The following is a 124150-nucleotide window of genomic DNA, read 5'->3' as shown; positions in this document are numbered from 1 at the left end:
CTAACCCCAACCCGAACCCCAACCCTAACCCTAACCCTAACCCTAACCCTACCCTAACCCTAACTACACGTTTGGTCATGGGGTGTTTTAGGCTGGCTAAGTGCGGCTCCTCAAGACGCATCCTTGGACACCTACCTCGGCTTTCTAGCACCTTCCTAACTCGAGATAAGTCCAAAATGACCGAAGAATTTTCGGTCATTTTTCCATATCTCGGCTTCCTTTTGTCCTACAATCACGGGGGTTTCACCAGGGGCTCCGGAGGGTGCCTAAATGGGGGGGCGGACGTTGGTTTGGAGTCGATCCGACACTTCGTTCAAAAGTTATTCGCGGAATGACCGCAAAATGGTGGTTTTCATCCCTATACCTAACCCTAATCCTGACCTGGCTCTGACCCTTCAAAATGTTTTTCTCTCTCTCTCTCTTTTGCAGAACGGGCTCTGGGGGACCAGGCAGACCCTGCCGGGGATGTCCTGGATGATGTGTGCACTGACTCCTCTGCCACTTGTGGACAGTGGGGTCCAAATGCTTTTATTCTAACCGGAGACTGTGCTCTGGAGACCTCACCACCGCTGACCACCTCCGGTGCTCCAGCGAGCTGGCGATCACCGTGTAACGTGCCACCGCTGTATCAGAAAGTCTCCGGTCTGATACAGCTACATACAGTTTATTCAGCGCGCCGCTGTCGATCAGCAGTGGCGATCAGCTGATCGCCAGCGGCAGTTTAGGCTATCGGTGACACAGAGAGTGTAGCACCGCTGCACAGAGAGTGCAGCACCACTGATCGTCAGCGGCGAGCTGCATAAACAGCTGATTTATGTGATTGTATCAGACTGAGTCTGTGCTCCGGTCATGGAGGACGTACTGAGCAAATATGTTTAATCAGGACGTGTCAGAATAGTCAGTTATGAGCTCTATGTGATCTTTTCTTAACAATTTGTGTGTTTGTACGTCGGTGAAATACGTCCCCTGACTAAATACGGCAACCGCTGGCCGCAGTCTGATGTGAAGTGGTGCGAACACACGATTGCTGACTTTATCCGGCACATTAGCTTCATATAGAAAATCCTCTGTAAAACACTGTGCTCCACTGTGCAGCCTCCTACACCGAGCCCACTCGCATCTGGACAAGGGAAGTGGCACAGTCAGGATCCTCTTTTTGGACTTTTCGAGTGCCTTCAACACCATCCAGCCCCTTGTACTAAAAGAAAAACTCACCAGAATGCGAGTGGACCCCTGCCTGGTTGCTTGGATTTCCAGCTACCTCACAGACAGACCACAGTATGTCAGGCTGAAGGACATCACGTCTGACACGGTGGTCAGCAACATCGGAGCTCCTCAGGGGACTGTGCTGTCTCCCATCCTCTTCACTCTGTACACTGCAGACTTCTGCTACAACTCGGAAACGTGTCACATACAGAAGTTCGCAGACGACACGGCCATCATGGGGTGTATCAGAGACAATGAAGAGGAAGAGGAATATAGGAGCCTGGTGAGGAACTTTGTTGTCTGGTGCCACATCAATAACCTGCAGCTCAACACCTCTAAGACCAAGGAACTGGTCATCGACTTCAGGAGGGACAGACCCAGTTCGAGACCAGTTCTAATAGGAGCAGAGGAGGTGGAGGTCGTTCAGACCTACAAATATCTTGGGCTGTGGCTGGACAACAAGCTGGACTGGACAAGCAACACAAGGCATCTGTACAAGAAGGCCCAGAGCAGGTTGTACTTCCTGAGGAGGCTACGATCCTTTAACATCTGCAAAAAGCTCCTGTGGATGTTCTACCAGTCTGTGGTTGCCAGTGTTCTCTCCTACGCCGTGGTGTGCTGGGGCGGGAGCACAACTAAGGCAGACTTCCACAGACTGGAAAAACTCATCAGGCGGGCCGGCTCGGTGGTAGGAATGAGGCTGGACCCTCTGGTGACAGTGGCAGAGAGAAAAACTGTGGACAAACTGCTGAGCATCCTGGACAATGCCAGCCACCCTCTGCACACTGTCATCAGCAGCCAGAGGAGCCACAGAAGCCTCAGCAACAGGCTGCTCCTCCCAAAATACAGGACCAACAGGCTGGGGGACTCGTTTGTCCCCCGGGCCATCAAACTGTACAACTCCTCACTGGGGGGGAGGAGGGCAAACAAATAAAAAAATAAAAAAACCGGTACGAACTAAACAAACAACAACCACAACAATAACATAATGTGCAATAAAACCATAGACATGTGCAATAAAACCCTGCATTACGGGGTAACTCTAGGTGTGTGTGTACCTATGTGTGTGTGTGTATATATATATATATATATATATATGTGTGTATATGTATGTATGTATGTGTATGTATGCATATGTATGTATGTATGTGTATGTATATATGTATACATGTGTTGTGTGTATGTAGGTATACATACATATATATAGCATGGGTCACTTTCATTGTTATTTTTATATTTTTATTTCTATTCCTATCTTATTTTATTCTATTCTCTATTTTTAACAGTGCTGTGTATGGATGCTGGAGCTGTTAATTTCCCCGAGGGAACCTCCCAAAGGGATTAATAAAGTCGTCTGTCTGTCTGTCTGTCTGTCTGCAGCCACCAACAGCACACTTGTCCCTCCATGTTGACATAATACCGCTCTTCCTCCCTCGCCTGCACTCTCGCAGGGACAAGGTGGAGCTAAGGTGGAGCTTGCGAAGTAAACGTACTGGTGGGGCGGTAACATTCGCGGTGAAATACGCATGCTGACGTCATAAGCGCAGGGAATTCAACATTGAGCGTTTTATCGCCTATACTTACACTAAGCGGAACCACGAAAACATGACTGAGTATTCTTTTTCCACACTTTGGCGACTGGTAGGGCCCCCAGAGTCCCAAATATCAGTATTAAAATGGTTAAAAAGTTGATTTTGCATAATATGTCCCCTTTAAGACAAGCAGACGTACAGGCTTGTGATAATGGATGTGTTGAGTTAAGTATGTACTTTTTGTAGTGGATGCACTACAAAATGCAACTAAACTGTCCTGTGCTGAGGCGAGTAGAGACAGTGGAAATACGCCACAAGTCCTTGCTCTGAGGCTCGCGCAAGCCTTCAACTATGGGGATCATGTCCCACAGCTGCAACATCAAAGTGCAGACTCTTACACACTGTGGGAGAGCGACAATAATGTTGAACAAAACAAACGCCACAGAAGCTGCAGTGCTCCACCATGATCTCTGCAAACACCGCCCACCTATACCTGCATAGGAAAAAAACTAGACGTCTACTATCAACTGCTTTCTATTTCCCTTGGTTGGATTTGAACACATCTGCCAATTATGTACACATTTTCTGTTTATGAACACACTTATTGAATGAGCCAATCTCATGGCAGTAACTCATTGCATTTAGGCAGGTAGATGTGACGCGGTTTAATTGGTCTAAAATCAATTTATTTGTTAAAAAGGTGTTGCTGACAATGCCACCTAGTTAAAAGAGCTTAGGACCCTTAAAGGTAAAACACACAGGTTCTTAATTCAAATCAGCGTTTGAGCAGAGTTAAAAAACCATGACTCTAATCAGTAGTGTACACAACATTTATTAAAATAAAACAAGAAGTAATAACAAAATTAACCCAGCCCAAAGTCTTCCCCAAGGATCCTTCGGTGTCCCTGGATAGCCACTCTCAGACCCGGCCGTGACAACAGTCCGGGTCTGGTGAAAGAGGCCTTCCGTCAGCGCACACACAGGGAGAAAAACAGCTGGGATAAGCAGTCGTGCCCAATGTCAAATCACGGTAAAAAACTCCAGATCGAAAACCCAGATGAACTCAAATCTAGTTAAAAGAGGAAGAAGAGGGTGCTTAGCTGTGAGGGGGAAGCATCGCCCTTGACTCTCGAAGCCTACAAAGAACATGCGCACGCACATGATGGAGTCAAATGAAGTGTTGATGAAATGGCGATGAAGCTGGTGTTGCCACTGAAAATCACAGAAACCCAGAGTTTCTCATGTCAACTCAATTAAGAAATCAGGTGGCTACACTTTGCCAGCTCCTGGATCTTGGTGAACAAGAGTTAGAACAAGTTGCTAGGTTCATGGGTCATGACATCAGAGTTCACCATGACTTTTACAGACTGACAAAACCTTTCAGATAGCCAAGATTAGCAAGCTTTTGTTTACTATAGAACAAGGCAGTGGCACCTTAACAGGGAAGAAACTCTACACACTCGATCCCTGTGTGTATGCACACAGACTGTTATTGTGTAACAGCTGTCTGTGTTTTTTTGGACAATAGTTTTGATAATTGCACAGACTATTTCTAACTGGATACATTTCTTTCGACTATTGCCTTTTTCTTAGGTGAAAGTCCCACACACAGACTCATGTGATCTCACTGATGGAAGCTAAACAAGGTGAAGTGGATGAAGGTAAGGTTTTCAAAATAAGAATTCATATACTTACCTGGACAATGTATATAACTAACTGTGGTAATACTGTCCTTTGACATCCTGGAACCTGCCAAAAACAAAAGAAAGAAACAAAATGACTATAAATGAAGCAAATTATGTCTACATAAACTTCATAGAAGGCATAAAATAATTAGAAAATACTTACGGGTGCTGAGCAGACACCAAGGGGCACGATGAAAACACGGCGGGCTCCGGAAGGAGTCAGTGGTGGTGAGTGCACTGACCTCCTCCCATTGGGAGGCGGTCCACATTTTCAATTCCTAACCTTACCCAGCAGTGAGACCTACAGAACAGCAGAGTACTTGGACTTTGATCTGAATCCACCGTCCACTACGCCTAGTTATATTAAAGACATGTATATTTTAAAGATAAAGTTAAAAATGTAGATATCCCAGCAGATTGTTTACTATCAACATTGATTACCTCTACACAAATATAGACATCAGTGAAGAACATTTTTTCCAAAAATTACGATAAAAGACTAGACAAAGAATTATTGCAATTATTGGAGATTAATTGAACAAGAAATGATTTTGAATTAATAATTAATATTATTTTACACTAGGGCACGGCGATGGGCCAGAAATTTGCGCCCGCATAAGCCAACATTTTTATGACAGATTGGGAGGCGGGAGCCCTCCGACAGTATGACAAGAGACACATTCATTATTATCGCTTGTAGACTATATTTGGGGCATATAGACACATTCGGAAGATGATTTTAAGATTTTCTTAAACACTCTCAATAATTACAATCTGTCTATTAAGGTTACATCCACCATGGATCCTAGTTCAGTAGATGTTTTGTCAGAGTGACTCCACTGACATGTTTGTAACAGACAAACCAAACCTGTTTGGTCACATTTAAAAACTTTCCCTGAGGAGGAAGACATTAATGACCACATTCAAGAGCTGCATGTGTGAGGCGTTTTATTGCCATCCTCCTCAGGGGGGCGATGTGTCCACACAGAGAGCAAGGAAGATGGTCGGGTGAGAAAAGAAATGAAGGTTTTTACATACAGTTTAAACTTTGCAGTTATCTTTCTTTTCAATCTCCTCCTGCTTTAATGATTGTAAATATCCAAAGATTTGGGACATGAAAACAGTATATTTAAAAGACAAATCCATTAAAAGCATCAAACACTGTGTTGGATTGTGTGAATTGAAGTGACACACCAGTAACTGTGTTCCTTTGTGTTGTCATCTCTGATTATGTGGACATAAAATTAGCTTTGTCTGATAAGAGACATTCCTACAGTGGGAGGTCAAAATCATTCTTGATTAAAACGTTTTTAGCTGTGTTTATGCATGTATGTATGTATTTGAAGGTGGTGTTAATGGTCATTATTGTCACGTCTGTGTGATCTTTTATTTATTTCTCTCTTTAGCAATATTAAATATTAAAAGGACACAATGTTTGTCGTTTGGAGGCGAATGTGAAGGGAAATCTTAAACCCTCCAGGGGGTTTTGAACGTGGCATTCTTCATATGGCAATAACAAACACATCACAGTGACAGAATACACATAAAAAACAATGCATTTGTTTCACACCATTCATAACAATTATGAAAAATAAAAAAAGGAAATACAGAAAGACATGATTGTAGATTTTAGATTTAAATGATAAATTATAAAAGAAAGAAGTATTTTCAAGGAGATTTGAACAAATGATCTTTAAATGTTTGCTTGTGACAAATATAGGAACAAAGGCTGAGGGTTAATTTCCATCTAAATGTAATTTATTCTGGTTTAGATTTCAGTTATTTTTAAATAAATACATCCATACATATATAATACATATAATCTAAAAAAATTTAAATAAAGATAAAGGGGGTGTCATTGTTAAGGCACACACAATGTTCATTTATATTTCTAACAATGTTAGAAAAACACTGTAGTTCTCAGGAGGTGACAGTAAATTAGATCATAAAGAAAATCCACCAAGATGAAGAGGAAGAATATGAGCTTCCATCCAAACTTTTTTTGTGTTTGTAACATGGAACAAATTCATAGGACCAAATTTTCACTTAATAAATAAGTCAATGAATGACTTGTGCACAGTTCCACACACCACACACACAAATGGAATTTAGTACAGTACTTACAAGAATAGTTGAGCTATGCAAATGTGTATCTTTGTGAGGACCAAACAACTTTAAAAGCATTAGGGAGTGAGGACATGTAGTGAAAGTGAGGACATTTTGGCTGGTCCTCAAGTTCTCACATATTAAAAGGGATGTGTGCAGGATGAGTAAAGACTTGGTTTTAGGATTAGAGTTAGAATTTATGTAATGAGTGGAAACACAAAAATAAGTTCACAGAAGAACTGGGAAGAATCATTGTGAAACCTTCAGCGATCAGCCTGACATAGTTTACCACGAAAAAACTGTAACAATCTGGCAGCAAGTGACTTGAAAGCTTGAGTATTTAAGCCAGGGGGGCCCGTGGAGACAGGAGACGGACAGACCCCCCCAACCGAGCCAGTCCAGGGCCGGAGGTCCAAGGACTCGCCACATCTGACCTCGCGGTCCCCCGGCACATCCTCCAGGAGTGCTGCCGCCCACCACCGCACCTTCAGGCAGGTATGTCATGATGGGCTGCTGCTATGCCATCTGGGCACCCCCCAGACCAAGCGAAGCCCCACCCACCAGGGAATGATTTGGTAGTGTGTGATGTGTGATATGTAGGGTAGGGTACGTTTGTTTCTAGTTGGTATCTAGTGTGCAGTGAAAATGGAGGGGGAAGACTGCTGGCAGACAGTGGCGCTTTTGATGTGCTAGACATTGAAGGAACACTCCTGGTTGTCCAGTGGGTTTAATCCATTTTAGGACACACTGAGCATATTTGCAAGAAAGTAATTGTGGAAGTTCCAAACCACTGTGAAGTTGTAGTGCATTACCTAGTCAGAGCATTTTCTAAAAACACACCAGGTACCAAGTAGTATCACTAATGGAGAAGAAAAAAAACATATAACGAGTCGTGTTGGAACTGTGTCGTGGAAAAGTGCTAAGAGACAAACACTCAGGGCCAACCACCAGGGGGCAGCCCCCAATCAAGTGGGTTTTTTGTGCGCATTTTAAACATATTAAATATACTTAAAATAAATACAAATATACTTGATATGATTGATTGATTAGTTTCAGAGAGTTAGTAAAAGAGAAATGTAAAGGTTTATAACAGGAGTGGAATACTGAGCCACTTTCATTATTTAAGGATCTATTTTTTGTAACATTGTATTTTTGATTATATTAATGTTTGTCTATTTTGGTTTTATTTTGTAGTTGAAAGGTTTTCACTTAACTAAAAGAGTCAAGTAAAAGTTAAAAAGTTCTAAAAAACAAAAGTGGATGCTGAGACACTTTCATTATTAAAGTTTTTTTTGGAACATTTGTGTTTTTTGTTGAAAATTTAAAATCTGTTCAAAGATCTGTTGAAAAACAAATCATTAAACTGATACAAATGCTGTTGTATGTTGTTTTTATTATTTTCCAGTTTAACTTAAGTAAACCACACTTCACTTTTAATATGAAAGTTTAAAATAAATTCCTGAGGTTAAAAGGTTTCTGCTTTGGTGTAAAATAACGACTTTATTAATACAAGGGCCACAAGTCTAGAGGGGAACCCCAAAACAGTTTTGTCATGTGAGTAAGGATGGATCACTGAATGATTACTGAATGAGCTGACCAGGCCAGTGAGGTCAAGGGGCCCTGAAGCTAAGTTATGTATTGCCCTTCTCCAGCTGGCCATCTTAAACATGCACCAGAATATAGGAAATCACATCTACCAAATTCAGAATGTTGGGCCCCAAATCAAATTCTGCTTAGGGCCCCCTAAAGGCTCGGGTCAGCACTGCAAACACTGCAAGTCAAAATAGTCCATTCTGACTGAAGGCTTGATGCACACACACGCACACCACAATTCATTTAGTATTATATTTGCACATGGAAACAAAGCTACTGTTCCTCTCTTTGCTCTGTTGTTACTCTCTCACTGCAGCTCTGACTCTTCCCATACATACATTTTCTTTTACCTCCACAAACAGACAGAACTCGACATAAACACTGTATTTATCACTGTAAAGAAGCTGCAGCATTTTACAGAGCTAATAATTTGCTAAATGTCCCCAGTCCTTCACTGCAACGAATATGCAGGAAGCCTTTTGGTTCCTGGTCATATGCTGCGGAAATGTGACTCAAATGTAGATAAATATGCCACTAAATATAGTCCCTTCTCCTTCCTGTGTGACTAATGACACTCTAGTGTAAATTCAGTCAGACTACTCAGCTGCAGGCTTCATAAAGATTATTTTTATTCTTATACCTCCCGTTTTCATCTCAAGCATGTACAGCGTCCTAGCTTTAATTTCATGGAGTGGCAGTAGCTTTGTTTACGTGTGCAAAATGTCTTCTTTCCAAAAACATTTGTTCCCTATTGGGTTAGGGTTAGTGTGTGTGTGTGTATACATGCATCAAGCCTTTAGTTGGTGCAGTGTGTCTCAAATAGAAGAAGAAACTTCACTTCTGAAGTAAACAAACACTGCACGTGTCTTCTTATCCCCTCACTGTCCACCATCCGTCTCGTTGTCCTTGTCTCATTGTTCTCTTCTGAGTCTGTGACTTTCATGGCTGTTCATTCTTCTTATTTTGGAATGAAAATACAGCAGTAACAAAACAGAAACGTGTCACATTTACGTGGATCAAACATGTGATAGAACCAAACCAGGAAGTCGTGATGGACTGTTTCTATTAACAATGATCTGGATGATGATCACCATGTACCAGTGCTCTCATTCATTGAATTATGACATTTGGTTCTGAATGGACTGTATCAGATCACATTTTTTCAGGTTGCGTGTTTACATTACACATTTTTATTCTGATTACTTGTGTCCATGTAAACATAGTTGGTGTCATGATTGGATTTTTATCAACTGATTTCATTCATCTCCAAAAGGAGTATACCTCATTATCCACTGCTGTCTTTTTAAAATCTGTTTCTTTCTGCCTCAGCTCAGTCATGTTGAGTCTCACCCTACATTATCAGGTCACCAGTCAGAGGATTTTTGTAGCTGTTACTCTCAGCTTTGATGTCCACCACATCTTGGCCAACCACCATCGACTTTTTCACAACTACATTCAGTACTTTAGTCAGTAATTCAGAATTCTCAATCAGTCTTCTCTTCAGATTGACATACAGTTGCCATTGAATTTCTAAAATTGCACTGCCACTCATTTCAAATCCATTTTTAAAGCTTTATAACTTCAATGGGAACAAAGGGGGCTGGGCCACAGACAGGGGCAGGAAGTGTTGTACATTTCAAGCCTTTTTAATGGTTGTTGACAAAGAAGAAGCCCAGGCCATTAATATTGAGGACCTTTCATAAATATTATAAAGAGAAATAAGTGCAAATGGGCCAGGGGTTTTTTTTGTTGTCAGAATTGTACTGTACCCTTGTAGAAATGAAGCGTTTTGTGCTTGTCTTCTGTGACCTTGTTTGTGAGGACACAGAAAGACATAATTTGTGAGAGAGTATGAGGGACCAAAATGCTCACTGTCACTTTTCTGGTTTTGTACCCTCTACTGTTCCTGCGGCTACAAAGGCTCCTTTAATGACCACAGATCGCAGCAGGAATCATTTGCTTGCAGTAATTCTTAATAAGAATAAATGGTAAATAAGATGAAACAGAATAAATCATAGCGTTTTGCCAAACACCTCCAAAAGATTTTCAATAAGACAAAAAATGGTGGTGATGAAAAGAAGTGATGGAGGAAGAAGAAGAAGAAAACTGCTTTTATTTTTGAAAACCTGTTATGACGCTTTGTCATTGTTTCCTTTCATGCCTCAGTCTTGATGCACACTAACACTACGACTGCCAATGGGCACATAACTGTTGCAGAGATACAAAAGGGACTGCTCAAATTACACCTGTGACAATTACCACAGCAAAGCGCTGTCTGTGGGACAAAGGAGTGTTATCCAAAACTGCTCACACAGAAGGTACAGAGACAAAGAAAAACAATTACTGCTCAGGCTTTGTTGCAGGTTTTAGGCCGTCTGGTATGTCACACTTTCAATATTGTATTGCCAACAGCAGATTAGTGCAGGAGCACTGAGCACGAGAGTGACTGATTTTCTGTCTGACAACAAATAAAACGACAAAATGACATGATATGCTATAAAACACACAAATGTAATTTAATCTTCACTTTAGTGACTCTTCATAAATTGTCTTTATTCTAAACTATACTGTAATGACATCAGACAATTTTCTTTGGCCTTGATGGATTATCACTATCTCACAGAGAGAGAGCCACAATGTTAGGAGCTTTTGTTAAGTAGGTAAAACATCCAGTGAGACGTGGTGGAGCCCACATATGATCAGATCATCATGTTACTCCACTAATGATGAAGAATCCTTAAATATGTTTAAATCATAGCCAGGAAGTGGCATCACATAAGATGGACGGCCATTTTAAAGTCATGCCTGTTGAGAACAAATATGAAATGGTTAATGGTGACACTCAAAGCATAAATATATATATATATATATATATGTGTGTGTGTGTGTGTGTATGAATGTAGTCATGTAAGCAAGACCAGTTTGTTAATAACTCTTAAATCTTCAATATCTTATGAAGTTCTGTGCCATACTTTATCCTGCTGTTAGAGAACATTTTCCAAATGGAAACTGAAGTGTGTCACTTTGTAAACCTTTTACTTGCCACACCACAGCCCACTGAATAAAACATATGATATGACATCAGAGCACATGGCAGTTGTTGATCCACTGCTACCTCCATCAGCAAATTCAGATGTCTTATTTTGATTTTTGTGTTTGGATTTACCCAAGTGACAAAAACTTAGCAATTGAGGCAGCGGTAGATCAGCAGCTCCTGTTTGTGTGAGCTAAGAACACCTGTTTCCTCCATGAAGTTTTGAGTGATCTGTTTACAAAGTGGCACAAACTTCAGTTTCCATTCAGAAAGGCTGTCTAACATTGAGCTAAAGCAGCAAACACACTCTTTAAGATGTCATACATAAACAAAAACGCTCTTCAGGAGGATGAAACAAATCTCTACTCGAACTGGTGAAATGACAGAGGAAGACCAGGACTATTTAAGCAGGGGGTAAGTGGGAACAGGTGAAAGCAATCAGGGGCGGGGCAGACAATCACAGTGGCGGGAAGGAGGTCAGGCTCTGAAACGAGAAGGAAAGGTGAATACAAAATAAAACAGGAAGTGCATATGAAAATAAAATTTAACAAACTTGATGAGACATTACAGTAGATTATAGTTGTATGAAACAATTGAGTCTTGACCTATGCTACTAAATTCATCCTGGCTTCGTCTGTTGCATGTAGTAGACCTTGAGGTCGATCACAGATTTACTAATGCAGAGCTGGAGAAGACGTGTGTCACCTAGTGAAAAACAGTTTATAATGGAAAAGAGATGAAACACTTGATATGTAAAAAGAAATCCGATACAATCGCTTTTAATAAAATCAGAGAAAAAGTGACTGAACTGTGGACGACTGAATGTACTTATACATGTAATGTATAAGTAAAATTACATAACATGTAATGTAATTTTGTTAAAATTACATTACATGTAATTTTAACAAAATTTTAAAAAAGTAATTTGTAATTTTAACAAAAAGGAAGCAAAGATGTTTCTGCATGGCAGGAAGTAGACGCCCACTTCCTGTTTGTGTTTCAGGTTTTTGGGGGTTTTTTTGGACTTTGATTTTTAAAGTTTATACAGCGGAATGTAAATCTGGTCAAGTTTGTTAAAACAATAAATGACTTTATAAAGCCATCTATATCAATCTTTTGATCTGCCGTAATAATGAATTTAAATGAAAATACCTCAAATTAAGGGCTTTTCTCTGCAATTTTTAGGTGAGATTAAAAATAGAGATTAATTAATCTCTCAATTGCTTTAATCGCTTGACAGCGATACTGTTCTGTACTGTTCTATACTGTCATGTACTGTATTATTCTATACTGTTCTATATTGTCCTGTACTGTTCTATAACTGTCGACCAGGCTAACCGTAAAGAATAAATTGCCATGTTAACTTCACCCAGGATAAGCATAGCCCGGCTTAATCCTGTAGTGTAGTTTTGTGCAACAGGCCCCAGATGACTCTGTGTCTGTTACAAACAGAATTTAAAAGAAACTCCAGCGTCACTTTAATCTGCTGACATTGTCACATATCACAAAAAAATATAGAGTTTTGTTTATAGTTAGCACATTAGATAAGCAGCTTGTGCAGAAGCCTGAGGTTCCTACACCAGAAACCACCACAGATATAAATGAATCTTAATGATTAGCTCAGTTGTCAGAAACACTCAGTGTTTAAGACGTAACGTGTTGTGAATTTTGTTTCTGTTTGTACAATACCCTCAGTAAATACAAACACTTCATTTCTATTCTATTTATCTATTTTTGTTCAGGCACCAGATATTTAAAAGCAGAGGAAAGAGAGAGGATAAACAGATAAATAAAAAAATAAAAAAATCCACCCTGGCAGTGAAAACCATCACCCGAGCTCAGCTGCAAGTGTATCCCTCTGCCACAGATGGAAAAAAGCTCTTTATTTAGAGGGTTCAAGAACAGCTTGCTCTCTTACTGTGGAGCATAATCACCACATTTGTAAATGTAAAGCAGGGCTTTGAATGTGGCCATTCATCTTGGGTTACCATGCTGTCGATCAGACATCAAGGCTCTTCAAGGCCTGTGCTCTCCATAGCAGCCTCTCCTCTCTCCTCTTTCCTCTATCCTAACTGCCCAAAAAAAAACAAAGTGCCAAGCAGCCCTTGCTGCTGAGAACAGGACCACAAAGTGACAACTTCTACTGTACGACACTTTACACACACATGCACACACACACACAGAGAGAGAGAGAGAGGTGCTGGCATGTTATAATAAAGCATCTCTTGTGTGTCAATAAGTGTAAAGTGTAATAAATAAATAAGTGTGTCCACAGCAGAGTCTGAGCTTTGATTTCCTGGGACTCACTTATGTCACTTATTTTAACCCAGACATTAAATGTGGCGCTGGAGCGGCTCTAATTTCCGGAGTTGAAATACCACAGAAGTGGAGCCAGGTCACATTACAGGTGTGTGCGTGTGTGTGCGTGTGTCCACTCTTTTTTTTTAAGAATGTGCAGAAGCCCCGCTGTGTTAAAATGATCATTATAATGACAACGATGATAATAATGCTGCTGATTCACTGCAGACCTCTGCTGATTGGACCACTGCAGAGCTGTGTGTGTGTGTCTGTCTGTCTGTGTGTGTATGTGTGTGTGTGTGTGTGTGTGTGTGTCTCTGTGTGTGTGTGTTCTTTGGTGCTTTATGAGCACCAAAAAACTTGTATACCTAAGGAAGTGAGGACATTTTGTCTGGGCCTCACATTCTGACACCCATGGTTAAGACCTGGTTTTATTGTTAAGGTTAGAACTAGGTTTAGGTTAAGGTTTAGGTTAAGGTTAAGGTTAGGGTAAGGGTAAGTTGTGATGGTTAAGGTGAGGGTAAGGGTTAGGGATTGCATTATGTAGTATTAACTATTTCACTTACACACACAGTTGCTGTGGATTTGCATTTGCTTTCTGTCTCATTACAAAAAACCTTGTGTTTCTAACCCAATTTTAACATCTTCCATGGATGAGTGATAGTCAAACACTGAGGATCATTTTGTAGATTAGATCAGATCAGATTAGATTAGATACTTGTTTTTTTAAAAAAAAAAACCCACCAATGTTCAATAATAACATGAAATGCTTTATCATTTTCAGTTTGGTGTGAATAGGGCAGCAGATTGTAAAATGAAGTTATTTGGTATGAAAATAAATTCTGTTAAATCTGTTAAAAAGCTGCCATGAGTCATTTTTACATGAACAGTCATAAAATAACTTCTTTTTGAATGAACTGGCAATGTTTGACAATGACCTGTTTATGAATCACAGGTGATTTATCTTTTTTGAAAAAACAAGTAGTATTATTATTATTTATTATATTTTAGTGGTAGTGAAACGAGAAGTCAGTCTTTTCTGTGAGTTTTGTTGATATTTAAAGGACACAGTCTCAGTGTATGCATTCATTTATTATATTATGATAAAAGTGTGCTTTTTAATTGAACCTAAAGGTTGGTGAACGGATGAATTAAGCGCAGTGAAGTGAATGTGTTGTGGATGCAGGACCTGAACACATCGCTCTTTTCAGCCTTTGTGTGTCAGCGAGAGGCTGAGATGCTGAATCCTCTGAATCTGTTTCCCAGGATGAGGCTCTGCACCACAGCTCGAGAAGCCCAGGTCTCCTTTAGTTGTTTCCTTTTTAGCCTTGTCTTTTTACCTCACTTAAACAATGGCTCCTGAAGCCCTCCGAGCAGCAGCCCCCCCAAGTACTCGCTGAATAAAGTTAGTCCAACATGCAGCCCTTAAAGCCACCCCGGGAGTACTGCCGCGCAGCCACACTCGCTCAATTGTTTGTTAATAGTCCAATTAGATAATTGCCATCTTTCACTCCTTTTCCTCTCTGTTTCCCATAAAGGCATGAATGGCACTCAAGAAGGGGGGGGCAGGTTGAAGAGGGCTTCTGGCCAGCTAAGGTGACAAGAAGGGGCACAGAATGCTCCTTGCACTAGGCCACAGGTTTGAATTGAATCATTGTGGCCTAATCAATGGTCTTATTGGATTACTGGCTGCTGCTGTGTTCAGAGATATTGTTGCACTGACAATGAAAATAGCTAAGAGTTGGTGGGTGGGTGGTTAGTGGGCTGGAAGGCGAGTGGTGGGGAAGAGGTAGGGGCCATTCCAGGGGGTTTTGCATGAGTGAGTGAGAGTGTTGGCAGTCTAAAGCACTAATGACAAGTTTTACTCTTGCTGCTTTTGTCTGTTTCAAATGTGCAGGTTTAGATTATGAGAGCCGACGCCGGCCTCTGGGGTGCAATCATCTTAATACTGAAGAACGAGCCGTGAGCGGCCGCCAAGGAAAGGAACCTTCTCCACAAATGCCACAGACCCGTCACAGCTGAAAGTGGCTGTGGATCGTCGTTGCATCCATAAATGTTGATTGACGTGGATTTGTTCATTACGTTTTTCTTCCCACCTCTCTCTGTCTCTCCCTCCCTCTCGCTCTCTCTCTCTCTGGCTCTCTCTGGCTCTCTCTCTCTCCCAGTGCCTACAATAGCATAGCGGCGAGATCTGCACTTTGCAGAATTCCGTTGATTGATGAATGAGCCAAAGGGAAAAATCCAAACGGGATCAAAGTTCGCTGACACGCTGTGACGAAGTCTCAGGCCAGAGGAAGAGGAAGAGGAAGAGAGGACAAATCTGTCTGGCCGTGTTCTGCAGATAGAAGAATGAAGCGCCCGGGAACTTTTTTCAGGTCTGGAAGAGTTGCACCCCTGTGATTGTCGGGGGTTCAGAGGAGGCTTGGTTGCAAGACAAGACCAATCATTTGTCTTGATTCCCTGGACTGAGAGCAGGGAAAACAGAGGGGACGGGATGAGCGCAACCCCTCCATCAAGACCTGATCTATTTCCCCCCCAAACAAATTAGCGTATTCATGAGGTTACGCAAATGTGGAGGCAGTGAAAATTACCGTAATCAATTGAAACAGCAAGTGTGCATCCATGGCTCTGATTATTTGAAGATCAGCCTGGTGTCTGTGTAACGAGGAGAGGGGGCCACTGAATTACTGCCCAGTTTCACTCACAGGTCCATGATCATTGGGCAAAAGGAGTTTGGTCAGTGATAACAGGGCTTCTTAGTCTGCCCACAGAACTCTTTTAGCCAACATTAGATAGGTGACTGTGTCCTGCTGAAAGGTGCTGTTTTGAAAGTAAAACCCTCACTGTCCACAGCGTCTGCAGCCAGAGTCTCTGTAATATTCTTCACTTAACAAAAGGGAGGAAAACACAAGATAACCTGAGCATGGAGGTCAGGTACAGCCAAGACACGGACGGCATGGTGCTGAAGAATGGACTAAAGGAGGGGAAGGACGGCAAGGATGGCAAGGACTCCCAGAGCAGCTTGTCCAAAAGCTTCCTGAAGGAGCAGCAGGACTCCTTCTCCCCGTCTGGGACTCTGGACAACTGTGAGAAGAACAGAGGCAGCACAGCAGACCCAGACTACTGCCGCAGAATACTGGTCCGAGGTACGGCTTCGTCTTTCTCGTCCTCACTTTTCTTTCACTCTTTAGAGACAAAACACAGATTTATCTCAGGTTAGATTCACTTTTATTTCACTGAACTAATTAAAATGATTTGGTTTGTAAATACAAAAGAGTGTTGTTGATTGAATAAAAAATATGACACTTGACTTTGATTTTAAAAAAAGGAAATCATTTACCTTGAAAATTCATTGTTTAAGTTGAAAAAAAATCATTTTAGATTATTATTTATGTTTAGTGATTTTTGTTTTTATTCATTCTAATTCTGCAAACTTTGATTCACTAAGTGTTCACTCATTAACAAAGAACATTTGATGTTAACTGTTAAACATTGTTGTATTATGTGTAAAATGACATACATTTAAAAAAGACACTTTCTGGTTGATAAATATAATAAATTATAAACATTAATTAAAGACAGGAATGGAAATGTGTTTATAAAGATAAAAAAACATCATGTGTGAAATAGAATTTATGTGTGTGTGTGTGTGTGTGAAATTATTACTGAAAAACAGAGTATTTTTCTTATTGTATTTGATGTTTCATAAAGTTTTGAGTTTTGTTTCTTGTTTTTTTACAGACATTTTTCATTTGAAATAATAATAATAATGTAAGAATGAATGTAATAATACAATGTCAATGGAACTGTATAATATTTACCAGAAATATACATTTTTTGTACATATATAATCTTTATACATCCAAGAAATAAACAACATATTCTAATAAATAAAAGGTTTCTCATTCACTTCACAACATAAAGGTTTCAAACACACATTATTGTTGTTATTATTATACATTTCCAGAGCTAAAGCAATTGAATTAGTAATCTATAGTAAATGAACTGTTGCAGCCCAAATTGGATAATGATAATAACAACAATAACGATAATGATAATATTATTATTGTTGTTGTTGTTGTTGTTGTTGTTATTATTATTATTATTATTATTATTATTATTATTACAATAATAATAATAACAATAATATATATATTTCACTTATCTGTTTAAATGCTTATTGTTACAGATGCTAAAGGCTCAATCCGCGAGATTATCCTGCCAAAGGGCCTGGATTTGGACCGGCCCAAAAGAACCCGGACCTCGTTCACTGCAGAGCAGCTTTACCGCTTAGAGATGGAGTTCCAGAGGTGTCAGTATGTGGTCGGGAGAGAACGCACTGAACTGGCTCGCCAGCTCAATCTATCTGAAACACAGGTAGGAACTATTTTTACATTATTTTTAAATTCCATGTCAGCGGAAAAATCCACCATGTGAAAAACAAAATGGATTCTCATGTTTTCAATTTACTGGAATCTGAACGTTTGTTGACTTCAACAATTCAACATCAGTAGGAATTCAGAATTTATTAAAATATAGGTCAATAATAATAATAACTAGTTATAGGAGAGATTAATATTGAGTGTTTTCAATATGTTTGTTTGATTTTGTTTTTATTATAAAGATCACAAAATTCATCTAGATTTTATTTATCATTAAATATAGTATTTTTTTGATTCGGTGTCCATACGACTGAGAGAGAAGCTTTCATTCTAAAGAAAGCACAGTTTTCTTGTTCACGTCCCACGTCCCCTGCGGGTTCAGCTGGGGGTCAAGCAGCCGCGTCCACTGTGGGTGAACTGTGTTCACAGACCAGTCCCGCTGGGATCTGGACTCCAGGGAACTTTCCTTCATCTATTTTAATATCGTTTTTAAAAGAAGGCAGAGCGCCTAACGGTGCCATCAGCTCGGGTCGTGAGTGTGAACGCGTTGAACCGAGCTCCAGCGCCACTGAATGAGGTTGACCTTAGGTGGAGGTCGACGTGTTTCAACCTTTTTCTCACAAAGGAGCGTCACAGATAATAACTTCAGTCTGCAACAGGTGCTTTCATTAGAAACTATGGACGCTTTACCTTTGTTCCATCTGGAATGTGTTTTAATAAACATATTCTGCTTCTTCTTCTTTTCTTTTTTTAATGTAGAAAAAAAACTAAATGAAATGTGACCTGTATGTAACAGTGAAAATGAACATGAGCAGTCTTTAAAAAGCAAAGATACTGGATTGAGCGGCATGGTGAAATGGTTGATGGGGTGAAACCAGCAACTTAAGTGAGGGGAGGAAGGGGAAAAAAAGACATTGAAATGTGAGCGCATTGGCAGCAGCAGCTGACTGGTACGTTTCCATATGAAAGCAGTCAGATGTGATTACAGGAGGAGACGTCCAGGTGCAACACACACACACACACAGAAAAGCCTGTATTTGTTTTAGTTTTGACATTCACTTATTAACAAGGACAGTTTGGAACTGTCAGAATAACTAAATGGGTCCGCTGAGCCTGATGAATGTGTGACTGAACTTGAAATTACAAGGTTGGTGCATGTGGCGCACTTTGTGGCTGCAGTTTAATCAGCAAAATGAGTAAAATGGATGATTTCTTTTCATCTTTAAATGTGTAAATAAAGTGAGAGCAGCAGATCTCAATAGTAGACACTGCTGCACACACACACACATATATATAATCAATATCTATGAAATGATTTCAACATTTCTTATTCTCAGTATTATTATAAAGTAATCATGGCCCTTTTCAAAGCATATTTATTATTTAAAAAAAAGATCTATACAAACAAGAGAGGTGCTGCAATTTTCATTAGAATATACAGAATATTCATAATTTATTCAATTATTATTTAAAATATCAAAAAAATATATCAAAAAATATACAATGTCAGAATGTGTAAAAAAAGTGCTTTAAGCAAACAAACATTACAAATATATATATATATATACATACATATCAGATACTTATAATTATAAGATATTGCGTTTGAAATGAATGGAAAAAGAGAAAAGCTTGGGTCCGTTTTTATTTGATAATTGATAATGAGAATTGATGGATATTTTTGATATTTATTATCTCTAAGGAAGTTTTGTGGGGGTTGATGGTTGTAAGTGCTTCACACTGAGGCCTCTGTTTCATCACTGCCGCTTCTCATCTATTACAAATGAAAGAAGCCGCAGCGCCGCGGGCGCGGCTTCTGTCAAAGGACAGGCGCGGTTTTTGTTGATCTCCATGGACCCAAATAATCACATTACTGCTACATTAAATTGGTGAATTGCAGTCATCAAACATATAATAGATTTATATTTCTAATTAATACTTTTTCTATTTAACTATTAACTTATATAATATAACAAGAGAGACAAGGGAGGTGGGAGTTAGTGACATGCCATGGATTAAGTTAAATCCATATTCTGCATTTCTACTGTCGAGTAGCACGAAGTAATGCAGTGTTTTTGTTTTGACTAAATGTGATGTGACTGAAGTTTACCTTATACACTGTTCAGAGACATATGTGCAGTCATGTCTCTGAACTATGATGGCTCCTGTCGAATTTGGTAATTCCTCCATAAGAATTGGGCCTGATTTGATGATGCTGTGATCTTGTAGATCTGCTTCCATTGACTAACATGGAACATTTGGAGCCGGAGCCGCTCCAACAACCTTTGGAGTCGTAGCACACTCCACGCACGGTCTATTGATGTCATTTTCATATTCATATACATCCTTATCCAGTCAGGAGCCCAGCGGCTCGTAATCCGTCCCAGCTCACAAACACAGAATTGTGATGCCCTGCCCCAGTTTTTACATGGACATGAGTCAAATGCAGTGTCCATGGAAACTGGTGCACGTGTATAAATAACAAAGACATTTATGTGTGTTCCTCTGACGCATTAACATGTTACATTTCTGATTCTGCTGCTTTATCCCAAACTTTGTTACATTACAACAGCTTATTCCATTGAACAGGTTGTAAACACATCACATTCACGGCTTCTCTTTCTCCCACGTCTGCTCTGGGTTCCTTGGTGTGTGTGTGTATTATGTTTAGCCTCCGTTATTATTATTATTACTGTTATTAATATTTAAATGTGGGTTTTTAATAAAGCTCCGTACCAAAGGAATTGAATCAAGTTTGCTCTTTATGGCTACATGAATTAAACTGACTATATTTAATATTTTATATTAAGTCTTTAGATATAACAATAAATGCTGCCACATTCAGACATACAGTCAACTTTTAACGTTGAATCCATCCATTAGCTTCAGTGACTGACCTTTCATAATTAGGCTAAACAATTATTTTTTTGTTGTCAAATTGAATTTGCTCTGAGGAAAAAGTTAACATTTCAATTTTTTTAAATGTAAAAACCAGCATGTTCAGACTGTCATCCTTGCATTTAATAGTTCCATGCTGTTCCATCACATTTTAAATCCATTACAGAGCCAATATTAACAGAACATTTGTAATTAGTCCAGCTGTAGTTGTAACCCCCCCCCCCAACAGCTATTCTACTGTAGCCACACGTCGCACTAGAAACTATCCAGTCATGCTCTAGAAGCAAATGATTTTATGAAAAGGTCTTTAGAAAAAAGTCAGAAGTCTGAAAAATTAAGTTCCTTTGTTAATTTAACATACTATCATAGTATACATTCACGTCCTCTAAAAGCTCTGTATTTTGTCTGTGTACCGCTGCAGGTTAAGGTCTGGTTCCAGAACCGACGCACTAAGCAGAAAAAGGACCAGGGGAAGGACTCTGAGCTGCGTACAGTGGTTTCAGAAACAGCAGCGACCTGCAGTGTCCTCAGACTGCTGGAGCAGGGACGGCTCTTGACGCCTCCCGGCCTGCCTGGCCTCCTGCCACACTGCAGTGGTGGCACCCTGGGCTCGGCCCTGCGCCCTCCCTCCATGGCTATGGCCAGCAATGGCAGCAATAGCAGCAGCAGCAGTGGTGGTGGAGGCAGCACTGGCACTGCAGGCGGCAGCCCTCCTCTACCAGCTGTGAGCAGCTCAGGGACAGTAGCAGGCCTGCAGGGCTCGTCCGCAGCACACAGCCTCTTCAGCTTCCCCATGCCCTCTTTACTAAGTGGTGTTGCCACACGAATTTCCTCCAGCCCCCTGTCCATGGCCGGCTCGCTGGCTGGCAACCTGCAGGAACTTTCCGCTCGCTACCTGAGCTCCTCTGCTTTCGAACCTTATTCGCGGACTAATGGCAAAGAATCCATGGAGAAGAAGATTCTGGAATGATGCTTTGTTTTCTCACAAATGGATTGCGCTTTTTTTTGCAGGACATGTGTTTTGGTTGTTTTCTTGACATTCACTGTCTTTGTTTGGGTCCTCTCAGTCTCTGTCTGTGTCTGTAGACGTTCATGTATAACAATTACACATGTGGCATCTTGTACAAGGTTGCTAGCACGGGAAATATAACAGCACAAAACGTTCTTTGTTGCAGAGATTTACAAAGAAAAATATACATTTACACAGAGGTTCTACATTTTTACATTAGTCCAACTTTAAAAATATATTCTGAAGAACCCTCACATATTTCCTTATAAATTGTTCAATTAGAAATGAAGCTATGATCAATTCTATTCCAGATACAAAGGAATGTACTATTTATTGTACTCTGAAGCCTTTAGTAAAAAGGTTTGAACAAAAATAGACTTTTCATATATCATGATGATTTTAATGGATGAATCTTTTAAATGAACCCTATGGATGGGATTAAAAGTTGTGAACCCCCAATTTGAGAACCCCTGCTACAGAGAACATGGCCACTTCACAGCGTAAAAGCCTCTGGAAGATGACGAGACACATGGTGTATTGTTGACAAAGTGATTTTAGTTTTACTATTTGTGTTTGTGTAGTTCCATGTCACCGTGATGAGTAGATAAAAGACCACGAGTTTCTGAGGACAGTGAACCAATCAGAATGTCACAATCTAAACTGCAGTACAAAGAACAGAGAAAAAAGCAATGTGTGCGTTTGAAACACACCTCAAATTCGGTGTCAGACGGAAAAGTCAGTGCAGTGGACACTGAATGCAAAAAGATGTTTAACATACGTGTCACCAACCCAAAACATAATCCAGGAAGGAGTCATGTGAGAGTGAGACGGTTCAATCGTTCTGTGTTGTGTGTTTTCTCTGTGGTTTATTGAGGATTTTCTAACATTTTACAACCAAACCCTTCACTTTAAGCTTTCTTCTGCGGGATTGTGTACAGGAGTGTTTCTGTGCACAGTTTCTATTCCACATAGAAGATAAGAGTTGCAGAGAGGTGACCTTTTATGGGCTTTTCAGCATTACCTACAGCTTTCATAAAAAAAAAAAGATTTAGGGAGACTGATTCATGTGAAGACTGGATGGAATTATTGTAGTATAAAAGTATTGGAAAAGTACCTTGAAATTGTTATTTTATTGTAAATTATTAAATTCTGTAAGTAATAGATTATTAGTATCTGGAAAATGAATGTATTTGCAGGGTTGAGGGATCAATCAAAAAAGCTCTTTGGTGCTGTCGTTGTGAAATATCTTGAAATTTGTGAAACGTGTGGTACAAATGTGTATATATATTATGTATATGGATACAGACAAAGTGTGTTTTTCAATTTCTTTCATACATGTCTCTATGAATCAATACCTCGTTTACACACAGACCTAATATGTATGCGCCTGAAAGTTTTTTACACTATTTTTTGGTAACGTGAGCTGCTGGTGTTGTTCCACCATCCTTTGATTACAGTGAAACTAATACAAACAACCTGTGATTTTATAGATAACAGCAGGATCTAAGACTGGGCTGAGAGGGTTACATGACACATTGACTTCATTTTCCAATTTATTTTGATTATTTATTAATATAAGATGTCAGAAAACAGTGAGAAATATCTGTCTTGATTTCCCAAAGGGGGCGTTCTAAAATGTTGGATAATAGAATCTTAGAATGATTAAAAATAATAACCTTAATTAAAATAATAATAATAATAAGAATTACCAAAATGAAACCAGAAGTAGTTAAAGTATTTGTGACTGATGGTGAATTTAAAGCATGAAACATGAAGCACACATGCATTAAAAATGATGGTCAGTGGAAAATGACAGAATATGTATGTGTGACTTTCATAAATCCAAACAAATCTGGACTTTATGATTGAGGCAACAGTGGATCAACAGCACCTGTGAGCTATTATGAAAAATCCACTCTATAGTTTACTCTAGTTGTACACACAGTACATTTTTTACCGTGACTGTTTGTAGAGCGCTGTTACGGATTGGTATTGCTAACAATGTCAAGCTAAGATTACGTTTGCATTTACAACTTCTTAACTGGAATACAGTGAACTCGGGGGTGATGTCACACCCACTTCCAAGTCTCGATGTAAATGGAAAGCATCACAAATGCGTACATCTCAAGCCGGTTCTCGACAAAGAAGCAGCGCCCGGTCTTCAGCGCTAACAGTATCAGTAGCTCACGCAACCACGATTCCAAAATCCCGAGCTATCCCTTGCAGAAAGGATTTCAGTGGTGTACTCATCATTGGCTGTGAATAGAAATATAGCAGTCAAAGTAATAAGTGATGTGAATTTGTGCAAACATGCTGTCCCAAGTTTGAATCTGTATTATTGGGCCAGTTTGGTCTTCTATTGAACTTTGAGTGTGTTCAGTGTCTTAGAGCGCAGTAATCACAGGGACCGTCCGGTAACAAAAAACCCAGGCCCTTTTGTGAGGAGAGCCAAAGAAACCAAGTCCTCCCAACTGTGTCTTTGGAAACTTCCCCAGAGAAGGAGAGAAAAAAAAGGTCACAATTCTCGCCTCTGACCCGCTCTCCAATCCCCAGCCCCACCCCCACCCATTCTCTCCTGTCACCCTGAAGTCCAATTAGAAGGTAGGTCAGGGATGTTTTTGTAAGTGGGGGGTTTCAGGCTGGGAGGAGGGGGCTCACGGTCTGTCTGCAGGCGCACGGTGGATGTGTGGTTGCTGCAGACCACCAACACATTCTCTCCCATCACATGGTTCCTGTCTTTAAGCTCAGGGTTTGAGGAGGTGAAAGAAAGGCTACATCCTGTTTGGTTTTCAGATTCTGTTTTTGTGTTGACTGTGTGTTTGACACAATGGATCTGGGGATTAACGTGCTATAGTTTACAAATCTTATTGAGAAGGCAAGCCCTCTCCTTGTGCACTGATCTGCCACCATTAGACTGTGCAGTGCTATGAAAGTACAGGATTCCCCTGTAGGCATCACAGGCCTGTGAAAAACCTTACTCTGCTTCCTAACACATTAATTAATCCCATTAAGTAATCAAAGGAGTGAGGGGTGTAGGACACCCACCCCACCCCACTCCTCTCCTCACCACCCACACGACAAGGCTTCTATTTATGTTTCATATAAACAAGTTTATATTAGCTGTGATTGGCAGTAATGTAAAGACGAAATCTGGTTGAATGTGTGCCTGTCTGCACAGGCACGACATTTTGTTGTACAGTACTCGAGCAGCGATCTAAAACTAGAAAACCGAGAGAAAAACTTCACTTAAAGTTAACCATGTTTTCCGTTTTGTTTTGTTTTGTTTTACAAAAAACAGCATCTGCAGGCTAAATATGGTCAGTACTATTTAGTATTTATATTACAGGGGAAAAAATTCATTACTAATTTGACTAAAACTGGACTTTTAAAATACAGGTAAACATTTTACAAAATGAAGTTCAGTCAGACACAAGCTAACAAGCTAACCAGCTGAGAAGAATAAGGCAACATAGTGAAATTCACGCCGCTACATTTTTTGGACAGAAGAGGAGACAGTTGTACGCTATGTCAGAAGAACTGAATATTTTGAAGCTAATCGATGGTAGGAAGACTTGAATTAGCTTCATGTTAAAGCACAAACTGCCTGATACTAAAAAGCTGACAGGAGGCGTTTAACCTTGTGAGAAGGACACATTTATTGCTTGAGTGAAATGTACCAATATGTTACGCAGCAAGAGTGCTTAATATTTTGCTACATAGTAAAATAGGCTATTGCATTATTTGCAATAGTGCTATTGATTAGCGCTAGCCTGGGTGAAGTCTGCCAGTGATTTGGTTTTGCTCTGCAGACACTCAAAGGCTGTAGTCACCGCCAACTTCAGAGAGGTGTAACCAACGTAGATGAAATGCCTCTGTACGCAACTGGACAGGCAACGATCCGGATGTTGCAGAGTGACGGAAAACCTGTGAACAAACAGCAGTGATGACTGTAGTAATGGCATCTAATGACTTTTGCCCGGGGGAGCTCCGTGAAGCAAGTCGCTTAAAATGAAAGCAACAGCTGAATTAAAGGACAGCTGCTCTTAAGTGGCTGCCATGTTGGACGTATACAAAAGCTGCTAGACGTGGCATCTGTCGTCACCGTGTTAAGCCCACCTCCATTGCACCAAGGGAAAAAAAACCTTTGTGATTGGGTCTCCTTTTAAGGAGATTCTGTAATTGGCCAAAACAAGAGTTCGCCAGGATCTCCAGGTTACCAGCACAATATTGATTACATTTATTCAGCACATCAGTACAACGTGTGAACCCGATATCGACACAAAAATGAATGCATGATCATATTCTAGCTGGATGGTGACAGTATATCTGAGGCATTTGTAGAAATCACAACCGCCCAAACTCATCATAATAGACTGAGGCTAAAAAAAAGCAGGCTTTTTTGTTCTAAAATGAGGGCACTGCCCCTGTAGGAAGAAGCACTTCACTTGCATTAATTTGCTATTTTTTGCATGCAGCCTGAAATGTTTGGATGAGCTCTCCAGGGGGCCACCATCAGCCTCACCATGGCAGTGCTTACCACTTGAGTCTGTAGTGCTTTTCTACCATCAGAGAGCTGCAGCGTGTCTGTTTGCAATGTGCCGCTGCCAGTGTGTTGGCTGTGTAGAGGGCACAGTTCAAAATCATCTTCAAACACTCGCTTAGGAGCTATTGTGCAGGGCATGCTGCGTCAAAAATAGACTGGATCACAGCATCAAAAATGGGGAAAAAAAGCAAGTCTTTAGGAGGATGCATGTGTTCCATCATTTCATTGTGCGTGTGAGTGTGTGTGTGCGTGCGTGTGGGAGAGAGAAAAAGGGGTTTAGATACAGCATTTGATACAGTGTGTGTTGTGTGTAACTGCTATGATTGTTTTCATTAAATACAACTTATGCAGCAATGTCATAGTTTCATCTCCGTTTGCTTGACTGGTTTCTCTCTGTCGATGACATCATCTGCTCTTCTCCTGCGATGGGCCAATGAAACACGAGAGGAGTTCTGGCACCAAGTGCTCTTCACTTATTTTATGTGACCTGTCATTCAGACATGGTTATTACAATCTTCTCAGAACAGGTGAGTCCATACACTGCTCATGACATTTGTAAAGAAGAAATCATGTGTTGATCAGAGTAAAATGCACAGTATTTGATTTCTATAGGTTGATAATGTTTGATAATGTGGTGAAGCAGCATGGACTCAAGGGAACTTTAGTCTGGAGAGAGCTTTAGTGAGTAGTTGTGATTCAACAGTGACAAATAGACACAATAAAATGCAAACACAAAAGACAACACACTGGCTAACGAGTTAACTAGTAGTACTAAACAGTTCTGAACACACTCCGATTACCCTGAAAGTCAGAGCTGTCATGTACGGTATTATACAAATGTGGTTGCACATATGCTATGTTCTTTACAGCGGACATGGAGGTGACAGGAAGTCATGATGCTTGCATTGTGTCATGTACAGGAGAATTTGTGTACGCTGTACTCTGCTCTGGTGCTCATTAAATTCAAAGTTCAACGCCTCCATGGTCATTTCACAAAAGTAGCGAGTGAAAGTGAATAACGTTAAAAGGTGACCAAAGTGTCCACATCCTTGAATATAAAAGCAGATTTCTGTGGATTGTTGGAAATGTTTTGGCTAATGTACACTACTAAAGGATATAACATTAGCATTGTTTTTTTTCACACATTTTAATGCTGAAACCTTACTTACATATGGTATCTTTAATCAACAATGATTAAACTGAACAATAAGTTCAGTTTACAGTGAAACTGCACAGGTTTTAAATATATGACGACGATGGATTTTATGTACAACAGAAGAATTTGACAACATGACAACTCAAAGCTGCTGTACACTACAGTTTTGCCAATCAGCCATTCACTCACACTTTCATACAGCGCATCGTGGGTATCACTCATTCACATGCTGCTGTCAGGAGCAACCCATGGACACATCGGCATGCAGACTAGAGCCAGGAATTGAACCCACAATGTCTGAGTTGAAAGCACTTAGCTATACCGCTGAGCTACCGTCCTCCATTTTCAAATCAGAACAACATTAAAAAGGGATTCATTTTGGTTTGTGGACAAAATAATATGTAACAACATCATGATTTCGAGGTTTGGGAAGCAATGATTGATATTTGACCAAACAAGTATTTGATTATTAATCGAGAAAATATTTCACAGATTAATTGATTATAAAAAAAAATATTTTGAGTTGCATCCCTGTACATTATGCTGAAAAGTATGGATGCACGATATATCAGCATTAATATCAGTTCAAAAAAGAAAGCAGCCGCAGTTGGGAGCCCAATACAGCAAGTACTCGACCAAACGAAGACATTCAAGTACAGTGCAAAGGCCAGGGCAATAACGATCAAGGTGATGGAAATGATTGCTCTTGACGACCAGCCATTTTCCATAGTGAAGGACCGAGGGTTCCAGCGGTTGACAGAGCATATTGAACCGCGCAACATCCTGCCAAGTGGGCGCTACATTTCCGACATTTTTGATCATTTTGATTTTGTCTTTTTCACAGATTTGAGTTTAAATAGAGTGGACTTGAGCTCAAAACATGTTTTGCAATTTAATAAATGTCTGGTTGCCATAAATACTGGCAACTTTGATAAAGTAACTTTGTCAGGGTATTATTTTGATTTGTAATTTATGATCCAAACTTTCTCACAGGAGTTTAGTGAGTTGAGGGAGTTAAACTGTACTTTGCCACTACAAGTGGTAAAGGTTTCTAAAAACCTTTACCACTTTACCAACCTTTGGTCACTTGTGTTTTATGGTAGCCCTGTAACCTTGTTATTTGGAGGTAAAACATCTTTTGAAAATAAAGGAAGATATTCAAAATTTCAACTTGCATGATTTTTAGTCTGTACAAAATTTTATCATCTCAGAAACTTTCAGAAAGATTTGTTGTTTTTAGCAATGCTATAACGACAATAGAGGATAATTATTTCTATTTCAATTTACTAGAACACATACAGAAAATATGTATGCAGTTTTTTGTTCTTTTAAATAAAAAAAAAACCTCTACAGGTGTCAAGTATTTAGTGTGATCTACACTTACACTTGAACAATAAGACAGCTCTGTGAATACTGGAGTGGAACGTTAATTAATGTTACTGGTAAATCCTGTGTTTGTCCTACTATTTCATTTAAAGAAATATCTACTAAAACGTCCACTACACCAGGTTTATTCAAGACATGCTTGAGCATTACATACAAACGTTGCATGAGTTAAACTCATTGACAGCTCGCTAATGTATAAGACCAGCTTTCACAGAATTTGACAGACAGAAAAAACAACAGAGCTGGTGGTGCCTGAAACCTTTGCACAGTACTGTATAAAAGAAGAAAAAGGACTATATACAATGAAGTATTTACTTTGCTGTCAAATATACAAGAATTGAATATTGACAGTAAAGCTAATGCACCTACTGTATTGTCATGTTTTTAAAATAACATACTAACCTTTCGCACCCATCCTCCACCGTCTTATTTCCGGTTCCTGTGTGTCATGTGACCAGCGCTCCTGTCATTTGTGTTAATCAGCAGCATTTAGCAAAGCTCGCCGAGCACAGTTGACTTTCTCAGGTTTTCCTTCTCTTTGTCCAACGATGGCAACGCTGGTGGCAAACAGGCCGATCGACGTGAACGGTGTGGCTGCGGCGGCACGGACTCACACTCAGGCGGTGACCAGAAACTACATCTCTCAGCCCAGACTCAGTACGTACCGTTAACAAGCTGCCGGACTAGCACTAGCTGGTGGCTAACAAGGTTGTTGTGCTGCATTCAATGACGCGGAGACGGCGGACAGTGCGTCAATATTTCTATTTTAAATGTATGATCAATCTTAGCTTTTATGGACAACATATGCTGACAGACTGTTCTTCTGATAATCGTTGCTTTTCCAATCGACCGAGAATGCAGCATATGAGGGGACAGGGTTAGCATGTGAACAAGCTAGGAAGCTACACATTACATCTGTGCTCGTGTCACTTTTGTTATTTAATGGGGATTCGCGTCGATATATAATCACGCTGCAGCAAGTACCCATTGTTTCACACATTCATTCATTCATTCATTCATCTTCATCTATCTGCGTCAAAACGCCAATCAGCTAAGCTAACACGGCAACTATATATAAGCAGCAGTGACCGGTCAAACGTACTGTTTTAAAATTGTATAATGATACAAAGGTGATCATTTAATTGTCAAATGTCTGTCACAATATAAGTGCATTTAAGAATGGGGACAACATGCATAATGTTGCGGTAACCGCTCACGAGCTCAGCGTCACGACACGCTCACTGTGGATTAGCAGTTAGCGTCAGTCAGCTGACTGCGCTGTTATCGCTCACATGAATGAGACTTGTTTGTGTTTTTTTAACGCTTTTTTTTCTTCTGGGTTGAGATTGAAACATGTAACGTTAACTCTGTTGCTTCTAGAGCGCAACGTTTCTTTTGTGAGGTGCATTGCAAGAACGTTGACGGTATTTTAAGGATCACGGATGGATGATGAGCGAGTCTCCGTCATGTGACTGGATCACATGAGCTGCAGCTTGCAGTGAAATGGGAAGTGATGTGAACCTAGTTTCTGATCTGCTTTTTTTTTTTTAAAGTAGAATTGTTTTTTTTACCCTGTGTCACATGATTGTGACACGGCAGAATTATTGGTAGTAACTTAAAATAGTATAATTAAAAAATCAATATGATTCAACATATTAAAATGCTTTATAAGTAGGTTTGCAACAATTAGTCAATTTTAAATTTGTATTTGTTTCAATGGAATAATATACATAACTCCCTTTTTGAAGTATTTGACTCACAATGTTTAGTTTATTTGTTTGTACTATTTTAAACCCTGATATTACCAGTGTAAACCTGTGATTATATGGGAATCATATGGACCATATATACACACACATATATATATATATATATATATATATGTATGTATGTGTGTGTGTGTGTATATATGTACTGTATGATTTCCATATAATCACATACGTGTGTGTGTATACATACAGTGCCTTGTGAAAGTATCCGGCCCCCTTGAACTTTTCAACCTTTTGCCACATTTGAGGCTTCAAACAGACTCCGTCTGACACAGTCACTGGACTGAAACACAGCGGCAGGGTCTGTGATGTAGCTCGCCGTTTGCGATCAGCAGTGCTGTCCCTAAATACACTAGACCACGTCTTTAGGATTGTACTTTTAGGTGATCTACTGTTGCACCAAAGTCCCTGCTGGAGGCCATGTCTGTTAACCTTTATCTTAACTGATAGCCATTTTAACATTCCCCTCAAACAAAACAGTAATTAGATCAGGTCTCTTGATTAGTTAAGCAAATGACAGGTTTTGGATTTTTTGCTCTGTGAACAGGTACTTATGGTGTTCTGTAAAGAAAAGGTGCAAATGATAGCTCCATTGATGACATCCCACTGAAATAACACATCATTGATCTACATTGGTGCTCACTACATTGTGTTTTTGCGATGGTCTTATTTTCCATTTTGCTGCTTGTGCTGATTACATGGATTGAGTCAGCACAGGGGATTTTGGTGTGGTTTGGCACATTGCTCTCTGAGCCTAATGTTGAGCCTCTCTACTGACTTTGATTATGATGTCGTTATGCTCTTATTCTGAGCTGCATTCAGGCAATGAAGGTAGCAAGGTGATGGCTTTTCCTTTTGTGCAAGTGTCAGAGAGGCAAGCGTGGACTAAAAACCTTTTAGCAAACTGGAAAGAAATTACTTAATGGAGCTACAACCACCTAAAAGCTAAGAGAGAATGCAGGATGTAATAAAACTTGTCCAAAAAATATCAATCTTACCTGATATTCTCTCATTTTGTTGTACCAAGGACTTGCTTGCCTTTTTTCCTCTCATCAAACATGTAACCCACATGCCAATCCTGATGATGAGATAGCTATTCATAGACAAATCATCTCAAGTCAGTGTTGGTGGAAATTTTTGATCCAGGTATGTTGTAGATCCTGCTTAAACATATGTGTTGTTTGGTTTTAAACATTCTGAACCAACCAAGATCATGACAACATTAACTGCTCCACTGGATGTTGGTCCACTTATTACATGGCTCCTTACAAAGAACATAGATAATCAGAAACAAAGTATTGATTTTAGAATACTGTATTGCTTCTTAGTAGTAAAATTATAGTGTGGAAAATATTCCACTGTGACTTTGATAAAAATGACTGGACTTTGTAATGACTCGTAATTCATTTAAATCTGCTGTCCCGCTGCCCTAATAACATAGAACAGTTTTCATTATTTATTAACAATTTTAATAATTATTTCTATATTAATAGTGCTCAAAACATAGTCACTCACAGTAAAGTAGGATGGAATAAACACTCCCTGAACGGCAAACCACTGACCACAGAAGAGAGTTTTGAGAGCAACTGTTCACTGCTTCCATCTATATTATTCTTCATCACACTCTGCTGTAAGTGGTTTGATTTTTATCACTTCGTGCCTCTCATCAGTGGACTCTCTCTACTGTTCAACCTCTCACATAGGTGGTGAAAGAAGCTAATAATGTTTTGAGCCTGTGAGCAGTGGCAAATGCTGTTCTGTTATTATTCACACCTTTCATTTGCAAAGCAAGTCCATGTGACTGGGGATGGGCATTTCAAGTAACAATACAATAGTTAAGCCTGAGCACATGCACTATATTTGTATTCAACATGTACGTGCATATGAGTGGTCATTCACACTTCACATGTTTGTAAACAGAGAAATGATAAAATTAAAAACAATTAAGTTATTTTTCTCCAAACTGCAGGATGAGTTTTGTGGCAACATTTTGGTGGAAGAGGAACTCGAATAAGGCAAACGGAGAAAAATAGATGCATGCTAAGAGCTCTATGCTATAGATCGGTGTTTCCCGAACTTTCTCAACAAGGATCCACTTTTTAAAGACGCATAATGTGGCAACTAATTTCATTATGTTTTGTTTTTGTAACAAATAATTTTCAAGTAGAGATGTACCGAAAAGTCAGTGAAAGACTTTTATCACCGAAACAGGATGTTGTGATGACGAAATGACAGAATCTGCGGCTAGCACGTGCCTGTCTATTCACACTGAATACACTATTATACACAGAGTGCAGGAGTGGTGCACTGTGTGTCTGTCTTCTCCAGATGAGGAGCATGCACCCTCTGTCTGATATGTTCCAGAAGATCCTTCTACGTATTTTCATAGATTTCTTAATAGATTTATCCTTTGAAGCATGAATATTAATCTATACAATTGCAATGTGTGTTGACTTAGTGAGGTAAGCACACACAGTCCCAGCCATAACAACAATATTAGATTAAAAAAACCATGGGGCAGAATTTCTTTCTGTGTTTCGGTTTTTGGCCAAATGTTTCCTGGTTTTTGGTTTCGGCCAACAATTTTCATTCTGGTACATCCCTATTTGCAAACGACATTATTAAACTATTTTACAACTTCATTTTATAATGAATTAAATGTTATGTAAATAATACACACAAATCTTAACTAAAAGGTTGGAAAAATTCTGAAAAAAGCATCTGTGGGTCCCGATCTAGTCTTTGAGAATCACTGATTCCTCCCATTTGTTGTTACCAAGCATGCACTGCAATACTGCTATGATTTCATTTGTCCTAATATCCTAAAATATTGTTTACTGTTAAAACGGCCTCAGCAGTGCTTTTATTCACTCACCTCCTCCATTCCCTCCCTGTCACTTGCGCAGACACACAAACGCACATCGACAATGTACACATCTCCCCTCGGCCTTTTTAAAGCATGTCTCAGTTGCTGAACAAAGACACAATTAACAAGCATGGCGTTCACCGCGTGGTACTGAGAGTCGTGCACCTGCTGTGAAAGGTGTGCATAAAAGCACCTGAACACAGAGGGAATCACTGATTGTCTTACTAACACGAGGATATGCAAGGTTTGCAAACTAACATTTGCAGTGAGAGTTTGAAATCTGACTTTATTTAATATAGCTAGTTGCCAGGCATCAAGCAAGTCTATAAGATCACGGTAATGAGACCGTTGTTCACCACCTCATTGACTTGACAGAGCTCTAAGGCAGCTATTGAAAAAAGCCACAGCGAGACGGAGCAGGAAAAAAATAAACAAATAAAGACATTTCTCATCAGACCAAGTCTTTTCTTTCAAGAGGCCTTTGTCTCTCTCTCATGTCAAATGTGACAAAAGCTATTAGCCCACGAAATGGCTGGCTTTTGTTTTAGCAGTGCATTCTGTCATTTAGCGCAGTGAAAAGACATGGAGCAAAGGCACTAATTGTAATAATGTGTAGTCGCGATAAACAACTGTCTCATCTGTCAGTATGAAAGTCATTTCTATAAAATCAATGTTATTTTTGTCACAGTTCTTTAATCCACATTCTAATTAGGCTTAAGCAGCTGGTTCGTCAGTAGAAAAGCGACTGTACCGTGGGCGTTTGCCATTCTTTTCATGAAAGAACATTCAAATGTGGGCTGAGGATTTGACACCATTTCTGTCTGCAGCGTGAGCAGAGTCGGCCTTGTGAGTGGCGCACTTGTTTGCCAACTGCGGATAATGAATTTCCCGACATCCTTCTTTCTCTAAAGGACCTAGTGGGTCATTTAGAGAAGTGAGTGTGTATTTTCAAATTCAAGAAATCCCCCAGTTCCATTGCTTAACTTTGCTGTAACAATACAGTGATTCGGTTTCAGTGGTCAAGCGTCTTTATGGCACCAGGACTTAATTGTTTTGTTTTTTTTATTCGGGCTGTGATTGTGTTGCTGACAGTATTACCGTGGATGACATTTGATACAGATCTGTAATGTGCGGCTGAGCCTGTGATGTGCTCGACTTCCATGAATAAAAAAAATGTAGAAAGAAAGATATTATCGTCATATCGTGATAAGGTATCTGTGATGGATTTTTAAGGCTGTTGCATTGATAATCAGCATATTTATTATATTGAATTAATTACTGAAATCACTAAATATTATAAATTCAATATTATGTTGATTTAAAAGATACATCAAAATGACAATTGTATTTAAAGTCACTTATTATCACTTCTTTAGTTTTAGGCCAAATTATTTGAAGTATATTGAATTTTATTTTTATTTTATTGAAATTTATTATACAAAACTTTATTTACAATCACTGAAAATCAATGGCCCTTTCGCAATACCCAAGTACTTGCATACTTGGGAAGTACATACTCAAGAAGTACTACTGGAGTACATACTCGCCAAGTACAGGAGTACGATCTCTTCAATTGGAACAGCAGCTACTTCTTTGTTCTACTGTTTGAATGGCGGGTGGCGCCAATTGCTTAAGTCTCATCACAGAGTTGATAAATGAACATATGAAATACTTTTAATAAATGCATATGTACTAGTGATAAATAATTAAATAGTGAAATAATTCTATATGTTTTTTTACATACAATTAATTGGTATTTTAATTAATTAATGATACATTTAATTAATTATTTAAAAATGTATTCATTTAATTAATTAATTAATGGTGGATTTATTTATTTGGCACTTTCCATCCTCCATACGTATATTGCGCACGGGATGTGAATATCTGTGTGTGTGCACTAATATTATAACTGAAATGAGTGGTACTTTGGTTTGGTTCCTAGATCCTGCAGTGGAAATGCTATGTGCATTTCCTGCAAAAGTCTCTCATTCATGGAACTGTGCAGTGGAAAGCCACCTCATGTGACCTCATGCAGTAGTAGTGAGCACAGGGATTGTCTAGCTGGCAGCTTCATAGTTTAAAAGGACTTCTGATCTCAGTATCAGCAGTTACTCGAGTTTGTGATATCGTCTAGTTTGTGACATCTTTAATCTTGAATAATTCATGCAGCAAACAGCAGAGCCCTCTCTGCTGGTACAGTCACACTCAGGCCATGGCAGATGACGGTCAGTGCAGGGAGGTAGGGAGTCCTGTGTCTACAGAGTACCCGTGTACCTGCAGGGTTCAATAGCCCAGCTCAATGTGTTGCAAAAATTGAGCCCCCTTTTTCAGAATGGTTTTATGTTCTAAAAGTTGTTAACAAAACCCTCAGCTTGGCGCTTCTGTCTTTTGGTTCCTTTTATTTCCACTTTGAAAGTACAAAGCAGTTTAAGTAGTGTGACAACTTGATTTGATGTTTTGTTGTGCTTGTGTTTCCCAAACCCGAGCAACTTTTTTTAATTTAGGAAAAAGGAACACATTGTCCTGTTTGTTGTGTTGGTGTAGTCCTGTTTGTTCTTTTTAGAAAAAAGTTTTCATTTATTTTAGATTTTCTTTTCTGCTAAAGGTTACGTCAATATCTTCTATCCCACAATTGTTCAGATGGTACTTGGATAATCCGATGTTTGGCATTCTAATCAATTATCACAATTATTATTATTATTATTATTATGTTTTTTTTATTATTGAGGTTCCAAGTGAGCTTAGCCGATACTAAAGTGTGACGTTGTCAGACTGCCGTCCACTGATTGGTCAGAGAGTGTCAACACTACAAATTGCTTTAATCTCCAACATTTACCAAGGAAATGTCTTAAATCTCATCATTTAACAGAAGAGTCTGGTGTATTTTGCGATGGCGAGCAGCAAGCTGCATCACAGACCCTGCCACCGTATTTCAGTTCAGTGCCTGTGTCAGACGAAGTCTGGGATCCCGTCATGCAGGAAGTACTGAACTAATCTTTTTAATGAATGAGTCTAAGGATTCAGTACACCCAAAACAACTGCTGTACAAGTCAAATCATAGGATTTATTTTGGTTCCCTTCCCATTTGACAATCTGAGACTCTTCTGTATGGTGGAGATGAGGCTTGAGTTTCAAGTTTGTTTCCCCACATTTAGCTTTCATGCTCATGTGGGAAAATCATTTTATCACAATGTGCTTTTTATATAATTCCATATCAAGGATATATATAATACAAATAAATAATATAAATTCTATCAAATATAATATCTTTTAAGATGGTTTTTGCTTCTCAAAGGAGAGTGACAATACACTGTAAATACACTCCAAAATATTATGGGCTGTATTACACGATCATTTCAGATAATACGGGGTTTTATTTCTTTGGCTTTTTAATGTTTAAATGAAGGATATTTACGTGTGTTAGAAACAATGACATTGACTGTAAATGTAGTCAAATTCGGCTATAACACAAATAATTAGGCTTAAAATGAATGTGATGTTTTTTTTAAATATCATTTTGACAATTCCATGTGCTTTTGATCAGTGTTCATTTATGATATGTAGTGTATTTCACAAATGTGTTCAATATAATAAATATGATGATCAATGTAAAAAGTCATCAAAGATACTTTATCATGATTTGACCATATCTAATATATAAGACCAGATATTGTCTCATGTCACCATATAGATATCATATCCATATATTGCCCAACCTTACCAGAGACTGAGGAAGCTAAATGGAACGTGGCCATCATGTACTTGTGTCCTGTCCATGCGTCATCACAACATCCTGTTTCCATCGCTTTGTTTCGATGTTAAAAGTCTTTCAGCCTAAATGTTTTGGTGCGTCTCTACCTTATAAGTAATGTACAAATATTCTACACTTAACTGTAGCATCACAATGAGACATATGAATGAATGAATAAATAAATAAACAAACAAGCTTGACAGAAGGATATACTTGGATCATGGTGATGAAATGTAAGTAAAGGATACAAGAAGTCGGAGGACTGTAAGTAACTTTATGGACTCGCTGTTGCATGTGTTTGGCTGTGTATGTGCTGAGGTGAGGACGGGGGAGGCTGGGGTGAGTCGGTTGCAGGGATGGAGGAGGCCGGGGTGAGTCGGTTGCAGGGACAGAGGCAATTAGCATTCCCATGTCCAGCGGGGCTGTGGGAATCCCTTGAAGTAGGTGCCGAGGCGTGATTGTGAGGCTGCACATCACAGCAGCCACTGCTTTGTAGCATTGGTTTATTGTCGGAGCGATGATGCACCCTCATTGCCATCCAACCTCCAGTCTCCTCCTCCTCCCTCCAGTTCTCCTCTCTTTCAGCTGGGAAATTGAATTGTGGTGGAATGCTCTGTGCCTCTTTTCTCTGGCACTTGAATGGGCTCTTTAGTATTTCACACCAAGGTGTCCTTCAGGGTGCGAGGTCAGGCTACCAAAACAGCTTTGAGTGGCGGATTAGGACCAATTAACATCTTTGTACACAAAGAGCTCTGGCAGCTGAACAGGCTGTGGGGTGACCCACACTACTGTTGCATGCCAAACCAGGGGACTGCTACACTTGAACTGAAGTAGCAAAAGAGTGGTGGAAAAAGTTTTCCAAACCTAATGGGAAATGTTGCCACTTCACACCTTGTGAACATATAGGCCATTGAGCAATTGTTATGTTTTGAAATGAGAGAGCAAACTTACTTTTTTACTCTTTTCCTCTTTTTTTAATAAATGGGCTACAGTATAGTGCCTTCAGGGGTCGTCCACACAAGTTAGTTTTTTTGTTGTACACTGAAACACATTGAAACTGTATTTTTCTTACATTTTCATGTATATATTGTTAGTGTGGATGAAGACATTTTCTGAAACATTGCTTATGTGGCGTTAATCCCTCTGTAACTACTCCTCATACATTTTTCTCATCCCCACTCTAGATTGGTGTCACCAAATGGCTGAGGAAGTTGTTAGGAATATCTTATTTCACATTGTTTCCTCACAGCAAAAAGGTCATAGGTTTGGATCCCAGTTCACCTCAAGTACTCTCTGTGTGGAGTTGGCATGTTATCCCCATGTGTGTGTGGGTTCTCTCCAGTTTTCTCCCACAGTCCAATTGGACACTCTAAACTGACCATAGGTGTGAATGTGACTGAAAAGATGCCATGATCTCCTCCCTCTAACCCACAGCTGCGGCCCACTAATAGTAATCATGGCAACTGATGATTTAGGTGACACATGAACCAATCTCAAAACCCCTCCTGCTTCTCTGAAATCACACGTGTGGAAATATTTTGCATTTTGACATTGTCCAATGTTATTGGAGGTCAGAGGTTAGATTTAGTGACCTTCAGAACAACACAGCGCTACATGACTCTCTGTGACTTCTCTTCTTTTTACACTTAGTTCAATTGACTGCTTATAGTTAAATTGATATTGTTAATAAATTAAATTTGACAATAAGGTCTTTGTGTGGTAAACTGCAGATAAATAATTGTCCATCATGTCAAAATGGCTGCAAGCAGGGGGACTCATGTTCCCACCAATAGCTAATAATAGCTAATAAAATATACATCTGCATAAGTGTACGATCTCGTAAACATATGTTCACTTTTTACGTCTCGCTCTTCCGCGCCCATAGAGAGGATCTTTGTTCTCAGCTTGTGGGGAGACGGGAGCTGCTGGTCTTCTTCTTCTTCCTGGTTTGGTCCATTTCTGCCAAATGCACAGGAAATGTATGAAGCGCCAAAGTCACAAAATAACAAATTTGAACTTGCAGATGGAGCTAGTGGTGGATCAACAGCTCCTGTGTGCTGTGATGTCAAATTTTTGATATGAAGAGTTTTGAAAGCAGCACAAACTGTAGATTCCAGTCAGACAAATCTATCTAATGAGATAAAGTGGTGAATATTTTCTCAAGATATCAAAGACTTAAGCTGGAATGGATTATTATGAGCTGAGTCTTGTTTGTGGGTAAAATCAGTTTTTCCTTGTGTCCCCATTGGCAGTGATGTTTTAAATGAGTTTCCTACTTCCATTAATATCTTTGAACAACAACGAAAAAGAAGATTTAAAATCCATGTACAGTATGTGTCTGATGTTGTGCTCGTTAAAGTGAAGTGAATGAAGGAAGTCAAAAGTACCAGCCCCCCACCACCACCACCACCACCACCATTACTGACGCTCTACCTAAGGATGCACTGACTTATGGATTTCTAAGAGGTTACTGTATAATTATGTAGCCCAATTTTCCTTGCGGCATTATCATCACCCTTCAGGAAATAGCCATATGTATCTCTTTTGAGATCTGTGAGCAATTTGTAGGCTAAGTGTAGCTATTAAGTCCTTTTATAAACATGGCAAACACGGATAATTTGCCCTTTGAAGGAGGAAAAAAGGCTCGGCCACAAGAAAACATAATGTTTTGAAAATTTGATGGAATTTTAATGAAAGCTTTTGTTACCATAATAATTCCTGTTTGGAAACTATGCCCTTATTTTCATTACAGGATTATAAACTAGTTAGAGTTCATGTTATATGTAGGACATGTATTGTAAGGTGCCTCCCACACATACAAATATATAGCATAATATAATGGATGCTCAACTGTAGCACACTGACAGGGTACTTTGTTGGCCCCCAGCTTAATTAGTAGCATAGAGAATACCCCCCGTTAAGCTTTAGAGCTGTACATTTGTACCAGTCTGCTCTAATTTCCTCGTGTCTTTGATATCGGCCATGGGACTGACAGTTCACAGATAAAGGGGAACAGCAGACAGTGATGGAAAATGGAGTGGAAACAATGCTGCCATCTCCAGTTCCCACCCACTTCAGTCCCATCTCTCTGCAGATGTGCAGAGGGCTAGTGTTGGGCGGTGTTGGCAGAATCCTCATGAACTTGAAGGAGTTCTGCATTTATAGGAAGAGATTTGTGTGATTATAAAGTAGTCTTGTGAGTTTGTGTCCACTTGTGTGGATATTGTATGAAGCACTGACACATAGTCAGGTTTGACTGAGCCTGACACAGACAGTGGCTGAAATCTGTTCCTTGTTTCAGTAAGTGCAAGAATCCTTGAACTGTTTCCTGGTGCTGGTGCACAGACACTAGGGAAGAGCATGAGTATTTGATCAGTTACAATATTATATAATAAGACGATCTGGTCTTATATTTTGGTTATCATCATGTTGTGATAAAGTATTTGATGAATTTTCCTGGTTTTAAAGGTTGTTGCATTGATAATTATCACATTATATTGAATAAATGAGTGGAATACACTTAATACTATACATTAAATAATATACTGTATACAGAGAAACGACCTGTGTGCAGCTTTATGTCCTCATTTATCTCGTATATGGATATACAGTCTAAAAATATCCAGATATTCTTTATGACTCACATCTCCCAGCCTTATGTTATTAAAAAGATGAAAAAAATGAATCGATTATTATTCAATTACTAAATGAATTGACAACTATTTTGATAATCGATTAATCAGTTTCAAGCTTTTTTCATGATTAAAACAAGATTTCCGATTGTTATTATGTGATTATTTTCTTCATTTCTTCTGCTCTGGATAACACAAATCATTTAAAGTGAATCTTTTTGTTTGTGGACAAAACAAGACATTTGAGAACATCATCATTTCCAGGTTTGACAAACACCGATCAACATTTTTAAGGTTTTCTGATATTTATGGACCAAACAATTAATCGTCAGATTAATCGGTTATGAAAATAATCATTAGTTGCAGCTCTGCAATTCTGTCTGTTCTACAGTTCTGACTTTTTTTCTGACCAAGAGAAAGATTGTTCACCTTTCGTTCCATTTGTGTGGATAGGACCTCAGCCTAACATGCTGTGGATCCCGCAGAGGTGATATGATTTACCAGGATCTTTGAATTTACTTTCACTGGCTTTGATGTGCTGGAGTTTAGAATATTCAACAAATAATACCACTGGATATTAGAATAGTGTTGCTAGAATAGCCCATCCCTCGTCAGTACCTCCATTAAAACCCTGTACTTTGTCTCTGTCCTATTTCCTCATAGCCAGTCGCAGGTTTATCACTGTCACACCTCAGAGTCCTAATACGACGTCCTTTTGCAGCTTAATGGAAAAACTGTGTCCTCAAACCTTCACCTGGCCGAATTAACACGTCACTGCTATTACATGATTGAAACCCTCAAAGTAACTTTAACAAGACCCAACACAGACACTTGTTACAATATAATGTATCGGCTGCAGGAAGCGACTTCCATGTCAGTGCGAGTTGATTTTGATCACAGAACTGAAACCTGAGAGAGCCTGGACTTCAGAAAAAAACTCATTAAAAGTACCAATGCACAGCACCAATCGCATCAATTGTGAAATGGCGAGGGGTAATGTGAGTTGTAAGGACACAGGATTCACTGCACTGATTGTGCAAAACCACTGGAATGTTTCTTTTACGCACAAATAAAGACGTGAATACCTGTTACATTTTAGTGATAATTAAAGGAATACACAGCAGCTGAAGTTCAGGGAAATGGCAGGCGTGTGCGACATTGCTGCAATATTTGATGTGCAGTCTTCATTGAACATGAGTATGTCCTTTCAGTACATCCTAATGTAGTTATTATCATTTAATATTGGGGAAGGCCACAGGCTATACCCACCAACCTTCTTTTGGTGATGACCCTTCATTTAGTGCTCTATTATTACAAGGCTGAGGGCTAACAGTGTGCCTGTGTAACAGTACTTAACCATTTGTGAACAAGTAAATCTCATGCATTTTATCCTGACATTTGCCTTTGACATTTGGGTCTGGAAGTGGGTGAAAGCTGTTTAAGTCTCACCGTGAAAGGTCAGCATGTGATTATTAACCATATAGGAAGGAAGTCTCCATGCTTTCATGTTGATTGGTGGCTTTCAGCCACACAAGGACAAGCCAATATTGTCAGTATTGTCTGTCTTGTTTGACTGTCCTGTGGCCTCCCTGAAAAAAAGAAATGAACCACTAAATGTAAAAGAGCTGCAAATAATGATTCATTTAAATTAAAGTGGATCTTTTCTCTTTCTGTGGCCAAAACTGGCGCGCCAGCATTAATATCCGACCCGGTAGATGAATTCAAGCCAGTTCTGTTGGTCAAGTTTGCTTCAATATTAGTTCAATATTGAATAGTTTGGATGAGAAGATATGATGGCCCCTTGGCCGAACCTTCTTGCCGACCCCTGATTTAAATGATCTTGTTTTGTCCACAAACCAAAGTGATTCAGTTTTAGTGATTTCTTTGTTATATGAGGGAGGGAATCCAGATATCAGATATTTATAAAAAAACACTCAAACCAATTTATCGATTGTCAAATTAGTTGACGATAAATGTAGCCCTTAATTTAGCCCTCAAATATCTGCCTTCTTGTCTTTCAGCTTACTCTACTGTGTCTGGTGTAAATGGCCCCCTGGTGATCCTGGATAATGTGAAGGTAAGACAATGAATGGCACATTTTCCACATAGTGTCAGATAAAAACAACGGTTTTACCCCTTTAAAACAAAAAAGGAGTGGTGTGTTGACCTGGAACACACAAAGTGTTCATTTTAACAATTCTTTTTTTTTATTATCTGAACAGTGCAATCAAACAATGTCCTTTGTAACAAAAAATAAATAAATGTGTATATAATAGAGCGTTTAGGCAAAAAAGCATCAGTCTGTGCAATTGTGCCTACTTGTGCCAGGAACGATGGACATTTAACTTTTAATTTATTTTATTTAATTTAAAGTATGTAAGACTTGAAGTTGACTCAGTCTCAGATTGTTTGGATTTAAAAGGTAAACCACACCTCTGCAGTGCCTTTAGGAGAAAGAGTGTCAGCCTGAAAAAGAAACCTGACAGAACCAGAATCAAATATCTGGAAAAAAGGAGGAAGGTTTTAAGTCTAACTTTAAAGGGGACATATTATGCAAAATCAACTTTTTAATCATTTCAATACCTATATTTGGGACTCTGGAGGCCCTACCAGTCGCCAAAGTGTGGAAAAAGAATACTCAGTCATGTTTTCGTGGTCCCTCTTAGTGTAAGTATAGGCCATAAAACACTCCATGTTGAATTCCCTGCGCTTATGACGGCAGCATGCGCATTTCACCGCGAATGTTACCGCCCACCAGTAAGTTTACTTGGAGAGCTCCACCTTAGCTCCACCTTAGCTCCACCTTAGCTCCACCTTAGCTCCACCTTGTCCCTGCGAGAGTGCAGGCGAGGGAGGAAGAGCGGTATTATGTCAACGCGGAGGGACAAGTGTGCTGTTGGTGGCTGCACAGTGGAGCACAGTGTTTTACAGAGGATTTTATATATGAAGCTAATGTGCCGGATAAAGTCAGCAAACGTGTGTTCGCACCACTTCACATCAGACTGTGGCCAGTGGAAAGAAGAAAAGGTCACGTAGAGCAACTGACCATTCTGACACGTCCTAATTAAAAATATTTGTTCAGTACGTCCTCCATGACCGGAGCACAGACTCAGTCTGATACAGTCACATACAGCGATCAGCGGTGGCGATCAGTGGTTCTGTTCCTAAGTGTTTTTAACTGATTTACAGTTGGACGTCTCTTCCTGTGACGGCACTCTCGCTGTTTTCTGCACACGCTGCCATGTTGATATTGTCAGGGAACTAGTGGAGGGAGGGGGAGACGAATAGAGTTGTAAAGCGCTGCAAAGAGGACAAATCAGAAACCCCCTGGAAGAAGTGGGTGTGTGTGTTTGCCTGTGTCTCATTTGCATATAAAGGGACCATGCACGAAAACTGAGTGTTCTGAAAGGGGCGGGTCTAACAGGGTTATTGAACTGCTATGAGGCTTCATCCTTACGGTATTTTGACCAAAGCATGTCACTGACATGTTCATTAGGACACCAGGGAACTATTTCAATGGGGGAAATAGGGTATAATATGTCCCCTTTAAATACAGAGGGAGGCTCCACCTCCCAAACTGTCATTGGGAGCTGGTTCCACAGGAGAGGAGGAGCCTGGTAACTGAAGGCTCTGGCACATTCTGCTCTTATCAACTGAAACAAATAAACCTGTATTCAGGGCCCTAAGTGATCTGTTGGGGTGATAAGGTAAAACAAGGTCTTTCAGGTATGAAGGGGGCTTGATCATGAAGTGCTTTGTATGCGAGGAGCAGGATTTTAAGTGGAACTGGAAGCCATGGTGATGTCATCTAAAGTGACAATGTGGTCAGAAAGTTTTTCTCTGAGGTGTTTTGAGTATAATGACCTCAGTTTTTTCTGAGTTCAAAAGTAGAAAGTTACAGGTCATCCAGGTCTTAATGTCTCTGAGACATTCCTGGAGATGAACAACCTGATTTATTTACAACCTGCCAGGGTGGAGTTGAACTTGCGACCATGATGTATTTTGCACACGCGGTACACAGGGTACCAGTCTTAACCACTGAGCCACTCCACCCCCCAACTAAGAAGGTCTAAAAACCATGTAGAACTTCTCAGCTTGAATGAGTTGACTGGGGAATGTCACCCACAACTCCCACTTCCAAGTTCCCATTTAAATGTAATGTCATAATGTTTGTGGGTTCACACATGCAATCGTTGACAGAACTCCAACACCAGTTGTTTCTGATATCGCGTGCGAGAGGAATAATTTCCTGTTTTTGGGGGGTTAGCCTTATGGAATTGAAAGGTGCATCTCCTTGAGTCCTTGTTGACATTATCTGTAATCTATGTGGAATAAATTGATTTGCATTTGCTGTGAACTCACCATGATCTGTAAATTAGTGACACATTTGTGCTAATGCCTTTACAATCTGCTGTCTTTTTAAAAAGAACCTTTGTAAGAAACATTCTGCTCCCCATAAACGCAGAAATCAATTGGCCACAACATGATTCATTAAAATTCAGCTTTAGCTACAACATTCTGCTCGTCTGTTGTGCATTTTTTTCCTTTCTTCTCGAATAAAATACCTCCTCACAGTGATTATGTTCTGGTCACTGGACAATGGTGGAGCAAGGGTCTTTACAGAGTTCACAGATCGTATCAGTTCTTTCTTTTCCCCCTAATATACAACCCAGTGCTTTTTCTTCTCACTTAACATTATGGACGTGTTTTCAGTAAACTTTTATTGTCTAGTATTTGCAGATGCTTGTTGTACTAGAGATATAAATTACAGCTGTTGAATCTCTGTGAACTAGTTCCCCAGATACGCAGAAATAGTCCACCTGACTCTGCCTGATGGCACCAAGAGAAGTGGGCAGGTCCTGGAGGTGATTGGCAGCAAAGCAGTTGTCCAGGTAAGAAACAGGATTTCATGTGAGTGCCTTTGTTATAAACCTCCATTATGCCCATATGATCAAGGCTGCTGGCTGATGCACCGACTGCTCCTTCAGCTGCCAATGTGTTTGAAATCTTTATTATTATTATTATAAATATCTCAACAAACATTCATCTACACATGATTTGAAAGAAGATTGTAGTGCTATAGCTTAATAGTACTCATTCTGTGTAGATATATATTTTTTTTCTAGTAGCGTACTGTGGGGTTTCAGTCAGGGCCTTCAGTAAAAAAAAAAAACACGCCATAGCACACACACACACCACTGCGCATCTATAGGCTACTGCATCATTACCACCACATCTTCCATTATGTCACTATATGACACAAAAACAAGCTTCCACATAAGCATAGGCGTCAGCTACGCGGGGAACACGTCCCTGGCACTATTTATGATCAACACTTTTGTCCTCACCACTTCTAAAAAATGTTATAAATGTATCATTAACACTCCAACTACGGTAAATGATGTACCTCTTGGGTGTAGGTCTTCCTCTTGAAATAATTTCCTTCTTTTCTCCAAACGATCGCTGTAATAAGTGCACACGAAGGAGATCATGATGGATCGGTGGTGTTAATGCAGTGATCATAGTTTACTTCAAAACCCGCCAAAGGTTCAAACGTCGTTGATGACATCACTGGGGGCTAGCGCCAGACACATCGCTGGGCCTGGGGCGTTCTGTCACTATGCATCACATTTTGATTGGATGACGACACACGTCAGTCAAAGTTAGAACCAAATAGGAAAATGGCAGCTTCAACAAAAGGCCAGCAATACTACTAGAGCAGGTCCACGGAGCTATGATGCATTTAATGACATCCAGGAAAATCCAGCTCAGCTTCACAAAAAATAACCATATTCTTTCTGGAAATATAATCATAACATATTGAAAAAGTAATTTAATTCAGACACGTTCAGACACACATTAATTTCATTATTAAAAATAACAACAATAATAATAATTTAAAAAAAATTGTGGGCTGTCAGGGCCAGCAGAGAAGGCCCTGCTGGCCCTGACAGCCCACAGTTTATTTCTCGGAAAGGAAAGGATCTTTATTGTCATTATACTGGAACTGATATTGCACAACAAAATGGTGAGGTCAGATAGAGGGTTGATTACCTCAAAGACAAGAGTTTGTGATGAAGCTCAGGAACTGAACCTACAGTAAGATTTTTTTTAATTTTATTAATCCCCTTAGGGAAATTATTCCTCTGCATTTGACCCATCCTAGAATTAGGAGCAGTGGGCACTGAGTAGCGCCCTGGGGAGCAATGGGGGTTACCTTGCTCAGGGAATAACCCTAACCCACGTGAATGTAGTGCTCACTGGACGATACCACGCTCATTTTAGATCTTTTAAACTGTGAATCCCTGCTGATATATTGACCTCCTACTGCCATTTCAAGCTGTTTCGTAGGCATAATTAATAATTAGTGTTAACATAATTATGCAATATGTGATCCAGTGATTTTGACCATTCATCACTAGTCTTAATTACAGCTGCAACTAATAATCAATTCATCTTCAGCTGTTTTAATAATCAATTCATTGATTTGGGTGGGTTTGTCAGCTTCCTTATTGTAAAAGCTTTGATTATTTTTGGTTTGAGGGCAAAATAAGAATTATGAGAACATTATCGTGTCATGAATCATCAGCTAATATTTTTCAACATTGACTAATTGATTCATTGATAAAATAGTGAGAACGACCAGGTCTGTATTTACAACCGTTAACGATGGTCCTGTGAGTGACCGTTGCTTCTGTGTGTTTAACTTGTGAAGGTGTTTGAGGGAACGTCCGGCATCGATGCCAAGAAGACTGCCTGCGAGTTCACTGGTGATATCCTGCGAACGCCCGTGTCGGAGGACATGCTGGGTATGTGATGAACACGCAATCCACATTTATTCATGACAAGTTACACTAAAAAACAGCAGATATTTTTCACATAAAAATGAAACATTGAAACCGTGCTGAATACTGTATAAGTATTTTGACAGCATTTTCCACCAAAATGATTATTATATTCCTAAAGTTTTCATTCTCCTCATTAAATGGTTAAAGCAGCAGAACTGAATCACACCTTCTCTGAATGCTCTTGAAAGTCTGAATCAGTGCGATTATCTCAGTACAGCACAAGGTTACATATATTTGAACAGCCGTGGAAAGTAAACCTGCCTTTGTTTCTGAAGCATCATTAATCACGTCTGTGAGTTTCTAATTACTTCTACTTGTTACTTGTAGACTCGACAAGAGCCATCAGAAGCACTTTCATGTTTTTAGACTCTGACACAGAACAGAAAAGATCAGATGCTGTTGGAAGTGTCATCTAATGAACTGCATTTTATAAAGAGTTTCTTAGTAATTATCTTTGAATTCAACTTCACATAAACCACATAGTTGTTATTTATCAAACATTAGACTTGATTTCTGCTCAACTCAAAGGAGAAACTCTTCCTCTTTTCAGGGCGCGTGTTCAACGGCTCAGGCAAACCCATCGACCGTGGGCCCAGTGTTCTGGCCGAGGACTACTTGGACATCATGGGTATGTTTCCTCACATAACTGTGTCTGTCTGTCTGTCTGTGTGGGTATGTGACCAATCATAAGAGAATCAGCACGGAGGCTTCTCTGTGCGGTCGCTCCGTGACCATCAGTGTCATGGTTCCGCCCAGGGACATGGCTGACGGTAAAGCGGCTGCCTGGACAGGTACCAGTGGGTAATCCGTGCGTTTGAGTCCCGCATGCGGTCCAAGAGAGTCGTGGTTGGGCTGCGCTCCGACGTCTCCACAACCCTCGGGCGCGTGAAAAGAATGGAGAAGCAAAGCGAGGCGAATCCTACAGATGAGATGGATGACTAAACGGAGAAAAAATAAATTAAAAAAATGTTGCATTGACATCTATTGATTGGATCATTTTGTGACTTTTGGGAAGTTGAATATGCCAGGCAACAAGTCGAGACTGTCACACGTGAAGGAATATCATGGACACATGTACAGACACACATGGAGTCTGATTTGACTGTCTAGAGCTAGACTATATCTCTGAGTGCTACCTGATGCTGAAACATGTTTTCTTTGTCAAATGTAGTAAAAAAAAAAATAATGTAATGTCTGATGATAATGGGAGCAGGACTAGATAAGATTTTGGCTTCTCCCGCTTTCCCTTTCGGTTATGTGTATTGTGTGAACTGCACTGCTGGGTGATGAGTGATCTAAATGTCATGACCGAAATAAATAAACATATATAACATTTCTCATCGTAGTCTACACTGAATCCAAAGTGATCCCACAGTGGACTTGAATGAAGACAGCATTTGCATGCAGGGCACTGAATGCCTCCGAGGAAAGTCAGTGACGTGCGGATTGGCTCTGAAGGCGGCATGAGCACTGAGCCTGAAGTGCTAGGGATGGATTCAATGGCAAGATGCCACATGAAGAGATTCATGGTGGGCTTGTGTAAAAAGATGAGCTCTAGTAACAAAGTGAAGTTAAAATATTTGGACTGTGAACATGATTTTACAAGTTGTTGTGGAGTTTGGTCAGCTGTGAAATACAAAGCCAGATCTGCTCCGACCAAATCAGAAATGTAGAACTTGAAGCTCCATCCCAATTGTCTCCTGAGCTAGGCCCAATACTTCAATTCCTGTAGTGAAAACTTATGCTCTGTGTGTTTTCCAGGTCAGCCCATCAATCCTCAGTGCCGTATCTACCCTGAGGAGATGATCCAGACCGGTATCTCAGCCATCGATGGCATGAACAGCATCGCCAGAGGACAGAAGATCCCAATTTTTTCAGCTGCTGGGTTGCCACACAATGAGGTGAGACCACCAAACAGACTGTGGTATTAGTTTGCCAGCACCATGGAAGTATTTTCCGATTGGCAGATAATTGGTATCAAATGCTACATTTTATTTTTCTAATGGAAAAACTACAAAATAATTACAAATGGTAAATGGTCTTTATTCATGTGGAACTTTTTCCAGTCCACTCAAAGTGCTTTAGCGTTCTATCATACATCCATTCACACCTCACACATTCATACAGCACATTTATGTGCAGCACTTTTTTCATCACACATCTGTCACCCATTCACACACTGAGGGCACAGCCGTCAGGAGCAACTTGACCAGGGACACATCGGCATGTGGATCCAACCTGAACCTACGCTTGTTTTCTCACAAAATCGTCTTTTAAATGAGTTTGATGTGTCTGATGTTTGTATGCAGAGAGAAGTGGAGTGGAAGAATGTAAAACTTGCGCTGCTTTACCATAAAAGACGATTTTAATGGCAATCGGTATTAATATTGTGTGCGTTAACTCAAACCCCCTCTTCTGAGGCTAACTCTGCCCATAAAATGCCAAAAAGTGGGCAGAGAGCTGAGTGAGGAGAGGAGGAGGAGGAGGAGGAGGAGGAGGGAGAGTGGGGAGCAGTGCAGGGGGCGTGGTCTGGGAGTGAAATCCGACACAGATGGCATCCCGTTAGCTTCGCTGCTGCTTGAGTCGTCACTAAGTAGCAGTCCTGCAAATGAAATGTTTCTGCATTTTGGACAAAATGGAAACTTTACAAGTGTTGCAAGTGACCGCCTTGTCGCGAGGAATGTAACCACACTTTAGAGCGCTTCTGCCTCGGCGCCATGTTTGCTGCGTTCTGAACCAAAACAACGCAGCGCGCGTGTGACGTCATGACACATTTGTAACGAGCGGAACCGATAAGCGGAATCATTAAGCAGGCACAGTAACGTTCCGAGGAATCGGTTTGACTGCGCACCGGTTCTGAACAACAACCGGTTCTCGATACCCATCCCTACTCATGACAACATGTAGACAACTGAAATGGGAATTAAAAACTTAAATGAATTATCATGACATAAAACCAATGATCCTAGTCTAAATTGGACAAGTCTGAAAATGGCCGAGCAATCTGTGCTAAAAGAGAGAGAGAGAAAAGACTGAGAATTGAATCAGGAAAATCAAATGGAATCAAGGACTTGGAGAATGGTGTGGTCTAGGGACTGTAGTGCAGATCTGTGTGTTTTACACCTGCTACAAATGATGTTTCATTCTGTTCTAGTCATTTTTTGTTTCTTTGAAACAAATCTTGATGAACATAAAACCTTGAATACAACTATTGATGGAGCGGAGTGTGCAGTCGTCTTTATTTTTGAACTTGCAGTGACCTCAGCTCAGCTACTAAATGGTTTGGAAAAACTGAGTGCATGAATGTTCTCAAGGTCAAAAATAAACCTCAGTGCTCAAATTAAAACCAAAAGCTAAGATGGAAGATTTTAGTGTGATTTATGTTTGTGGCGAAATGTGACGAGACGGGAACATGTGATTGCTTTACTTCTGTTTTCTTAACTTCTCTTTTTACTTCACTCACACTTACAATGCATGACTTGTGTCTCTTAACGTAAGACTACAGCTGTGTGTGTGTGTGTGTGTGTGTGTATGGGTTAGTGTATATATACACAGACATATACATATGTGTGTGTGTGTGTGTGTGTGTATATATCCAATGTGGGATCAATGAAATGATATCTAACCTAATCAAATAAATCATTCTTACTATTATTATCATTACAACATTCATGGAAACCGTGTTAAGGACCATCCCTGGTTCTGCCCCTTTAACGAGACCTACATTTAATTCAGTTCTTGTGAAAGAAAAAAACTAAGCCAACCAAACATACACAGGTGAAAATGTAGCCTCTGTCGTAGATATAATGAAATAAATGTGTCCATAAAGAAAAGTCATTGTGTTGAGTAAATAACCACTTCAGTGCAATTGAGGTTCCTTGAATGTGTGTTGTCTGTTATTGACGCTGTTCAGCTAAAAAGAAGAGGATTTCGAAACCGATGTTGACCCTTCCATTCTCTGTGTTCACCCCTGCAGCCCTTTACACATCAGCACTCAGGGACAACATTTAATGCCGCTACCTTCTCGCATGTCTTTGTGTATCTCTGTGGATGTTCAGTATCTTCTCTTACATGTATTTTCTTTTGTTATTGTAAGACAAAATGTTGGGTTGTTTTTGATTCAGATCAAAGACGTTGAATCATAATTCAACACATTGTTAAACTTCATTATTTTATTCAGAGAGTCATCAGAAGCTTCTTATCCCAGCCACAGCTGAGCTGCTATAAAGCCACGGACATGTTGTGAAATCATTGTTTCACAGGTTTGACTTTGTTATACTTGTTAATCTTTGATCATTTCAAGTCAAAACTAAACCAGGTTAATGTTTTCTGGGGTTTCAAAGGGGCCATAATTCAAGTAGCAGGCTCACAAATTGGATTAATAGTTAATAATAATAATAATAATAATAATAATAATGATAATAATAATAAATGTGACAAAGCCCAGCCTTGTTGACATAAACCTGACTTGACATTGTTCCATGTTTGTAACGTTTGCAGATATTTGTAACTTGTAAATCCTGTTGTTGTCTTCTGTTTGTTGCAGATTGCTGCCCAAATCTGTCGCCAGGCCGGCCTGGTCCAGAAATCCAAGGATGTAATGGACTACAGTGCAGAGAACTTTGCCATCGTTTTTGCTGCCATGGGGGTAAGCACACACACCCCCCCTCCCCCATCTGTGTCTCTTATCCCCCTCTTAACCCATGGTCCCTTCTCTCCCGCCCCTGCTTTGTTTCTTTTATTCACCAGGTGATTTAACCTTTAAGTCCCTCTTGTTACTTCTGCACCTCTGAGTTTATCCCCCGGCCATGTAGACAGCATCAGTCCTGAGGTATCAGGTTCTCTTCTATGTAGCTGCACACAAAAACACACAGGGTTTCGCAGCTATTCTTCTCAGGACACTGCATTACATTATTATTACATGTCGTTTAGCAGACGCTTTTATCCAAAGCGACTTACAATGGAATTGGGTACAAACAGCCAGGGGTGGAGTCGAACTTGCGACCGTGATGTCTTTCGCACGCAGGGTACCGGTCTTAACCACTGAGCCACTTCCAGCCTAAACAAACCCTCATCCCTAACCTTAACTATAACAAGCTGATGCCTTGCTCCCAGTTTAAACCTGTTCACAATCCAAATCTTAGCGCTAAACTTAAACAGTTCTTTAAAAAAATAAGCACCTGCTTCATTGAGACCAGATTTTGGTCTCCATGAGGACTAACTGATCCTGACAGGATCAGTGTTTATGACAGAAAAAAGGTCTAACTCTTCACTCCAGTGCACTCCACCAGCTCCTCCCCATTGTATTTATGCAAGACACCACATGTACATGAAGTTTTCAACAGGACACGGCGTGCACAGTTCCAACATCTGTTTAATGCTCAAACAGAAACACTTTGTTTCTTCTTCTTCTTCTTTTACACACGTTCCTTTTGAATGTTAACAGTTTAAAAAGAAGTCTTGATCTTATCTTTGCCTATTTGTCGTTCACTTCTTAAAGCTCAATTGTCATTCACACATACATGTTGATGGCTAAATAAGCACTTCATTAAATTCTATAGAAAAGTGTCATATTGACAGACCTACAGCATAATTTTTGTAAAGGGAAAAAACAGCAGCATGAATTAAAAGTTGAAAACTCTTCACCTTTCACAAAGGGTCACTTATGTGAGTCATGTAAATTCAATGAGAAAAGTCTTTAAAATAGTATTTGAAATGAGTTGGACCTGTTTGCATGGCTGTTGGCTTCTATAGGTCTCTGTCTGCATACATATATATATATATATATATATAAACTCTTGACCTGCATTTACTTAAATACATGTCCACAGTGGACAGAAAAGCCACTAACATCTGGCTTTTGTCTTCAGTGTGAAAGGAAACGATCGGCATTCAGAGCCAGGTCACAGGGATTTATCAGCTCCTGCGACGAGAAACACGACTCCTCAGTGGATACGCTCATTTCTACATTCTTACTTGGAAAAGAATGAAAATAAATAGAAATATTATCTTTAATTATATAGAAGAATAAATCACTGTAGTTTCACAGTATGTTTGTTTAATTAGCAGTCAGACAAAATATCGACGTGGTGATATAGCGCCATCCTTTGACACGCCAGGGTAAAATATCCAGATTTTATATCTGTGTGTGTGTATATATATATATATATATATATATATCTACATATATATATATATATATATATATATATATATATATATATGTGTGTATATAAATTAATAAATGAAGGTGCAGTCACAACTTGATGAAACGGGGAGTTTACACCAGGGTAATGTGGAGAAAACTACGTTAAGAGATGCATACATAGACTTTATGACCTTTGACCTTTATTGTGAGGCACCCTGTGATTCACACCCTTAATATTATCTATAATGAAGTGGTTTTGATTGTCTCTCAGGTGAACATGGAAACTGCTCGATTCTTCAAGTCTGACTTTGAAGAGAACGGCTCCATGGACAATGTCTGCCTCTTCCTGAACCTGGCCAACGACCCCACGTAAGGGACCGGTTGTCTAAATGGTTATGACATCAGATGCTGTCTTAAATCAGAATATGAATATTTCAATTCATGTTGTGACATTAAATGTGTACATAATGTGTAACTTTCCTCTGTTGTTTCTGTGACCCGTCAGTATCGAGCGCATCATCACCCCGCGCTTGGCGCTGACCACGGCCGAGTACCTGGCCTACCAGTGTGAGAAGCACGTCCTGGTCATTCTGACTGACATGAGCTCCTACGCTGAAGCTCTGAGAGAGGTGCATCCCGACACTCACCAGTTACATCTGACTTAAAGTAGACTGTTTCATCGTTCAGGCTCTGGTGCCATTCACCCAGTTATACATCGAGGTTCTATCAAAATGATCCTGTAGACATTATTTTAACGTCAAAATCCGACATCGTCTTACTTTAAGGTCTTTGTTAAAAGAGGCTGAATTTATAAGGAGTAAAAAGAAACATCATTTTTGCAGCCATTGTGCAAAATATTCACTAAAAGTATAAAATCAGTGCATTTCTGTCCAGTCGTGGCGTTTATAGGAAGTAAATAAAGTTATTAGCATATTTCTAGGAGCCGACATGAGTGCATACTGGTAAACAAAGGGTTTAAAGTTATAGTCGACATGATTGAGCCACAGTTCCCATAATTCCCTCGTGCACCCACTTCAGTAACCAGATGTCTGTGATTCAGACATGAAAACTCATTTAAAGTTATATACACTCCAGTCTGCCTTCAAACATCCAACAAACAAAAAGAAGAAAATTGCTATTTACTGTTCATGTTTAGAGCAAATTGCATGGTTTTAGATGTGATTTAGAGTTTTTTTATGCTATGGACACGATGGGCAACAAAATAAATTGAAAATTATCTTTGGATTTTTCGAAAGATCCGAGGCTCAAAAACCATGATCTGATCCAAAATGTTAAACAGCTGTTATTTGGCTTTTTTATACAACTTAGCTTTGAGCAGCCATTTCAAAAACAACACGCTCAGATATTTGCTGCCTTCACTGTTTCACACACTGTTCTCACGTCTCTCTGAACAACACGTTGCTGAGGTTTGTGAAGCATTTCCATCATATTTAGGTTTCACAGATTGTACTTTTTTATTTGACTATTATTCAAGCAGGTGATTTTTCACTTAGCATCATATCGGTTCATCACAAATGAATTGAATTCATCTGCAAAAAAAAAAGGTGGAAACTAATCAAGCGAGAGTGATGGGCAACGCAACTGTGGGAATGTTTGCGCTAATGTCACCGTGGTTGTTTTTACATATTCACTATAGTGTGTGTGTGTGTGTGTGTGTGTGTGTGTGTCCTTGTGTCCATGTGTCTCCGTGTGTGTGTGCGCGGGTCTGTCTCTGCCGCATTTGCACAAACATGACATAGACTCGCTTTTGTGCTTATTGCTGAAAGGGAAGCATAATGTGTCCTTCATTTGTGTAGGAAACACCCTTATTTCATTATTGTCCTCTTGGCTTTAAAAGGAAATGTCTCCCCCTCCAACTACTGCCCTCCCCGTCTCCACTCAGTCTTTTGTGCATCTGCACAGGCAGCACAATGTGGGTTTTTTAAAAATAGCACATGTGCATCCTACTTGCTTGCATGTTGTTGTCCATAACCTTGGCACAAATCATCTGCTGAGACTCCAACAGTGTGATGGTCATAAAAGAGGACATTAACATTTAACTTCTGTCCACATTCATCCCCATTCATACGTGTGAAGGTTTAGTCTTGCACTGAATCTACAGTTCACAAGTGTTGAGCCGCCTGTCAACCTCAGAGATGAAAGAGACGCATTTTTCCCTCTCCTGCTTCCTCTTTAAAAAAATTCACTTGACTTTGGACACAAGGATTTGCTCTTGGTCTTTTTTTTGCAGAGAACCTGAAAACAGAATCTACAACCAGCTGTTTGCCTCTTTTCAGATGGAATCACTATACTCTCCAACTGGAAATGGATTCAGTGTAGACTCTTTTTTTATTATTATTATTATTATTAGTAGTATTATTTATGGTGAAGAAAATAAGCACAAAAAGGAAACAAGATCAATATAAGCATATAATACAATATAAAGTAAGATCGTAGGGCTCGACTTTTTTACGTCATCAATATTTCTGTAAGTTTGGACAATATGGATTATAAATGATATCTGGATATGTTTGGGCTATATCCAGATTCACAAGATATATGTGGATGTAAAGCTGCTCACAGTAAATACACCTGCTTTATTTCTTTGTGTGTTAGAGATGATGAAACTGACTAGAACACAAATAATTAGGCTTAAAGTTAAAGAAGTGTTCTAACATTGTGGGTCATCTATACCATAATACTTAACGCACATCGTGCACATGACGTGATTTGCGTCAATGTGCAGACAGATTATTCTGGAACTGTGCGCAAAGAGCATGAATTTCTGCCCCACCAGTAGGTGGAGTATTAAGCTCCGCCCACCGAGCATCAAAAGAAGGAGGAGTCGCCAAAGATAATCATCTGACCCACAAACTGGCAGACTGCCCCACGGACCTTTCAGCTGATGAGCCACTCAAACCCGACGTGTCTGAGGGACTGTAGCATCGTTCTCTTCTTCTTTGGTAGAAATGCGTCCTATTCCCGGCTTCCAGACTTTTACCACCGCCCGACAGTGAAGTCACATACTGCAGGACCCTGACGAGTATACCGGGGGCTATGGTATGTGGCGCTTATGCTGCCATCTTGTGGTATCAGAAGAGTAAAACACACTACAAGTAACATCCAAGATGGTGGGTGACACAAACGTTCAGCAGTTAAAAAAAAAAAAACTGGACTGCATTCTGAAAGGCTGCAGGTCTCAGTCTCGACCTGATCCCATTTACAGGAGCGAGCCCGTCCATGCAGACGATTTCTGCCAATGAATCCAAACACAGTTGGCATGAAGAACTGTGTTTGCACTACAGCAGATGGATTGTACTGGACTTATATCAAGGTGCAGGTCGAGGAACCTGAGGATCATCAACCGTCTGTCTCAAACTCTGCATCCTGGTACAAAAGTGTACTGTGGTCGGTTCTTCACAACCATCCAAGGTGTGGAACGGATGATGAAGAAGACGCAGGTGGAACTGATGATAAAGAAGAAGAAGCAGGTGGAACTGATGATGATGAAGAAGAAGAAGCAGGTGGAACTGATGATGATGATGATGAAGAAGAAGAAGCAGGTGGAACAGATGATGAAGAAGAAGCAGGTGGAACTGATGATGATGATGAAGAAGAAGAAGAAGAAGAAGCAGGTGGAACTGATGAGAAGAAGCAGGTGGAACTGATGATGATGAAGAAGAAGAAGCAGGTGGAACTGATGATGATGATGAAGAAGAAGAAGCAGGTGGAACTGATGATGAAGAAGGCAGGTGGAACAAATTATGAAGAAGAAGCAGGTGGAACTGATGATGAAGAAGACGCAGGTGGGACGGATGATGAAGAAGAAGCGGGTGGAACGGATGATGAAGAAGAAGTGGGTGGAACGGATGGATATATATACAGTATATATATGTGTATATATACATATACTGTATATGTGACTCATGACTGAATAGGCTGCTACCTCGTCTATGCTAACGAAACGGACAAAGTCAACGTAACCACAGAAGAGATGAAATGACGTCTTTGAAAATCCCTCGTTTGTTTCTGATACTGAAAAGCTGATCGTTGACATTCTTACGTCTTCCCTCATTCTTATTGTCCATAGACTTGTGTTTATCAAACATTTACTCCATCATTATCTGTATAGCTAAATGCTAATTCTGCTCCTTGCTACACAATAGTTAGCTGCTAAAATGCTCTGTCTTTAATGTAAAGAGGACATTAACTTCAAATGGATCATCATCGTCATCATCATTGTTCTTCCCCCCTCTTTAGGTCTCTGCTGCCCGTGAGGAGGTTCCCGGCCGCAGAGGTTTTCCCGGCTACATGTACACTGACTTGGCCACCATCTATGAACGTGCCGGCCGTGTGGAGGGCAGGAACGGCTCCATCACTCAGATCCCCATCCTCACCATGCCCAACGACGGTACATTAGCCTCAAATATGGATTATACTCTGTCATCAGAGTTTCACCCATTCACTGTCACTATGAGCCCAACGTCGCTGTGAGAGGAGACGAGAGTGCACCTTTACGAGCATCGATGAATGCATCACAGTCGAGCAGAAAAGTCACAGAGATTCTAAACTCGCAGAGACTTTAGTTACCATAGCAACAAGAGGGGTCCCTGTTAGAGCATGATAGGAAGTGCCGTGTCACTTGACACATGTGGTCATGTGAACTGTTCTTATTGATTTCATGTCTTTATAGACATCACCCATCCCATCCCTGATCTGACTGGATACATCACAGAGGGTCAGGTCTATGTGGACAGACAGCTGCACAACAGACAGGTATTCATTACTCATCATATCATCATGTGCACAAACATCCACTTAAAGTCACGTTTTTAAGGTAATATGTTATTCATCATAGCTCCACCCACTCTTTGTACCTACTCTTAATAATATTCCTGAATAATTCATGTGTTCACACCTTGTCTCTCAGATCTACCCACCGATCAACGTGTTGCCTTCGCTGTCTCGTCTGATGAAGTCGGCCATTGGAGAGGGGATGACGAGGAAGGACCACGCTGATGTCTCCAACCAGCTGGTAACAAGTGTCCGCTTTATATCTCACCCTCTGACGTCTAAGATTTTACAATCAAATTTGATTGTGTTCTGTTTTACATCTTTTCTTTTGTTCTCTAAACATGTTGGAAATAAAGCCTTCATTCATTCACTCATTCACAACTTCAAAATAAATCCCGATACCGATTGAAACACTGGTTCCATGTTGTGTTAACGGGCCGCAGTGGACTCGCTCATACTGGTCGTTCATTGACGCCCGGTCTTGTTGAACCTTGTCCTCACTGTCGGCCTCCTCTGGTCTCTAGTACGCCTGCTATGCCATCGGGAAGGACGTCCAGGCCATGAAGGCTGTGGTGGGAGAGGAGGCACTCACCTCAGATGATCTGCTCTACCTGGAGTTCCTGCAGAAGTTTGAGAAGAACTTCATCGCTCAAGGTAAAAACAGTGGACCTTTGTGTCCCTGCTGCTGTTTGTTTGCTGTCAGAAAGACGTAAGGTCACATGATGTTCAAAAACATCCAAAAAAAGAGTCCAGGGACCTGGGAAGCACAGCTGCAATGATCACATGACCTTTGTGGATCTGCTGACTCACTGCGTGTGTGTGTGTGTGTACTGACCCACGGTTCTGTTTAGTCTTAAACAAAGGTCTCCTGCGTTAGTGAGGGTGATTCATGTCAGCAGACATCCTCATTTAAGCTCAAGTTTCCATGGTTACCAAAACAAAAGCACGCCACCACCTGGACTGGAAGGTTGCGTCACCAAACTGCGTGTGTGCGTGGATTGGCTCATGTGGGTTTGTGTGGACTAACACATGGTCACATGGTATAAGGCTACGAAAACCAAAGCATCATTTTCAAGCAATAAAATGCTGTCGTATATGAATTTTCTGCTAAACATTACACACTTGTGTGTGTGTGTGTGTGTGTGTGTGTGTGTGCGTGTGTGCGCAGGACCGTACGACAACAGGACCGTGTATGAAACCCTGGACATCGGTTGGCAGCTGCTGAGAATCTTCCCTAAGGAGATGCTGAAGAGGATTCCTCAGAGCACCCTGGCTGAGTTTTACCCCAGGGAGTCTGCCATCCGCCACTGAGGCCACAGCGGCATCGTAGCTCCGCCCACCCTCTCTACCCAGCATCCTCCTCTCTGCACTTCCAGGGGCTCTGTGACCTATGCTGTTTCTGCCCAGTTTTCTCCACTCTTCTCACATAGGGTTCTTCTCCTTCCCATGAATCCCCCCCCGATGTACTGTGTGTGTGTGTGTGTGTGTGTCCAGAAGTTGTCAGTGGAAAGTGTCTGTACTTGTTAATATTAACCTTTAATTGCTAAAAAAAGAAACCTGTGAGAATCATCATTGTTAAACAGATTTATTTATTCTTTATTCTTCTTTCTTTATGATCATTGCTACAAAGTATCTAAGAATCTCCTGTCCTACACAACAAAGGTTTACAGGAGGACAGATGTGTTTACTTATGGACAAAATAAACCCAGGAAACACAGTAGAAGCTCTGGGGTCAGTACTGAGGTGCTGATCTTATTACTAATTGTAACAAGTGATTATTGTATTTGTGTCAGTACCTTAAAACAAAAGAAAACCACACAGAACACAAATATTGGTAATAGTATTTTTCACGTGGACCTAAATCTCTTTAGTGTACATGCAGAGTTCTAGTGTTTGCTGTTTCTTTGATTTTTCAATATAAAATCAATATATGAAAGTATATGTTAAACATTCCCACGTGTCTGAAACCAAATGTTGTTGTGTGAGTGTTTGTGTCCATGAATAAAGTAAATTATTTGAGAAATCTTGTGTTTTTCATATCTGACAGACACTGTCACCTCTGCTGATCATGCACATATTTCCTTTGGCAGACTTTAACCATTTATGTGCAGACCGGACACTGCTGCCCCACATTTACAAAAAGAAAAGAACATCAACTGAGAAATGTGAGGGCTATAATTCTTTAATAAAATAAAAGTTTTGTTTCTGCAGTGTCTTATTCTTGAAAAGCATCACTATGAAACACTGTCACACTTTGATATGGGATATAATGTGACCGTTAACATAATGAGGTGGAGCCAAGAGGATAAACATATATATTATATTACTGTTTTATACTATTGTTATCACTATTGTTTAAAATATGAAACTAAACTTTGTGACTTATGGTTAAATTGAGTAATAAATAAGCGTGACATGAACATAAAGTAGCTCCTAATGTAAAACTTTCATCATGTTTGTGAAAATGTGCTTGTTGCTTTATTGCTTTATTGTAATTACTAACTAACTTTACTACATTTCCCATCACTAAATGGAGGAGTTGTCCCTGATGCTCCAAGAATACGACTTTTCTTTAGCCCTAATAATCGCTTGTCTGCTCAGTCATGAAGGGGACAGCTGGAGAGTGACTTATTGCTGACTCCTCCCTCCTACTTCCTGTCCTTGTTCTTTTTGTGCCAGTGGAAGAAGTTGAGTTGTGTCTTTTTATTTTCCTCTGGGAGTTTCGCGTCACAGACGTCTGACTTGAGTGCGTCTCGTGACACTGGCTCTTTGCTCAGCAGGTCCTCAGAGCTTGCTACCTTCAGGCTGTCCAGTTTCTGATGGAGAGCCTCAAGCTCCTGTTGATTGTCGTCATTTTCCTTTTGGAACTGGTTACTCATCCACTGTCTCAGGGTGAGCTCCCTCTGCAGCAGCTCAGCAATAACACACTTGTTCTTTCTGGCGTCTCTGTCCAGCTTTGAAGAGAGCCTGGCTGTTAGCTCCTCCTCAATCTGGAGTTTGGTGGCGAGCTCGGTGTTTGCTGCTTTCAGCTCGTCCACTTTGTGAAGGAGAGCCTTTGTTTCAGGGCTGGACTGTTTGGATGACTGAAGCTCCTGCTGGTGGGTGAAGTGCTGATGCATCATCTGATTCTTCAGCTGCAGTATACAGGTTTTCTCCTGCTGCAGCTTAGCACTGAAAGACTCTTTCTCTTTTGACAGAGCCTTATTCTTTTTCAGCTCTTCCACTAACTGGGTGGAGAGGCTGCCAGCTTCATTTTGGAGGTGCACACACATGTCCTTCTCTTTTTCCAGCTTTTGCTTTAGCATGAAGTTGTGACTCTTCAGGTCCACCAGCTCTGTGTGGAGAGCCTGTCTTTCACACTGTAATGTGTGCTCCAGTTGCTGCTTATCTGCATCTTTAAGTCTCTCCAGCTCATCTCTGTATATCAGAGTGATGGCTTTAAGACTCTCCACGTGTTTGGACAGAGACTCCTTCTCTCTGGTCTCCAAATCCAGCTTGACTTTAAAATCTTCAACCTCTTTTAACAGACACTGCTTCTCTGCGGTGTCCACCTCCGTCTTGGCCTTAAAATTCTCAACCTCGTCCGACAGAGACTTCTTTTCTTCAGTCTCCACCTCTAGTTGGTCTTTCAAATAACAAACTAGGTCATGAAGAGACCACTTCTCTGTGGTCTCCACCTCCAGCTTGGCTTTGAGATCCTCAACCTGGTCAGACAGAGACTGCTTCTCTCCAGTCTCCACCACCAGCTTGGCTTGAAGACCATCAACTTTATTGGAGAACGACTGTTTCTCTCTGGTCTCCACCTCCAGCTTGGTAATGAGTCTACTGATCCTCCCATCCTGCCAGGCATTCTTTTTCAGTGCCTGTTGGAGTTCAGTCTGAAACTGTGTTAAAAAGTTCTCCAGGTTGCTCCATCTTTTGGAATCACCATCACTGGTTGTCTCACTGTTGTTCATGGTTCTTCTCTCTCTGTGGTTGGTCTTTGACTCACTCTGTGCTCACGATGTTGCTGATGATGTTTTCTTTCTCTCTTCTTCTGACGTCTTCAAACATCAAAGCCAATGAGGCTGTGACATTTGTCAGTAAGGCTTTGATCTCCCAAACTTCCAAAGTTTGTTGATATCCCAAACTTAAAAAGTTTGGCCTCTCAGCAAGTCACCGTGTCACCTGTGTCGGGAGAATCTGACATCACTTTACGACCTGACGTTGTTTTACAGCAGGCGGCAGTTTGAGCCTTTCAGTGTGGGTTTTTCTCCAGGTTCTGCAGGTTCTTCAGGTTCTCCAGGTTCCTCCCATAGTCCAAAAACACAGAGAGGTTATTGGACTCTATAAATTGTCCTTAGGTGTGAATGTGAGAGTGAATGGTTGTTTGTCTCTGTGTGTTGGTCCTGTGATGGACAGGTGACCTGTCTAGAGTGTGACCACACCTTTCACCCCATGTCAGCCGGTATTGGCTCCACCCCCGCGACACCCATGTGAAGGATAAAGCGATAGCCAATACAAGGTCAAAGCTACTCTGCGGAGTTTTGAACATTTAATTATGCAGTTCCTCACTCATTCATCGTCTGCCACTTTATCCACCTGAGGGTCATGGGGGCCGCTGGAGCCAATCACAGCCGTCTGAGTGAAAAGGTGAGGTCACACCCTGGACAGTGCGCCAGTCCATTACAGGGCCACCACACAGAGACCAACAAGGTCACATTCACACCTACAGTCAGTTTAAAGGGTTTAAATAACCTCTGCATTATGTTGGACTGTGGGAGGAAACTGGAGAACCCAGAGAAAACCAACACACGAGCACAAAGACCTTTGGTGAAACCAGATTAGAAACCTAGGTGTTTTTGCTGCAAGTCAACAATGCTAGCCACTACTCCGCCATGTGGCCGCTGCAGTTCCTCTGTATTGTTAATAGATTCAGTGTTCGGTCCCTGCCAGCATGTCCATGTTGCTGCTATAAGGTTTATCTTCTGGCTGACTCCCCCCGCCCATACCCCATTACTGTATATACTGTATATACTCAGGACCACTTAAACATCGTAAATCTGTTGTTATAATTGTACTCTAGCCTTTGCTACTGTTTTAAAAATGAACTAACCCTTATATGTGACGTTAACATTGACCACTAAGTGAACATTACCCTGAATGAAGCTTTATTCTTCATTCCTCTGTGTTGTGAAACTTCATGGATTGTGGAGTAAATGGAGGAGTTGTCCCTGATGCTCCAAGAATACGACTTTTCTTTAGCCCTAATAATCGCTTGTCTGCTCAGTCATGAAGCTGACAGCTGGAGAGTGACTTATTGCTGACTCCTCCTACTTCCTGTCCTTGTTCTTTTTGTGCCAGTGGAAGAAGTTGAGTTGTGTCTTTTTATTTTCCTCTGGGAGTTTCGGGTCACAGACGTCTGACTTGAGTGCGTCTCGTGACACTGGCTCTTTGCTCAGCAGGTCCTCAGAGCTTGCTACCTTCAGGCTGTCCAGTTTCTGATGGAGAGCCTCAAGCTCCTGTTGATTGTCGTCATTTTCCTTTTGGAACTGGTTACTCATCCACTGTCTCAGGGTGAGCTCCCTCTGCAGCAGCTCAGCAATAACACACTTGTTCTTTCTGGCGTCTCTGTCCAGCTTTGAAGAGAGCCTGGCTGTTAGCTCCTCCTCAATCTGGAGTTTGGTGGCGAGCTCGGTGTTTGCTGCTTTCAGCTCGTCCACTTTGTGAAGGAGAGCCTTTGTTTCAGGGCTGGATTGTTTGGATGACTGAAGCTCCTGCTGGTGGGTGAAGTGCTGATGCATCATCTGATTCTTCAGCTGCAGTATACAGGTTTTCTCCTGCTGCAGCTTAGCACTGAAAGACTCTTTCTCTTTTGACAGAGCCTTATTCTTTTTCAGCTCTTCCACTAACTGGGTGGAGAGGCTGCCAGCTTCACTTTGGAGGTGCACACACATGTCCTTCTCTTTTTCCAGCTTTTGCTTTAGCATGAAGTTGTGGCTCTTCATGTCCACCAGCTCTGTGTGGAGAGCCTGTCTTTCACACTGTAATGTGTGCTCCAGTTGCTGCTTATCTGCATCTTTAAGTCTCTCCAGCTCATCTCTGTATATCAGAGTGATGGCTTTAAGACTCTCCACCTGTTTGGACAGAGACTCCTTCTCTCTGGTCTCCAAATCCAGCTTGACTTTAAAATCTTCAACCTCTTTTAACAGACACTGCTTCTCTGCGGTCTCCACCTCCGTCTTGGCCTTAAAATTCTCAACCTCGTCCGACAGAGACTTCTTTTCTCCGGTCTCCACCTCTAGTTGCTGTTTAAGATACCAAACTCTGTCATAAAGAGTCCATTTCTCTGTGGTCTGTACCTCCAGCTTGGCTTTGAGATCCTCAACCTGGTCAGACAGAGACTGATTCTCTCCGGTCTCCACCTCCAACTTGGCTATGAGCCTGCTGATCTTCCCATCCTGACAGGCATTATGTTCCAGTGCCTCTTGGAGTAAGGTCTGAAGCTGTGCTAAACAGCTTTCCAGGTTGGTCCAGCTCTTGTAATCAACATCACTGGTTGTCTCCTGTCTGTTCATGATTCTTCTCTCTGTGCTCAGGTCAAGTCAAAGTTTCTCTCACCTGTAACAGCAGGTTTGATCTGTTAGTGCAGAGAACAAAAACATGTATAAAATCTCTGGATTCCTGTTAACGTCTCTCTTTAATCACTTCCTTAAACCCATCTTCTTCTTCCCATGTCTTCAAACATCAAAGACAATGAGGCTTGTTCATCATTAGGGCTTTGATGTTAGCAAGCTACCATAGTAACCGTAGCAGGAGGATCTGACATCATTTTCCATCAATAGAATAGAATAGAAGAAAGGAAAAGAAGAAGGGGAAATTGTTTTAACATAGCAGCAAAACAATACAGAAAAAAAAAGATTAGAAACATAAAATGTAATGTAAACATAAAATGTAAAACGTGCAACAGTGGGAAAAAAAGTGCAATAATAAAGGAATGGCATAAACATCAAACATCTCATGTTGACTTTACTGTCTCAGACGAACGTTGTGTTTTGGCGTTAGAACTTAGAAAGATGAAAATGTACCTTATGTATGGATGTATAGAATGATTATGTTCAGAGGATTGTCTTTGGCCAGAGACTCTCATAAATAGTACATGTGCAGTTTACTTCTTGTTTAGTTGTGCAGCAGATTTGAAGGAGCCTTGTTGAGAGACAGAGTCATGGAAAACACAACAGAAACAAAGAAAGAAAATGTAGTTAAGTCACTATTATCGAAGCCTTTTAAAGAGAGAGAACACTGCAGGAACAGCTCCATCAAACATTTGCTGCTTTCATTGTCATGTATGACGACAGGTGGACAGACAAACAGTTAGGAGATAAAAGAGAGTCAAGGTCAGTGAAGATGGAGCTGCTGGGCAGGAGGAAGACCATGTTGAGGACATGGAGGACATGAGGACAGCTGGCGGCAGATGATATGCTGTGGCGACCTCTAAAGGGAGAAACTGAAAAAAGAAGACAGGTTTAGGCTGATGGCTCAAACATAAAGGTCATTTTATACAGTATGTAAATGTCAGTTCATTCACTGGTCATCTGAACTCAATACAAGGTATGATGTGATCTAATCATCATAAATATCATGTGAAGAGCGTGTACTCTACAGTGTGGTTTGATGCAAATGTGGCATCATAACAAAGTTCTGACCCACAATCAGGTTCTCTGGAATACAAGGATATACAAATATGTGTGTGTTTATATACAGTACATACAGTATTTTGTTCATACATATATAAGTATATACTTTAGACACACGATATCCTCTCTGTGATGAACTGAAGTCATTCTAATCCTGATATCACTTCATGTACTTGTCATGGAAATGAAATGAAAATGAATGAAAATTACCTTTTCAAATGGTGTTTTTAATCCTTGAGAAGGCAAAATCTAAATGTGATGTGTTCAATCATTTATTTCTCATTTATTTCCAATATTGTCCTTACACTCGAAAACAAATGGCATGACATTACTACACACTGTTGACGATTAATGAACAAGTTTCACTACATTAATCTGTTTTCTTTTTCTGTGGGTATACATATGTATGTATATATATATATATATATGTATACATACATATACACACACATAAATATATAAAACATCAGACATACAAAACAAAGACATGCTGTTGATATTTCATACAGACATAACGTATATATGTGCACACTCTGACAGTTACACGTCATACATGTAGAAATTCTACCATACACCTTTAACAGGTGACACACGTGCTGCTGCGGCTCTCTCTCTCTCTCTCACGCACGCGCGCACACACACACACACACACACACACACAGGTGTGTCTGTGACACACTTCCTCTTGAACTTTGCTTCCAGAGCAAATGTCGACATGGCTGCAGAGGAGCTGGATAGAATGAATGTCATCGCTCACCTGTCCAACCAAGGTAAACGGAATATTGCTCGTTTTATGTAGCTAAATGTAGCGTTTAAAGTTGGTACAGTCCATGTAGACTGTATGTAAAATGGTTCAGCCCTGTAGCCGCGGATCGAAGCTAAGTTTACGGGAGGACGATAGTGACGTCACATACCGACACGTACATATATATGAAATGTTTTAATAATGAATAACTGTGAACATATATATGAAATGTTTTAATAATGAATAACTGTGATGTTAAGACTATATCAGTGAAACATGAGAGTAATGTTTAAGAGCGAACTTAAATGACACAGAGTTTCCCCCATGTAGCTTCAAAGTAGCAACTTAGCTTAGTGTTTATATGTGTTTATATCTTAGAGAGTATGCGTGTATTTGCTTGAACTCCTGCCTACAGTCACATGACTGCACTCAGACCTGTTTTAAAGTATGCACATATGTTACTGATAACATGAACCACTCCTACCTTCACTTTCTATAAATCACAACGCTACTTTTGTAGCTAAGTAAATCATTGCAGTACAGTTTGTACCATTACAATGTTATCTTTAAGTAGGGTTAATTAAAGTTACAGTAAAGTGACATTTCTATGTCGCCTTCACTTAGCATCAGAACTCACAACATGTTTACTTTGTCCTTTTTGTGTTACTGTACAAACTTGTTTGACCTCCTGTAGAGCGGACACAACTGCTAATATTAATAGAAAAGGTTCATTCTGGACATCAGTTTGTTGTTCATGTTTAAAAAACAAGTATTATTATTTTTAACTTCAATTTCTGTGCAAATAATTTCACCTAAATCTTCCACGTTTAAATCCACTGACATCTATCACATAACCTGACACACAGATTATATCTATGGGAACAGGACAGGATTATTGCAATACAACATGACCGTTGGCCTTAAATATAAAGTCTTAAACCTGAGCAGACACTTCTAATAAGTAAATACATGGTGCATATCACTGTATTATATCCAGCATGACGATATAGAAGAATGAATATCCAGTAATAAAGGAAGATCAGGTTGTAGTTGTGGAGGGTGGCAGCAGCAGCACAGTCAGCACTTCCTCATAGTGTCACTATATCAGCTCCAGTGCCACAGACTGTGATGAGAAGTCATCACAGTCTGGATAAGTTGAGTCAGGAACATGTGACTGAACTCTGTGTTCTTCACTGATGAAGATGGCTTACTGGCATCCTTTGCTCCCCATAGCTCTTCATGAGTATGAAAGCCTACAGAGGAAGCACGAGACCGCAGCCATGGAGGTAAGTGTGATGTTGGGATGCTTTAGTGTGTATGAATATGAACTGTAAAAGCCACATCATGTGCCATGTATGATGAAAGGTGACATCTCCTTTTGTTGACATAAGAACAAAGTGCACAACATTAACCCTGGAGGGAATGATTTTGTGTTGTTAGAGTCAGGGACAATGCTAGATTTAAATATGCTCTTTGCTTTATTCAAAGAAACAAGAACACACTCATGAGGAACCTGCAGAATAATAACCATTATGATTTTTTTTCGAAAGAATAACCATCAAATACTGATGTGGCTGGAATGAACATTATAACAAGAAGGTAATGTGGACTTTCTAAACATGGTAGTGAGGACAGTGGTGTGTGTGTGTGTGTGTGTGTGCGCTTTACTGGATTTTTACTTCATGGTGTCCTTCCAGATTCTATCACCTCTGTGTTGTTAGTGTGTGTCATGAAGGTGATAAACTTAATAGGACGTGCAATTACAGACAGGTTGCCCTTGCTAGTATTCTCTCTAAAGTGCTCTAAATAAATGTTTGATCTCACTACAGATAACCTTAAAAAAAAAACTCAAAAAATGCCCTGATTTGTGTATTTATGCACTAAAGGAAACAGTTGCTAAACACGATAATAACAATTCTACCATAGTCATGTATTCATGTTTTATTGATGCATCCAAGGCCTTCGACAGGATAAATCATGAAAAATGATTACTGAAGGTACTCGTGTTCTGGTACGTCCATCAGGCAACGCTGTATCTGCATCATTTCCTGTAACGCCCAGTGTTTTTATTGTGTTTAATGTGCATATGGATGACCTGTCAGTGTGTTATTGGAAACACTGCTGATGACCTGGTCATGTTTAGTCTCTGTCACAGTACAGCATCATATATAATGACAAACAAGAGTAATGTCCTGAGCCGGGTCCTTGGTGCGAGCAGACGGTGCTGTTGGCCTGACCGGGTCCTGGCTGACGTGTGTGGTGTGAGGAGGTCAGTGAGATAAGTGGGGGCATCACCGTGCAGACAGTGGTGGGTGTGCAGGAGGACCTTGTACTCAATGCGGGCGGAGATGGGGAGCCAGTGAAGGGAGTGGAGGATGGGGGTGATGTGCTCGTACTTCCGCACCCTCATCAGGACCCTGGGTTAGGGTTAGGGTTAACCGCTGTTCTGAACATACTGGAGCTTTTTGAGGCTTCTGCCAGGGATCCCGATGAGGTCTGCGTTACAGTAATCCAACCTGGAGGAGACAAAGGCATGGACAAGTTTCTCTGCAGCTGGAAGGGAGAGGAAGGGGCGGAGTTTGGAGATGAGTGATATAATGTCCATCATTTATCTGCAGTTTACCACACTAAGACCTGATTGTCAAATTTCAATATTCTAAAGATAAACATATTAGTAGATGAGCCTTTTGTCTTCATGTTTTCACTGAGAGTGTGTCTGTGGGACAGTTCCTCATCAAACCACACCTCAGAAAACTTGAACTATTCATTTGATGTCGTACATGTAAGATGTGTAACCTCTGAAACACCACATATGAGTCAGTGTCTGGTTCATGCTGTTGATCCTTTGTTCTTTTCTTTTCTAAGTGTAAGAGGCTGGAGGAGGAGAGAGACAAAGCCATCACAGAGCTCAATGAGATCCAACAAGGTAAGTTCATCATGGAAGTGAACTCAGATGTTCCTGTTGTACTGTTGTTGTCTGCATTTCCATTACCAGGACCATTATGAATGACCCACAACCACAACAAGCTGTTCCACTCCTGTCCACCAGGTGGCAGTAATATAAATGACTGGACAATAATGATTTCTTGTAAAACAAAAACAAAATGCTTCTCTAGCTGTAAGGTAGGTGATGTTCGATATATATATGTATATATATATATATATATATATATTATGAAACAACAATATATTGTGCTGTTCTGCTGTACCTTTAGCTAACTGGACACATTATGCTGATGTCACTGACACTGAAGTTAGTGGACTCTGTCTGTCTGCCTGCCTGCCTGTCTATCGGTCTGCCTGTAGCTGTGACACAGTTAGTTAAAGGTCGTCAGTAAACATGAATGACTAAAGATGGTATCGGTCTCGTCTGTCTGCCTACCTGTCTGTCTGCCTGTAGCTGTAACACAATTAGTTAAAGGTTATCAGTAAACATGAATGACTAAAGATGGTACCTGTCTCTGTCTGCCTGCCTGTCTGTCTGCTGCAGCTGTGACACAGTTAGTTAAAGGTCGTCAGTAAACTGGTACCTGCTGTCTGCCTGCCTGTCTGTCTGCCTGCAGCTGTAGTTAAAGGTCGTCAGTAAACATGAATGACTAAGATGGTACCTGTCTCTGTCTGCCCTGTCTGTCTGCCTGTAGCTGTGCACAGTTAGTTAAAGGTATCAGTAAACATGAGTGACTAAAGATGGTACCGTCTCTGTCTGCCTGCCTGCAGCTGTGACACAGTTAGTTAAAGGTCGTCAGTAAACATGAATGACTAAAGATGGTACCTGTCTCTGTCTGCCTGCCTGTCTGTCTGCCTGCAGCTGTGACACAGTTAGTTAAAGGTCGTCAGTAAACATGAATGACTAAAGATGGTACCTGTCTCTGCCTGCCTGTCTGTCGGTCTGTCTGTCTCTACCTGTCTGTCTGTCTGCCTGTAGCTGTGACACAGTTAGTTAAAGGTCGTCAGTAAACATGAGTGACTAAAGATGGCGTGCAGTGCAGTCACAACACTTGTGAATGAAATGAAGCAGGTTTTACGTGGTGTCCTGCAGCTCTGTGTGAAATCAGAGCCGCTCTCTCTGATTCACTGCTCAAGTAGTGAAATGTGGAACTGAGTGACGAGTCATTTTCTCGTACTGCGTAGAGATGGAATGTTTTGTCGTGAGATGCTGCCCAAAAAAAGTATTGCAATTTTGCATCTGGCCCTAAATAAACATGTATTGCTGTGGACTAATCACAACCTTGTGAATATACGAGGCGGACACAGATAATGGCTTTGGAAATGCACAGTCACTGCTCCAGCCTGATGTTTCAGTCCACCATTCATTCATTCATTTATTCATTCATTCCAAAATGATTTTCTTTGCAGGTTGAATGCCTTGCCGTGACCACTTAAGTTAAGACAGAATTTGATGTAGGGGGCACAATATGTCAAAAGATGGAGCAAATGGTTTGTCTTTGTAATGGTGACAGTTGTGTGGAGTTTTGATTTGAATAAATCTGGCCCGCGCTGGCGTATTCATGTGATTCTCCAGCCAAAACACATATTGTGTTTGACTTCCGTGTTAATAGGAGCTGCCTCACTGTGCCAAGCAGCTGCATATTAGGACCTATTACGTGATTTCATAGCTCTTAGAAAATTGCTCCTATTCACAACGAAACGGCTGGGGGAGGGTGGGGGGCAACAGGGTTGGTTGTGTGTGTTGCGGGGTGGGGGTGGGGGGGCAGCGGGAGGGCAGAAGAAAAAGCTCCCAACACACAATCATGTCTTTTCAATTGCCGATGGCAAGGTTGATGACAACATGACCATTGTGTTATAATGATAACACCACAAAGGCATCTGCCCCCCTCATCAAGGCTTCACAGCGGCTGCAGATACAATTTAATTCACTGCTCTGTTGGCGGCGCTGATACCATTATGCAGCACATCGGCAACAGGGGTAATCACTGTCTTTCCTGAGAGGAGGAGGAGGATAGAAAAAAGACAGACACAAAAAAAGAGGGGAGAAAAAACCCAGAGTGATGATGATGACGGGGAGGCCAAAACTTACAATTAAGACTGCCAGTCCTGACGAGTCAGAGCGCCCCGTCGACTTGCTCTCATACACTTTCAACACTTCCACCACTGTTTATTTACCATGGCTACCAGTAATTATAATTAACATGTCATTTAGTTCAAGGCGTCCTTTGGTAGGGTTGTCGAGTGTGGCCACAGCATGACAGAGACAGAGACAGCACGAGAATGAAAACTGGCAGCTAAGTGCTATTCACCGTCTGATGTGCGAGGCGCGGTGGGGACGTGGGGGATATCGCCCAGCGGTCGCGTTCATCAACTTCCTAATTAGGTGTCACTGGTGGGACTGAATTGCCCACAGCAATGGCACTAATGCTGAATATCTCCCTCGCTCAGCCACAATGCTTAATTAGTTAAGTGGCAGAGCATTGTTTAAGAGCATCCTTTTTGTACTCAGGTGTGATTGCAGCTCAAGTGAAATCAGATTGTGAATTCTTTCCTCCTTATTCCCAGCTACCTCAGATTAGTCCAAACTCGAGGTTGATTGATGTTTTCTATGCCAATGCCGGCCCAAGCCTTTAAGCCTTTGTGCCCTAAACACAGTTTGATTTGGGGAGTCACCTGTGATTGACCATTATTGATACAAATGTAACATTATGAATCACATTAATTATATTTGTGATATTTACACCAAACCAGTATAAAATCGCAAAAGTGGCAATGTATTAATTTGCACTTTTATATTCAAAGCGAAGCACTAAGTGTAGTTTGTACTACTTGAATTATACAAGTAAAACAGTTTAATGGCGTTGGTTTTTAGAAGTTAGAACTGTGCCGGTCAGCACCTAGTCGCTCACAGGCATCCCATAATGTGCCCACAGCTCAGTTCTAAAAATAGAAATGACAAAAGTGATGTTGCACAGCTAAATGTGAATTGAGCCACAGTTAGTGGACATGATGCTCTTATAAATATACATTATTATATATATGTATGAATAAATACCAATGTAAACTAAGTGTGGTATCAGCTCATTTTCAAATGCCATTTTTACTCTGATTTTTGATGACTAATATTTCTATTTTGTGTGATCTTTCAAATTACGCTTGGCCACAATGTCTCCCGCAAGATGTCAGCCTTTCACCAAAGGCAGACAGGGTTTACTGAGAGTGCGTGGAGTTCATCCACACGCTTGGCTGTCGTAACCAGAAAAGAAATGAGGTTTTTAGTGTAATCGCTGTCAATGTTGCCCTTGTCTGTGATGATTGCGTCCCTGTCCCCACTGGGATCCACAGGTTGGGGGAAACTCACCCTTTGGTTGATGCCAAGTACCTACAGCAGCTTGGCTGTGTTGCCATGGCTGTGGAGTTCAATTCAATTCAATTGTGACGGCTGTCCATCATTTTGACAGATTGAACTCAGAGGTTGATCGACCATCACTTGAAATAATTCACACACAACACCGTCAATAACCACTTGTAAACAGTGGCACCGGCACTCAAGTAAGTGCTCGCAGCATCGGGAAGTCCTGAGTTATTCCCTTGGAGTAGCGGTCCCAGACTTTAAGTCCACACAGAAACGGGTTTAGGTGAATATGTATAGTTTTTTGTCGGAGAGCTGTTCTGTCCACACAAAGACAGGGTTTTAGCAGTAGGCCGGTCAGGATCCAGATGTCATGGGTGTCCAGCAGTCGCACAGGCCAGGATAGACCTGCAGTCACCAGTCCCAGAGAGAGCTACACGTCCACCCTGCAGAAGACCAGGCAGAGGGTTGTGGGGCAGAAGCCCCCCCACCCAGGGTCAGCCCGAGGGTGCAGATAGTGACAAAACCACGGACAGAGGCCGAATCACCCCACATCCAGACATATCGCAGGGGCACAAGTCTCCCATACCCAGAACCCACTAGGGCCCCGGGCCAACACCACCGGCAGAAGCAGGGTCCCCCCCAGACCACCCACCAAGGAGGCAGGCCAGGGCCCATCACAGCTACCCCCACTACCCACCGAGGCCGACTGCATATCCCCCATCTCAAGGAGGGACAGGCAAATACAGCAGTATTGCAGCATCACATGCATCATTCTGAGGGAAATATTAACATCCATACAGCCTGAAATATTATTCACAAGTTGTTTTCTTCACGTATTCAATCTACACTCAATACACGGCGGCCTTGGCTGTGGAAAATAAAAAGGTAGGGAAAATGATCTGAACAAAAGTTACATCGGTAACATTGTTTAGTTCACTTCCTTTTGAATTGAAATCATAACGCCGCACAACGGGTCTCTCTGCAGTGAAGCTGTACTCAGAGTGCAGACACAACAGCATCAGAACCACACTTCAGTGTCAAGTGTAGCGCTTATCCCAATAAACTGAGAAGGCATGCGTATCCACACACTCATTACAATGTTCCAATCGTACTGTTTGGCAATTTCATCCGGTTCAATAGTCACAAGGTAACTTGTTTAAGTTTGTGTTCAGTGTTGTTTTAGTCGTATCAATAGTGGCCGTACGGACAGCTTCTTTACCAAAGAGCAGACAGTGATGTCAACATGCTATATATTCTCTTCATTTCTGGATTTATGTGTTTGATATAAACTGACATAAAAGGCTCTAATGTAGTGTTGTTTGCAACTAGCTGGGCCAGAGAAGCTACTGTTGCTTTATTTGTCTTTAATAATAAGGTACTGTGGGGGCAGCATTTGTTTGTGAACTCAATTTGAGTAAGATTTATTATTTTCTCTCAATCCACTCATAACAAAAGGAGGTAGCACTGAGAAGAACTGTAAAATGTTTTCTAGTAGGTTTGCTGAAACCATTGAAGGGGACTAAGTGGAAATGGGCTTGAATTAACAAACACACGTGGGCCCCCCTGGAGACCACGGAAACACACACTGTCAGTCTGAATCTAACCCTGATGGAGCCCACATGGACATGCTGAGTCACATTAGATAAGAATTAGCAATAGTATTGTTGTTGTTTTTTCAACAAACTGAATGGTGTCTGAAAGTGAAATGTTTTATTTTTGGTTTGTGTTGTGACAACCTGAGCCCTGAGGGGCCATAACAAAAGTTTGGCTTCTAATTTTCTTTCATTATTTTTCCGCCAGTGTCTCAGATGGTCATTGAAGAGGTCAGTGCTATTCAGGAGGACCTGGAGATTGAGAGGACATGTAGAGAAAGTGCTGAAGCCCTGGCCTCCAAGGTACAGTACATCAAATACCCATTTCTAGAATTGTAGACAATGAATTTCTCTGTTGTTGACATGATAAGAAATGGTCCCAGAGTTATGTGAAAGTGGAACTATGCAGGGTTCTGTCTCCACTGCCCCCTACTGATCAGCGGTGAGTTTTTCTGACAGTGAAGCTAAAGTGGTAGACAATGAATGGATGTTTACATTAAAATATGTACCTCTAAAGTAAGGACGAAATGATGTAATCAAAACAGTAGCATCTATAGGAGCCTGAAAGTCAAATGTGAGGGGAAACAACTGTTGAAATGATACCACCATATTCTGTCAGGATATAGCATGACATTTTTGTGACTAAATTGATACCATTTTGGACACTTAAGTGTTTGTTTTGATACAAAAAAATGTATAGTTCACAAAAAAAAACAAATTTTAGACATTTATGTGCGAGTTTGCGACCTCTGATCTATTGACTGAGTAAAAGTTTGGCTGAATAAAATTCTACAGCATCACATCAGCCGTTTTAGATGTGGCTACGGTCGCCGTGTTTGCCAAAAGCATCACACACTGACACATTCAATTTGTATGCCGCAATCAAAAGCACTCTGCGCTCCTCCAGTTCCACCGCCGCCGCTGCTGTCGCCATATCTTAGTGTGTGAAATTGTATTGGACTTTTTTGATTCAGAGCACACTTTTTGCAGGGGGGTCTCTGGTAAAATGTGACTTGTGATTGAAAGTGAGGGAGCCTGGCACATAGTGATTTTGCAGCCCACTGGTGTTGAGCTTATCACTGTAATCATTTCTCATTCAATTTCTGGACAAAAGCCCTCGCAGTCCACCTGCTTGGGACAGATTTTTGGGCAGTGGGAGGCTGAGGGAACATTATAGTGAAGGTTGACATTTGTTTGTTTGTTTTTATGTCTCGCGTCCTGTAGCCTTCGGTGGTTCTCTCTCTTTATGATTGTTTTTCATCTTTCCTCTTATGGATTGACAAGAAATATTAATACTGGTCCAAATACTATAAGACGTGTGGGGACAGGAGGTTTTGGCTCAAAGGTGATTTCTGTGACTGTTAAGCGTCCAGTGTGTAAAGTTCTGCTGGAATTATTTTCATTTGGCAGAAATAATTATACTTAATTCTTCTTAAGTGTGCAGTCACCTGATTGTGTGACTTTGTTTTTCATTCACCCAGAATGATTATAATGATATTTATATCAGGAGCACCAGGTTTTTACAGAAAACCACAAACTAAATATATTTAGGGTGTTGATGCTAACTGAAAGCTACATTCAACAACACTGACGCGTAGCTGGCTGTTTAGTAATTGCTAAATTTTACACCCTGTACCTTTTAAGTGTTTCTGATAATAGACTCTCCTAATACTGAGCAGCACAGCAATTCATTTTACAACTGAAGATGATTAAAGAGCTTTAAACCTTGGAATGAACATGTAAATGAAGGTAATATTACTATGACTGCAGTCTGTTAATGAAATGTATCATTGCTGTTTACATTTATCACATTTATCTCAGAAAACATTGCAGTGATATACAATCACCCCTGTGCTGTTAAAAACAGGAAGTGCCCATAACTTAGGATTCTCTTTATTATCCACCTATTTTATATCTTCATGTTCCACACAACACATCATAGTTTTAGTGTCTCTTTATTATCGTCGGGACGACACAGCAACACTTCAGATGATGGACTTGTGTTGTCATGACAATAACAGCTGTGTGCACGGGCACATGGGAAAGTGTGTTTCCTTTAAAACACAAGAATAAAAGAAACACACACACACACAAACATCTGGGACACACAAAAAAACACTCAGTGTTTAGATTTAAAACAAACATTCATTTTTTTTTTATTTAACAACAACAATATGTGACAGATTGTATTATAAACACACAGAGAAGAAACCCATGGAGGAAAATGGTGAAGAGATAACTTGCAGAACAACAACAAACGACACATTTGTATTTTTAAAAAGTCACTTCATAGCATGTCTTTCATTTTAAACCTTATTATTTGTGTTTTAACAGAATTTGACCACATTTACAGTCAATGTCATTGTCTCTAACACACGGAAATATCTTTCATTTAACATTAAAAAGCCAAAGAAATAAAGCAGTTTTTATCTGAAATGAAAGGTAATAAGTGTATTTTAAGATCATGTAATACAGATAAACAGTAGATTATATTTTATTTTATAGTGTATTTACAGTGTATGGTCACTCTGCGTCCAGAGCTTTATATCCACATATATATTTTATTTTATTTTATTTTATTCTATACACACAGCAGACTTCTTCTTCTTCTTCTTCTTCTTCGTCTTTGTCTTCGTCTGTCTTCTTCTTCTCTTTCCTCTGTCGTTGTGAGTGAGACAGGTGGTTTCTTGAAGTAAATTGTCAAACACTGGATTTTTACTAAATGCATTTCCAAACAAAAGCAGCACTGATTTTTTATTTTCATGCTGTCGCAGTTGTAATGCAGTGAACTGTGTTGCTCATGATACAAAAGCCTGTTGACGACTTTTTAAAAAATATTCACACAAACACCTGCATCTCATATGAAAACAGAAGCAAGATTTGCAGAGTAGACTATTTTTGGCGTGATTGTATTTGAACATTTTCTGCATATTTGCCTTATAGATGCAAATGTCAGAATTTGCACTTGGACTACAACTAACAATGAGCTTCATCACTGAATCTGTCTGTAAACATGTTCCATCAAAGATCTTAGAAAAGTGAAGAAACCAGAACATATTTGCAGTTCAGAAGCTGAAAAAAAATAGTTGTGAAAATATTTTACACAACAGATGAAATGTGATGAATTGTCATTGGCTTTAAATATTAATAGGAGAGATAAAAAAAAAACAACCTATATCTTCATTAAATGAATTACAGATTATTCATTCTACTTACTTATTTACGTTTGCCAATTTTTTTCTGAAAGGCCTGATAAACGCTGCCGAGTTAGTAAAAGTTTATTTTTTCATATTCAGTCTATACGTTATTTTTATTTAAAATATATAAGTGCACAGCAGTGCTGACAAGAAAGAGTCTAAATGTTCTGCTTTCTTTGCTTCATAAAAACAAAGAAATCTTTCAAACGCAATCATTTTGTGTTTGTGGACAAAAAAAAATCATTTGAGAACATCATCATTTCCAGGTTTGACAAACACTGATCAATATTTTTACATAAACATATATTTATGGACCAAACATGTGCTTAACTGGGAAAAGAAAGACGGGTGAATATATGAAAATAATCATTAGTTGTTGTTTTTTCAAATGATTAGGTTTTTATCAGATAAAGTTTTAAAAACAGAAAGAAAATCAGCTTCCATCAATGACATAAGTCTCTAATTAAAGGTGATAGATTACTATGTATTCTATCATCACTGTTTGTTCTCTTTTTATTTCTGAAATAATTTCAGAGAAGTAGTGTAGCAGTGTATCATGTAACAGTGTAATGGTGTATGGGTGTAACAGTGTAGCAGTGTATGGGTGTAACAGTGTAGCTGTAACAGTGTAGCATGGGTGTAGCAGTGTAACAGTGTATCCTGTAACAGTGTAGCAGTGTAAATGGTGTATGGTGTATCCTGTAACAGTGTAGCAGTGTATGTGTAACAGTGTAGTACATGTGTAGCAGTGTAATGGTGTATGGTGTAACAGTGTATGTAATGTAATGTGTAGCAGTGTAATGGTGTATGGCTGTAAAGCAGTGTAATGTTGTATGGGTGTAGCAGTGTATGGGTGTAACAGTGTGAAGGTGTATGGGTGTAACAGTGTAGCAGTAATGGTGTATGGGTGTAACAGTGGTGTAGTAGCAGTGTAATGGTGTATGGGTGTGTAATGTGTATGGGTGTAACAGTGTAGCAGTGTAATGGTGTAGTGTAATGGTGTATGGGTGTAACAGTGTATGTATGGTGTATGGTGTATGGAACAGTGTAAATGTGTATGTATGGGTGAACAGTGTAGCAGTGTAATGGTGTATGGGTGTAACAGTGTAATGTGTATGGGTGTAACAGTGTAGCAGTGTAATGTGTATGTAACAGTATGGGTGTAACAGTGTAACAGTGTGTAATGTATGGGTGTAACAGTGTGTAATGGTGTATGGGTGTAACAGTGTAAGTATGGTGAACAGTGTAGCAGTGTAATGGTGTATGGGTGTAACAGTGTAATGTGTAATGTGTATGGGTGTAACAGTGTAATGTGTAATGGTGTATGGGTGTAACAGTGTAGTGTATGTAAAGTAGCAGTGTCGTGTGTAGTGTAGTGTAATGTGTATGGTAACAGTGTAATGGTGTATGGGTGTAACAGTGCAGTGTAGCAGTGTAATGGTGTATGGGTAACAGTGTAGCAGTGTATGGGTGTACGTGTAACATGGTGTAAACAGTGTAATGTGTATGGTGTATGGGTGTAACAGTGTAACAGTGTAATGGTGTATGGGTGTGTAGTGTATGGGTTTAACAGTGTGTGTGTGTATGGGTGTAACAGTGTAGCAGTGTAATGGTGTATGGGTGTAACAGTGTATGTGTATGTGTGTAATGGGTGTAACAGTGTAGCAGTGTAATGGTGTATGGGTGTAACAGTGTAATGTGTAGGTGTAAACAGTGTAATGGTGTATGGGTGTAACAGTGTAAATGTGTAGTGTAATGGTGTATGGGTGTAACAGTGTAATGTATGGGTGTAGTGTAGCAGTGTAATGTGTATGGGTGTAACAGTGTAGCAGTGTAATGGTGTATGGGTGTAATGTGTATGGGTGTAACAGTGTAGCAGTGTAATGGTGTATGTGGTGTAACAGTGTAATGTATGGGTGTAACAGTGTAAGTGTAAATGTGTATGGGTGTAACAGTGTAGTGTAATGTGTATGGGTGTAACAGTGTAGTGTAGTGTAACAGTGTAGCAGTGTAATGTGTGTATGGGTGTAACAGTGTAATGTGTATGGGTGTAACAGTAAGTGTAATGGGTGTATGGGTGTAACAGTGTAATGGTGTATGGGTGTAACAGTGTAATGGTGTATGGGTGGAACAGTGTAGCAGTGTAATGGTGACAGACATAAAGCATCCGTAGTTAAGAGAATGCATGTTCCTTCCAGTTTGTCCGATGTAACAGTTGAACAGCTTTATTTACATTTAAATGAAAGGCAGCACATGTTCCGTATGATGATGGTAATTTGTTCCTTTCAAACATTCCCTCTCTGAAAGAGGCTGAAGTTCAGAGTAATTCCTTAAGTCGTCAGTATTTTGAATTAAAAAAGCGACCAGGGCGGGTAAGCAATTTACAACCAGTCCACTCTGAATGTCACTTGGATTCTTAATCTTTTTTCATTTATTTATCTATCTTTTTTTATGTGTGATTAAAAGTAAGATAAGAGGACGTGACCTCTGCAGAGTGCTGGCCCGACACTGTGCCAGCCTTGATTCATCCGAGTATATAATTTTATACAAACATTTCTTGTCAATTGTAGATTATTATGAAAATAATGTGAGCCCGTGTTATGTATTATTGATTGCTTTTCTGAAAGGAAGAAAAAAAACAGATGCAGCCTGAAGGGCATCATCAAAAGATGGAATTGCTGCAATCCGCTCGCACCAGGATGCCATTAATAAATGTTTCTTTTATGACTCGCCTTTTCTATTCCTCCTCTTTTTCCTCTCCCCTGCAGCACTTTTCTTTCTTCAAACGACACCAAGAAACACGCGTAATTGGCATCCATCTCCTTCCCATAGGCTTCATTCATGTGCTGCGCACTGATGGTGTCCTTAATTGATACAAATGGCCGCCGTGATGATTGAACTTGTGCAAGCGGAATGGCCATTGTGGCAGTTTAATATGCAGAGCGCTTCAAATATAGAGATGATCAATTTGTCCAGAATTTCAAGTAAAAATAAGAGGATTTGATCGAAGTTATAATCACACGATGCACAGAGATTCAACACGTCAAAAAAACAAACTGTGATTACATCTAAAAGGAGAGATATTCACTGCTTTTTTTCTGCCCATGCTCCTCTAATGATGTCTGTTTTTTTCCACACCTTATCATCACGTTTGCTGTGCGTCCTGCTATTACAGCTGATTGCAGGGCCAAAGAAAAGAGGAAAATCAGAGCAACATCTCATCTCTGTCGACACGCCACCTCATTTCTTTGCTTGGTTTCCACCGGCTTATCACACACAGCACACTTGTCACTCTATGCAGATTTGATCCATGAAGACACTGTTAAAGGCAACATCTACACACCGCGTCATCTTTGAAGGAAAAGGCCAGAGTTCACTTTATGGTCCAGTGTGTAAGAGTTTGTCAGCAAACACTAGTATGTTGGCATCAGTGTATAGTAGTTTATTTGTATAGCGCCAAATCATAACATACATTATCTCAAGGCACTGTACATAGACAACATCAAGGACAGTAGAGAACCCCAACAGTTCACACACTGAGCAAACACTAGGCATCAGTGGAGAGAAGAAGAAATCTCTGACAGAACCAGGCTCAGAGATGTGCGGTCAAATGCCTCGACCGGTTGGGGTGAAAGGAAAAATGGGGGACAGCGGAGACGTGGGGGACAGAAAGGACAAGAGGGAGATGAGGTAGAGACAGAAGAGAGAGAGACCAGGAGCAGATACACAACAACTGTATCAGGTTACAAGTTTATACAGTTAATGATATCGACTTTTTAATTATAGCACAATAATTATTGAGGCATCATTTTCATTTGTAATCCTAGAACTGCTGGACTTTGTTTGTGTGTGTGTGTGTGTGTGTGTGTGCGTGCAGCTGAATCGTCAGAACCGCTCTCTGAAGAGGAAGAGCATGCTGATGCTGTCTCACCTCAGCCCAGACACCATCGCACAGATCCAGCTGGACGATGATGAGGAGGAAGAGGAGGGCAAAGACATGGATTCAGTCAGTAATGGCTGCCTCTCCCCTCACTGCCAGACCTCCATCTCAGGTACATGTGACATGTGTCCATCTTCACTGTTGTGTTCACCTGTTACACTGTGTGTAGCATCATATCAATATGTGTAGTGACTGTCATTTACACTGCACACGTCTGTATCCAGGGAAAACAAGCGGTAACCATGGTAACACATGCTCAGCACAGCTTAAATGAACAGGTTTAGAGGGGTTTTAGCTAAAGAATTCACTAATGAATCTTTTCGAGGAGCTTCTTGAAGTTTTCAGTCAAATTCAATTACAGATTAAAAAGTGTGTCCACGTCAAGTGCCAGCTGCGGATGTAGAAATGAAAGATGTGTCATGTTAAGATACTGTATATTATGAAAATGAATCAGAAGGGCTGCATATAAACAGTGGATATCAATTGGACTAGCTCACAAAAGAACATGAATGGAGAGGTAAATCATTGCTGAATGAAATCAGCAGTACAGTCACTGACATATCAAGATAAAAGAGAATATTTCTGTGTCCAAAAGTCCACATTTCATTTGTGTGTGTATTACACTGTTGTAGTAACATGATACTTGTGTCAATGGAGGAGTAGGACAGACAGAACGAAATTATGATATGATATGAAATTATCATTGAAGTTATTGGCTATAGTCTATGTTTGTTCATAGTATTTTGTTATTATTTTTTTAATTTTGCCTCTTTAATTGTGTCCAAAAAGAAAGTTGTGATGATACTTTGTTTCTAGGGCCTGTAAACATGAGGCGATCAGGATTCAAGCAAGATTTTAGACATTTTTTAAGAGCAGAGTCTCTTTGTTGCCCTTGTGCCTCATTAAACCAGAGGAGATGGTGTTTTTAGTTTGCTTTGATAAGGCAGTTACAGGATACTGTCATCCCTATTCATCTGTTTCAATTGTATCAAATTTTCTAAAGGTCCCAAGTTTCTTTTTGATGACAAACTGTCCTTTCTGTATATATTGTAACTGGGTATATGTATGACACTGACACAGCAAAATAGCAAAGAGTTTAGTGGCAGGTTTGGCTATTACTCTGTCTTAGATGAGTCTGGAATCATTTGGTAAATTGTTTTTTGACGCAGTATTTTGTCCAGTTTTTGCCGCAGTCTTAAGGTCCTGGTATACTCGTCACATAAAGCGGACCCTGTAAGTATTACAGGGCTTTTATCGTCTGTGTCTCTGCTGCTGCTCTGTTTATCGAGCCTCAGTTTTTACAGCTGACACTCTGGCATCCCCACACCGCAGGTAGGTGTAGTCTTCTGGACAGCAAGCTCAGCTATTACTGTACCTCAGGTGATAATGGAGTCACAATCTGAAGTTGTTGCCCACTGTGGACCTGGATACAAGATCTGGAGGCTGGAAAATCCATAAGCATGTGTTAATGGACAGAGAGCGGTCAGCATATTTGTACTTTGAGGCCAGGGTGGTGAACTGGAGTCAGAATTCAAATGAGGAAAGGTAAGATGTGCGTCTGTAAGGCAGCGCAGAGGGACACGACGCAGACAAACAATCCGTCATACTCACACTCACACCTACTCTCAGTTTAGAATCTCCACATAATTTAACCCCAATCTGAATGTCTGTGGACAGTAGGAGGAAGAAACTCACATTTGCAACCTCCATGCAGAAATTGGAATGGCAAAAGTGAAAGTGGAGGGTAAAAGACAGGGGGAGGAGCTGGAGATGCTGGGATCTTTGTTGGGAGTGACCACAATGGACGGGATTAGAAATGAGCATATAATCCAGGGACAGCTCAGTTTAAACGGTTTGGAGAGTCAAGGCTGAGAAGGTTTGATCTCGTGCAGAGGAGGCACAGTGATTATATTGGACAAAGGATGTTGAAGATGGAGCTGCAGAGCAGGAGGAAAAGATCCAAGAGACTACAGAGAAGGTTCATGGATGCTGTGAAGGAGGACATGAGGACAGTAAGTGGAACAGAAGAGGACAAGATGGAGGCAAAAGATCCGCTGTGGCCACCTCTAAAGAAGTAGATACACCAATGCAACCCTTCACCCTTCACCACCATGTTGCCTCTCCATGTATGTTTAAATGTCTAAATGTGCTGTAGATCACAGAGAAGCATCTGTCACTCTCAAACTCCATGTGTTCTCATTTATCTCTTCTTATTTTGCATTTTCATTTCAAATTTTATTCCACAGAACACTTGTCCCACTTAACAGAGGTCACGGCATCCATCACTGAAGAGTGCTTTAGGTGTCAGCGACCTTTTCTGCTTAAGTAGCCTCTTAAATGTCTCAGCCTGGTCCTGCTGTGAGCACATTTAACAGCAGATGACTGGCAGGAGCTGCTGCTGCTGCTGCTGCTGCTGCTGCTGCTGCTCACTCTATTCTGTTACATGATGGTATATATGAAATGCTGCTGCTGCTGCAGCACATTCCTCTGCTGTAAACACTTTGATTACATTTAAGCGTCTCATTGTGATATTTAAGGCGAGTGAAATCACATGGATCTCAGTGTACACCAGGTCCATGAAAATGAAGGTCATTTTTAATCAGTTTTCATCTTGTAAAAAAAGTGATTAAGCTGCTTTCCAAGCTATTATTAAAAATTGAAATAACCTCCTCACTCATTTCAAATTTGACACAGATGTGATGTGACGCGACAGACATGAAGATCTGGGTTTTTAGAAGCATCTGTACCAGGCCCCTGAGTTTTTGAATAAAATAGACCTTAGGTAAATGTCTCTGTTGTTTGTTACGACGCCACCTACTGTTTCAAGCCCTGTGTTGCTTGATGTACGTAGACGAGGCCTGTGCACGACAAACATGGAGTCATCATTACTAGCGGTGTTGTGTCTGTCCACTGTCTCTCTCCGTTCAGAACAATGAGCGAGTAAAGTTAAAATTAAAATTAAAATTATAAACGTATTATCAACTTGTGTAATCCTGCTTGTTCTGTTTTCTATTATCAGAGTTACAGTGTAAGTTGGAGTTAAGCTGCGAGGAGAAACATCAAGCAGTGACTGGTCTTGAGGCAGTAAAGGAAAAACTGAGGGAAACAAGGGAAGAAGTAAGTTTAAACATTGTTACTTTTCTTCACTTTCACGGTGTCACTGGACAGAGAATTGTGAACTAGAGCTGCTGGACCAAGCATGGGTTTTCCTTTTTTCATGTATGTATTCACCTTGGGATCAGCAGGTGGACAGAATGTGCAAGGAAAAGCAGAAAAGTGGTGTAAAAATAATACATTAGCTTAGAATGAATTAGAATATAGATAATAACTTACGTGACAGGAGTGAGGGCCCAGATCAGAGAGGCAAAGTTTCAACAATGTATTGATCAGAGAAAAGGAAACAAATGAAAAAATGCTTCCATTAGTTCCAGTTCTTTTATAATTGAAGTTCTTTTCCCCTTTTATAACTTAAAGTTAAATTGCAACTATAGACGTGCAGAGTTTAATGCAGCTCCATTAGACCAGACGTGCAGTATAGACATAACTATAGACATGCTGTACTAAATACAGACGTGCAGTATAACAACTATAGACATGCAGAGTACTAAATACAGACGTGCAGTATAATAACTATAGTACTAAATACAGACGCAGTATAACAACTATAGACACAGTATACTGCAGTATAACAACTATAGACATGTATACTAAATACAGGCGTTAACAACTATAGACATTACTAAATACAGGCTAACTATACAGACTGCAGTATCAGTACAGAGCAGTATAATAACTATAGACGTGACACAGATGTGCAGTATACAGGCGTGCAGTATAATAACTATAGAACAGTGCAGTGCAGAATACACATACTAAATAGACGTGCAGTGTACTACAGAAGTATACAGACAGTATAATAAATGCAGTATAATAACTACAGGCTATGCAGACTAAATAGAGACGTGCAGTATACTAAATACAGTGTACTAAATACATAGACACAGTATAATAACAGTATACTAAATACGCAGTATAATACGCAGTAGTATATGCAGTATAATAAATACAGGCAGTGCAGTATACTAAATACAGACGCAGTATAACTATAGCATGCAGTATACTAAATACAGCGCAGCAGTATAATAATAATACAGTACAGTACTATATACATAGCGCAGTGTACTAAATACAGCGTGCAGTATAATAACTATAGACGCAGAGTGCAGTACTAAATACAGACGCAGTATAATAACTACAGACGCAGTATAAGTATACTATAGCGTGCAGTATAATAACTATAGACGCAGAGTACAATCTATAGACGCAGTATAATAACTATGCAGTATAATAAATACAGCAGCGCAGTATACTAAATACAGACGCAGTATAATACAGCGCAGTATACTAAATACAGCGCGTACAGACAGCGTGCAGTATACTAAATACAGATGTGCAGTATACTAAATACAGACGTGCAGTATAATAACTATAGACGTGCAGTATACTAAATACAGACGTGCAGTATACTAAATACAGACGTGCAGTATAATAACTATAGACGTAGTATACTAAATACAGCGTGCAGTAGTAGTACTACAAGTATAATAACTATAGGCAGGTATACTAAATACAGATGTGCAGTGTACTAAATACAGACGTGCAGTATACTAAATACAGATGTGCAGTATACTAAATGCAGATGTGCAGTATAATAACTATAGACGTGCAGTATACTAAATACAGACGAGCAGTATACTAAATACAGACGAGCAGTATACTAAATAGAGACGTGCAGTATAATAACTATAGACGTGCAGTACAATAACTATAGACGTGCAGTATAATAACTATAGACGTGCAGTATAATAAATACAGACGTGCAGTATACTAAATACAGACGTGCAGTATAATAAATACAGACGTGCAGTATAATAAATACAGACGTGCAGTATAATAAATACAGACAGCTTTTTCCCTGGTTTCTTTGCTCCATGAAACCATTTTGATTTAAGAACATTATCATTTCAGGGTTTTGGAGACAGCAGCCCTAACCCTAACCATATCCCTCTTGACCACAACTTGAATATCAAAAGAAAAAAGAGACTCCATTAACACTGAACTCCATCATTGGTTCACTAACAGGAATCCTTCTTCTTACATTTACATTACATTACATGTTACATGTCATATAGCAGACGCTTTTATCCAAAGCGACTTACAATGGAATTGAGTACAGTCAGTGAGGGGTGGAATTGAACTTGCGACCATTGCGACCATGATGTTTTTCGCACATAGGGTACCGGTCTCAACCACTGAGCCACGCCACCCCCACATTTCACCACTGTTGCTTCTCAATAGTGGAACTGAACTGCAGATGAGTTTACACCAGCACGTACATGTCCAGTGTACCTGAACGCTCATGTGAGAAATGATTTAAGAGTTACTAGAAATGAGCTTTGCGTGGAGTTTGTGTGTTGTCTCCATGACACACACACACACACACACACACACAGTGTAGTGAGTCTGCGTCTCCACGTCTCTTTCCATCTGCAGCTGCTGAAAGAGAAACATGACAACACTGTTTTAATTGCTGAGACAGTGCGGCTCAAGAAGCTGCTGCAGAAATACAACAGAGGTCAGTGAGGTCTTCATTATTTTACTCTAATGTAACAAAAGTCATACATTAAAACGGTGAGACGAGAGATGACGTGTAAATGTTGTGTCTCAGTTTCTCAGTTTGCTTTGGAGGAATACAAAGTCTTACAGGACACTCTGGGCCTGGAGCAGAATCTGAGGACGGAGGCAGAGAACTTTGGAAGAGCAGTGAGTTTCATTCTCATTCTCTGTACAATGATTCTCATGAAGATGCAAAGCATCAGCTCTCCTTTGTTTGTCCTCTTCAGATGTTGGTCGAGCAAAAGAAGCTAAAGCGACAGAGTCAGATCCTGATGCAGAACTCCTCACCCAGCCAGGCCCTGCAAGAGGCGCTCAGCCAGATCTCCACCCTGACCCAGGACCTGGAGGCACAGAGGCTGCAGCACCAGCACCAGGTCACCACAGGTCACCACACACAGCACACACTGAGTTCTGCCATCTGTTATTCTGAGTGATCCAATCACAAATAAACTTCAAAATACATCAAGAGTCTTAAAACATGTTTACACGTGCAAAATGTCTTCATTCCATCATGTGAGTGTTCTGATGAGACAAACGTACACATCCATCGTTAAGTTCCATTAGTGATGCAAGTGTTTTACACACGGTCCCATGTTGTCATGTCATAGTCTGTAACTTGCTGTTTCTCAGCTCACTAACACTTGTGCTCTAAAAACATATGGGTTGTTTTCACACAGTTGCGTTTGAGTTGGAGGACAGGTTGTTTCTGACGTAAACACACGCTGCACCGGTCTGCTCGTCCCCTCACTGTCCACTCTCTGTCTCATTGTCTGAGTCTCTGACTTTCATGTCTGTTCATTCTTCTTATTATGGAATATGAAAATACAGCAAAAGAGAAACACGTGATAGAACCAAACCAGGAAGTCATGATGGACTGTTCTGTCAACAATGATCTGAAGGATGATCAGCACGTACCAGTCTTCTCATTCACAATGAAATTGGACTACATACAGTGACATTTTACTCCGATCACCTGTGTCCATGTAAACAGTGATTCATCAACACAAAATGTGGAATCTAACCCTGGAGTATGTTTAGAAATCATGTGACTGAGGAATGTACAGACTGATGAGGGAACCACTTTGTGCCAGAAGCAAAAATGTATACAATAACAAATGAAGCGGCGATGAAATATCACCTAATATCAGCATCTATGATGCTCTTTGTTTCCACCATGTTTATCATTATGCAGTGTCATCGCCAACAGTTGATGGAAACATAGATCAGAACCAAATCTTTGAACATTTGAATGGAAACCTGGCTGGTGACTGCACCTTCAGTGGCCCCTGTGGCCCCCATCAGAGGAGGCACTCGCTCAGTAAAAGCATGTTTGCCAGGAACATCAGGAAAAAGTCCTGTAATGTACACATTAATGTTTCTGTCTACTACTTCATTTTTCTAACCCTAACCCTGCACTGGTGTTTACATGGACACGAGTAATCGGTAAAAATATGTATCTGATTCAGCTGATTCAGAAACACACTTCATTCCAGTTAGCGCTGATATAAGCAGTCAGTCTTCCTGGTTTGGATCCACATGAACGTGGCGTGTTTCTGTTGTATTTACTGCTGTATTTTCATTCTAAACAGAAGAAAGAGGACAATGACACAGAGAGTGGACAGTGAGAGGACGAGCAGACATGTGCATGTGTGCACACACCACAGTCAGATCAGTTCATTTTATGTCCATGTCAACAATGCAATTGTAAATTGTTACATTGTTATTCTGTAGTCCTACATATGTTAGTTTTCTATTTCCACATGATCCTAAAATACAACAGAGAAGCTGTCCCTGGTTAGGGTTAAACATATGTAGGCAGACACCTGTAGTTCCTCTAATTCATTTGCATCAAAATGACATGAATCAATAGAGAAAGTATGGCATCTCGCTCCATTGCTATGCAGATGACAGTCAAATCTACGTGCCTATTAAAAAGAACGATGACATAAAGGCCTGGATGGCTCTGAACTTTTTCAATTTCAATGACAAAAAGACAGAAGTGATGATGTTTGGTGGCACCACTGGGACCCCCTAAGTAGATCTGGGCTGCTTGGCACCGCTTTTAGAACCCACAACCCTGGGGCTTAAAATGGACTCTGATCTGAAGCTTGACAACCAGATCAGGTCTGTTGTGAAATCAAGCTTTTTTCAATTGAGGCAGCTGGCCAAAATGAAGCCAATTCTTTCGAGGCAACATTTTGAAATGGTAATTCACGCCATTGTCACCACTCGGCTGGATTACTCTTAATTCACTTTATGTGGGGGATAGTGCGTCCTCCATTGCCCTTCTTCAGATGGTACAAAACGCTGCCGCGCGTCTTTTAACTGGCACACGTAAATTTGAGCACATTTCCCCCATTTTAGCCTCACTCCACTGGCTGCCCAGACACTTCAGGATCGATTTTAAAATGATTTTATTTGTTTTTAAATCCCTGAATGGTCTTGCCCCGCCCTACCTCTCCAAGCTTCTACATCCATACTCACCCGCTCGCTCTCTCAAGTCAGCTGATCAGCTGCTCCTGAGGGTGCCTAAAACCAAGCGGAAGCTCAGAGGGGATCGTGCCTTCGCTGTCGCAGCTCCAAAACTTTGGAATGATCTGCCTCTGCACATAAGACAGGCCTCGTCCTTGTCAGTCCTTGTCTGTTAAAACCCACCTTTTCTCTTTGACCTTTGACACTTGATGAGACGTTGATTTTTATTTATTTTACTTATTTTAATTTGAATAGAATTTATTGTTTTTTTTTATTGTATGGCTGCTATTTCTTATTGTGTTTTTATGATTCTAATTTATTTAAAATTTTAATTTTGAACCTTTTACTTATTATGCCTTTTATGTATTCTGTACAGCACTTTGGTCCATTGTGGTTTGTTTCTATCTCTTCTATCTAAAGTGCTTAACAAATAAAGTTGGATTGGATTGGAGTAGAGTGCTGATGATCACAGGCCATGAGAGCAGCACCTCAGCAGTGTCACCATCACCACCACTGTATCTGTGTGGCTTTGATGGAAAACCATTACAGCTGAGTGGGATCACCGATCTCTTGTGTTACGCTTCGTTTGAGGAAGAATTAAAACAGTCGCCCTGTGCTCGTCATTGATCATCAGCCTCGCTGCCACAGAGCTGGTGGGGAAGTTCAGTGTATTTACTGTGGTGGGTGTGTCCTCAGATAAAGCAGATGGAGGACAGGCTGAGGAGCTGTGACACTCAGAGGGAGCTGACAGCATTGAGGCGCAAACTGGAGCTTGTGGAGGAGGAGAGGAGGGAGTACAGTGACAAATGCACCAAGACTGAAGTGGAGGTCAAGGATCTGCGCTTTACAGGTGACGATGTATTTAGAGGTGTACAGGGCGTTACACTGTGTACTATAGAGGGAATGTCATCACAAAACAAATAGAAGCACGTTTGAATTAGAGTGTGACCATGAGATTCTCCTCCTGTCTTTTGTCAGCACAGAAGCACATCAGCTGTTTCCTTCATTCTCCACTAAAATAGTTTTCTGCTCTGTGTGTTTACTGCAACTGGACGTGGCTAGTTGAAGAGCTCCAGAAGAAGCTGCAAGCAGCTACCAACCCACCCCCTGCTCCTGCTCCTCCTCCTCCTCCTCCTCCTCCTCCTCCCCCCCCACCACCTCCACCTGCTCTGGCCTCCAACCCGCTCAGGTTTGATCACACTCTGTTTGCTCAAAACATCATCAGCTCTACTTAGATTTAGTGTCAAGAAATGCTAACAAGCGATGGTAAGGTAAGGTAAGGTAGAGTACACCTGACCAGCTCAGCTATGCCAAGTTCCACTTCACTGCTGTGGTCTCCCGTCCGCCCGCTTCCACACAGCTGGAGTCAGAGACTCGTCTTTTTTTTGGGTTCTTCTCACACGGAAATCTGCTGTAAATGTTGTAAACACACCAAACAGAGCAGTGTTTGTACCGAGCGAATAAACAGGAGCATGCTGAGTTCGCGAGGACTCTTTCTGTGATGTAGTAAAGTGAAGTATGATGTGGTGTCAACACGGGATCTTTTATTCTGAAAAGTAAACCAGATGTTTTATATTCCTACTTCCTCTCCCGCTCTTGCTGAATTGTGCGACTGTGCTGCGATATCCGTGGGGAAAGTACATACAGCCATTTTTAACACAAAATACGAAATTCAAATACTTTACGCAAAACTACCAAGACTTGGACCTGGATCACTAAATTATATTACTAGATAACCATATACATAAAAAGTGGTTTAGGGGTTTAGTTCCTCTTCTGGAACTCTTCTGCAGTGTGTTTTTCCATCTTCATTCAACAGTAAAAAGCAGCAGTAACAGTAGTAATCAGCAGTCACAGTGAGGAGCACAGAAGCAGCTGCATATTAAGTAGCCATGTGTTTCCTCTGTGACGTGCAGCCAACAACAAAAGCAGTGGTATCACCACACCCTAACTAGGAATCACAGCGATCAAACAACTCAAATTCAAATACTTAGTTAATCACAATACTGTGATTTGAAGCATGCAGTGGCTTCTTTGACATTTCAACTTGTATATTCTGTAAAACGAAAGTCTCTGAGATGTTTCTTTGTTGCTGGTTTACTGGTGGTCGGTCACAATGATATTCTTGTGTATATGCAGACACAAAAATGTTTGGTAGGATCCTCAAGTCTTTACAGAAACACGGTGTTAGTGAGTGGATAACAGGAGTTATGTCATATGTGTAGTAGTTCCCTCTGAAAGCAGAAGCCGTTGTTGTGTGTCTTCTCCCACAGCTCACTGTTGTCACTGATCAGAAAGAAGAAAGACCTCAGCTCTGACATCCCTCTGCTGGTCCAGGACTCTGCCAAGACAGCAGGTATTATATACTTGTTATAACCCTTCAGGTGCTTTTTACACAAATCAAGAGCTGGAATGAGTAACGGATTCACAAAGGAAGGTTTTATTACACGCCTGCGGGGGAGGGCAGGACTGACGTGCTATGGTGCCAACGGAAACAAAGCCTAGCCTTCACTACATACTAATCAACACAAAATAATAATAATAATGATACATTTTATTTTCGAGGGCTTTTCTAAATACTTAAAAACACTTTACAGTACATAAAGCAGCTAAAACAACATCAAATGGTAAAAAATCACAAAGAAAAAAAAGACACAATGGACTGAGCTAAACATTATAAGCAATTTTAAAAAGGTGAGTTTTTGTCAGTGACTTGAACATTGGAAGGTCGGTGCAGTCTCGGATCTGTTTGGGGAGTGAGTTCCAGAGGGAAGGGGTGGCAACGGAGAAGGCTCCGTCGCCCCAGGTTTGGTGCTTGGTCCTGGGAGGTGGAGTCAGTAGGTTAGCATCGGATGAGCGGAGGCTGCGGGATGGGTTGTGGCGGTGGAGCAGGTCAGTGAGGTAGGAAGGGACCTGGTTATGGAGTGCTTTGTGAGTGAGGAGGAGGATTTTGAATTGAATGCGTTGTGGGACCGGGAGCCAGTGGAGGTTCTGGAGGACGGGGGTGATGTGGTCGTGGGTGTGGGTGAGCAGATGGGCAGCAGAGTTCTGGAAGTACTGGAGTTTATTTAAGGTAGTTAAAAAGGATGGTAAGCCGTACAGGATGCTGTTGCAGTAGTCGATTTTGGAGGTGATGAAGGGGTGAATGAGGGTTTCTGCAGCGGAGAAACAGAGTGATGGTGGAGTCTGCGATGTTTTTGAGGTGAAAAAAGGCAGTTTTGATGATTTGTTTTATGTGGTGTTCAAAGGAGAGGTTATTGTCAAAGATGACTCCAAGGTTGCGACTGTGAAGGGATAGGGATGGAGACAGGGTGGAGGTGTCGACAGGGTGCACAGGGTGGCACCTGCCACTTCCCTCGTGTTTGTGACATCTGTTCTGGTCTGTGGTGTGGATGTAGAGGTCCCCTGGTACCCTGGTCTGGCTTACATCCTTCCTCCCACCACATACCTCAGGAGCTGACCAATTCCATCAATACAGTCATCAATAAGAGGTAATGACATGCATCTGGGACCGTGTTTATTTTACCAAAGTCAGTAAAAAATCTTGGGCTCCCCTGGACTACCAGGTACTGCACATCCATACTGCATCACATACTTTATCTCTTTTTTCATGATCTCCAGGACTATGTCATGTGAGATGACTGAAGTCAGTAACCCAACAGAACCAAGGGAACACCATCATCCCAGTCCTTTAGTGAATCAAAGCTTTTATTTGTCTGCACAACATGGATTTTAGGGTCTGATGAAATAGTTCTAGAGCCCACTTCAGGATGATTTCAGGGCCAACCCTTTGGATGTGAATCAGTGCCTCGGTCAGACCCACCAAACAGAGAGAAACACTTAACCAGTGATTACTGGACCTGTGATTTTTGGCAGTGGGACTTCTTCTGGGAACCTGGTGGAAACACATTATGGTTAGTAAAAACAGAGCTTTGGTTCCCCTACTACTGGAATGAGGCTGAGAGGAGCAGAGGGTTGACACACAAGTGCGACAGTGCTGCACCACATCGGATCTGAGTCCTGTCTAAGGATTCTGTTATGAGTCTTTGTGACACGACCACCTGATGAACCACACCCCAGTCCTCATCCTTTGTCATGTCACTAACCCACCAGCACCAACAGATGACTCTGCATCAAGAATATAAGCTACTTTCTTCCTCTGAGTTGATCCTTGTCTAAGAACAGCTGAGTGACATTGTGAGAGTTGGGCCAGGATGTTGGGCCAAGTCCTCTTCCACTCCCTGAACAGGACAAAGAGGTTGTTGTGTCAATGATCTGCTCTTGACACAGCTGCATGGGCAGAATAGGTCATTTCCATCTCCAGCCTCAATGATGCTGCATTGCCGGCGGAAGTAAACTAGGTCACTTGATCACCTGCTGCAGCATTCTACTCAACTTTCTGTCTGGTCACAAAAAAAGACCAACAGGGCTACATCCCATCCCGCCTTGAAACTGTCACAACAGACTCTTGCACATCTGGGTGGGGAATACTGTGGCAGAACAGGACAGTGTGTGATCAATGGTCTGTTCTGGAAGCACAGGAGCACATCAGTGTCCTGGAGCTATGCATCTCAATGAAAACCGCCTGATGCCAGAGCTCCCACGTGGGAATCTGAGCAGCTGTTTGTGTGTGACGGCGGTCCTAGTCATGGTCATTGGATTATTGACACCGATAGTGAATGTTTACCATCAGGGGTCACTGGTCATTCTACCAGGGACAACTCCACATCGTGGGTAGTACCACTGGAGGACATCTGGTGCAGCCTCATGGGCAAAGCAAAGCACCTTCTGCAGATCTGCTGGCTGTGGCCCTCCTGCTCAACCTCCACACAGTAAGCTGTATACTTGGGATCCCTCGTGACTTTGCTGGTAGTAGTCATCGCGTGCTTAAAGCACTGCCTCTGGCGGTCAGTAAGGTCACTACATGTAACTAGGTAAGCCTTCTCTCCGGTCCATGTGTGTTGGTTCTAGGTACTCCACCTTCACATGCACGTGAAATATCCAGTGCTTCAATCATTCAGGATTCATAGAACCGTGGTTACATGTGTAACTTTCATTTTAATGATGTGGGGCCTCACACATGACTGTGGTTCAGTGGTAAAGCATCATTATTATTATTATTATTATTATTATTATTATTATTATTATCATTATCATTATTATTATTATTATTATCATCATAACAAAATATTAGTGTTTAAACTGAAATAACTTATGTAATGAAATATTTAGTATTTAGCTGTATCTTTTCTTCCTCCCTGCCATGTATGTTCATTTGGTATTTTATTCTCCTTAAGACTCCTGTGGCTCCTGTGTTTCTTTTCTCTTTTTCTTTTACAATTCATTCCTTTCACCTCCTCCTTTGCAAATTACATCTGCATGGAAGGACAAACGCTATAGCAAGTGGTGCCTGAGAAATTCAGACTCCAAATTTCCATCACTGGCCTATTAGGTCACCATGACAAATTCTTCAACTACTGCAAACAAAAGGAAGGAGCCTTGACTTGTCAGAGCAGATAGGTCATCAGTGTTGACTGAACAGCCTCATTTTGATAAATGCTTTATGAATATGTGAGGCGAGGCCTGAATTAGGCACTATGTAAATGGTATCTTCTTCTCTTTCGAGCACTTTTAGGAAAATATTTCGCCATTACTCTCACACTAATTCTTTTTGTGTGACATTTTAAAGACATTTGATCAAGAATAGTTTGACTGTGTGTTCTGAATGGACTGTGTTGGAAAATTAAATATTCACATTTCTTGACCTGTAGACTGCATAATTAGACTTTTTTTTCTTCTCCTCTTGTGCAAACTTGACAAATTCTTTTCCTCATATGAAAATCTGGTGAATAGCGTTTGTGTTTTGTACGAGTCCATCGTCATTCCAACGGAAGCTAATACACCACCGAGGCTCTGAACTCTACAGGTGTACTTTGAATACCGCAGAATTACCACTGTCCCACCACTACAGCCAGATCCATCGTTCAGCCTGCACTTGCGGCATAATTCGTAGGGAAAAGCTGGAGTTTCTCCAACCTAAACCCTGGTTTATTGGCCCAAGGCTCGTGTCATTTTTAAGCATTGACGTGCAAATGAGTTCTATTTCAATTGCAAAGCTAATGAATTACACATTACCTCTCAAAACCATTTCAACTCATTTTGCTTCTTGGCGACGTTTCCCCACTGAGGCAGTTCATGTCAGAGGAGCCACTCAGTACACAGAGTCCATTCAGGAACACCAATACATCTGTGTGTGTGTGTGTGTGTGTGTGTGTGTGTGTGTGTGTGCGTGCGTGCGTGCGTGCATGCGTGTGTGTGTTTGTACGTGTGTGTCTCAGAACCAGAAGTGAACGTCAGACAGCAGGCGGTGGATGAAATGATGCAGCGGATCAAGAAAGGTGTTCAGCTTCGCCCGGTCAGCAGCCGCTCAGCCAGCAGACCCAGGAAACAGGTGACACAGATTCTCATTCATAATAAAGAATTGAGTCAAATATTTGTGAGACCACAGTATTGAAGCAGGAGAGACACAGGATAAGATAAGATAAGATAAGCCACTGAATTACGAACATGCACAGTCCATGTTCCAGAAGCAAGTCAACAGCACTAACCACAATTGTGCTGTGTGTCCCTGTAATGTGTGTTTCATTGAGGAACAGTGGCGCTACGCTAGTTAGCTGTGAATTGAGCTCAGTGTATCTGAGGAAAATCATTTCATTTTCCTCCTTTGATTCTTATATTTATCTTCCTGTGACCAACTTGAATCTTTCTTGTCTTTAATTCTGATAAAAATGATTTTCTTGAAGAGACAACATCATGCACATGCTGCACTGTCTGAAAGTCACAAGACTGTTGATCCCAAAGCCAGGAAGAAGCTTTTAGAAATCCGAGCACCAGCATTTAAATGTACAAGACAAACTGCAGAGACGGGGAGGAGACATTAAGACCTGAACCCAGACAGACATTAAAGAAAATGTGTTTTCTCTCTAAAAAATCACCAACCTAAATTACACTTGTGTGAGGCCTGAATGAGTGGGTTTTTTCACACTGTTGAGCAGCTAATGTGCAGTGCCTGTAAATCCATCAGTGTGTGGGATTACCTAAGAGCACACACATGACATACAGCCAAGACATCTTTCAGTGTGCGTGCTCCTCCACCTCAAATTAGATAGCATTAGGACCTGCTCTGCAAGGTAATTAGAAATAATGAGGATGGGAAAATTGACGTGACTCTGAGTGATTGTGTGTGTTGACACATTTTTGCGTCTTGTAGAAAGCAAACGTCACCGTGCCTGCATACAGCAGCGTCTTTGCTGATTGAGGCAAAATAAGTATAATGGCTCAGGCTGCTCTTTATTTACCAAACCTTTCTCTCTCCTCTTATTTCCCTTTTGTCCGATGCAGAGGCTGCCGTCTAATTCTGCCATTCAGGAACTTAAAGGAATCATGGTAATGACCCAACAATCACATTTCCACACACGCCACTGTATTTACACAAGTCAGGAGATTTTGGGCATCATGCAACAGTATTTTCATAATCTCATTTTATATACCATGAAACACAAACACTGAAAAACACTGAAAAAAGAAATGTTGATATATTAATGAATTACGTTCATTCAAACTAAAGCATAGAAAATTGAGTAGGAATTCACTTATTTTATTTGGGTATTAACTGAAGTCACTTTACAGTGAATGATGAATGCTATTTGTTAAAAGAGCTAATAAGCATAATTACTGTAAAACAACAAAGGCTAAGGCCTAATCCACACAGAGCCGTTCCTGCACAATCTTTTTCTTTTTAGTTGAAACCTTTTCTGTAAAAACAAATCATTTCAACAGACAAAAAAACCCGGACTCATGTGCTGGGCACAAACCTATTTGAATAAGTTTTTACAAAGTGAACTGACCAAACTAACTCCCAACACAAGAGGAGGAGGAAGACGACGGCGGCGACACAGAGAGAGAGAGAGAGAGAGAGAGAGAGGTGGAATCATCACGTCTTTAATGTATAGGGTGGCGTTTTTTTGAGGTAGGAAGTGAACTTATGTGAACCATGTGAAAGGATTGAGAACATAATAATAATTTAACAAATGAACGTGGGCACCGTTGCATCCAATCTGCACAAGCACATCATGTTTTCTGTTCTGATGACATCATCATGTTGTATTTTTTAAACAGATTCAAAACATGACGTCATTTTCATCATCTCAGTAAAATACAATTGATGAACAATTGATGTTATTTTATTAGTTAAATAGTTACTACTTAACTAACTATCACCATCAAATAAATCTTTCAGGCCTTAAATCAATTTTTTAACAGAAGCACAACTAATGTGATTTTCCTGTGGCTTTAATGATGAATGATGGTGATTTGCTCTTCTCGTGCACACACACACACACACTGAAATGATTAGAGGTGGTAAGTGTGTTTCGTTTGTGCTTCTCTGCAGTTGTGTTGTGTATGACTGAGTCAGGTATAGATGAAGGTGCTTACAGGTTGTGTCTCGGCTTCACAGCTAAATGGTTTTACCAGCAAGCTGTCATTAATGGAAGTCTTTCTATTAGCATTTACATAAGAAGGCCAGTGGGGGCGCTAACAGAAGAGGAGAGCAGAAGATGACTGTAAGGAGCCGGGCCGGGTCCTTTTCTTAGCTGAAGTCCAACAGAATCAAAAGAATTAGTCTCTGTTTTCAAGGTGAAGTGGTATTAGATCATTCAGACCACTTGAGTGTGAAGGCTGAGCACAACTCTCCTGTACTAGAGTGTGAGGAAGATTCACGTCATGGAAATGACATTAGTGTTCAAGGAGAGAGGAGCAGATATATGAGCGTCAGCATTGTATCACTAAATATCACTGGATCAGCTGTAGAAAAAGAAAAAGGTGCGACATGACATATAAACTACAGTCAGATAACAAGGACGAGAGGGAGGGCAAATGCTAATGGCTGCCACACAGTTGGACCAGATGATTGCTAGTTAGAGTTAGAGTACAAAACGCCATATTAACGGCTGCTGTAGACTCTAAAACAGCTGCTGTAGACTCTGAAATGGCAATAACAGCTGCTGTAGACTCTGAAATGGCAATAACAGCTGCTGTAGACTCTACAACAGCTGCTGTAGACTCTACAACAGCTGCTGTAGACTCTACAACAGCTGCTGTAGACTGAAGTGGCAATAACAGCTGCTGTAGACTCTACAACAGCTGCTGTAGACTGAAGTGGCAATAACAGCTGCTGTAGACTCTACAACAGCTGCTGTAGACTCTGAAATGGCAATAACAGCTGCTATAGACTCTACAACAGCATAAATCAAAGTCTTTGATGTCTGTCACTGATGTGTCAGTCATGTCCAGCGTGTACATGATGATTGATGTCTGTCATAAACATGGATCATCTGCTTACTAACAATAATCCATCTGCACTATTTAGCATGTTGTTCTCTCTCCACATCCATTTATTTGAATCATTATTTCATAATTATAAAATTGCAGAGTTGAAAATAACAGTAAGACGATAATGGCTTCAAAGTAATTAAATATACAGTCCATTAGTGAAAACTGTGATTTTTAATAACAGCAGACTAATTGCATGTGACAGAAGAATATATACAAGCTTTAGATTTTGTTTTTCTTTTCCTAAATCATTCAAACACAACATTTAATAACTAAAGCGTTCTGTTTTTTGGCCTCTGTCTGCCTGTCTGTCTGTCTGTCTGTCTGTGTGCTTAGGACCATTTCAACAGATCGTCCCCTCAACCAAAGGCCGCGCCTCCATCCACCAACAGTGATGACGAGCTGCAGAAGATTCTGCTGCGGCGACGAGGAGCGTTGGAGAGCTGACCCACGACAGTAAGCTTCAAGAACAACAGTCATCACCACAGCAACCTATCCAGATGGGTCACATGTCAGGACAGTGCTGCTGCTCTGCTCTGAACACAGCCTTTGTGTGTGTGTGTGTGTGTGTGCGTGTGTGTGTGTGTGTGTGCATGCGTGTGTGTGCAGGTCTCCACTCCACCGGACTGAGGTGGACCCTGAAAACACAGGCTGGATGTGTCTGAAGGCAAAAATCAATGTTTATCATGTCATCTGTCTGTCTGTCTGTCTGTCTGTCAGGAGTGTGCAACATGACCATGTGACCAGAGAAACAAAGTTCTACCCAGAGATGAAGTAAAGTCTTGTTTATTTCTGGTCAAAAAGTCCTGGTCAACAAAGACAGGATGCACTTTGTTTAACTTTTTCTTTTGGCTCCTCCCTCTCTCGAGGGCATTTCTCTGGACTCCTGTTGTAAAACCTGCTTATTTCCCTTTGACTCCTGTTGTTTATTGGATGATTGAAGTCTGAAGAAACAAGACATATTAACACTTGAACAATGTATCCATTCAGCAGCATGTGAACATGCATAAGCATGAGCTGAGGTCGCTGTCACAATAAGTTTAGAACATATTATGAGGAGTCAGTGTTGGACAAGCAGGTTGAGAGGAGGGTCAGAGGTTAGCAGGAGCACACATGAAAAAACACAGGGATCATTCAGCTCTTTTTTCTCATACTAAAGGGAAAGCCCACGTTATTGTTTTGCACAGCGAGTGAACAATGAAGCTGGATTTTTTGCAGCCTTGAGTATTTCTTAGAATGACTGTGTCTAGACGAGTGGTAACCTTGTAGCCACCCAGTGAGCAATTACAGGCCACATTTGGGTTCCACCTCTCCCCTCACTCACTCATGTAACCACCGCCATTTTATGTTCACCAGACAAGATACCAATTTTCAGCAACTTTGATTTTAAAATTGTAAAACAATAAAAGGGTAAGAAAACTGTGTGTGTGTGTGTGTGTGCGTGTGTGTGCGTGCGCGCGCGCTCACCCTCAGTAAAAACATGGCTGCCAATGGGGACAGCCATGTTTCAAAAAAATCTAAATGTCTCGTTTCAGTGTTTGAAAGCCTTTGTTCAGATTGACCTCAGTGACACAAAGTGACCACACGAGGCAGCAGAGGAGCAGCAGCGGTTCACAAACTTCAGTTTCATGTTGGAAAAGTCTGTCATGACCTTTGAACCCTGATCATGTTATTCGTTCATGTGGGACTTATACTCACATTCATATTCAGGCCCCCCCCGTCTTGGTTAGTTTGTGGTCACATGTCAGATCATAGTCAACAGATACATCAGAACATTAAAAGAAAAACGTCCACCATCGTGTCATATAAACATAGAACCAGAGATTTGACACCACGGCACACTGGGGTTATTAATCCACTGCTGCCTCCATCACTAACTTTATAGGTGTTATTTTGTGATGTCTGTATTTGAAATATTACAGCAGTGACACAGACTCACCACACGAGGCAGCAGAGGAGCAGCAGCCCCTTTTGTCCACACCAGCTTAAAACAGTGATAGTGACTTTGGTGCAGGAAGTGATTCCAGTGTGTTTCAGTCAGGAAAGTGAAAGGTCCAACAATCTAATCTAATAGCCAGTGATGAACATGTGTTCCAGCATATTAGATTGTATTCAGTGTGTTTTTGTGAAATTCTGAATAAATAAAACTAGGATTGATGTTCTCACTTCTCATTCTTTGTCAGCAGATCCTCCTCAGGTGGAGTCACAGTGGGGGAGGGGGGGGGTCCTTTCGGCCCCGCCTCCTGGCACCTGTGCACTTTTCCCAGACACTTGGTGGAGAGCGAGCAAGTGTAACACGAGAGCCGTGAACTGTGGCCAACGTCCGTCACTCATTGTCCGCTGCCCTTAATTAAAGTGTTAGGCTTCATTAAACACAGAGGTGCAATTTCCAGCTTGAACAGAGAAACAGAGCAGTTTCATCAGCAGTGCTCTTCAAACACTCTTAACCTGATTTAACAGCAGATTTAAGTCACAGCAGCAGGAACAGGAAGTGCTCTGTGAGGAGATTAAAACCAGTCTCTTGTGGACAGTTGCAGGAGAAACGTATCACGTTATCTTTTTGTATCATTTGATAGCGACATAAAGTGCAATATTTCTGTATGGCTGTACAATATAATAATATCTGAATATTTGAGTTTTTATACCCAGATAAAGGAGAAAGTTTCTCTGGATTCATTCTCTGTAACTACACTGTAAAATAAAACAGTTAGAAACAATGAAATTGACTATAAACATGGTCAAATTCTGCAATAACACAAATAATTATGCTTAAAATTAAAGATGTGTTAAGTTTATTAAATCTAATTTCTTATATATAATGTAGGGATGGAAACGATCAGATGTTATGACTGCAAAATACTGGAAATTTGCAAAATCATATATTGCGATATACTCACGCAACAGCTCCAGTGAGAGTGAGCACTTTGGTGCCATCTAGTGGACAGTTGATTATTTTATGCTAATCCACAGCAAGATTTAATGTTTATTTGTAACATCAGTTAAAAATGATTTGTTAAACAAATGCATATACTTGGTTAGAAATAATTGAGATATTTCACTGTATCAATTTGAATATTTAGTGTATCTCACAAATGTATTCAATAATAAATATGATAAATATCAATGTAACAGGAAAAGGTTTATCATGATATAATGATATCAGACATCTAAGAGCAGATCTTGTCCCGTGTCACAATTATAGATGTAAATATTGTGTTGAGAATGGAGTCAGTTTTATTGGATAATTTCAAGGAAAAACCAAAAATGTCAAAATCAAAAACAAATGACATAAAACCCTGTCCAATGCCCACGCACGACAGATCTCAACATCATGGTCATTAAATAATAAGCGTGTTCCACTCTCAGTCCGGCATTAACCAGTTCTTCCTCGTCAGCCATCTTGGCTGTGGACAGTATTTATGTCCAACCACAAACAATGAATGTGAAAAAACTTCCCCAAGTCCATGGAACCACATCTTCAACCCATCAATCAGTAAATGTGGAACAGAACCCACACTCCTCCCCCAGCCCTGGATTCAGATGTGCTCTATTGCACCCTGCACAATCCTCCACTGGAGGTCTGCTCAGTTGTCCACGGACCCCAGAGTCCGGGCCGAAGAACTCTGTCCACCTCGTCTCCTTTAACCCTGCCAAAGAGTTCATGTTCAGAACCTTCGCACAGACCTGCTAGATGTCTTTCTTCCCTTCAGCATGAAATGTAGGTAACTCCAGGTGAGGAGTTGTGAAGGACAGCAGCTGACCTCCTCCCCCCTGCCACTCCCCCACAGCTGGGGTGATTGACAGGGAGGGAAATCTGTACTCGGTGCCCTCAGTCCATTGGTCACAGAAGTCTTTGTCTCTTCACAGACTTCCTCCACCACTCTCTGAGTGATGTTGCTGGTCTGTCTCAGGGTCTCCACAGGGTCTCCACAGATTCTCCACAGATTCATCCTGATCAGGTGCAACCAGCCACTCTGAGGTTGGCTCTCAGACTGGCAGACTGGAGAGATTTGGTCTGGATGAAGTAACCACATACCCGGAGACTCACTGATGTTCCTCTTGGTCTGTAGAATGGACCATGCCTGCAGTACTGAGCTGTACTGCACAGTGTAAGACTGGAAAAGTCCACACTCTCTGGTTGTAGGAAGAAAAGCTGCTTGTCATATCCCAACCTCCCACTCTCCTCAGCAGCACTTGGGCAGTGTCTCACCAGCGTGGGCCTTTGTGCAGCTCTCAGTCTGAAGGAGGGAATCTTTGCCTGGATATCAACAAGTCGCTGCCCTCCTTCAACCACAGGCAGCCAGAGCACTACTGACCTCTAACCCCTAACCCTGACCTCAGAAACTCTTTGGATGTTCTCTGCCAGGCCTCTCTGTGGAGTCATCAAGGCAACCAAGTTATTAGCAACCAGAACTCTTCTCCTATGTGACAGTTGGGGTAGCAACCATTTCCATTTAGACAACTGAGCACATACTTTATCCAGGACCCCGTGCCAGTTCTTAGACTGAAACCCCTCACTTCCCAAAAACACTCCCAGAACTCTCAGCCCCTCTTTTCTTCACTCAAGTCCTCCAGGCAGACTGGGCGCTGCCTGATCTAGATCCACTGACCTAGAAGCAGTGCTTCACTCTTGGACTAGTTCACATGTGCTGACGAGGCTTCTCTATACAGGGACCGAGAATCCTGCAGAAGCTCAACGTCCCTCTGGCTTGTCACAAAAATACTGCCGTCATCAGCATCAGCAGAGAGGACAAGGAGACCATGGCACAGCAAGGACTCAATAACTGAGAGTGGACAGCCCTGTCTTATGCCCCGCTGGACAGGAATAGGCCGAATTTTCACCTCCCAGTGAGCACCGCATACAATAAACCAACCCGGTTTCAACAAACACCATTAAACCCAAAAGCCCTTAGTGTCTAAGGCGGTCAGAGACAACTGACAGCAGGCCTCTGTTGGCCTCTGCTGGTCATATTGGCAAGTGTGGAAACACAGACAGACAGACATTGTGAGTGAGCTCAGGACATACGTACGTCTGTCCCACTCGCTGACGTTGATTGACAGATTGTGTTGCTGCCACAGGTCCAAGCAAAAACATGCAATTACACAAAAGCACGTCCTTTTGTCAGCACATTCTCTGTCATCATGTTTGGCTGTTTTTGTCTTTTTTTTGTCCCTTCAGGACCAGCAATTAGGGAGGTTCTTTAAGTGTGTCTGGGAAACACTTAATTTGACCCATTTCATTTATTTTCCCCAAACACGGTAATTACCCTGCAGGAGCCTCAGTGTGTGTCTGTGTGTTTCATTGATTAGAGGTTGTCGTCTCTCTCTCTCTCTCTCTCTCTCTCTCGCACTGAAAGTAAAATGTCTGCACTTCTATTCTGTGGACACAAATGATATTACATGTGAATGTGGGACACTTGACTTCATATAAAGGAAGTAATGTTAATTGATTTTATAGCTAGACCCAAAATCTTTAAAAATGATCCGTATGACATCATCAAAGGCCTGTTGTGGGTTAATGTTCTAATGTTAGAGCGCGCGCGCGCACACACACACACACACACACACACACACCTTTAGAAATGTGAGTGTGTGTGAATACTTTCAGAATCGTCCAATAGATGCAAAAGTGCTTGTTTTCCTCTAATAATTATTATTCTAAAAGTATTGCTAGCAAAAATAATGTAGTATAATTGTAGTATTACATGAGTTTTATAATAACATGATATTAAGTGGTCCATGGTCCATATGTTTGACACTTGTGATTTAAAGCAATTATACACTTATACAAAGTATTCTAATTTCAGCTTCTTAAATGTTAAATGTCCTGGACCTTTGAATAGAATTAACAAGAGTGGAAAGACAAGCTGGAGAGAGGCTGTGTTTTCCTCTCAGGCCTCGTCACTGCTTTCTCTGCTGCTGCTGCTGCGTCTCTATGGGTTGCTGCTCTGTAGGCTGCTGCTGCTGCTGCTCTGTAGGCTGCTGCTGCTGCTGCTTTTTTAGTTTTTCAAGCAGCAGTGGAGGGGAGTGCTTCTGTTTGGAGACTGTAACAAGAGAAAATAATGAAATGAATGGAAGTGAATGGACAAAAGCTGGAACACATCACCGCATCACTGCTGCTGCTGCTGCTGCTGAATACACAAACACACATACACACATAACTGTCCAGTGTCCCTCATGATGGATGGGAAAGTATTTGTTTCTGTGTATAATCTGTGTTCAACACACACTCACACACAGATGCTTCATGTTTGGTTCCATTTCTTTCTCTCTGTCGCTCTTTGTCTGCTTTTTTCTGTCCAGTTTAAAGAAAAAAAGAAGACGATGAAGAGGAGGAGGAGGAGGAATGTAAAAAAAAAACAACCCACCCAGGATTCCTTGTTGGGCCAGTTCCTCTTCTATAGAAATGAGCCGGTTGTATTTAGTCATCCTCTCAGCGCCACTCAGACCTCCCAGTTTGACATAGTCCAGCCCCAAACCCACAGCCTGCAGGCAGGCAGGCAGGCAGGCAGACAGACAGACAGACAGACAATGAAATGCAGTAATTGTTCCATCAGTACAAAGACAACAGTGAACCTAAAGTACAAAAATATCTCCTACACTGATGTTCACACTGTGAACCTGGTCTTTGATCACAGGTCAGTACAGACGTCCACACCCTACACTTTCATTAGAAAATGGAAATGATCTACTTTCCTGACTACAAAAGGAACACAGATCCAGAATCTGCCACTAACAACAAATAAGGAGAAGATCTGTGTTCTGTTACTTTTGGAACCATTTAACAAAGAGAGAGAGCTTCTGTTCTTCATACACGTGTCAATATTAGCAGACTTTAAGAAGCGTTCTACTGTAACACTGCAACATGAGTCATGAGAGAGCTGACCTCTGATCAGTTCATGAAACACACACACACACACACACTTACTATGTCGGCCAGAGAGTCACTGCTGCTGCTGCTGCTGCTGCTGCTGCTGCTGCAGGGCTCACAGCTGGTCCCATCAACACTGAACCTGCAGGTCAACACACACACACACACACACACACACACAAAAACAGACACAGACACACGCACAGACACACACACGCACACACAAACACAAACAGACACACAGGCACACACAGGCACACACACACACACACACACACACACACACACACACGCACACACACACACAAAAGACACACACACACACAGACACACACAGACACACAACACACACACAGACACACACACACACAAACAGACACACACACAGACACACACACAAACAGACACAAACACACACAGACACACGCACACACAAACACACACACACAGACAAACACACACACACAGAGTGTAATGATTTTCAAACATCTTCTATGATTGACTGCGATTCTGTCACGTGTTACCTCGGCGCTCTGAAGTGATGCGGACCAAGTCGCTGACTGTTATGTCGTGGACGTGTTTTAATATGTGCCCTGTGACTCCAGGAGGGGGCGGAGCCTTTGACTCGTACGTGGTGTCGCAGAGCAGTGAACACGTGTTTCCTATGACGTTTCTCAGCTTCTCCCACTGATCTTTGTCCTGAGGATAAAATCAAAAGTCTAAGTCTGTGGTTTAGTCTCATTTGACTGGTTTGCATATTGATGTGATTGGCCGACAGTCACACTGTTGCTTGGAAAGTTATATTGAAATAACTATTATAACTTATAATATTTCAGAATTGCAGCTCTGACCTCCCTTCACTTTTTAAGTGTGTTCAGTGACTTTTCATGCTGGAATGTACACATCGCGCTGCGTCTTTTGAGTCTGTGCAGAGCTCTGGGAATGATCAGAGAATCTCAAAGGTTTGTTTTGGTTTCTTTAGAGCAATAATAGAAACGGCAATGTGTCAACGCATCAATGTCTGTGTGTGTGAGTTTGTGAGTCCAGTGTGGGTGTGAACACAGAGGTCATTCAGTATATAAATAAAGTATATAAACATAAAAATGAATAATTGTGGAGGGCACAAGCATGGAAGCCTATTCATTGGTCATCTCAGGGGATCTTGGCTTGTTTGTTGATGTCTGATAACACATTTATACATATACATGTATATGTATAAATACATACATGTATGTATATATGTATGCATATACACATACATACATACATATATATGTATATATACACAATCCCATCTATTTTGACCAAACGTTGACGTTGCAAACTCACCTCTTTCCTGATGGGGTCGATTAAAGCCACCACAGCTGGGTTTTTGCTGATGAGCACATGGTACATGTCCACTAATTCATCTGGAGACTTTAAAACTCCTGCTGACACTTCATACTTCCCTTTAGACTGAAGAGGAAGACAAGAAAAGCAAATGTAGTTTCCTTCCTCTCTGTACTGTAGCAGTGTTCGGCTGACTACCACGTACATAGTCCACGAGTTGACGAGCAGCACAGTTCACTGCTAAATGGAAGTCTTTACCCAGCTCCAGTCCAAGGTTAGCACAGGCTTCAGCGATGAGCTCCAGAGGCTGCTCGGGTCTCTCGAAGCTCACAGCCGGTGCTCCACTCTCATGCAGAGCAACGTGAGCGGCCTTGAGAACAACAGACATCACACTGTAACAAGTACAACAACAAAAACTACATGTGCACGACATTAGATGGAATTTCAAGGTTATTAAAGGATTTGTGTGTGATTGTGTTTGTGTGATGAGGTCATGGAACAATGGCAGAGACAAATCTGTGTGAAGGTAAAGCTTTTCCACGCCTAAATACCTGAGTTAATTTCAACATGAGAGATCACAGAGACATAATAACCTTCTTTGTATATTTAATCTTTCAGAAAAGCTTTCAGTCCTGCCTCCACCATTCATTTTGTTTTTTTCTGATCTGCCATAATTCTTGCATGAACTCTTTATTCCTTCTCTGCGACAGTGAATAAACAGCGACGTCCCTCACCCCGGCTTTAGTTGAAGTGTTCATTATTCTCATCATCTCCTTCTGCAACTCAGAGGTCATTGTGATGATCTGTGGGAGAAGTTTACAGGTCAGCATGTTTCATGAAAGCTCCGGAGAAAAGTGAGAACAGACAAACGCAGTTGCCTTAGCGATCACATTATAGCAACAACAAAGGAGGCAATCGACTTTATTCAAATCACTGTCAGCGGCCGACGTTTCAGAAATGGATCAAAGACTGATCTGAACATCTGTGAGATGTGACATATGAGCACAGACATCAACTTATTACTACAGATAAGTGAAGGAAAACTCAAACATGTCTTCACTTGTTGATCTACATAGAGTCACTTTCATACTTTAAAGGCTCATCAGTAAACACTGATCATGTCACAATTACAGTATGATTAACCGCCCGGAACACCTCACCAGGGAGGCGTCCAGGAGGCGCCCTAACCAGGTGCCCGAGCCACCTCATCTGGCTCCTCTCGATGTGGAGGAGCAGCTCTACTCTGAGCCTCTCCCGGTTGACCGAGCTTCTCACCCTGTCTCTAAGGGAGAGCCCAGACACCCTGCGGAGGAAACCCATTTTGGCCGCTTGTATCCACGATCTCGTTCTTTCAGTCACTAACCACAGCTCGTGACCATAGGTGAGGATAGGAACGTAGGTCGACCGGTAAATTCTTCACCAAGACAGACCGATGCTGAGCCCACATTACTGCAGATGCCGCACCAATCCGTCTGTCGATCTCCCGCTCGTGAACAGGCCCCCGGAGATACTTTATCTCCTCCACATGGGGCAGGACCTCACCCCCGACCCAAAGAGGGCACTCCACCCTTTTCCGGTTGCGGACCACGGTCTCTGATTTGGAGGTGCTGACTGAGCAAACCGCTCCAGTGAGAGTTGAAGATCACGGCCCAATGAAGCAAACAGGGCCACATCATCTGCAAAAAGCAGAGACCCAATCCTGAGCCCACCAAACTGGACTCCCTCAATGCCCTGACTGTGTCTATAAATTCTGTCCAATATGAACAGAACCGGTGTCTCACTGTCATTGCCCACATAAGCATTCAAGATTCAAGATTCAAAGTGTTTATTGTCATATGCACAGTAAAGAAACACGTTTCCCTGTACAATGAAATTCTTACTTTGCTGTCCACTCAAAAAACACCAGCATAAAGTAGAAAAGTATAAATATACATAAGAAAAATATAAATATTACAAGAAACTAAAATAACATATATGCATAAAATAAGTGTAAACATATGCATATATGCAAGGAATGAGAATATTACAAAAAAAACTAACATAACATATATGCATAAAATAAGTGTAAACATATGCATATAAACAAGAAATAAGAACTGTACATAAAGTGAATACTGGTTGTGCAGTTTAACAGATTTAAAGTGACATGTTTCAGGTTTTAAAGTGACGGTAACAGATTAAAGTGACAGTGTAACCAGGTGACAGGATTATTGTAGTCCTGTTCAGCTGTTGAGGATTCTGATGGCAGTGGGGTAAAAAGAGTTCTTTAGACGGGTTGTCCTGCATTTGGCACTCCTGTACCTCCGTCCTGAGGGCAGGAGTGTAAACAGTCCATGTTGTGGGTGGGTGCTGTCTTTGATGATGGTGGCAGCTCTCCTGTGGACTCTGCGGTGGTAGATGCTGTGCAGTGAGGGCAGTGGGGACCTGGTGATCCTCTCAGCTGTCTTTACCACTCTCTGCAGGCGTTTGCGGTCCATGGCTGTAGTGCTGCCGTACCACGCGCTGATGCAGTTGGTCAGACTGCTCTCCACGACACAGCTGTAGAAGTTGCTGAGGATCTTTGTCGACATGCCAAACTTCCTCAGCCTCCTCAGAAAATACAGCCGTTGCTGTGCTTTCTTGAGCAGCTGTGTTGTGTTGGTGGTCCATGTGAAGTCCTCAGTGATGTGGACCCCGAGGTACTTAAAGCTGCTCACCCGCTCCACTTCAAGATCCCGGATAAACAGTGGTTGGTGAGGTCTCCTCTCCTTCCTCATGTCCACTATCATCTCCTTCGTCTTGTCTGTGTTTAGGGTGAGGTTGTTGTCCTCGCACCAAGAAACCAGACTGTCCACCTCCGTCCTGTAGGCCGCTTCGTCCGCCGCAGTGATGCATCCTATCACTGCAGTGTCGTCAGCAAACTTCAGGATGATGTTGTCTTTATGGGAGGCGACACAGTCATGTGTGAACAGGGTGTAGAGGATGGGGCTGAGGACACATCCTTGTGGAGTGCCAATGTTTGTGATGATGCTGGCTGACGCCTTGCCAATCCTGACAGTCTGGGGTCTGCCAGTCAGGAAGTCAAGGAGCCAGTCGCAGAGGGTGGGGTGAATGCCAAGGGTGGACAGCTTGTGGGTGAGTTTGTAGGGGATGACCGTGTTGAAGGCGGAGCTGTAGTCTACAAAGAGTATCCTGATGTAGGACTCCTTGTTTTCCAGGTGGGACAGGGAGTGGTGGAGGACAGCTGTGATAGCGTCGGTGGTGGACCTGTTGGGTCGGTAGGCGTACTGCAGGGGGTCCAGTGAATCCGGGATGCTGCTCTGAATGTGCGCCAGCACCACTCTCTCGAAACACTTCATTATGATAGGAGTGAGTGCTACTGGTCTGTAGTCATTCAGGCAAGTGGGTGGGCTCTTCTTGGGGAGGGGGACGATGGTTGTTGTTTTGAAGCAGGAGGGAACGATGCTCTGGTTTAGGGAGAGGTTGAATATGGATGTGAAGACATCAGCCAGCTCGTTAGCACATGCTCTGAGTGCACGGCCAGGGATGTTGTCTGGTCCTGCTGCCTTGTGGGGGTTGATTTTCTTCAGGACTTTGTGGACCTGACCTGAAGAGACTGTTGGTGGTGGTGAGGGGGGTCCAGTGGTCCAGGTGTGTGTGTGTGTCCCTGTGTTGTTTGTTGTAGCCTCAAAGCGGGTGTAGAAAGTGTTGAGGTCGTCTGGCAGGTTGTCTGTGGAACTGATGGTGCTGGTGGTGGTCTTGTGGTCTGTGATGTGCTGCAGGCCCCTCCACATCCGCCCAGAGTCAGCAGTGGAATAGAAGCTGTCCAGCTTCTCTCTGTACTGCCTCTTTGCCGCTGTGATGGCGTGTCTCAGTCTGTACTTGGCAGTTTTGTACTCAGCTTCGCTGCCTGATTTAAATGCAGTGGAGCGAGCACGCAGCATGCTTCGTACCTGAGTGTTTACCCAGGGCATTGAAGTACCCCAGCAGAACAAGGGAATCCCCAGCAGGAGCACTTTCTATTACCCCCTCCAGGGACTCCAAAAAGGGTGGGTACTCAGCTGTTCGGTGCATAGGCACAAACAACAGTGAGCACCCATCCCCCCCACCCAAACACAGAGGGAGGCTACCCTCTCATCTACCGGGGTGAACCCCAATGTACAGGCCCTGAGCCAGAGGGCAATGAGTTTGCCCACACCCACTCTGCGCCTCTCTCCAAGGGCAACTCCTGGTTCCAAAAGCCAAAGCCCAAGCTGTGTGTCGAGGCGAGCCCGACTATATCTAGTCAGAACCTCGTGCACAAGCTCAGGCTCCTTACCCACCAGAGAGGTGACATTCCACACCCCTAGAGCCCACCTTCTGCAGCCAAGGGTCGGACTGTCATGGTCCTCACCTTCGACCCTGCACCTGACCTCCACGGCCCCTCCCACAGCTGGATTCTCTTTCTGAGAATCTGTTTGTCAGTGATGTTAATGACTATAAATAAATATTCATACCTGTTTGACTCGTTGTCCCACTTTTGGAATCAGGATGACTTCCTCCATTAAACTCAGTTTTCCAGGAGACGTCTTCCCACAGCTCAGCAGAGTCACCAAGCAGGTGGGGATGTGAAACTGAGCTGGAGACTGAAGCCGGTTTTATGTTACTGTCAGTGTGTGTGTAGTGTTGGCATGAATGTGTGAATGTGTGTGATCTAACCTCTGGCTCCCTCAGAGCTGCTATATATCTGTAGAGAGGGACGTCTTTTAATTTGGCCCCAGTTTTAGCAACAGCCAGAGAAAGTGACCCGATGGCCAAACTCCCAGGAAGAACTGGCTCCGGTGGTTCAGCTGGAGGCAACGGCTTCTCTACAACGCTATTCTTTTTACCTGAAACAACATCAGTGACAGAGGTCGGTCCTTTAGAATGATAAAGATTAATCATCTGTAAAGATATTTTCACCTTCTAGAGTTGATCCTTTATAAATCATTGGAAAATCATGGTTGTTATTCTCTTATTTTCCTGCTGATTATCCAAACTTTCACCCAGGGCTTTCAAAAATAAAACACAGCAATAATAATGTGGATGGCAACCACATCTGGAGCAGGATTGACGCATATATTGAAATGAAATTGGTGTAATGTGGATGTATCTAAAAATAATAATACTGCCATGTTTGTGTCAGAGCTGGATCTCAGGTACTTCCTGAACAATGTCACTGATCTACAGACACAACACTCATCATCACTGTCACTTTAGAGTTTCCACTTCCTCTAACCTAAATGAGTTCTGAGAGAAAACACACACACACACACACGTCACAAAGCTCTGGGTTAAACAAAGGTTTGAACTGGGAACCTTTGTGCTGTGAGCCACCAGTGCAAACCAGCGCACACCAGCGCACAACCATGTCACCTGGAGAAATGATATTAAAAGCAAACAGTGCATCGTACCCTTGTCAGCACTCTTTTTGTCTTTAGCTGGTGCAGCAGGTGGTGAAGGCGGAAACAGCACCTCTGAGCTGCTGGCTGAACCACACTCCTCCTTCTCCTCCTCCTCCTCCTCCTCCTTCTTCTTCTTCTGTCTGTCCTCCTCCTCCTGGTAGCGTGCTTTGATGAAATTGCTGTGCAGTTACAGAAGATTCACAAAAGCAGAATAAAGTATATACTTTAAGTCTCCGAGGAGAGCCTCCAGATCCCGATCAACAAACCAATCCCCTGAAAATGACCCAGTTAGGGTTTGTAATTCAATCAGGATCTTTTTCATTGCACAACCTCCAAAAAATGCATCGCTGTCGAGAAGCTTTTGAGCAGTACCTGAGTGTCTGGTCCACTTGTGATTGGTCACAGGGGTTCTGGTCCTTCAGCATGCAGTTCAGAGGTTCCTTGATCCACTGAACAGCAGTCATCACGTGGTCAGCCTTTGCTCTCCAGTCCTCTGAAGTCTCCTTGAGCCCAAAGCAGCTCGAGACAGAAGCTGAGCACATGCTCTGAGAGGGAGGAGCACGACATCAATGATGAGCATTCACCTGTTCATTCTTATCATTACACTAACAATGTAAATCAAAGAGCCTTTGTTCCCTGATCAAAGCTTAAACTCAGAGGAAACTAAACGTGCTGGTAGAGATCTGACAGTGTTGTGCTCCTGACTCCCGTTGTGTTTCCATCATGGTTTGCTTTGGAATGGTAAAGCCCTGAGTCAGGCTTGAGTTTTGACTGAGTGTTACTCGGCTTTACTGATCGCCCTCACTCAACACATTAAATCTATTTTCATCATTTAAGAATGTGGTTTTTTCGCTAAAAGATACATTTTTATGGAGTTTAGGGAGTGTGAGGATGAAGGAGGTCAGAAAGGTCAGAGGGGGAAAGATTGTGGAGAGTTTTGAGGGTGAGAAGGATCTTATATTAGATTCAGTTTGCGACGGGGGTGATGTGCTCTATGGAGGAGTTTTGGACCACTTGGAGACCAAAGAGGAGAGAGTTGCAGTAATCAAGGCGGGATGGACGAGGATGGCGGTGCTGTGTGTGTGACTGAGGGGCGGAGACGACTGATATTACAGACCGAGATGTTACTGATGTGGGCAGTGAAGGAAAGCACACAAGTGTGGATTTGTACCAATGAGTAGGACCTGAGTTTGATTGTTTTTATATTTAAGGAAGTTAGAGGAGAGCCAGGATTGGACTTCCTGTAAGCAGTGGGAGAGGGTGCGGTGGAGACTGCAGTGGAAGGCAAAACATGGCACATGGATGTTTACCTGTTCTTTGTTTTGGATGATGCAGAAGACCTCCACCTCAACGGACAGTTGTCCTCTTGTATCATAAACCTCCCAGCCCTTCAGCCTGTTGATCCTTGGTGGAGCAGAGAGGTTTGCAAAGTAATTTGCCTAAAGTGCCAAAAAAAACAAACAAACAAAAAACAATCAATGAAGGACTCAAAGACTCCCACATTCACATTCTTTGGAGGTTGCCACATAAAAGTTTTTCCAGCCTTTTACTTGATTTATACCTGCAGTACACCTCAGAGACACATGTTAACTCAGTTATGGAAGGTGATGGAAACAAAAGGAATCTCAGGGCGTTTGGTCAAGTTGTTAAGGAATCTGTACAGAGACCAGCAAGCAGCAGTGACAGTGAAGATGACCTAACAGACAAGGCTGCTTGTTGTCAACGTCATTCTGCAGTAATGAGGGAATCAGCCCATGATTGGTGTCCATGTAAGCAGCAGGATTTTAAACAACCTCCGCTTTGCCAATGACATAGCGCTGATAGCTACCTCACCAGAAGGACTCCAGGAACTGCTGGACTCTACAGAGAGCTCCTCTAGTGAGTACCAACTGGAAGTCACTACCAAAAAGACCAAAGTATTGTATTGACTGTAACCAAGGAAACGACTCCAATAACAGCCACCTGCTGAGGTGTACAATTCCAACAGCAGTAGCAGTAACATCAGCAGCAGCGAAGCGGCAGCAGTAACATCGGCGGCGGCGGTAGTAACAGCGGCGGCAGTAACGTAGCGGCGGTAATACGGCGGCAGCGGTCAGGAACCAGCAGCATTGGCGGCGGTAACATCGGCAGCGGCAGCGGTAAGTAGCGGCGGCGGTGGTGGCATCGGCGGCGAGCAGCAGTGGTAACATCGTACGGCAACGGCGGCAGTGGCATCAGCGGCGGTAGCGGCGGTAACATCGGCAACGACATCAGCAACGGTAGCGGCAGTAACATCAACGGCAGCAGCGGTGGCGGCGGCGGTGGTAACGGCGGCAGCGGTGGTAATCGGCGGCGGCGGTAATCGGCGGCGTGGCATCATCAGCGGCGGTGACATCGGCATTAGCGGCGGTAACATCAACGGTAGCATTCATCACTCCTCCTTGGTAACATCGACGAGCGGTAGCAGCAGCAGTAGTAACATCAGCGGCAGCAGCAGCAGTAACATCAGCAGCAGTAGCAGCAGTAACATCAGCAGCAGTAGCAGCAGTAACATCAGCAGCAGTAGCAGCAGTAAGAGGAGGATGAGGACGTGTTCTTACCATGTATCCATGAATGTCCGCGGGCTGCAGCAGGAACAGCTGATTCAGAACTTTCTCGATCTCCTCCGGGATTCTGTTGCGTCGGTAAAACTCTGCAGCTGCTACTTTTTTTTCATACAACTCTCGCTCCTCTTCAGAGAGACGTCTCAGAAACTCGCGAGAAGACATTCTTGTTGCTGTTTTCTGCTTGTTGTTGTTTATTACCTTTATCTTCACCTTAAAGCAGCTTCTTCAAAGTGTGGCTCTTTCATGACTTTGATCCACAAACTTCTTCTTTTTCGATGTTTTAATGTCTCATTCCTGCCTCCTTTAAATATGAACCTGCACAAACGAGACTCGCTCCTAGCTTTGTGTGTGTGTGTGTGTGTGTGTGTGTGTGTGTGTGTATGTTGCCATGGAAACGAGTCGTTCAAGTGACGGCGGGAGGCTCGGAAATCAGAGAGACATCGCGCGCTCGACTTTTCAGTCACATTGAGAATTCATTGTTGCTTTTGTAAATGTCTTTACAGTAAATATGAGACATCACTTACCGTCCTGCTGTAAATGTGGACACAACATTTAAAAGTCAAATGTATTGCTATTATTATTATTATTATTATTATTATATCATTATTATTATTGTTAATAATACGAATAATGATAACAAAACATTTTATTTATTTTCTGCTGCCGCTATTTCAAAGACGCTCAATTGAATTTCCGTTGAAATGTAATACACAGATTTTCCATATTATTCTTTGGCTGTCATAAAAAAACAAGCACACATCGACAGTGTCTCCACATGGACGTTACGTTACTGTGGTGATACAACGTTACTGTGGTGATACAACGTTACAAAGTTACTGAGTTTTCTGAATTTGTATTTGAATTTCGATACAATTAAAACTTTGGAGAGGTAAAAAATATATTAAAAAAATAATCACCGTTATTTTCTAATTGTCTATTTCATAGAGTTCATAGCGTCCACAAACACTTAGCGGCTCATCCTCTCACCCTCGCGCAGTCACACACACACACACACACACACACACACACAGTGCGGCCTAAACCCGCGCGTGTATTATCTCTGTGAAATAAACGAACGATAAAACTCAGTGTGAGAAACACACGAGACAACAGTGAACTCTTCAAGAACAACAAGTCGTTTTCATCTGCTTTCATTCAACGCTCCGCGGTTTTATTGTCACGGTGAATTCGAATATAATAACAATAATAATAATAACAATAATAATAATAATAATAACAATAGTATTGGTACTATTATTATTATTGTTATTATTATTATTATTATTATTATTATTATTATTATCATTATCATTTTTATCAATAATAAGAATAATATTATACAAGCAGAAACAAATACGAGACCTATTTAATCGGAATCGAGAAAATGCGGCACATTTATTCATATATGATAAGTTTTTATATTATAACAATGTGTAAATATATATATATAAAACATTGTGATGTGACCAAACAACAACAATACTTTCAAATCCCTTGAGAGAGCAAGAACGCGCGTACACACACATACAAAGACACCGAGTACAGTCATTTTAGAAAAATAGAACATTTTAAGAACAATTTAAAAAATAAAAGCTCAATTGTTCGGTCTATATGGTGAATCTATATCCACGTGTAATTTGGATATATTGAATATAATATTGCGGTGAGACGGTGTGAGGACAGACCGTGACCACGTAAGTGCGTGTGTGTGTTTCATTATGTGATGAAACATGATTTCTTCACAACATTCAGTCACTCAGAAAATAATGTAAAATTAAAGCTAAACACAGCAATTATATTATATATTATATTATATTATATTATATTATATTATATTATATATTATTTTATATTATATTATATTATATTATATTATATATTATATTATATTATATTATATTATATTATATCATATTATATCATATCATATTATATTATATTATATTATATTATATTATATATTATTATATCATATTATATCATATCATATTATATTATATTATATATTATATTATATTATATTATATCATATTATATCATATCATATTATATTATATTATATTATATTATATTATATTATATTATATTATATCATATTATATCATATCATATTATATTATATTATATATTATATTATATTATATTATATCATATTATATCATATTATATTATATTATATTATATTATATTATATTATATTATATTATATTATATCATATTATATCATATCATATTATATTATATTATATTTACAAATACATTTTATCTTTAGTGTTTACTGTTACGCAACATAACAGGTAGAGTTAAGGCTTTACTGATGTTAAAAGTCTTCAGTTCAGACCACACAGGATCAGGAGCCACAGAGACACAGACCACTGACTGAGCTCATCCACATGGATGCTTCATTTCCATATAATGAAATAAATAGTATCAGACACACACACACACAGAGAGAGAGAGAGGCGACCACACATTGTTGCCTCTCATCAAAAAGCTCTGTCCTCACTGGGCACAAATCACAAGTCCAGTCTGAAACTGGTGCTGGTTCAGGCCTGGTCTTCCAGAGCAGCAGGACTGGGATCGACCTGAAGAACCAGGTCCAGCCAAACTTTAACTTTAGTAAAAGCCTACAATGACAAACAACAATGACTTTACATGTAAAACAAGATACATAAAAAAAACATATTTTTCATGTTTCATGTGATAAATTTCTGGATTAGAAAGATTTTTTTTGAAAATATCTTGGATATATCCCTAATAATAATGTATCTATAAAAATAAAATGACTGCAAATAGCATTAATATTAAAACAAGAAATTACAGTCAGATTACAAACTACAGACAAATAACATGACCTGTATTTTTAGTTGTGTGCTTTTATTTTGTTTTTTTTTTCCTAGAAAGTTTTGGAACTGTCAGAAAACAAAATGAATTCTCTCTTATTGTTCTCTGAAGTAACAGAAAATATAAATGTTATTGTAATCGTAAAGTTACATTCATGAGTTCCTTTACTGTGTTTTACACACATTTATATGTTCAATTATTGCTGCTCTTCCTCCTCCTCCTCCTCCTCCTGCTGGTTGTGTGCTGGTCACCTGTAGTTAGTGTGTGTGTGTGTGTGTGTGTTTCATGGCTCACAGCTGTGAATGAATGGTGTGTGTTGATGTCAACATGCAGCGCTCATTCAAACACAGTCATTGTGATCGTCCGAGCAGTGACATTAAACAGCTTGCATGAGGTCTCCACAGGTTACATGAATAAAAGTGGCCTCTGGCCTAATTAGCACATGTCCTTTCTCTCCCTGTGTCTCCCTGAGAGTAAAGAGAAGGGAGTGAATCCATCTCTCTGCATGCTTACATCTCTAATTGCACCTAATTAAAATCGTCATGTTTTCAAACTTCACCAGGTGTTATTTGAATGGGACGAAAAGTCTGTATGCTGCTGCTGCTGCTGCTGATGCTGAGAGTCTGACTGCTGCTGCTGCTAAGTGTCTGACTGCTGCTGCTGCGTCTGACTGCTGCCGCTAAGACTACCGCTGCTGCTGCTGATGATGCTGAGAGTCTGACTGCTGCTGCTTGCTGATGCTGAGGGTCTGACTGCTGCTGCTAAGTGTCTGACTGCTGCTTGGCTACTGCTGCTGCTGCTGATGCTGAGGGTCTGACTGCTGCTGCTGCTGCGTGATGACTACTGCTGCTGATGATGCTGAGGGTTTGACTGCTGCTGCTGCTGCTAAGTGTCTGACTGCTGCTGCTGATGCTGCTGCTGCTGCTGCTGCTGCTGAGGGTCTGACTGCTGCTGCTGGTGATGCTGCTGCTGCTGCTGCTGCTGAGGGTCTGACTGCTGCTGCTGCTAAGTGATGACTACTGCTGCTGGCTGAGGGTCTGACTGTTGACTGACTCGGTGTGACTAACTCTGAGTATGACTAACTCTGAGTGTGACTAACTCTGAGTATGACTAACTATCAGTGTGACTAACTCTGAGTATGACTAACTCTGAATTTAAGTAACTCTGAGTGTGACTAACTCTGAGTTTAACTAACTATCAGTGTGACTAACTCTGAGTATGACTAACTCTCAGTGTGACTAACTCTGAGTATGGCTAACTCTCAGTGTGACTAACTCTGAGTATGACTAACTCTCAGTGTGACTAACTCCTCAGTGTGACTAACTCAGTGTGACTAACTCTGAGTTTGACTAACTCTGAGTGTGACTAACTCTGAGTGTGACTAACTCTGAGTGTGACTAACTCTCAGTGTGACTAACTCTGAGTATGACTAACTCTGAGTGTGACTAACTCTGAGTATGACTAACTCTGAGTTTGACTAACTCTGAGTCTGACTAACTCTGAGTGTGAATAACTCTGATTGTGACTAACTGAGAGTGACTAAGTGACTAACTCTGAGGGTGACTATCTCTGAGTATGACTAACTCTATAACTCTGAGTGTGACTATCTCTGAGTATGACTAACTCTGAGGGTGTGAGTATGACTAACTCAGTGTGACTAATGACTATCTGAGTATGACTAACTCTGTGTGTGACTATCTCTGAGTATGACTAACTCTGAGTGTGACTAGCTCAGTGTGACTTGCTCTGAGTGTGACTAACTCTGAGTGTGACTAACTCTCTCTGAGAGTGACTATCTCTGACTATCTCTGAGTATGAATAACTCTCAGTGTGACTAACTCAGTGTGACTAACTCTGAGGGTGACTATCTCTGAGTATGACTAACTCTGAGTGTGACTAGCTCTCAGTGTGACTTGCTCTGAGTGTGACTAACTCTGAGTGTGACTAACTCTCAGTGTGACTAACTCTGAGAGTGACTATCTCTGAGAGTGACTATCTCTGAGTATGACTAACTCTCAGTGTGACTAACTCCAGTGCTGACTAACTCTGAGGGTGACTATCTCTGGTATGACTAACTCTGAGTATGAGCCCAACTCTGAGTGGGACTAACTCTCAGTGTGACTTGCTCTCAGTGTGACTTGCTCTGAGTGTGACTAACTCAGTGTGACTAACTCCGAGTGTGACTATCTCTGAGTATGACTAACTCTGAGTAGCTCTGAGTGACTAACTCTGAATGTGACTAACTCAGTGTGACTAACTCTGAGTGTGACTATCTCTGAGTGTGACTAACTCTGAGTGTGACTAGCTCTGAGTGTGTCTAACTCTGAGTATGACTAACTCTCACTCAATCACTCACTCACTCACTCACTCGCTGTAGTGTTGTGTTTACATGCAGCTGCACATTTAGATTTCATTTTCCCAACTGTACATACAACACATCCATTTATGTCAGAGGACATGTTTCACTTTGTTGAGGCTGCTTTACAAAATGAAAACATTTTGTAACTTCTTGATGGAATAAAAACAAAAAAGATATTTAATGAAATATTTTCTTCAGTTTGTGTGTGTGTGTGTTGGGGGCACCTCCCTTCCACTTTCCACTTGCACACTTATAGTGCCCTCTATTGATGCACACTAAGTATTGCAGCTATGCCAGTATAAAATAAACTTAAAATCAATACAAGGTCATATCATTGACATGAGCTCCAGGTTTAGCTACAGGGGGCAGAATTGAGCAGCTGTGATGTGGTGATTCTTCATGTCTGTGGATATGAATGAATGATGGTTGTGTGCAGCCTGGACAGATCACAGTCCATCATAGAGAAATGAACAACCAATACTCACACATTCACACCTGAATAAAACCCTCCAAACTGAGGGGGGAGCTTTCTGCTTTTCTGCTCACAGCGAGAATCCTCTGAACTGTGCCTGTGTTCTTAAACTGTTACTGCAACCATAACTCCTGCACTTTCTTTATCTATCTAGTTGCACTTTTATATTTCCATGTTTTATTTCCGTGTTTCTTATTAACTGTGACGTGTGCTTTATCATGCACTTTCTCTTTCTCTACCTTCTATGTTGTTACTTATGGTCTGTTTCCTGCCTGACTGCTTGTCTGCCTTTCTCTCAGTAAACCTGATCTCACCATCATTGATTTTATTGGATCAGCTGTCTGTGCTGCTGCCAGCCTGCTCTGGCTGAGTTTCAGTGGAGGACCATGATGGAACTGCTTTAGTGCCTCTATGATCATCAAGAGGTTAAATTACTCACAACTTACTCGTGGTTCTGGGGGGTTTTTTTTGTTTGTTTTTATGTGGATTTATGAGGTTCAGACTGACTCACTAACACTCACTTTTTATTTACAAAAGCTTTTAAATGCTGCTCCAGATATGCCTGCTGTTAAAAATGCTATTGGTATATTTTATTTTGAAAGCATTTTAGTGTAGACAGTCGGAAATCTGCAGTCACATCCTCATTTATTGGACAAAACACTGTCAACAAAAGGTTCAGCAAAACACTTCACTTTTCTTAGCAATACTTTCTGAAACTCTCTGAAAGAGTTCTGTTTCATTTCTGGAAGTCGCTACATTTTTGCTGGAAGACGAAGACAAAAGAATGTTTTAGTGTGAGACAGCTCAACATGTGAACACAGAGACGATAAACCAGGCTCTGCCAATGACACTTCGGGGGGAGTGGCTCAGTGGGTAAGAACTGCGAAAGACATGGTCATAATGGTCGCAAGTTCAACTCCATCCCTGGCTGATTGTACTCAATTCCATTGTAAATCGCTTTGGATAAAAGCGTCTGCTAACATGTAATGTAAAGTGACTGCAGCATCACACCTGCATCTACAAGCCCAGTGTAACACAGTATATTTCAAATAGAAGCTGCTAGTTTCTCACATCACAAACTTGCGGTTGCCTTCATCATCATTATCATCACAGTGCCTGCTGTACAATGCAGTTTCATTTGCTACCATACACGAGGGCAGAGAGAGCTCACAGCTGAAGGCTGGATCCAATCCCAGATCCTGTTTCCCTGTAAGATAAGAACATTGATTTAGTTTGACGTGAGATAGAAGATTCTACTGCTGAAATAAACTCAGTCACACTTCAATATTATAGTTTGATCAAGATTACTATTTTGGCCTCTTGTGAACGTGATCATCCAGTACTGAAAATGCTTGTTCTGTTAACAACTGCTTGCATGTGCCAATCCCAGCTGCTGCTGTTTAATTCCCCATGCAGCTCCACATTCCGTCAACATTCCCTCCCTGACAATAAAGAACTGAATTACACAAACTTTTCAGCAATTATCTGGGAGACAGGACTGTGGATAACTGTTTGTTTATTTGTATTTATTATTTATTGATGTTGGGTAAACTTAATTTGTAGAACTGACAAACCACCTGTGTGTCCAATAAAAGCCCTCCCGCTCAGCTGCGTCTGGTTGCAGGCAGTTCATGAGCGTGGAGCAGTAAAATGGAGAAGAGCGTCTCTTTCTTTTCCCTTCGTTAAAGTTTGGTGCCAATCTGGGTTCACAATGTGTCGCCACTGTTTGACCTTGCTCTGCTAACAGGTTATAGGCCCAGAGTAACCCAGAAACAGTTTACCACCAGTGTACCGGTGATGATTAGTATGCTGTAATCACCATGAATGGACGAGCAGCAGATATGACTAGCTGCTATGGAAGCCGCAGGTCGTGGCTCCTGTTTGACAGAGATGAAAAGAACTACGAGCTATGGAAGAATTCTTGGGCCACCTTCGTTTGGAAGGGTTAAAGGACACAATTCTAACAGAGCCCACCACGGAAGACGCAGATGAGCTGCTGGCAGATGAGGGAAAGAACGCTGAGGTCTACGCGGAGCTAATCCAGTTCCTGGATGATGAGAGTTTGTCGCTGGTGATGCGAGAGGCAGCAACCGATGACGGGAGAGAAGCTCTAAAGATTTTGAGAGACTATTATCAAGGTAAAGGAAAGCCACGTATCATAAGCCTCTATACTGAACTGACTTCACAGAGTGAAAGTGTGACTGAGTATGTGATCTGAGCAGAGACTGCGATAACAGCATTAAGAAATGTCGGAGTGATGGACTGTTAGTTGCTATGGTTCTGAAAGGTCGATGAGACCATAACTTTTGCTGAGTTTAAACGGAGCTATGAGGACACGGAGAAGATGCGCACTGCTGCTGCCACAGATGATAACGTAATGAACTGTGAAAACAGCAGCAAAAAGAGCGAGAAGCCAGTATATGCGACCGGGGACCTGAGAGGATTTCAGCGGCGGATGTGGTGTGCTTGGTTAGGGTTAGGGTTGGTGTGCTGTGGTCAGAAGGGACACTTGGCCAGAGCTTGTCAGCGTAAACTGTGGTGTAGTCACTGCAGGAGCATGACACACCGGGACTCGACCTGCAGGCAGAAACAGCGCAGAACCCGAGACGACGTGCGAAAGGTCTCCGGGGAAAGATATGACCAGGACATGGAGT

General features: G+C 41.2%; 4 protein-coding genes and 1 long non-coding RNA gene across 6 annotated transcripts; 3 read left to right on the top strand and 2 right to left on the bottom strand.

The window, feature by feature from the left end:
- Positions 1 to 15321: 15321 nt before the first annotated feature.
- vax1 (ventral anterior homeobox 1) lies at positions 15322 to 22837 on the top strand. The gene is made up of 3 exons (XM_044017907.1): positions 15322 to 16600; positions 17644 to 17831; positions 21156 to 22837. Exons 1-3 carry the CDS (start codon positions 16378 to 16380, stop codon positions 21702 to 21704), a joined length of 960 nt encoding a protein of 319 aa, XP_043873842.1. The 5' UTR covers positions 15322 to 16377; the 3' UTR covers positions 21705 to 22837.
- Positions 22838 to 29274: 6437 nt separating this feature from the next.
- Positions 29275 to 60662, top strand: atp6v1ba (ATPase, H+ transporting, lysosomal, V1 subunit B, member a). The gene is made up of 14 exons (XM_044017906.1): positions 29275 to 29485; positions 42871 to 42926; positions 45643 to 45741; positions 47565 to 47658; positions 48248 to 48325; positions 49459 to 49598; positions 52244 to 52345; positions 54117 to 54214; positions 54351 to 54474; positions 58106 to 58256; positions 58539 to 58621; positions 58776 to 58880; positions 59164 to 59293; positions 59808 to 60662. Exons 1-14 carry the CDS (start codon positions 29377 to 29379, stop codon positions 59948 to 59950), a joined length of 1512 nt encoding a protein of 503 aa, XP_043873841.1. The 5' UTR covers positions 29275 to 29376; the 3' UTR covers positions 59951 to 60662.
- Positions 60663 to 66964: 6302 nt separating this feature from the next.
- Positions 66965 to 101053, top strand: shtn1 (shootin 1). Of its 2 annotated transcripts, none has more exons than XM_044017908.1 (16): positions 66965 to 67085; positions 68294 to 68346; positions 69926 to 69986; positions 75165 to 75259; positions 82031 to 82205; positions 85113 to 85210; positions 87647 to 87728; positions 87822 to 87916; positions 87997 to 88143; positions 90938 to 91091; positions 91304 to 91430; positions 92515 to 92597; positions 96580 to 96692; positions 97643 to 97687; positions 99971 to 100090; positions 100244 to 101053. In XM_044017908.1, exons 1-15 carry the CDS (start codon positions 67031 to 67033, stop codon positions 100079 to 100081), a joined length of 1494 nt encoding a protein of 497 aa, XP_043873843.1. In that variant the 5' UTR covers positions 66965 to 67030; the 3' UTR covers positions 100082 to 100090; positions 100244 to 101053. The 2 variants fall into 2 exon arrangements, with proteins under 2 accessions (XP_043873843.1, XP_043873844.1); XM_044017909.1 differs by lacking the exon at positions 66965 to 67085 and adding an exon at positions 68611 to 68659 and having other exon boundaries at positions 68292 to 68346.
- A 4539-nt stretch (positions 101054 to 105592) lies between these two features.
- On the bottom strand, positions 105593 to 106592 carry LOC122762713. Its single transcript, XR_006358760.1, has 3 exons — positions 106563 to 106592; positions 106003 to 106120; positions 105593 to 105678 (listed from the first exon to the last, which is right to left on the bottom strand). It is a non-coding gene; the product is annotated as an uncharacterized LOC122762713 (long non-coding RNA).
- Positions 106593 to 106618: 26 nt separating this feature from the next.
- eno4 (enolase 4) lies at positions 106619 to 116192 on the bottom strand (the record flags this gene model as incomplete). The annotated part of the gene is made up of 11 exons (XM_044017910.1): positions 115816 to 116192; positions 114547 to 114675; positions 113609 to 113781; positions 113246 to 113415; positions 112512 to 112681; positions 112310 to 112438; positions 108569 to 108637; positions 108040 to 108204; positions 107835 to 107960; positions 107030 to 107204; positions 106619 to 106647 (listed from the first exon to the last, which is right to left on the bottom strand). Coding segments are annotated over exons 1-11 (1503 nt in total), but the record flags the coding sequence as incomplete, so codon positions are not given.
- Positions 116193 to 124150: the final 7958 nt, after the last annotated feature.

This window comes from Solea senegalensis, unplaced genomic scaffold, assembly GCF_019176455.1.
Source record: "Solea senegalensis isolate Sse05_10M unplaced genomic scaffold, IFAPA_SoseM_1 scf7180000016018, whole genome shotgun sequence".
NCBI classification, from domain to species: Eukaryota; Metazoa; Chordata; class Actinopteri; order Pleuronectiformes; family Soleidae; genus Solea; species Solea senegalensis.
This window is presented reverse-complemented; position numbering and strand designations above follow the sequence as displayed.

Excerpts from the sequence above, each read along its gene's own strand:
- shtn1 (XM_044017908.1), top strand. The coding sequence starts at position 67,031 with ATGGCTGCAGAGGAGCTGGATAGAATGAATGTCATCGCTCACCTGTCC. Across the intron at positions 91,431-92,514 it reads CTGGCCTCCAACCCGCTCAG|CTCACTGTTGTCACTGATCA; the intron begins GTTTGATCACAC and ends CTTCTCCCACAG. Across the intron at positions 97,688-99,970 it reads AGGAACTTAAAGGAATCATG|GACCATTTCAACAGATCGTC; the intron begins GTAATGACCCAA and ends CTGTGTGCTTAG.
- vax1 (XM_044017907.1), top strand. The coding sequence starts at position 16,378 with ATGGAGGTCAGGTACAGCCAAGACACGGACGGCATGGTGCTGAAGAAT. Across the intron at positions 16,601-17,643 it reads CCGCAGAATACTGGTCCGAG|ATGCTAAAGGCTCAATCCGC; the intron begins GTACGGCTTCGT and ends TTATTGTTACAG. Across the intron at positions 17,832-21,155 it reads TCAATCTATCTGAAACACAG|GTTAAGGTCTGGTTCCAGAA; the intron begins GTAGGAACTATT and ends GTACCGCTGCAG.
- atp6v1ba (XM_044017906.1), top strand. The coding sequence starts at position 29,377 with ATGGCAACGCTGGTGGCAAACAGGCCGATCGACGTGAACGGTGTGGCT. Across the intron at positions 42,927-45,642 it reads TGATCCTGGATAATGTGAAG|TTCCCCAGATACGCAGAAAT; the intron begins GTAAGACAATGA and ends TCTGTGAACTAG. Across the intron at positions 58,881-59,163 it reads CTGATGTCTCCAACCAGCTG|TACGCCTGCTATGCCATCGG; the intron begins GTAACAAGTGTC and ends TCTGGTCTCTAG.